Consider the following 144,179-nt stretch of genomic DNA (forward strand, 5'->3'; position numbering starts at 1 on the left):
CATATACCCATTTCTGACCCAGACTAGTTTTGTACTGGTGATGTTCTGACAGCACACGTACCTGCTGGTAATGTCTAGGGCCGGATTTCAAAGGTATCGTTTTGTACTTGCCACAGTTGTGGGCAGTTTGGGCAAACACGCAGACAATACTGCCCTGCCCCTGGGCAGGCCTACCGACACCTTTTTACTGTGCTGCTTTTTTTTCATGCCATCTTCTTGTCTGTTCTAAACATAACACATACAGTAAAGTAAGGTGGTCTTTTCGGGCTGTTTTTTTTTTTTTTTTTTTTTTACAGGTTTGTGTAGAATTATACGATTTACAGTCCTTGACTTTTAATGATTACAGAAGGGGCGAGTTTCAATGTTAGCACAGCTTCCTTTAGCTAAGTAAGAAATAGACACCTTCAAACCTTGCATCTCCACATAGAAATTTTTTTTTGAAATATCAACCCCCAAAATGAGTACTCTGCTTTTATATGCTCACGAATTAATTTCATAATGCTAATGCATAACTCATGCTCCAGGTGCAGTACAAACTGACATGAAGATGAGGCATGCAGAAGCCAGAGTGTGACTAAGGCTTGAAGTGGAATGTGTTTGATAGCTTCTATGGATTAGGCAAGGCAGAAACAGGAAAGGCTTGTGTCCAACAAAAAAGTGAAATATTTCCAACCTTCTATTATTCTATCTATCAGAAGAACCACCAATCTCCCCCGCCCCCCAATGTTTTTTTTAAGCAAAAACATATTTTGTGCAGATGTGCTCCAAATACTGATGGAGCACTCGAATACAAGGATTACAGGGGTAAATAATTGCTTTCTGAAAGCACTATTGAAAAGTTTTCTGAGCATATATAGCTTTTTTTATGACCCAAAAGATGCTCATGGTGTATTTCCTGATTTGATTCTAGCAACCTTCCCAAATGAATATTGTAAATATCATAGCAGAGTATCACCAATAATTTCCCTCAAACAAAAGGCGTGAACAAGTTCTTTTTCAAATAAAGGGACAGTCTGTCCTAACAGGAAGCAGAAGACAAAACAGCCAGAACAAAGGTATCTTGGGGATTCTGTCTTCCTCTTAACTCTTCTTAACCCACCCAAAATAACCCAGAATTAAGGCAAGAGCTACATGGTGTACAGATATACCCAAAAGACGACATTCATTCCAATATAAAATGAATAGCATTGTATTAACGTTTATTTCTAATTACAAGAAACAGAATATCAGTCCCTTATTTGTACAAAAATACCTGAAAGATTACAATTAGGTTCACAAGCCAAAAAGCTATTTACAGTATGAAGCAAAGCATATTGAATAAAGGTTTTGTCTCTTAAGTTAATACCTTTTGCATTCCCTGAAACTTTAAACTTTATTCCATTTTACAGTCACTAAATCTTGCATTGTGACAATATAATTTACGATAAGCAAGTCTTGCCACTGGAAAGGTGCATTGATTGGTCAAACTGTCAGGTATTTAGTGCAGAAAAGATAAGACAAAACATCTAAACTGAGGCACGTGTTTCTTCAAGATTAATTAACAAATAAAAAGGTTTTTGTACTTTAACACCTATCGTAACATAACTTAACTAGTAACCTCATTACCAAAATGGTTTGGCATTTTCCTTCTCAACATATTCAAGATTGCTACATGAAGTATTTATTTAGAAAATAAAATCACAGGCAAAAAGATAAAAATTCAACAGGCTCCAAAACAACCCTGAGCATCCCCTTTACATTCATGTCATTTAAATACAAAAATAAGAGTCAAATGTCCTTCAGTCCTTGGTATTCTGAGCTGGCAGCCAGCTGAATCTGTTGGAAAACTAAGGTGGTATTGACTGTTTTCCAGCAGAAAGAAGACAAAGCAGTGATCTGCTTAAGTAAGATTGTTGCCACTTTGAAGGCGGTCACTTTCTCAAAACAGCTCACTTTAGCTGGGAAAAGTACAAAATACTAAGTCAACCATCTACATACAAAAATCATGATTCATAGTCAAACTTTTATTCTCAATTTAAATAAGATGCAAGGTTTTTTTTTTTTTTATAAATATGAAACACTGCAAATACTATCCGCCTACTGGGAAAAATGCATGGTTGTCACTAAGCTATGTAAACAGAAAAACTTAAAACTACAGCATAAATGGTCTTATTAAACTGGTAATGTAGTCAATACAAGTATCTTTTTTCTCCTAATAGGGGCCAAATAGAAGCATGCAAAGTGAAGTCAGACTTAAGTTAGCTTAATTTCAAGGTTTTAAAATACATTGTCTAGAAAGCAGGAACACTCATTTCACTATGTACAATTAAAAAAAAAGGCTTCTACTAAAAACAAAATCAAGTTTCTTCATTTTTAATATCTAGACATTAAATGGAAAAAAAAAATACTAAATGTGTTCTGTAAACTAAAATACAGTGTTTCTATACCATTGACATAGTTATAAGCTGATATGGACGACTCAGGCAGGTTATGGTTTGTCTTAAGCTATTCTCAACACTACACGAAGACCTAAAGGTGTAGGATTGGTTTTCCTTCTTTACCCTTTCAGATGGCTAGGATTTCAAACCCAGTGGCAAATATTAGTAAGGATGAACTAGCCTGTGTAAATCATTTACCATCTTAAGAATGCTCCGTTCTGCACTGCGCTCTGCAAGTTCCCAGGGTGGAATACTCCCCACCGTGGCTAACTGCACCAAGTACTGGGAAGTAAATTCAGTAACAGTCCCTGCACCAGTATTTGCAACTGGAGGATTGCGGTGGGGCTTGTCTAACTTTAATGCTGATTTATCATCAGAAGGAGTTACTGTGTAAACATTAAATAATTGATTTAAACATTAACAATAAAGTCGTTCATGATGACAGATCAGCATCAGAGCAAGATACGTGCCTGTCTGCTGTAGGTACCGGCGTGCTTTAGCGTGTGTGACACAGGGATCAGCAGTTACCTCGATGGATGATATTGCCAGCAGCTAGTTCACGATATCAAATGTGTTTCCATTCCCAGTATGTTCTTTCTCACCACACAAACTTTCATGGCCCTACAGAAAGCAGAAGGGGTACAGTTCCTTTTATGCCCTGTTCCCCAGGAGAGCTTTGCGTCACCATAGCTTTACTATATGGAAAGAGCTCTTTGAAACAGTCTGAAAATTCAAGGAGCTATAAAGCTAAAAACACTGTTTTGTTGTTTTTTTTGTTTGTTTTGTTTTTGTTTTTTTTTTTTTATTTTGTCATACTAAGACTACCCGCAGAAGAATCTTCTCACAAAAACTGGTGGTTTCAAATACAAGTGTAGTCATCCAGTCCTATTCTATTTAGTAACAGTAAGTTTCCTCAGGAAAACAGTCAAAAGGCTGTAAAAAACAAACCACCACTCCAATAATAAAAATTTGTGCATAGAATCTAATACAGTCTTTGCATGACTGGATGCCACTAATATGCCATCAACATACTACAGCCATAATGCTACAAGTCAACAGTTTTAAGAGTAGGTATATGGTGGTATGTTCTTTTAGAATTGTATCCTCATTGCTTCTTCAAAGACATCTGCAGATCATCGAACCTCAGGTCTCCAGAGAAGTTTTGAGACACACGCGCGCGCGCACACACACACACTTCTTGATTTTCTTCTAGATCCTTTTAGGCTGAAGCATTCCATACATTTTAGGGTGCAGATTAATACCCAACTCCTGCATGAATTTTAAAAGCCACATCAGCTCCTAATATAGGCTGCATACAATATCCGAAACAAAGTAGGAGTGCAAAAAAAGTGATCAATACAAAAAGTAAACACACTAGTCTTAATTGTCAAGATTATTCCAGGGCAAGAGTTCTTTTCAAAGATTTCTCTTCACACTTGTTCCTGTTAAGTGGCCCAGCCAAGATAGTTTCCAGTTTTGTTTCAAATTTACTCATGGTTTTACATACCCTCCCCCCATTTTTGGGATGCTGGGACACTCAGCAGCAATCACTCTTAGGTGTTAGACAAACCAGCAATCTTGGTCTGTTGGCACCTGTCGAATCCATCCCTTTCAGAGTCCCAAGGTGCATATTATTTTTATTTATTTTTACCAACTTACAAATCTGCCAATTCCCCAGTGTCAACGTTCTCTTACAATTACTCTTCTAGCAAATCCAGTCTTCAGTGAGAGTCAGATTTGAGGTCATAAGGCCACTCGGATGCAGTGGTGTTTGAGTTTGCAGGGCAAGACTCCTTTGTTTAGTTGATAGAATTCAACAAGCTGGATTAGATCACTGAATTTGGTGTTCCCATCATCCAGGCTGAAAAATATCTGTCCATCATCTTCACACTGGGGAAACAAAACACTCTTTGTCAAGTCAGACTGCACATGAAGAGATGCGAGTGTGGCAAAACATAAGAAGAGTACAAGTGTGTGACGTGAGATAAATGGCGGGTGCCACCCAAACAACCTCATGCCCACAGATCTTCATGAAACCACATGCAACACTAGAGAGGAATGTACCTTAACCTAACTTGAAATGTTTTCTTTATGAAAGCGAAAGCTCGTGGGCAGAGTAAATGAAAGTTGTAGAGACAGCACTGGTCTTCATTACAGAAAACAAAAATACCCCCAATAAAGAGGTCTACAGGATCTTAAACTTCTGATGCTCTTTTTGATCAAGATAAAAATCAAATGGGTTCTTGGCATCTCAGCGTAACATTATTTTAAGCTCAACGTTATTGGATAACCTCCAGAATAAAACTTTTAAAAGTCTCCCTAAGTTATTCTACGATTGCCTAAGTGATAGGGAAACAACTGCCACTTTTGTTGCTGTCGGTCACAGAAAACAAGTTCTGTGCATTACTTCTATACCTAAGTGACTTACACTAGTTTTCCAGGCAATGTTAACAAGGAATTTTAATCAGACATTTGATGATTCTAAAGAATACTTGCCAATATACTTGCTAATGGAAACATCACTGTTAATTACATCAGTAATTAATAAGAGGTCTCTTCAGATATTGGCAAAGCTTTATGATTTTTTGTGATCAATATAAAAAAAAGTATCTACTTACCGGCAAAATTTGAAAATGCTTTATTTTTTGATGATGGCACAGCGTAAGTACAAATGCCTTTGGATTGCTTTGGCTGTCCCGGAGAAGAAACAGTCTAGGAGAGAACATTTTTAAGTACACATTGAATACCACAATCCATTTCTTTGTAAATAATCAGAACTAAGTAATTTTGCGCTATTGCTTAACTCTTCTTTAGTTGTATTAACAAGCGATTCCATAACTGGCAATTTGCTTTCAATTTTTATACCATAGCTATGCGACGCTAATAGATGAAGAAACAAGAAATGCAAGATACATGCCAGTAATTCTTCCCCTATGAATGCATGTATGAGGCTTTGTTTTAAGGCTCTAACTGAGCTTTCCATTACCGATATGTACTCTCATGAAGAAAGTGTTCTCTTTGAACTCCAAAGCAAAACTGGATTTCTGTAGATGGGAAAGTAAGACGTGAGAATCTGTTCCTACTCTCCAGTGTCTTGCATCAGTTTATAGAAACCCAGTGCTAGCAAAATCACGTTTAAGCTAAATGGCTGCAGTTGCACAGAAATCACTCGATACTGTCTTAAAACGACTTATCAGTGAAGTAGCATCCACGTTATCAAGATGGGGAAAACACACACTGACTTTTCCTCTAAAACAGTCACAGTATTTTTCCCTCAGCATCACTGGAAAAGGATATACTCCAGCAGTATAGCTAGCAACACTATATAACTGTCACTTTTAAGCTGACCCACAAAATTGCAGTCCTAACTCAAATGGTTAAATACATACTGAGAAGAGGAGAAAAAAAATCCAGTCAAAAAATGTTTCCTCCCCTTGACATTTATGAACTAAGGAAGGAGAACCTCTCCATGCCACAGGAAACAAGAATATACCTTTGGCAAAAGGCTCACAGCGCTAATGACCAGTGGATTTGTGAGATGGCCAAGCGCAGTACTGGGGCAGGCCTCAAGCCCTCTTAATTGCTAACCACTAAGCCAGGAACACACTTTTCCAAGGCTGAGTTGCAAGAACTGCCTGTAGTCTTATGAACCCGAAAGAACTTACTCCAGCTCCTCGGAACTGATTGAGAAATGTCAATACCACAAAAATGCACCATCATAACCAGGGGCAGTCCAATACTCAGAGACAGGCACGTCTTGCCACCACCGGAAACCACACATGCTATTTGAACATTCCTTTTTAGTCCTAGCAAGACCAGATGTGTGGAAAAAGGACCAAATACTTTACACATTCGGATCCACCTCAGGAAGGAAAATCTTACCTGCCCTGTGGCTCCTGCAGTTCATGCAGATATCTCTAAATTATCTTTCATCTAGCCATTTCAGATAACGTGTGGTATCCAAAGCTGGTGGCACAAAGCAAAGCTCAGCACAACTGATCCTGCAAGTGTTTACTCAACCTCTGGCAAGCAACAGGCTGTCCACACAAACAACGACTATCAAGATAGATGCATCCTCAACAATAGCTTCCAGAAAGAGTTAAATGATAGCAGTATCAGCTGCATACATATACATTGCTGAACATCTTACATGAGCCATCAGAAGACTTAACTTTCTACCTTCTTTTGTTCAAGAACAGAGCAGGAAAACACAGGCAAGACTCTTCTGTCCTGAAAACCATGATCCTTAGATCTCAGAGCACGTAGGTAACATGGTTCTTTTGCCACTGCTGACTGACCTCCCTCCAGCCAAACTAACCAATCTTCACCTTCCGCAGTGAGTAAGCTGGCTGGGCACAAATTCAACACCACCTCAAAGGCATTACCACATTCTTGAAAACCCCAAGAAAAATGGGCCGCTAGATTCCTAAGGCAACAAGTCAAAATGAGCCCAAGATGGTAAAGAAGATCCGCTGTGCGAGAGAACCAGAAACCCAACAAGTCAGCAGTGCTCCTTTGCTTGCTCAGCCTCTCTTCTCTCTTTGACCTGCTAAGCTAAAACCCAATAGCCTTAGCCCAGCAAAAACCCCAAAACAATAAAAAATCCCCACTGCTTAATGACTATGTACAGGGACTAGCAATTTCTATTTCTCTAATGTATTTCATTCTTCACAAAGATTAGTGATGGTCCTGAATCAGAAAATGCTGAAGAAAGGTTTGAACTTGACTGTCTCCTGAGAAGCCAACATGGAAGTTTCTACCTTAACCCAGACAGCAGTGAAATTAGTGAGCTGAAGGCATCAATGCTATTCCCATCCTACAACGAAAGAACTGCTGAATGCAGTTTAAGCAACTTCTCTTCAATAACCATAACTACATATAAATAAGGGAAACAGAGATGCTCAGAAGATAGTTAAATCTCAACTACAGGCATTTTAGAGAGCGCTGGAACAGGTACTTTCATTTCTCTGCTCTAGAACAGAAATAAATAGTGAGAAGTCATCGTTAACTGTTCTGATTCGTGTAAAAGAGCACAAATGGCTGATTATAAATTTGTGGGCAAATGGCTAGGTACAGCTTTGCCTGGAAAATACGTCCTCAGTGCAGATTACAGGAATTCATTATTTCCAAATTCTAACATTGTCTAAAACTTGATTGCCTCTGTAGGAAAAAAAAGAAAAAGGCTTAAGTATATTCTTAATATTTTATTTTTCAAATTAAGAGTTAGAACCCACTCCTACAAACACGTACTCTGACTTTTTGAAATCCGGGCAGGTTATAATGGGACTCCTCAAGAATCGGGCTACTCAGAAGTGCTCACAAACCTGCAAAGCCCTACAGCAGAAGCCGTGCTCCTATCTATAACGCTTACCATCAGATCACAAATACTAAACAACAGGAATACCTACCCATCTACAAGCCCTTGTTGCTTAATAATCCTGTGAGATTCTTCTCTAGAGATTCTGCCGTGAAACCAGTGCTGTGTCCTATGAATAACTGGAGGCGAGAGGGAAAAGAGGGGAAGAGAGGATGGTTAAAAACAGTAATGTGTGCAACAGTTTTTTCCACACACTAATTATTTAAACATTTTAAAAGTGGGTATAGTTTTGTTACAGAATACAAAATATCTTTCATCAAGCTATATAAAAAATGAATCAATATGAAAAAAAAAAAGCACCAGCTGTTGCATCTACTTCATATACCAAGTAGACAGGCATTACCTCCTTGTATTTTCTGATTTGCAGATGTACGATTAGGTTAATGAGAGAAATCTCTTATCATATTGCCTTTTCATAGCTTCTTGAAAATGCTGGGACTAAACAATTCTTAGAATAAGCTAACGAGTTAGAACCAAGTCCCTTTAACTCTCAAATAATGAAAAGCACTTTAGCTTGTGCTTTCAAGGGTGGAGTTAGCCCCAACTATTTTTATGTTCATTGTTTTATTGTTTTTCAAATGGCATTTTTGAATTCTGTTCAACAGAACAGAAACACAGAATAGAGACAGAGAATAGCTGTGTTTCCTCTAAGTAGTCCAGGATATTAATACGCAATTTCCTATTATTTTAATAAACTTACAATCTCAAAGAGATGTTCAGAATTTACATAACAGGCATCCGTATTTTACATTATTCAGTTATTATGGAATTAATGCTATTTTGAAGACTCGCATTTTTACTCTTTAAAGATTAACAGATCACTCATTGACTTTCCTTGTCTAAAACAAAGAACTGGCTTCTGGATTGTTTTAAATGGAAACATTTATGGAGTCTCTACTTTTATAAAATCTGAGTTTCAAAAGATTAACACTGAAGGAAAGCTTGAGCACGTCTTCAAAGGAAAACAAGTTCCTTCTACTGTGCCTGTATGGGTAAGCATGTTAATGACACAGAAGCTACTGATAAACATCAACATCGTATTTGACATCGAAGCATTAAAACTACATGACTGCAGTCTGTCTCTATATGAAATATAACTTTTATTTACCCACAGAGGCCTCTGATACTATGCTTACAAGCCAGCAGAATTTACCTGTACTCAGTGTGGAAGGATGGAGTGGACTTTGGCTACCCAAGATGTTCATTCTTGTGCTACGTTTCTATAGAGAAAATGAATTACCGTTAAATCCACACTAAAGCCTCAACAGAAGAGAATTAGTGCACATGCAATACAGATTTAATTTACAGGAAACTGGGGGCTGGGCAAGTTTAATGCAAGGATGAGAAAAAGAAATGCAGCTTTGAAGGGGGCTAATCTACAAGCAGCAGCTCATTTCAGTTGGCTTAAAACACAAGCCAGATGTTAATGATGAAAGCTCAGTATCTAAAAAATAAAGGAAAAAAAAAAAGAAAAATAAAAAAAAAGACAGAAAAAAGAAAAGTCTGATATGTTTCTGCTCAGGCAAAACACCAGGCACTCAGTAAATCAAGCAGTATTTCCCTCCCGTACATAAAGCACCAGCTAGTGCTTCAGTAATGACTCCTATTCCCTAAGAGACGAGCATGTGGGAAAACTTGTACTGCAGCTGTCTGTCCACAAGACACTATAAACAAGTTACATCAGTTTTCATTGCAAGAGGTCCTGCCTCTTGTATATTCTGCAATTAAACTTACTGGGAGCAAGCCATTAGTCAGAGCCCCAGCCTCTTCCATGTGGGGAAGCATTTAATTTGACATATTCCTCCTCAGAGACTGGTTTTGCAAACTGGCAGTAAAGTTCTGGTGGGTCTGCTTTCCCCCTCAACTTTCCTCTGGACACTAGGGGGACAGAGAAGCAGTGGTAGAAGGTTGTTGTGAATGTGACAGTTTTGCTAAAGATGGATATTGACTTTCAGATCTGCATGCTTGCAGTGTGATTGCTTCAGGTCGGAGCTAAGCTATACTGTGACCAGCACTGCACTAACATCATAGCACGCTCTGTGTTTTGGCTCTCAACAGACACTTACTAATTACAAAAATAGAAAAGAAGAGAAGATAGCTACCCTCCAAGCATGTCCTTCTTCCAAGGCAGCACTCTGTGCTTCAGCAGGATTTTCAATAACTCTTCCTATTTGCCCCGAAAAATCCATTGCTACTAGTGAGTTTTCAGATACACTTCTCTGAAAAGGAATTTTCACTTGTTTCAAAAAACAGGGAAAGAAAAAACCAGCTTGAGAGTTTCATTTCAAAATGTTTTGGTTTCAGAAGACCGTCCAAAGTTATCCTTCAACAGCACAGAAAATACATCTCATTTCCCACCCCCCCTTCCAAAAGATTCGCAGACGCAAAAATAAACGGCTTTTCTTTTTAGGCTGTAGGGGAGGGAGAGGATTCAAAGTCCGAGAATAAAATCTGTATTGCTCAAGTTGCCCGCTTGCCCTATTACTATACTCCAGTCATTTTCAGGGCCGCTTGGGATCCAAATATAGGCTCTTCACTTTTAGATAGCTAACAGTCAGCTCCTGGCCCAACATATTTTAGGCAATTTACGTGTTAGTTTTGCCAGACCTAAGCTGGCTTCTGCAGAGACAGCCAGATGTCTCTGTACGGTACATCTCAAAGTGCCTGACGTATCCAAGATTTTTCAATCATGTGGATCGTGTAAGCCTAAGATAACGGAGAGCCAACCACGTAAACTGTATGCATGCGAAAGGTGAGCTTTACGTTGATTTGCTACACAATGCTGAATTTGCATTTCTCAGTGTAAAATTTTCCACTTTTAAAATGCAAAAGCAAATGTATCTTCTCCGACATCATACATTAATGAGGCGAAGTTCATTACTTACTACTGGAGTGGCAAAGTGTGGAAGCATGGCTTTTCTCTGCTGGGGAATTCTGTAATTCTGATACAGTAGCATTCCATACTGCCAACAGAAACGCAAGGACATTATTATTCAAATATATACCCTAGGAAAAAAAAAACTGTAGTGATTTCATAATACCACTTACGCTGGAGCAAGGTGCCACCAGTTTATTATTTTCATGATCAGAAGCTGTCCCAAAGCAATTTTCATTGAGTAATAGTGATTGGCAGGTGGCAATCGAGCAGTAAATATGCAGGACAAGTTTTATTTAAAAGACAGCACTTTTACAAGCCTGAGTGAAATACACAGGTAATTTCTGCCACTCTCAGCTATCACCGCATTTCCCGTGTAGAATACAAGCTTACATTCGAGGTCAGAACACACATATTAACTCCCCCTCTTTTTACACTCTAGGAATGTGAAGTTAAAAAAAAAATTCTGCATAAGACATTCATACTCAGTTTTCATAATGATAAAAAATAAGAACCTTTCTAATTTACTAGCTCTTTGAATAAATTTCAGCAGGAAATAACACTTTTAGTACTTTTCTCATCCTTATAAAAATAAGGTGATCGAATTCCAGTCATGCTCCTCGTTTAACATGATAAATTTTAGCAACGCTAGTGGCCAGGATGGTAGGAAAGCACCTACTCGGTGCCTTCCCTAGAGGCACAGTGCTGAAGTATAGCAACTTTGCTTACTAAATGTTCTAATTGAAACAGTAGATATAATTTTGTAAACAGGGTAAGATATGACTACGGAAAGCTAAATCAGTACGTAAATAAAAAAGGGGGTCACGGCCACAGCCTTGGGGCACAGCCTTAATCTTCCCTCCTTTAATCACCTTTCAGTGTTCCTTAAAAACAGACCCTTTTTCCCCCCTAGTGTTAACTGCCTAAGGGTGAATGCTACATGCCAGTATACAGAAATTACTGCCACACAGTACTGCCGCTGCCACAGCTCACACTGCAAAGAAAGATTTGTCCGAACGGTCACATACTTGCTAAGAACAGCTAATTCTGTACACTGTGAAGGTTTTTCCTTGCCATTCAGGAACATTAGTGCCTTGACCAGTGCAGCTAATTTCTTCACAACAAGTGGTATCTTCAAGGCACATTTCACCACAATTACCTGGTCCTCTGTTTGAGGACTTTCCCCACAATGCAAAATTCTGTCTAAATAGGGAAAGTAAAGGACAGCTGAGAAGAAGCACTCGGAACTGCCTGGGGACTAAAACTCTTACCATAATTGTTAGTGTGTATTAAACACGAGTCAAGTCAAGTCAAGTAGCTGGAGAGCAGGTTGTGACAGCCAACAGAAGTATCAGCTCCACAGAAATCAAATATGCATCTTGTAACTGGGATTGCTTCTCACATCCTGGCCCATACTACGCCTAGTGCTCCCACTTTTGTAAAACCTTAAAATAGGGATTTCTGTACTGCAGCACAGAATCTCTTACAGTTAATGAATGAGATAATATTTGGAAAGCATTCAAAGAGATGTGCTCTGTTTTGGAAGGTCACCACTTAACGTAGATGGAGAACAGGCATTGCATGTTCATACCCGCAGGCCTACGAGTCTGGTTTGCTTTCTCTACACTTACAGGGTTTTGCATGATGGACAGTGTGCACGGGGAGAGGAACAGGTAATTGTAGCAAACATTTGTCAAGTCTTGAGGATAAACAAACGAGATAAACTTCTTTGAAAGGGAGAGGAGGAATAACAATGCTCATGCGGCAATGGGAATCTCTATGGCTTCTCCTAGTCAATGCCACACGTGGACCAGGAAGCGATAAAACCCCACGCTCTTTCTGATGCGCTCGCTCAGCTCCTTGGACACGTGCTACAGGAGTGCATCTTCTTGAGCAGGGGGATGTGAAACGCCAGTGGGGAAAAGGGCATTTTGGCAGAGAGGGGTGTGATGATGTGGGCTGCTACTTAGACAGGAACAGCCACTCTGTTCATTCAGGACAGACAGACCAAGTGCTCGCAGCGTCCTTGGGTTGCACATCCCATTTTAGGCACAGTCTGGCACATGGCAGCCACCAGCAGGACGCTGGCACGCTGACCTCAGCAGCCGGAGGGAACAGCCGTGCCCTCATCTCCAAATCTGAAATTGTCTGTTTGCTACAGAGAGCACTAAAGTCGACTGAGCTCAAGGTTCTCCATCCTATTTTGGTGGACATGTATCTAGTATCAAAGACCGCAGTACCACTTTGTGCGTGCTTCTATTTTTTATCACATTTTGTATATTACACTTTGACACACAATATTAGAAAGTAGGATAACTGTGTGGAAGAGAGGTGGGATTTTAATGGGTAACACATTATCTGTACATATTTTTTATATTTTTTTATAGAAGTGTATATTCCCTTTAATATGAGGGAGGATGTAGTAAGGTACAGAGAAGAACACAGTAGTTTTCGAGGCAGCATCTTCAGGGAAAGATTTAAAACCAAACCAAACCAACCCAAAACTTCTGCACATTTCCCTATGAAGATCAGAAAGTTCTCTGCTTCAAAGAGTGTAAAATAGTCAGCTTTCTCCTCAGTTCCTCTGTGCTGATTTTGTTTGTAAAAGCTGTGAAGCCTCCTACCATGTTATCATGAAATCTCATTGTTTGCTCTCAGATATGAATAACTTTCACCCAGAGATAGGGTTGCTTATTTTTGTTACTGTTTTTAATAGCACCTTCAGAAAACTGAAGAAAAAAAATTGCAAAGGCTTTAGATAGCACTCTGTTCTGGTTCAGATAACCACTTACCATCATCAAAACATTTTCTTTAGCTTTATGATAACTTGCAAATAGCTTGTTAAGCAGTTTTTTTTGATTCATTTACAGATCATAAATTTAGCTCCAGAACTAAAATTCTACTTCACTCATATGTTGAAGGAATTTGCTCAGTCCTGTGCTTCAAAGCTTAGGAGGGACAGGTCTGCCTGGCATTTTGCTCTTCGCTGTATTGTTTTGGAGGCAGATAACGTTTAAGAACATAAAGGTATTTTCTCACGAAAAAAATAACGAATGCAACTTAACTACGGGTGTAGCTCTATTCACATAGAAGAGATTAGGTACCTTGAGGAGTCGAAAGGCAGTCATCCAGCACGTCCTGCTTTGCTCATCTTCAGCACACAACAACCTCAGCTCCTTAGTTTCATTTCTCACTCTGTTGGGCTATAAAATATTAGAGGGAAGTCAGCTACATTCAGTAGAAAACCAACACCACTGTAAGTTTACTGCAGAGTACAGGCAGGTATAGTATTAGTCTAAGAACTGGCCAGAAAAAGCTCACACCACCCTGAACTAAAGCTCAGGAGAGGCTGAGCGTGCTTTGAAAGAAATCACTTTCTCAGCTGAGTCCAGTAAGGTAAACGTCAATGCCAGCTTTGAAATGCCCCGCTATTCCGGCAGTTTGTAGGAACAAGGTACTCAGGCCATGCTAGAACCAGAACCGAGGCGTTTGGGGTTTTTGTTTCTAAAACCGTGGGAAGTTTTATGAGCCTCCATTTCGAGACGAAGAACCAAAGTTTCCGTAACTGAAGGTTACTGGAAGTCTGCTTCCAGCAGTTCAGGATCTGTCTGCAGCTGGTCTCTGGTCTCTGAGACAAACCCATCTTGTCTAGCTCTGGCACGGCTGCTAGGAAGGAGGCTACTTCACTGCTGTCAATAAAACCAGCTCCCAGCCTTATTTTCTTCTCAGAAAATTACACGGAGCTTTGAAATACCTTCCAAACCTATCCGTCGGCACAACAGTTCTTAAAATCCTCAAGGACAACTGTTTATACTTATTTCTATTTTCCAAGAAAATCTTCTTTAAATAAATACAAACCTCTGGCCCACAATAATGGTACAACTACACCCAATGGGAGCTTGATCCTTTGTTGCTGTACAGTTCTGGTGCTTGCTGTCCAGAGAAACTTTCCTGTTCAACTAGAGTGCTTGGGAAAAAGATTTCATCTGTGAGGTGAAGCAAGGCCACCTCACAGGCACACCATGCTTCAGCACTGAGCTCATCTTGCACAGACATTTCCCAAGCCAAAGGAGCACCAGATAAAGTGTTAAAAGTGTCACATAAAGCGATGGCAAGATTCACAGGACATGCCTGCCAAATGAAAGACGTTAAAGATCAAGTCCTCATGACAGAAATGCTTGCAGAGTTTTACATACAAATCCCGTTTAGCTGGGGCTGGGGGGACTCTGAGCTACTACTATCATCACCTCGAACAGAAGAACTTAATGAGAAGAATTACCTTTATACAAAATCCATACTCCGCAGGTGCATTGTACAACTTCTTGCCTGCTATCAACGAGAAGATATTGCTGTCTTCTAGGTCAGCCAACAACTGCAAATGTCTTGGCTCCTGGGGAAATAACGAGTTTTATCATAGGTAAGCGTAAGATTTTGGAAGATCTTGCTGCAAGCTCTGCAGTCTCTCAAGACCAACCTCCAACAGAGGGCAGTGTATGAACACTGTGCTCCTCTCTCAGGCAGCCTGAAGTGGACACCCCGTGTCACCTTTTAAATAGCAGCCTACTGGCAGAAGGGGCTTTATACAAGAAGCTGACAAAATACTTATTCGAACACATCACATGAAAAATGGCACAGCCTATTACATTGCCCCTGAGAGGTCTGAAAGTTAGGTAACATAAAATATTGTTTAAGGTATCATTTAAACTAAATCCATGAACCGTGTGCTTGGAGAGCATGATTTGCAAGCCCTGTTAGCACAACTTCAGAAGCCACAATTATGTTGTCCGGCTACTTTGGTTCTATTATATAACAATGCTATATAGCTATTTTCATGCACTGAGGGACCAGGGCTCAATTGTCATTTGATCATGTCTTGCTTACCCTTTTCTACGCGATAAAAAAAGGCAACACTGTGTGCAGGTATTTAAAAAAAAACAGCAAAAAAATACCCACTGTAAAAGCAGGAAATGCTTTCACATGCTAGTACTGTGCAACTTCTTTTTTAATCTTACCTTTGAAGTTCCTTTTGTAGAACAATAAAGTCCCGATCTCCTCAAACACACATACAATTTCTTCCATGATTTCCTACCCAGCTCTTTCACATGCAAAAAACCTTGAATTTCAGGGCAGCTACTGGAGTTTAAAAAGTTCTGTTGGAGAGGAAAACGTAAATGAGGATGGCGTCCTAGGGATGGTTCGTAAAATTGTCACTGTGTTTGCAGAACAGAGAAGCAAATGGCAAATCACTTTGATGACTTGGGGCGCAGTTTCACATTATGTTTAAACTGACCTAGATGTTTAAACTGATTTATGACCAAAGTGGATATTCCTGCTCCCCTCACTACGTCTACCTAGCCAGCTCCTCCTGCCCCTGACATTTTACTGTTCTCTGTGTCAATACTTAAGTCTCCAAAAGGCTAACCATTTCCCTGTATCCCCATTCTTCTCACACTTGGACCGAAGGGACACAAGGTAAGTTTATTAACTCTTAAAATAATACCGTGTCACAACGGTAGTCTAACTTGAAAACATTAACCAAAATCTGCAACTTTATCCCAAAGTTTTAGAATGTGAACAGCCTATTTCAGGATTTCCCCACATTAAAGTCTTAATATAGGACATGCACCTGTCGCAAGACAAGAAGTATGACAGACAACAGAATATTTAACTGAAAACGAAATGCAGAGCAGTCAAGTAAGTGTCAGCAATTATACTAGACTTCAAGATCCAGAAGTACTTAAGTTCTTGACATAATCAGAGGGACCACACATGGAATCATTTGATTTGCGATACATCAAAGGAAGGAAGTATTAACTATGGTTAGCGAATTGATGGATTGCTCCCTTATTACAGTGGGCCAGATTTGTAAATGACTGACTTGCTCAGTAAGTTAAATGCCAAACTAATAAAGTCAACAGTAGGAAGAAAAATGCATAATCCTGGTTGGCCTAAATGCCTCTGCAATTCTTCAAAGTTGTGTTTTGGTGTTATTTGGCGGACTATGCCCACAGGAAACAAAACCAAAAATCTGTACCCTGTGTCAAAATTCTTAGTTGCATTAAAACCTAATTTTTTTTTTCTAGTCCTTCTCCCATCTCATCTAACAGAATGGAAAAGAACAGGCAATTTTCCTGCTATTTGTACTATGAATCTACTTCTCAATTGTGAAAAGGAAAGACCAAAAGGAGAATATATTTTCTCTGTCCAGCTAGATAAACCGAAAGTAAACTAAGATGCAAGCTTTTTTGCCTATCTGAGCCAGGATGACACTAGGGAAAACAGATCCTGCGGTTTTTAATGCTATCGTATATGATATTGTGAGATGATATTCAGTATTCTTCCCTATTTTGTGTGTAATTAAAAACAGTGCACTTGCTCAATGTTTGAGGTGGCCTCAGATGCAACATGCTTAATGACTACTAGACTGCAGGAAGTTTACCTTCAACAAATTACAACTGTCATTGAAATTACCAAAAATGGTTGTGTGTTTTTTAAAAGGAAAGGGGTATTTAATATAAATGCTTAAAGGAAGATTGTTTTTTTATGGCTAAACAGGCAACCAAAGAGAATGTACCCATCCTCTTTCCCCCACCCTCTCGCACCGCTAACCCCCGTGACTTAAACTTCTCCAGGACTGTACCTAGCTGAGCCTCCCCAGAAGCAAACTCGTGTATCTGACAAGGCTGTAAGGTTTTCCTTTCCCTGCTGCTCGAGTTACCCTAGGTTTGAAACTTTTCCATCTTAAAGAACATCTTGCTCTTTTATAGGGAGTCCCGCTGCTCGTGTTAACATGCAAACTCAATTCTCCACTTACACTGCGGGAAAAAGGGTGCAAGGTGTGAGCACCTCTGTTCCCACCAGTCTGGCAATGCCTGTTTGCACCAGTTTTGGGTCCCGATTGCAACCTCACTGCACGTGACATTCAGTTTTAATTCCAGAAATTGGATTGATTTTTGTTTGGTTTCCCAGCTGAGAGTGGATGCTAACATTTCCAATTATTCTCAGTGAACCTGCAGCCAGTATTTAATGGATTTCGAAGTGGTTATGGGACAAAATGAGTGCACTGGCTCAAAAGTCAGTGAAAACTTGTATTTAAACAGAGTCAGTGCACATTTGCAAACATGCAAAACGACAGAAATCAAGCTGAAATCAGTTATTTGTATGCATACTTTCTTCATATATTTGTGCCTACTGCTTGATAATTTGCTTGCAATTCGTGGTACTGTCTTCCAGGCATCATGGTCTTATATTCTTCATATAGTATTCTTTTAATAAACTGTGTTTCAATTTGGCCTCTTTACTTGACTGTCCCCCATTTGAGGAAACAACTAAAGTGAGAAAGATTTAGACTACAGGGTTTAGATCGGACTGCTTAAATTGAGAGGTTTAAGTGAATGAGTTACTGGTCAGAGGTAGCCCACCCTTCAGCACCATCCTTGGAGGCCAACCAAATGTGCCACCACCACAGTTCCTTCATGAGCAAGCAAGAAACTGTACAGCAACATCAAAACTTCAGTAGACACTCAGTGCACGTGCCACTGCCATGCAGGTTACACAACTCTACCAACACATATGCATAAGGTACACCCCCCTGTAATTTAACTTGGGGAGCTTTAAATGGGATTACTTTGCACATACTACATACGATTTCCTGTAGCTACTTGCATTTACTTCCTAAGGAATTATTTTTCTACCTAAACCAGCAGCTAGTTGGCTGAACCATGGGGAAGTTGGTCCTCATTGTTAATCTGCGCCAGGCACAAACACGGGACATGAAAAGCAAAAGCAAAACCTCTCACCATCTCAAGCTCATCTTCTAATGTACACATACGGTTTTACACTTCCTCCTATGCTATGATGTGGAGTATAGAAGAGGACTTCTGGTTTGCTTTTTATAAGGTGTGTTTGTTTTTCTAGAAATACATCTGCTGAGATTGCTTTAGGAACAACACTAGGTGGCCAGACCAGGTACCCAGAGAGTAAGCTGAGTATTAATGGAAAAAATATGTACGAAAATACCTATGAATACTTCGTGTTCATAACTTACATCTCAGTGCCACCCGGTATGATCTTTGTCAGATATTTTCAACATTAGTACCACGTGCTAACTCACTACACCGGTCTTTCTCTGACCAGCTTTTTCCAGACCTTTGAATTCTCCCTTCCTCCCTCTCAACCTCTCCCCGCCAGCTCAAAACTTTCTTTGTCCATAGGGATAACTTACAGTACCTGCAAAAGCTGTGACTGTGGGATACTGCCATTTGTTTGCTGGCACCAGGCAACCATTTGCTCTGGAAAGAAATTCTAGACACAAAAAGAGAAGACAATTGGAAGTCACATTATATTTGAACACTTTTACATAGAACAAGTGGAATTTTCTTCTGGTCATTAATTTTTTGAAACTATCACTCTTAAATCAATTAGGAGATCCCCTGACACAGAAAGTAATAGTAGGCCTTTCAAGCGCAGTTTTTCCCTTCCTTCTGCTCACCAAATGCCCATGGAGACAGAACATGGATTTTTAAAGTATCTGATATGCAGCATTTCATAAGTGCATTTTCCCATCGCTTGCTCTTCTACTGATGGCTTTCGGGGAGCCCTAACAGCCTCTACTTTCTCTGCTTATTGTATATTCTGCCACCAAATTTCTGTGCTTCCCTCTCCATCCAGAAACGTTGTTCAGGGAACAAACTCTCCGTAACTCCACTTGCCACGTGGAAGATGGAGAGCAGGAGGAAAAACAAGTTTTCTCTATCCTCACAGGGGTAAGCTGGATGAAAATGCATGAAAAGAAGCCTAAGGCGGGATGCTGCAGGATCTCCAGTACGTACACCTTTACCTTTGATAGCACTCTCTTTCTATCCAAAATACAGTTCTTCAGTGCTGTATCTGCTTGACCCTAAAACCTGCTCAGCCCCTCAGAAAGCTCCAAAGGAAGAGCCATTCGCAGACCTTAGTTATGAGCAAGAGCTCATGTGTGACTGTTGATGCTTTCATTTGGTTGCTCAACAGCCAGGTTACGCTCAGGGCTTGAAACCCTTCAATCTGTCAAGAGAAAAGCCCTTTTGCAAAATCCACCCCTGTATGTATGTATATATTTCAGGGTAACGTAACAGAGGCCAGTGTTTTTTCCTGTAAGGACAGGTCAGCATACATTCCATGAAATGAAATAATAAAAACGGAACGAGGACACACGTGCAACGATTCGGCTCTGTGCCGTACACCCTGCTTCACGTGCTAAACTTGAATAATCTCAAAGCAGACGTCTACCTCCTTTCCCCCACCCCGCAAACACAGAAGCGAATATCGGTTAACACACAAACGGGTGCTTCTGCAGCACTTTTTGATTTCAGGCATCCAGTACAGTATCTCATTCACACTGAATCTTTGCATGACAAAGGTCAGACAGTTTTCTGACTGCTAAATTGATGACTTGACTTCGGATTTATTCCTCCAGTTCCCCTTTTCATTTGCCATGTTTTAAAATGCCTGTATACTTCGGTACACTGAATTTACTATACACAGCAATTACATGAAGTCATTCTTGAAGTTTTTAAACATTATTTGAAGCATGAAGACGTACAGAAATGCCTGAAATAAAACAATGACTGATTATAACAAGATGAATCACAACAAAAACATTTCCAGTTTAGAACATCCGTCACTCTTCAGGCAATATAAATTCCAGTCTTTAGGGCATAAGGAGAAGGGCTGAAGAGGAATCACCCTTCTGCCAGGTAAGTTGCACAATGAATTATGAAAGCTAACATTTACCAGCCTCTCTTGAGTAGAAACAGTGCCATATGGCCACAGCTAATGCAACGGATAGGGAGCCTTCGCATTCTTACACCAAAAGAATGATTTATTCTCTGATTGCAGGAGCCTGGGACTGAATGCCAAGCGTTCCGGGTTTTACTCCCATGCTCTGTTATTAATTAAAGTATACCACATGAAACCAATGTGCTAGCTCCTATGATACCAAAATTTCTGTACAAGACTCAGATGTTCATAGGTAATCAGATGGGAAGATCAACAGAAGTGAAAAATTACAAACACTGTGCACAGAAATGTTTCACACAGCAAGTCAAGGCACAGGCTCTGAAACAAGCACCAGCAGACGACAAATGTACGTGCAAGCACACGTGCGAGGATGCAGCAACTGTGCATTAGCGTCTACGAGGAAAGGAATGAATTTATCATCTGCAGTAACTTCAGCAACGAGTTTGCATGTGACCTTTTTTCTTCAGGCACCACAAACGCCCAACTGACCCAAAATCTGTTCTCACCTAAACCACCTCTGGATTATCCTTCTTCAGCTATCTAGGTGGGTCACACCAGCTCACATCAGTTCCTGTCAACAGCCTGCTTCAACTTAATTGTTTAGATAAAATGCGAAAAATCATCCCCAAATAAGCAGTTACATTGCAAACAGCTTAAAATTACAACATTCAAAGGATCTTATGAATCCAGGAATTAGTTATGACAAGCAATACTTTGCAAGCATGGATATACGTGAGGGCATAGAGAGGGCGAGTTACAATGATCCGTAAGGAAGTCAGAGCACACTAGTAAAGCACAGCTATACGTAAGACAGTGTTCAACATACATAATGATAAACTGGAAATTCCTTGTATGTAGTAAGTGCTTTAGGGGTTACCCAGAAGTTTGGGCTTTTTTAATTATTACTGTCAGAAATAAAAAGGTTTGGATACTGCACACCATGCGATCAATTTGCTTCAAATCAAGTAACTTTGAAGATAATGAGTAAATTGCACTTCTGATTGTTTTCCTTAAACCAACCAAGATTCCCCTGTCTTGGTCACTCTCCAACATAACAATAGCCATTTTGAAACAAGTATATTTGGTAACTTGAAAACACTTGAGGTTTTTAGGCTGGGAGGAGAGTACAAGGAATTTAAACATTGGTTAAAACTTCTTTGGAAAGAATTCCATTTGTTGGTTGCTTTTTTTTTTTTTTTAATAGATGTTTAAGACATAACAGCGCCCAGCAATGTTATTGCAATCCATCCCTCTCTCTGTGGTGTAAACAACTAAGCAATGAGACTCACCATGGGATTTTTGAAAAATTCATATTTTGCGTAATTCTTCCTGAACAAAAATTTACTTTCACTTCCCATTGTGGACTCCACTTGAACTATGAGCTCATGATCTTCCAAGCACCTCTCTGTGGAAAAAGAACATGATGTTAACACACAGCCAGCCAGCAGAAGCAGTGAGACCAACTTCCAAAGAATAGGAGTAAAACAACCCCATGTAATTCCGTTACCTTTTAACAAGTTAACAAAACATACTATAGCTTTCAAACCATACTGTCGCGAGACATTTAAGTATTACAAAGTTTAATGTTACATGGCAGCGTTCTTCAAAGATTTCCTACATCGGGGCTTCACAAGCGCAGACTTTTGAGAAAGGAAAGAACGTGAGATTTTTTTTGCGTGCAGTAGCTTAAATAGTACACACAAACCTCCTCCTTTGGTGCTGGCTATATGCTGTGGCACTGGCAAAGTGGACAGATCTCAGGGGAAAAAAGTTGCAGAAAGGCCACCGTTAGGTCTTGAACTATCACAGAAATACAGCGTCCTATTTGATCGCACTCTATAAAACCAGTTCATTTCAAGGTGAACTTCAGGCCTTTATTGTAGATGCTAGACAATGGGGTTTATTATGAAAGAGGTCACAGGATCTACTTTACAGGAATACTGACAGAGACAAATGTTTTGTACACATGACAGGGCAATTTTCTGCTCTAGATTTGGTTACAAGGTAACTCCCCATAACCACCACTTCTCTGGTCAAAAGAATGGCACATCAAAGCATGAACAGATAGCTTAACAAATCCAATTCACTGAAAGCAGTAACTCGAAAGAAGGCAACTGGGCTAAGTGTGCACTACTTAATGAACTCATTATCTTGGCAAATCTTCAGAAGTTTCCGAGAAAATATTTAGGTATTTTTCAAAAATCTTAATAGTCCGTACTTTCATCCCTTATATAATAGGAAATAAAAAAATGAGGTCAAACAAAAAATAAACTTTCACAAAGCTCTATCCCTAATGCGTGTGTCTTGCTGGCCAAAGAAGTTTGGAGAGTCCCTTCCCCACTTTGTGTTCCTGCATCCTCGCATTCCCACGGTTAGAAACGCCACGCTGCCACCCGGGTTCTCTTGGGGCATTTTCAGGAGAGAAAGCAAGCGGTCATCGGTACCTCAAAAACTAGCAAGCTCTTGAATGTCACTTGAATTATTCAACTTAGCAGATTAATGTAAGTTCTTTGAAAATCTAAGCTATCTCTGAATGATCCCATTGTCTTTTTCACCTGCGTTTAAATTGTCGGTGGTCACCAGCTCACTGATGACTTCAGCATTTACCGTGCATTTGCAATGTCCAGCCTTGCTATAGATTGTCTTTCAAGGGGTTAACACTGAAGATTTTCCATACTGGGCTGCTCTCAAATAAAGAGCTGCTGCTTAGTGCATTGGCCATAATACCACTTTTAAGGGGTAGTTCTTGGACTGATGTACGTGACAATACTGCTGTTGGTAGCAGTCAATTAAGGACATTTTGCACCACCTGGGCATTCACCACCTAAACCTCCCCATTATCTAGGGGCTTCACAGGTGAAGTTTCAGGTATCGCTGCTGATCTATTGCTACTGTCACGGTTTTAGGCAACCGGTTAAGGCAAATCTCCTCCGTGCTGCGATGAAGACAGTGGGCCTATGAGGGCAGAGGCCCTTTCTGTTTTTTTTTCAGTTATGCTTCCTCCAAAACCCATTTAATTATGTTGGTATGAATCTTCATCACAGTATGAACCCTGAAAGACTGTGACCTGCTGCCGCCTGCTTCTGTCATCGAACGAAGTTGTGGTCTTTACTTTCTTAATGCACTGAAGATTGCTCGCCTAAGGACAGGGACAAACCATGTCCTGTTCATTCTGTCCTGAGGAAATGCAGTGTAGATGAATATTTGTCAATTTGTTTTGTATTTTGATCGTTAGTTTGTGTAAATATACCCAGTGACTGTTTCTTAGATGCTTTAGGCAACTGACCTAGATGTATTTCTGTACTAAATCAAGACCCTTTTGAGATTCTGTGGGGATACTCCCGCTGATTTAGTGTTTACATTTTTGTTTTGGCGGTGACAGCCGTCTTGAAGAAAAGGTGGAGCATTTCATAGCAAGCGCATGTATAAAGGAAGCTAGTCCTGGGCAGTTTGCTACTACTCCATAGAAGTTGCGCACTTGGGAAGTCCTTGGTAATTTGCACTGGGTTAGCACAAACGGGATGAACTGCCACTTGAGACACCAGCAACTCAACCTCAGCCCTGCTTTGAGCTTCCCGCTACAAAGCTAGAAGTGCAGACGTCAGTCTATTAAGTTCAATAGGTCGGTCTGTCTTCAAGTGGCATTGCTGCTGAAGTGACCAGAAATGTCTCCTTTTAGTTTATCTGATAGGCTCAACTCAGTCTCCTGTAGACACTTCCTAGAAGAACAGGACAGACTTTTTTTTTCCTTTTTTTTTTTTTTTTTCCCAAAATCGCCCTGTATTGTTATCTAAACTTCTACACAACTGTAGAAATAATACAAGTTGGGAAGAGGAAATGGATTCTGTCGTGAACAACTCACAGGCATGGACCAAAATTCCCAGTTAGAGAATCGCTACAAATTACAGGTGGATCAAAGTGTGAAATAGCCCACCCCTGTTCTTGTATTTTAGCAAGCGCTGTGTCTAACTGTTCCACTTTTAATTTGTTGAGATTAAGGCAAATAAAATTCAATGCACATGTAAACAAGAAAATCCATATACAAAACTATTCATCAATTCTTTCTCCTAACCCTACATATATTTTGGAGCCCTACTACTTTTCTCTCCTGTTTCAACTGCATTAAATGAGACATAAAGTCGATTCTGGAGCTGGAAAAATGACGTTTGTAGGTAGGGATTCTTTCACTGTCCAGCCACATACTATCATGACAGTCTGTCTTCATCATTATTATTATTTCTGTTAATGCCCAATACAGGTATCTCAGTCCCCATCCTAAATTGATGCTAATTAAGCATGGGGTAGGCACAGAGGGGGAATACTACATTTTATGAACAGGTTAGATGTATTTCTAGTTGCAAATGAAATAATGGGACCAATTCAAGTTTCATAAACTGCTTAAATCTTGACCACAAAGTGTTTTAGATACTAGTGGTACAGTGCAGCAGGAACCATTTTCCACATGTCAAATCTAAGCAAGTCTGATGGTAAATTGTCACACCACTATCTCCAGTGAGAACATAAACACTTTGTGCACTCCAGTAGCTATTTGAAGTTATTTGTAAGCACACGCATTATTTGGAATGCACTTGACTATGTGTGCAAAGTTAGCAATCAGGTGAAGGTTCCTTAAAAACTGGGACCTAGAAGAGCACCAGAATCATAAATGTGCAGCTGGCTTCAAAAATTTGCTCTTGTCCTCAGTCTGCCCAATAGTAAAAAGACGAACTGGTTCTGCAAACTGAGCTCTTTTGGAAAGTAATATTAGGCAAGACCTGGGGGGTGGAGGGGAAGGAAGATACTGAACTTAATGAAGGAACTCGCCTCTTTTGGTGGGCTTCAAGATCACCACCTACAGCATTAAGTCAGCAAGGATGTCCTGAGTAAGGAATAATGTCTTCTACAAACGCAGAATTCTCACTGCTCTTAAACCATATTTCTTTCCACACTGCTAAGTATCTATTTGCCATTGTTTCATACTTATCCTAGCAATCTTATTTCTAGAGGGAAAAATATGGCACATCAGGTACCTGATAGTAAATTCCCCTAACAGACAAATTACGATCTTGATCTATCAGTCTCTGAAACACAGGGAAGCATTAAAGCTACTGAGAAGCTAAAAATAAGCAGCCGTAGAACCAAAAATTGAAACTGCAACCAAAACTGGGTGGACGCATGAAAGCTGGTATTTAAAGTTTACTGAATATGTCACAGTGCCTACTTTGGTCCCCAAATACAAGAAACTGGATGATGTTGTTGTCTCCCGTTAAATGAACCCTTCTTTTCCCTTTTCTGTCCGTGTCCTTTCAAATATGTGAAATCTGTATCACTACCTCTTTTTGGATGCTTTAAATACTTTTTTATTTTGTCTGTTTGCTTTACACCCTCGAAGGCTGCCTTACTTTTCACACAGATCTACTGCGTGGCCTACAAGGGACAGCCCTGGAGCGGTCCCTGCGCAGCAAAGTTCGGTGGCTGCTGAAGCCCCAACCAGCACACCCCAGTTTCACTGGGACAGCCGGGGCCCCGCTTTGTGCTTCAGTGTGAAACAGAGGTCCGAGGCAGGCAGGTCCCCACGTATATAAATGCAGCCCGATAAGTATCTTGCTCTTTTCCCATCATTGTTAATTACCAAGTTATTTGTGTGTAAACAGAAGCTTTTGATTTCCTAATCAGCCTCCTGCCCGATTCATTCAGAGATGTCACACACCAGAGTTTGACAGCACAATTAGTCACCATGGAAGCTATTGTGATGTCACAAACACTGAATTGTGGCATCATTGAATGAATCTGGCAGGAGAAGGATGTTGGTTACAAAGGAGAAGGCTTCTGTTTACACAATACCTTGGTAATCAGCAATGATGGGAAAGAGAATATAGAAAAAGAGAGCCTGGTAGTTTAATGAGCATTGATAAAACTGAAAATTTGTAAAGGTTGTCAGAAGCGCGCATGTGGCATATTAAGCTACGGAGATAAAGATTCTGTAATTTATACCTTAATCCTTCACCTCGTCCTATTCCTCAGAACTGAAAGTGTATCACAGACATACACAAACGAGTGTTTCATGTTATTTTTTTTTCACGTATTTCTATATTAGGAGAGATACCCAATAAAACCATGAAATAATCAGGATATCCGATGATTTTTTTTTTTGAGTGCTCTTCAGTAGAGCAGTGAATTTATCTGCGTTGAACAGTATCGGTTTAGGGCATTACATCTCCAGCAAATTGTTTCCTTTTTTCATTAGTAAGGGTTCTGAAATACATTTTTGGACATAAAAAAATCTCTGTTGGCTACAGATAGCATTTACAATTCCAGTGCTGGTGATCGCAGCTTATGATTTGTCTTCCTCCGTTTTCTAGAAAAAATTCCCCATGAAGTATATCTACTAATACTCCAAACGCTACACTTTCTAAAGCGTTATTGTATGCTACATAGAATTATAGACAGCGTATCTGAGCGATATGCAGTTGCAAGCTGCACAGCAGAACCCTGCAACTAATCAGTGCCACAAAATAACAGGAAAAGCAAGACTGAATAACATGAGATCCTTTCAGGTACTGTAATTAAACCAATTCACGGTGTTATTTAATTCCCCATAGTTCTTCCTCTTGCTGCCTTCTTGAAACTGTAACCATGACACCTTAATTTCAATCAGGTGGAGGAGCTGCTGCCTGGAGAGCAGATGCCACCGCTGGTCCAGAAATTGCCCATGGATTTGCGGGTGGTGCCACCATTTTTTCCCTGCCTGAAGTCAAGTTTAGCCAACCCCCTCCCCCACCTCAGCATGTCTAGCTTTCATAAGCATTACTGTAGGTATGCAAAGCTGAGTCCGTTCACCCAGGTCTCCCAGCTGGTGATGAGCTGAGCTGTTTCACAGGACCGGTACTCTAAGGATCAAGCTTAATTTGCCTAAGCTGTTTATTTGCAATAGCTTCAGACACAGCAAGGTAGCAACAGAGCGCTAGCGTGAAGATTAGACAGTTCTTTTTCTTTTTTTTTTTTTTTTTGTAATAAAAACACAGAGGATGGGAAATAAGAGAAGGACTTAAAATGGCTTAAACGCTTAACACATCAAATTGCAATACACAAAAAGCACGTATGCGACTTCAGCTAATTGTACAAATAAAAGCAGTGGAAAGAAAATGTTCCGGCTGGAAGCACATTAATAGGAATTACACATATTTTATGTTCCCAGGTAACCATGCCACCCCTTTGACCGTTCCCTACCTAATCCTAGGTGAGGGTGATGCTCCACTAGAGTCCAGCTGTTATCATCCACACAATGACTTTTGTAAACGAGCAGCTGACAGAGGTCCCTGGCTGTCATGTCTGCTAGAATCTCGACCACTTTGCTTGTTCCATCTTCACTAAAGACTTTTACATCCTGCAACATAAAGGGTACACTTACAGATCAACAGCTCTGAACATAGGCAAACCACACAGCTACCGTAGAAAAGCGTCCTCTCGGCGTGACGGTTCCAAGCACCTTGGCAGCCAGGACAAATGACATGGATGATTCACTTTATAACACTCTCTCTTGATGCCCCCTTGCCCTATTTCCCCTCCCGCCTCCCCAACACCTCCCTGAACTAAACAAAGATTCAGCAGGGTTAATATGACCACATAGATAGGAAAAGTGAGAGAGCAGGTTCTGTATAAAGCTGTGTAAGGTAAGCAAACGTGAAACAGTATCAAGAGAGTACTTCGGCAACAGTGGGCAAGAGAAATCACATCCAGTCAAACACACACAATTTTCTCGGCGATCCCGTCAGAGGCCTCCGAACATTTACAGAGGAGCAGGCCCAGACCCCGAAGATGATTAAAAATGGCTCTCTTGTTCCCCCACTAACTTTTGATTGTTTCACTCGGGGATGTCCCACTTGCAGTTCGCCGGCGGATCAATTAGCTACCACAATCCACGCATTTCTCTCCCTGCCCCGACTTCTCTTTTGATCCCAGCTTGAAAGTAGTTCGAAACCAAGCGTGCATACGCTGCACATCCTAAATGTTAATGGAGATGAGAGAACAAGTCAGGAACCTTCTCCCCACCTCCTGAATTATACAGATGCTTTCCTCTTTGCATTGTTCTGCTCAAGCGAGAGACACTTGCCGCAAAATTATTTCTCCGGGCGAACGTGCAGGTCGGAGATTTAAATCGACTCCCCGTTTGAAACGCTGGGCATCCTAGCGAGAGAAGGCGAATCTAACAAAAACCTGGAGGGTAATTCGATATGGAAAATCTTACCTCAACAGCACGTAAAAGGCAGCAGTCGGAAGAACAAGATGGCATTTTAAATAGAGATTGCCTCTTGGGAGAGAGTTTGCTCTCTGCCTTCCGCCGACCCTTTTGTAGCCTGCGGCTGGGCGCCCGGGGGTGCCGGCGGCGGCGGTACCGTACCTGTCACGTAGCCCCTGCTATGGGGACTGTTTCTGGGGAGGGAAACAACTCTGCCAGAGCTCCACTCAAAGGGTTACACGCAATCTTTGCGGTAGTGAATCAAACCACACCGTGTAGACCAATCCTAGCCCTCCCTCCGACTGATGTAATCATTTCCCACACACTATCAGACTTCCAAATTATTCCCGCCCCCCCCCTCAACTCCCCCCCCACCCCCCCCCGTCAAAAAAAAAAAAAGAAAAGAAAAAATAAATTACAAAAAGAAATTTGGTTTTATGACCACCCACGGGCGTTGGAGACCTCTCCGGCAGCCCTGAAGTTCAAAGGCGGGGGGGTGGGAGTGGGAGAGAGGGGGTGGCGGGGCAGGGAAGGGGGGGGGGGGGGGGGGGGGTGTACCGCAGCCCCGGCGGCGGCAGTCGCGCTGCCCGAGCGCCGGCGCCGGTCCCGCCCGCAGCCCGGCCTGCCCGCGGCTGATGTCATCTGCCTGCAACTTAGAGCACTTGAACTTCTCCCTCCCGCCGCTCCCCGACGGCCCCTGGGATGGCGGCTCCCGCCGGGCACGGGAGGCGCTGCCGCCCCCCCCCCCCCCCCCGCTCCCCCGGGCTGGGGGCTGCGGGCCGGGGCGAGAGGCGGCGGCAGCGGCGGCAGCTCCGCACTCCCAGCGCCCGCCGGCCGCCGCCTGCCTCCCTCCATCCCTGCCTGCCTGCCTGCCTGCCTGCCTCCCCCCCCGGCTCCCTACAAACTGAAGCCCAGCGAGGGAGGAGTTAAAGCCTCACCGAGCCCAAGTGACTCAAACCCGCGCGTTCAGGAAACGGCTTCATCTGACAGCAGGGATGAGGCAGCTCTTTCAGAAGTAGGATCCGGAGGGGAGGGGAGGGGAAGGGGAAGGGAGGAGGGGACGAGGAGAGGAGGAGAGAGGAGAGGAGAGGAGGGGAGGGGAAGGGAAGGAGGGGGGAATCCCGGTTGCTGTCGCCGCGGGGAAGGCATGCACGCTGCACAATGTTACCGCCGCGCTCCCGCCCCTCCGGCCAACGCGCAGCCCAGTCCGGGGCATCCTCGCACACACACACACACACACACACACGGAAATTTTGGTGTTGGGGGTGTCTGCCTCCGGTTTTCCTCCGGCGGGCAAGTGTGTTTGCTGTAATTAGCACCCATTTTACAGCGAAGCAACGCGTTGTGTCGGCGCAGGGAGCGAGGCCGGCACCGGCACCGGCAGCATCCCGCCCTGCCGCGGCGTGCAGCCGGGGGACAGGAGGGACCGGGGGTGCCCGAGGTGCCCGTGGGGCAGGGGGACAGGAGGGACCGGGGATGCCCGAGGACCCCGCGGATCCGGGGGACAGGAGGGACCGGGGATGCCCGACAGAAATCCCACCGGTTTGCAACGGGGGAACGCGGGTCTCGCCTCCCCTCTCTGGATGCGCAGGCACAGCGAAAAGCCACTATTTAACAAGACAGAAAGTTGCTATCTTGTTTCGGTTTCAGTGGGGACTGGGGAGGGACCGATACCCCTTGAACTCCCCCCCCCTCCCCCCCATCGATTGGAAAGGAGTGACACAACCGAAACGGCGGTGCTGAAAGAATTCCTTTCTACTTTCGGCTTCCTCTGTGCACATGACTCCACTTTCTGCACTGAAAGTAAACTGTTTGGGATGGATTTCCTGCCTGAGGAACCAACCTGGTGACATCACTCATTCATTCATTAGTCACCGAGAGGCACAGCCCCGCGCTTGCCGCCTCAGCCCTCGCAGCAGAGCCCGCACCAAGCACACGCCAGGGGCATCGCCACTTTGGCAACGCCTGAAGCACAAAAATAACCCCCCCAAACCCTCTTTTCCTTCCCCGCTGAGAAGGAGGCAGCCTAACAGGACAGGCTGCACCTGATCCTTGTCCCATCCGCGCCCCAGAAGAGAGGACAACTGTTCCACGGAGGGTGCCTCGCAAGTCCTTGCAGGTGGGAAAGTGAGAGCGCTGCAAGACGACCACCACGCTTCTCCCGGCTCCCAGGCACGGGAAGACTTAACGGAGGCATGGCCGCTGCAAGAACGCCACAGATGTCTTTTACGCTCATTCCTGCCATGCTCCCTTGCCATGAAGGGGTCACGGGTAGGTGTCCCACCACCCCCTGCTCCTCACCCAGAGCCTGAGCCGCTGCCAGCCGTCCTGCCATGCCAACAGCATCTCAAAGCCGGTATGGGGTCCACAACGTTGGGCCATTCTTTGGCATACGACTCCGCTGCAGGGCCGTGTTCCCCCCTCCTGCAAGCGGAGCCCTGCCAGCAGCGCCCCGCGATTCCCACGCCACTGCCACTATCGCAGGGATGTTAAACATGGGGGTACATTCATTCACAGGGCCGGTCAGTGGTGGGGGAGGTTTAGCGATGCCGTTAAAGCTCAGGGACGGGAGTGCGGTGGGTGGACGGGTGTGAACGCAGAAATGAGCAAGTTAACTTCACTGACTATTAATAGTGCTGTGTTGGCTATGAAGGACGGCGCAAGGCCGTGTATCACCGCTGACATCACGGCTATAAAAGACTGCATCAGGAGGGGATGTAACGGCCTGAGCTGAACCCTGCCCTGGAGGACGGGAGAGAGGCAGAAGTGAGATGAAACCCTGTGCCTCTGCGGGGGCAAGGCTGCGACGGTCCCTAAGAGGCTTACGCGAAAGGCAAAGGGATTTTATGCCCCCCCACAACGCATGACGTATAACCACAAATACGAAACCAGCTTGACGACAAAGCTTCAGGTCAAACTTTCTGATGGTTCTCGTGACAAAAGAGGCAGATAACAATATTCCTGTATCACAGAGGGGACTTAATTTAAAGCTGGTTGGTCAACCCCCCCCCCCCCATTTCCTACCTTTTTTTATTATTATTTTTATTTTTTCAAGGAAGAATCTCCTACTTTAAGATGTTAAGGGCTCCCTAGTCAAACTTCTTCCACCAGGAACAGTTTCACTTGCAAAATCGATTTGGGGCTTATTATCTACAAGGGAAAATGAAGCAGAATTCCATCTGAATAAAATACTCCAATAATGAAAGCGCTCAGCCTGAAGAGGGGTTCAGAAAGTTAGTCTGACACTTTTGCCCTGCATCCCTCCCAGAAATGCAGTGAAATGCAACAGCAGACTGCCTGCAACAGTGATTTACAAAAGGCCCTAATTACGTCAGCAGCACAAGGCACCTTCTATTCAAAATTAAGGTTAAGAATGCTAAGCCAACCAGAGCACTATATTGGCTGAACATTCAGTGCTTTACAGCGCAAAGGAGCAGATAACAGACTGCACCATTGTTCTGGGAAGAATTCTTCCTCCAAGCTTTTTTTTTTTTCTTACTTGAAAGACAGAAAGACTTAAAAATTAAAAATTTAAAAGAACATTAATATTCATCACTTCAGTGGCTTCATATAATGGGTCGCGTATCTTGAGTACCCTCATGGCTGTTTCATCTTCCAGCCTCAGTTCCTCAAGCTCACTGCAGTCTGTTGTGTGCATCAAGTAACGCAATCATTATTAGGAATGAGGACAAAAAAAACCCCCAGTCATGTCATGGTCACATTACTACTTCTCCACTTTTTTATTTGTGCTATTTTTTTTCCTTTTTCTGCAAAAGAAAACCTGTGACTATATAAAATGATCATAAAACTCACGCTTTTAAATGCCATTATGCTGAAAATCTTCAGCATCAAACGGATCCAAATTTGCATTCTACAATTTGAAATTAATCATGGTGTAATTTATATCAGGGCAAACCAACCGTTGTTATCTTGAATTATGACTCCAAACCAAGTATAAGGAGAGCGTACCAGTTAACAGAAGGCCCCTTGACTGAAATCTAATAGATAAAAAGGTTTCAGTACACTAGTTCTTCAAGAGTTTTCCTTTGTAAGAGATGAAGATCAGAGACATCACAGAAAGCCATTAAATACACTGAAGAGTCATTACTAAGACTGCACAAAGTGAAAATCAGTCCAACAAGTTTTGACTTTCATGCCCGGATTTCACTTATCAAGATTGTTCAGACATGAGAACTGTACCATCAGTGAGGTACATAGACAGGGAATTGAACTGAAGTGCATGTACCTTGTGCAAGCAGAAGGAGCGATTTATTGCAGAAGGCACCCACGTACCAGGCAGGTACTTGCTGTTTTCACTAGAACCCTGTTTTAATGAGATCATTTTCCTGAAAGCTTTCTATACTCAAAGCTCACGGGCTCACGAGAGCAGAGTCAGAGTCACTGGAGGGATGGGGAAGCTTTCAATTAGGATCAGTCAACTCAAAGCTGCTGAAGACTCAAGCTCTGCATGGAGGTTACCCTTGAACTCCTATTTGCCGAGTTGTGGAGGCAATAAAAAAGGAAGGTTTTGCTTCCTATAGTTGCAAACCTTTGATAAAGAAACGCCTCTAAGCATGCTCTGTGCACACCTGACAGGCAAGCAACTCTGGCAACCACATCTACCCACTGGAACACCAACCAGTCCCCTCTTACTTGCCCAGCAGCACTAAGGCAGCTTTGTAAAACATGGGAATTTCAAGTGCTGCAATGAAATAAATATATAGGTCAACCCTATGGCTCTTTTTGCCTCCTGTGTTGCACAGCACATGCAGGAAAAAAGCCCTTCAGACAAACGGCAGCAGTAACAGCACTACAGTGCAGATAGGATCACTTACACACAAGGCATCAGAGAGTACTTCCTTATAAAAGAAAAACAACTGTGAGTTATTTGATCATTGCTTTTTTTTTTTTTTCCCTTCATATAAACATAAAACCCTAGGAAATGCTGAGGTTAAGGTTCTCTCCTCTTAACTCTCTCCTCTGGCATATACTGTATTTAGGTACGTGTTTAAAAGCCTATGAACAACAAAGAAGAACAATTGTTGTAAGATCAAGATCTCAGTCTTTTACTTTCATATTCAGAACAGCAATAAAAAAAAAAAAAAGGACTTAAGTTGGCCATGTGCAAAACCCTGATTCTGTCCCTCTTTGCTGGGCTATCGAATTTTAAACCCATTTCCCAGAGTCAGAGGAATAACTTGACTTGAAGGGGGAATCACAGTATAATCAAGTGTTCAGCGGTCATCAAAGACCAATACTAAAGTAAAATAATCTGTGAGGATCGTACCAGCGCGAGAGGTTTTGGGAATCAGAGCAGTGTGGGCAGAGAGGGGCAGGGCAGGATTAGTGCCGCGTTCAAGTCAGCATCTATATTTGGAGGGTTAGCGTTTCCGAACCGGTCATGTACGAACGCCCAGGGCCACGTTCACGCCAGGTAATTTTAGAGAGTTAAATTCCGTCTGAAGCTAAGGGAGGGAGATGAGGTAACTTAAGATCTAAAGCACATGACAAAGGCATTTGTGTCTCTCTGCTAGCTGCAGAGGGAATCTAGGCTCCTGACTCCGGACTTCAGCTGGATGCCGTAAGCTATATTGGCTGAATTCAGGCCGCGGTGACTAATCAAGCAAACATGTCTCTCTGCACTATTGGCATAATTACACACTGCAATTGTTGACATTTGAGCTTAAAAAAATAAGCAAAGTGTGTGATGTCGCATATACACAAAGCACATTTAAAGGAACAAATACAAGGAGCACATTTGGGGTACTTTTAAATTTTAAAACACAAATGTAAAAACAAGCCCACGCTTTTCCTCCGCTCATTCAAAATTACGTGTGAAAATGGCTGTTTGTTACAGAGACACCGGATGAAATCTATACTCATTATCTGTTTCTCTCTTCTCAAAACTTAAAGTACTAATGCCCTCAGTATAGGCTTAGGCTTGTACAGCAACTGCATCAAAGCTTCTTCAAAAATCTCAGCTGTTTACGTACAAAGGTGTGAACTGTGCAATGTACTTTTCAGAAGAGACCGTACAGAGCGTGTTTTCAAGACACGACTACTGCCTGCATGAACAAAAGATTTATTCCAACATGTGCTCACATACTTAGAGGCTGAAGGTTTGGGAACTGTAAGTTGCTACCCTATAATTTCCGTATTTTACAAATAAATAGCAGAATACAGTTTTAAGTGATACATGCCTACATACAGACAACACACTGATTTTGTGATAGTATCCCCAAAAGCTGTTTCACTCTTTCCCACTTTGGTTTAATGCTCAGATAAATCATTTGACCAGTTTGACATTTTCACGTCTTCCCACTCGATTCCTCGTTTGCCTCTCATTTTTAGGTAAAAGAAAGGAGAAAGACTAATTTTCAATCCTTTTAAAAGTAACAATAGGCCTTTATGAATTGTGCTGAAGCTTCTGGGTATTTGCAGGATGCTGGAAGAGAGAAAGCTTGGGAAGCAGTTTAGACAGGCTTTAACACGGTACCAGTCCACACCAGTGGGAAGGCAGTCCAGCAAAAGCCATCGCACCTGGTCCCGAGTCTGGGAGTCCAGGCTCTTCCTGTGGTCACAGCACTGCCAGCTTACATGTTCTTCTGTGCCTGTGTCCTCCCCCACCCAGCAGTTCCCATTAGTTTTTGATTATAAGTCTGTAAATGAGCTCCCTTCTCTCCACACAGCTCCTCCCAACAGCAATTGCTTTTCATGCAAAAATCCTTTCTAGTTTCGAGATCCTTTACGTACGGAAAAAAAAGATAGTTACAGGCACGGTTAGACTCCTTTGATTATGTAATGAAAGACATTAAGTGATGTTGCTGGCATTAACCTTTATCTTTCATATATTTTATTGTGCAATTTATCCCTAGATAGTTTGCAATCTTCCTCAGCTGTGCTTACAGAACGCGTTATTTATTGTCTGAATTTGCTCCAAGAGAAACGTTTAGCAGAAAAGTTCTTGCAAACACAATTTAAGTCCCTAACAACCCTAGAAAGGGTAATACAAAGAAAAACCATAATAATTTCTTGATTAAACTTCTTAAGTAACCACGCTAGTTACTGAGTATTTTAAATTGTTTTGCCATTATAAATTACTCTGTAGAAAAGGAATTATTACCACATCTTCCTTGCCGCACAGGCTTTCAACCACAAGAACCACATTAATTTGAAACTTGGCAGACAGCGCAGCAAGGCTCCAGGGAGCAACTTCCCATAGGATTTAGAAAAATGGTGCAGGTCCCGAAGACTTGGATGGCTCCTCCCTTCCCAGTAGGACGCTGTGACAACTGCAGCTGAGGCACTTGCCACTGAGCGTCCAGGCCACCCTATGAGCCAGAAAGACGTTTCAGCATAGAGTCCGGCAACGTAAAATTGGCTTCTCGCTCAGATTTACTATTGTCCAAGTACAACTTCTACATGGGTAGTCCACAAAATTCCCCTTCCCGTGCAAGCCTTTCTAGGGGGAAAGGAGCAGAGAGGTTGCAGAGCTGAAAACAGAAACACCTATACACAAAGGGTTGTGTATATAGGTAAACTCGGCTCCAGCCCTCCATTTGCATGCACTGGTCCAGCCACGTATTCCTAGGAAAGGGATCAGAGACCACTTTTGAAGATGTCTTGGGAAATTGAGGATTACTATTTGAAAATTTGTGTGTTTTTAATGCCTGGGAAAACCTTTGGGACAGTGCCCGTCTCTTAGCTGATACAATGGAACCTTGGGATTTTGACTGCGGTTGACATAATAACAGAAATAAAATAAAACAACAACAGCTCCACAATCAGGGATGATGCCAAATAAGCTATATTTGGAACGTCCAGACATGACAAACCAAACACATTATTTTAAGAACCAGTAGTTATGAAATTTGTCTTGAACAACTGCAATCCAATTTACCTAGTCTGGTAGCAAAGGAATCTAAGCAAGCGTAAGATGCAGAGCTGGAGAGAAATTACAAACTTAAGAGTGCAATACAGAGGAAGAAAAAGATAGACCCTCTTCCCACACCTGTTTCTTCCTCCTTCGCCCCCCTCCTCCCCCCTAAAAAAAAAAGCAATCACAAAGAGAAAAAAAGCCAAAGATTTAAGGGCTTCTAAGCTAGTTCCCTGGTGCTTGCAAGTGCAGAGCTCCTAAAGTTTTCTCTGCGGCCCTGAAGGCTAAAATAAATTAAAAAAATTAATGAAAGCAAGGTCTCAGCTGAAGGCCCAGCTCCTAGATCTGACAAGTCTTGCCAGAATTGACAACTGCAGGATAAAAAGAGCTTTCATGACGCATACAGAGGTGCACTAGATTTAAAAAAAAAAAAAAAAAAAATCAATTATCTGCCTCGACAAGAGTCCCTTTATTCCACTCCACATCCCAGTGAACCAACGCTGACATCCCAGAGCAGGCAGTTACACCAAAGCTGCCGGGAGAGAGGGGGAAGCTGGAAACCAAAACAAAAAATGAAACTTTTTTTTTAAGAAAAACTCTATGAACTTAGTATGTGTAGCTTGATCAGAGAAGAATCAAGTATGGTATAATCACATGGAGACACAATACAGGCCACAACCAACCAAAGTGTGAAAATATGAAGACGAGAGGAATTTAGGGCAGTCAGAAAGGTAATTGGAAGCTGATGGAAAAAAAGATAAAACACGGAGAAAGAATCCTAATGAAGACTGGCTATAACCTCCAGGTACTCAAGGACTGACGAACACTTAATGATGGGAATCTGAAGTATAAATACACTATGCAACTCGCAGCCTAACGGCCTCCGTGTGCTGAAAATCCCAAAAGCTCAAGCACACCTTGGAAATATAAATTTCCTGGGCTCCGATAGCATCAGTCGCAACCTACAATAGGTTTTGCCCAATAGGGCTGAGTTCATCCTGCTCTGCTAATAAAAGAGGGGTGCTTTATAACGAGTGGGTGACAGGCTTAACTACAGCAGCATGGCAAAGCATCCCTAATACCCGGCCGCCAGCTGCCTCCTCGCTGTACAGTATTCAGCAATATTGCTTAACTTCCCATCTCCCAAGCTACGGGCTCTGGAAGCCGGCGATTTCCAGCAGCAAGTATCGGCTAATTGTTGCTGCCTGCAAAGTTCGGGATGTTTTATGGGTCAGTTTGTCACACGCACACAATAAATGCTTTTAACAGAGCTGCTCGCATTGGGAGAGTATTTCTGCGCAACTGTGTAAGCATTGATTGTGCCGCCGGAATTAACCCCCTGCAGATCTTAGCCCAGGCAAAGTTACGTCAGTGGGAAAAGAGGGCTCACGGTATCCTCTCCTCAATGCGCCTATAATTCTCATTTTCAGCAATTGCTTTAATGGGAAACTACTCCATAAAACTGCTCCGCTGTTTAATTTTTAGTAAATTTAGACATCAGAGCAAAACAATGATTTTCCCCCAACCCAAGATTGATAGATCAAAAGTTTTTGTGACTGATGCAAAATCTGAGGTTATGTCATCACGATTAAGCTACATATTCTCTCCTGAATGCAGCTAACCCCATGCAAATCTCACTTCAAACCTGCTAAGAATTACTCATTTTCAGTGGGAAAAAAGTGAGAAAAATATTGGAGAAAACCCAAACACAGCCACACAAGACATTTATTAGCATACAGCATCTAACCGCCCTGCCCCAAAACACCTAGCGCAGAGATGCAAGTTACTAAGAAATTTTTTGCATCTCTCGCTGCTCTGCTTCATTGCTGCACCCGTCCATCCGTGCATGCTATGGCAGGACCAACACACGAGTTTTAACTCCACAGCAAGCGCGACTGATTTATCTGCTCCGAGTTCCATTCTGCATACCCCTTCCTCCTCGTAGGGGCACCACAAATAAAAAAACAAACACAAAAAAAACCCACACAACCCAACCCTTTGCTTAGCTTACAGGGACAAATTCCCTGCTGCCATGGTTACCACTCCAACTTCTCTTGTGGAACTAGAATTAAAAAAAAAAAACCACACAAAAAAAACCAACTTCCCTGAGAACAGACGGCTATATAACGTCAGCTCTGCCTCCCCTCACTCATCATTGTTAGCCACTAAATCAGCTACATCTGGCATATTTAATTTGGACTAAATAAAATGTCACTAATTAAAAAGATGCCGAACAAGCAATACATGACATTATAGAAACAGAGAGCTTAGTATCTGAACACAGCCTATTAGGAACTGAAAGGATCCAACCAGTTTTTACCAAGAGCTGAGAAAAAAGGGCTACTAAGTGGTCCTCTATACAATCTTACTCACAACGATGTCCTCTAGAAGCTCTCCCCTATCATCTAGGTGTACTGAGGTTTCCAAGCACTAATTCCCGGAGCAGCAGTGGCTCAAATGGGAAGTAGTTAGCTCATTATAGATGGTATTATTCAGCTGGAAGTCTTCATTCCAACTTTTAAAAAGAAGGTTACTTTGCTAAAGCTACAATGAGTAAGACGTTCAGCAGACATGCACACAAGTTGCTTTGAAGGACCTGTGGCCATGTCGCTGCCTCTGAACAGTAACAGCCTCTCCTCTCTCATGTTCTCCACACTGTTTGCAGCAGCCTAGTTTGAAGTACCACACACTGCTCCATCCTTCCTCTCTTGCAACTCCTCTCCTCAGTGACAGCAACCTGTTCAAAAGCAGTTCCTCTTACCTTGACATCAATACACCACCCCCCCATCGATTCACATCATACCTAGACCAGGCTTTTACCCCTATGGGTACATCACTATCAGTATTCCACTGACACTTATCAAGCAGATTTCAGTGCAAAGCCTCACTGAATCATATAAACCTCCTTTCACAGCCCTTAAGTGTTTTCCATCATCTTTTCTGCCAACTGGTAATCTTTTATTCTAAAGCTGTACTATCCCTTATGATGAGTTGAATAAGCATTCGAGTGATCTCATTTTTAGTGCCTCCAAGGCTGAGGATTTCCCATGAGAACAGATCATCTTCTAAGTGCTTTGGTCCAGGTTCTCAGCATTTATAAATCAGACGACTGGCTCCTCTCTATTTTTGCTGATGTATTAAGTAGAAGTGATATTTAGGTATACTTTGATTGCCATTGCCTAATTTCAGTACTATAGCACGGTCAAGTAAGATTTAAACATTCAACATAAAAATCCCCCCCTAAAGTAAATTTTAACAGAATTCTTACAAGGTGTTCAAGTGAATTAATTTGATAACACTGGCACACACTAGAACTCTTCTTAGAAACTCAGTAGTTATAAATGAATTAACAGTGAGCTTTACCCTCATAACTCCAAAATTAATATTAAAGATGTAACACAGAAATTATATATATCAAAATCATCTTGCCTTTAACCTTTTTTTTTCCATTATAAAAGTTTGAGAACAAGGATCACAGAAGGGTTGAGGTTGGAAGGGACCTCTAGAGGTCATCTGGTCTACCCCCCTTGCTTGAGGAAGGCCACCAAGAGCCCATTGCCTGGGACAACACTCAGACGCCTTTGGAGTATCTCCAAGCATGGAAGTTTCACAACCTCTCTGGGCAACCTCTGCTGGTGCTCAGCCGCCCTCACAGTTAAAAGAGTGTTGCCTGATATTTGGAGGGAATCTCCTGTTTCAGTTTGTGCCTGTTGCCTCACTGGGCATCACTGAAAAGAGCCTGGCTCCATCCTCTTTCCACCCTCCTTTCAGGTATTTGTATACACTTGTAAGATGCTCTCAAGCCTTCTCTTCTCCAGGCTGAATGGTCCCAGCTCTCTCAGCCTTTCCTCACAGGAGAAAAGCTCCAGCCCTTTAATCATCCCTGTGGCCCTTTTTTGGATGCTGTCCAGTATGTGAATGTCTCTCTTGTACCAGGGAGAACAGAACCGGACGCAGTACTCCAGGCACGGCCTCACCAGTGCTGAATAAAGTGGAAGGATCACCTCCCTCAACCTGCTGCCAATGCTTTGCCTACGGCAGTCCAGGATATCATCGGCCTTCTTTGTGGCAAGGGAATATTGCTGGTTTGTGCTCAATTTGGTGTCCACCAGGACCCGCAGGTCTTGTTCTGCCGAGCTGCTTTCCAGCTGGCTGGCCCCCAGCCTGTACTGGTGCCAGGGGTTGCTCCTCCCCAGGTGAAAGACTTTGCACTTGCCCTTGTTGAACTTCATGAGGCTTCTGGCAGCCTGTTTCTCTAGCTTGTGAGCTCGTACACAAATAGTGCAGAGTTACATAAATACCACGATATTAACTAAAACTAAAAAAAACAACAACAGTGAACTTTGGTCATTTAGGAACCCTAAATGGGTCTTTTCCTAGCATCTTTCATCAGTATTTTCCCAAGCCATGCCACAGTGGTTCAAAGTTCCCTTTAGGTTAAGTGTTTCAGAAACAGTTAACGTCCATTTGTCAAAGGCTGATGAACTTAACTGTGTAAGTCTAAATATGAGGTACTGTGCTGAAACCAATGTCACAAGAAAAAAATGCTTCCTGATATAGAACTAGATAACATAATGCTAGAGGTTTGATGCCAAAGCTTGCATGAAAGAAAATGCTACTTCTTCATTCAGCATCTGCTTCAGATTATTTTACATGGAAGTCACTGCTGCTCTGAAGCTGTCAAGGCACAGTCAGCTTCCAATTAAGCTATCTTATCTTTGAAGTTGATTGGAAGCAAAGCTTTCTCCTCCCTATAGGCAGCCCCCTAAAAGTAGGCAATCTGAGATAATTTCCAAATATATTTATTCTGTGGTGTCCACCCAATTAAACATCTTGCGCGAATGCAATCAACGAGCCTTCTCTCTAATTGAAAAGTTTATGCAACAATTTTCATGAAGCTCCCATTAAACATTTAAAATAATTAGCTGCATTAGAACAACATTTATATTCAAATAGCTCACATGCCTAGTTTCTTTGTTTAGCATAGGCAAATGAGTATGAAAAAGATCCCTAGAGGAAAAGACCAAATATTAGGCAAATCTTTTCTTTAAGACAAGAGACACTCCCTAGAAACCAATTCTGCACAGTATTAAATGGAAAATCTTTCAACAGTGGCCTTACTACTGTAGCTGATCATGGAGAAATCAAGCATTTCCAGGACTCAGAAAGGCAATGACAAGGGAGTTGACTCTGTATTTTTATGTATTACAGATAACACGTAACAGCCATTACCTTCAATTGCGCTCCCTTCTTCCCCTTCCCCCTCTCCCTAAATTATTGGCAGTAAGTTAAAGAAATCCACCATGCAAAGATACCAGTAACTTTATTTCCAACCTGGCACGAATGACATTTTTTTTAAAAGGGTTTTGATGGCTCTGTATTTACATCATGGATCTTCTTTAAGAATTACGCTGAGAAAAATATAGGTCATTGAAACCTTCTTGAACTGAACCACAGAGAAACTGAAAGAAAACGTAAGGGCACTGATGTCGGGTTCATCTTGACTTTTCACAAGCTCAATTTTTTTCCAGATTGACTGGCAGAAGGTAGATCAACCTTTGGACATCTTTCTTATTCTGAAGTTCGTATGTCCATGAGTAAGTTAATTCCATTCCCATCCAAAACAAAACATTACAAAAAATGTTGTGCACTTGGCAAACAGACTCAGCTATATAAGAGCAACTTTAAGAAGGTTAGGCTTGAAGGGCAAAAGTACAACTTAGATCAACATATAACAGAAGATATGTAAACATCTCCGTTTAGGATCCTGGGCAACATAATAACTTAATAGTCCCTTCTAGACAAAACTTTACTCTATAAATAAATATATATGAATGTAAACAGTGTTTTTCCCCGCCCCCAAACACTAGCTTGGTTTTGGTATGAATCTGCATCCTAAGATATGCTTCCTTTAGACTATATGCTTATTTCAGTCTTGCGTTTATGAAAACTAGTAACATACATTCAAATTTCATTCTATAGATTTCAAATTACAACACCTACTTCTTCCGTTCAATCACCATGCAGAATTTCTTAGGTTAAATACATAGGTGCATACGTCAAAACTAATCTATTCTGAAGTGAAAAGTGTCCATTAAAAACATATTACGTTATTAATAATAATATGTAATTGTTATTAATAATTATTACTGCACTTCTATCTACGGCCAACACAAATCTTCTGACTTCAGCAAATGTCACTCTTTATCACTTTTTATTCACACATGTAGAGGCAATTTTACACATGGGAAAAACTTTATTGCCTTTTCCAGCTTCAGAAGGTTGTGTCTTCGGATGGTGGTTCAGCATAACCACCATAAGGTTTCTTATTGGAGAAAAATCTATCTTGCCTTTTGTACAATGTCGAAAAGTGTCACAACATTTGCTTCTTCCACAACTCCCCCATCTTGTTGCACAAGATTACACATGGCAAAAGTAAAAATTTTTGGCTAGCTGCAGGGTATTAACTAAAAAATACTCAGTACTGAAACTATTTTCAGTTCAACTGTTGCTCATACACCCTTCAACATAACAGACACTGATCAGAACCAAAGTGTAACTTGTAAGAAAGAAGTGGTTTTGTGGATTTGTTGCCAGAGATCTGCAGGTTCTTCTTTCAGTGCGCCCAGCTGTACAGAAAACAACCCAAGTTTGCTTGGCTCACATCAACTGTGGTTTTGCCAACCTATACACTCCATGAATTTCACTTTTTAAAGCATAACAAAATAGCTAGTGCATGAACTTACTCAAGCTACCCCATGAAAACTGTGTTTAAAGAAGCGAAAAGGTGCATCCTGTTCTAGGTGTCACACAACACATTTCCCTTCCATGGACTGTGCCACGTTAGGCCTAATGTCTTAACCTTCTCTGTAGAGACCATTATTTTCCATGCATACAGACTGGGTTAGATAAATTACTCGGTAGCTTCATTCTGGGGTTCAACGTGGAAACCACCTTGAGATGACAAATTCAGCTTTTTTAACTAAAACATCAGAGAGACATCGTAATGGCTTTGATTGTCCGTTGCAAAGATAATTAATTTGGGGAAATTGACCCTCCCTCCTTCTACACAAACCAACTTATGTTTGTTGCGTTTGGTTTTTCTACTCAAGACAAGTGCTGAGGATAGTTTTCGTAGTACAAAAATCAGCAGGCAAATCGGAGGTCGTTTACTTTGTGAAATGGTGGTCCAATTCCACAACCCTCTCCTTAGAAACTCCTGCTATTACTCTCCCCGATGGGCTTACTAGCTCTTGAAGAAGTGATATGTCCCCTCCCCCTTCTCACAGATTCCCATTTGTTCCTCCAAAAAAATTTTTTTTCCCTCACAAGAATTGGCATCGCTATTGTGTATCAAGTACCAATGGCTAAAAGTATCTGTCCATGAAAGTCTGTGTTCCCTCCCCAAATCTTATATATGTTCATCTATTGAAAATGGCTACCTCAGACGCTTGGTGAAGTTAAACCCTTGAGGAGACATGTGGAAGAGCCCTGACTTTAATTTGCACAAGAAGAATGTGGTTAGAAACTGATCATTTTTCACAGGCCCTTAACAGATGGAAAAAACGCAGCCCTGCAGCTGCCAGCATCTCTCCAGATAAACAAACTCTGCTCTTTCTGCCAGGGGGAGCAACTGATGAGGCGGCTGGCCATTCAGGCGAATGGTCAACAAAAATCTCCCCCTTAGAAACGAGGCCAGATTTGGTCCTAATAAAACAGTTCGCTGACTTAGGGGAAGGAAAGGATATTCTCCATCCCGCACCACTGCCTAGTTTAAGTTTTTTTGCATTCCACCCAAACTACACAGAGCGGGTAGTCGTTTCAGCTGTTACTAGCCCCCTCAATCTAAGCACATCTAGTCATCTAGATGATGATTCAGGGTCCCACTGCACCTAATTGTAAAGAGAAAGAGGCACTTCAGTGAAATTTATCATCTTCTATAGTTTTGCTACCCTAATGAGGCAAGAATGTACCCAAAAGGTACTCTAACTCACCGCTAACTGGAGATACCCAGATAAGCAACCCAAATGAGAGATTTAATTTTTATACAACCACAGTTCACAGAAATAATTCCCACCAAAAAGGTGTTTAAAGGTGATCCCGTTTCTTGACCTCTGAAAAACTATCATATGTGGTTGCCTAACATTACATTCCCCGGTCTCTTTATCATTATATGAGTAAAAAAAAAAGAAGTATTAAAAGTATTACCCAAGTTTTGCTCAGTAGTAGCATTTGTTTGAAAGTTTTGTTTCAGTTTTACTATGGAAAAAATTTAAAGGCAAACAGATAAAATTCTGTAAAGATACTGTTGTCCCTGTGTGGGACAACGTAACTTTAGGTGGGGAGAAGTGGAGCACACGCAAAGGTCCCTTGGTCAGACAGGACACCAATCAAGCAAAATGTGGAACGCGGCACCTTCCCAAAATAGCACTTGCTGTTATTAAGTTGTTTTTAACATGAAGCAAGCAGCTATCTGAAGAGGTCTTTGAGCAGAAGGACAGTAAAACATTGGGACTGTCATATCTACCTCAAATGAATCTGACAGCAGGGGTCTGATAACCTAAGGCTGATTAAACCCCACTCCGCGTCAGAGTTTATGTGCAACTTGTACGTTGAGCTTGAGCTAACCACTGATACAAACATTCATGATACCAAGTCAGACACAAAAAGGTGAAGATTGTCTTCAGCAAGAAATCCAAGCATCCTCCTCTGAAATTATTCAACGCCACTTCTTCCAAGTTGAGATTTGAGAAAGGGCTGCGTGTAGCTGGGAGAAACAACTGTGCGAGGTATGTTCATTAGTCTACAGGCCGCTTTCCAGCAGCAAGAAAAAACGCCACTGCATAGCAAATAATACGAAAAGCATGGACATTCCTACTGCTTGTCTGTTGTAGGTAAAGAGCTCCAAGTTTGTCTTGCATTAACGCACACATTTCATAGTTCAATGTGCAATCAATCTAGGTACTTAATTCCACATAGTGGTAGTTCAGCTGCAGCATACAAACCTAACTTGCAACCATGTTATGCAAAGTCAAACATGTCTTTCCTGAAGTACTTTACTATGGTCATACTGAAAAAGAAGAATCACTCGACATGAAAAAGAAAGACTCTTCAACAATCTTTCAAAAGGTCTGTTAAGTTACTGCAGCAAAACTGGCCTTGGGAAAGTAGTTTTGCACCGACAGAAGTGGTTTTGTACACAAATAATGGAAGAAGTCTTTTTATATCAAGGTCAGAGTTCTGCATTGACACGCAAGTCTAAGCCAAGCAACCTGAGCTACCACCAACTCAGACTTTAAAAATTTTCTCTTCAAATATTTCTAATGTATTTCTTTAACTCAGTGAGCCCCTACTGGTTTGAAATTCCATTTAAACATTGTCACACAATTTAAGAGAAAAATATGTAGTTTCTACTTCCCTACATTTACAGGTTTTAAAAGAGAGTAATGAAGCACTCCAAAAAAGTCAACTAATTCCTCTACTCTCCATCAGTGCTCATACTCAGATACTGCCTTTAAGTTGCATCTCCAGATCCTTTGCAGATGTACGTTCGGAAAAGACATAATTGTAGTAGAGATGAAATCAATTATGTAGGAAGCAGAGGTTGCTGCAAACTCATAAACGAATGCAGTCACTGTGAATACATCTGGCACTTTCAACATTTTATTACATTATTTTTGCTGGAATTTTACTAGGGTCTCCCCTTCCTTAATAGCTGCTATTTGAATGTCGGGCGATTAGCACCTGTAAGGCTCCGGCTTAGGTGAAAAACAAGCTGTTTGCACACACATAATCCTCAACCATTTTACTAGACAAGAATCAGTTAACCACCACAATTTTTATAGCTGCATGTTAAGAGAAGGCTTTAGAAAGAGGCGAAATTGATGCGAGCATGTTTACAGTGCTGTAAAATTTATTTCATCTTCAGAGTTACTAGATTATTTATTTATTTAAGGGATAAAAGTAACATATAGAGAGCTTTCTATAAAGTTCATTCAGCTCTTTCATTTTAATGGTTACACGTCAACATAGCAGAGTCTTTCAACTTAGACCCGTTTGGACATCTGTTCGATGGATGAACTGCTAGAGACACTCAAAGCCAGCATCTGCCGCACAAGCAATTTCCCTGCCCACTAAAAGACTCCCTCGTGCCCTCACCCTGCCTCACTTCTTGCAGTTTCCTGCTGTAGTTTCAATCCTAAAGGTTTCTCCCAGACAAAAAAGTGACTCCTGGAGATTGCCCAAGTGCTATTCCATGCACAGGAGAGAGGGCGAGAGGTAATGAAACCTTATAGATGCAGCAGCTAGCGCAACCTTGGGCAGAGTACTAAGTTAATTTCTCGTTAACCAGATTGGCTTCAAGTTCCTCTGTATTGCTTGAAGTGTTGCAATTAAGTACTGCTCTAAGCTATGCTTAATTAGCCCGTAAGCAAATGCTCATTTGTAACTCGCATGTAGTGTAACGCAGAACTAAATGTTCACTGAGAGCAAAAGGAAATTACACCGAAGGTACATTTGCACAAATATAGCTGGCTGCCTCCTGATTTTCCCTTCTTATTAATATCCTAGAAAATATTAAGAAATGTGTCACACTGTGCAAATGGTTAGAAAGATACATTCTCTAGCTCTGGAGCTGAATTGGTGCTCTCCTCTCCCCCCAGCCAATGAGCACTCCACTCCCCTTGGAATGACAGCGTCTCTCTGCAGCCGATGAAAGATTTGGGATTTGGATTACCTTTTTCATCTGTGCAGTCAAAAAAAAAACCCCACCCCAAAAAACCCAAGCAAAATACTCCAGCAGAACAGGGTGCAAATCATGCTGGTAAGTATGCTCAAAGATAAGCAACAAGCATAAACAAAACTTTCACCAAATAGCATTTAAAAAATTGACTGGATCCACATTCAGCAGTAAACCTCAGCCTTGGTGCCTCTTGCAAAGAAGACAAAAGAGGAAATTAATAGTCAGTTCTCAAATATATTTAGGACCTTTTAAATGCTACAAGTGGAATGACATTAGCTTCAAGCATAGCAAGGACATTTTTCTGCTGGACAGTACTTGTGTCTGCCTTTCAGAGGACGCTCATTCGACAAGGCTGTAACACAAGACGCAAGGCTCAGCCTCGCTTGGACCAGCTTTACATAGCATTGCCAAGCTAGATAGTTTGTTAAAAAAAAAAAGTTCAAAGGTTAGCAGTGAAAAAAATCCATAGAACAAAGCAGCACATAACACAGAAAAGTACTTCGAGAATATAAAATACAAGGTTTTATTTGTATGATTACATGTTGCTATTCCTGTAACATTAGCTTTCAATTCTTTGCCTGATGAAGAGGATGATCTGAATATATTTAATGTCTACTTCTTTTCAATCTGTTCCATATCGTTACAAGGTGTGTGAAAGTATTGCAGGCAATCTTTTCACATTCTCATATATATATACACACACACTCTTAAAACACTTAAAAACAACACTATTCTGGAATTTGAGACAACTCAGCAAAGAATATTCTTAACCTGAGGCACGGCAGGTATTTTTCAATGCTAAAACCACGTACCTGATACCCATTGTTTAGCACAGACTCAGTCTTATAGTTTGTTCTACATCACTGAGTACTTGGGGAATGGGAATTGCTGCAAACATCTGGAAAGCTATTTATAAGGTCTGGAAATAATCCGCTTGGCTCGCTTTCAGTGGATTTTAGTAAGCAATAGGGAAAATAAGTGTGACCAGCAACAATATGACAAGCAAGTTGCTTCAGAGTAATTAGCTGCTTTTAACAGTTTGCAGGCAAGAACAAGCTCAAAAATGACTCGCAGAAGCCCGAGGGCAAATTGTCTGTAAAGTTAAATCCTGGTGGTTTACTATCGGCACGCTGTTATTTAACTTAGAATATTCTTTTCTGCAATGTTTTGCACCTCAATTGTTGACTTTTTTTTTTTTTAGCAATATTTTTTCCTTAGGGATAGCTTGTTCCTACTCTCATTACCTATTCTGGCAAGGATAGTGGGGAAATGTGATTTTTTTTTTTTTAAAGGTGAACCTAGAAGGCGAGAGGAAGAACATGTTAAAGGTCATCCCTACAGTGAGACGGCCAACCTTCCCCCATGGCTGCAGGGCACAGACACTACTCCCAGCACTCGGGCCCTCTGCAGCTGCTGAGTGTGCTTCAGCAAGTCTGATGCCTCCTGCAATGGCGGGGGCCATTCAGCAAGTGGGAGGCAAGGTGTGGGTGGGGATGATGTTCCTAGATGTCTGGATGGGCGGTGCACATGATTGACTCTAGGGCCATCCAGGGTAAAGTTGTCTCCATTGAGAATGGGTATAGCCCATATCTAAATATCCCCCAAAAGCAGAGCAGTTCCTCACTCTGGTCAGACAAGAGATCTGGGCAGATAGAAGGGGCGACTGGGAAGATCCGGGTGCGTTAAGGTGGCAACTGTTTGGTGAGAAACAAAAGCAGCTTTGAAAGCCATCTCCCACTTTCACCCCTTGTCCCATAAAAACCTGCAGAACAGTTTTTGCTTTGCTGTTGATGAAATTCCACTGGCAATAAGTCTGCTGAGACAAAGTTGCTTTATCCGTATTCCCCAAAAACATCCCATGCTGAACATAGGATCTCACATCCAAACTCCTAGCTGACAGTCAATCTATTTTGGTTCTGAGTGCTATTCATTATCCCCTTAGCAGCAGGAGAAAAACCAAATCTTTATGCTTCCTGCCATAGTGAAGGTATTTCCAACTCCGTTGCTTCCTGAAATCATAGAATGGTTTGGGTTGGAAAGGAACTTAAATATCATCCAGTTCCAACCCCCCTGCCATGGGCAGGGACACCTCCCACTACACCAGGTTGCTCAAAGCCCCATCCAGCCTGGCCTTGAACACCTCCAGGGATGGGGCCTCCACAACTTCTCTGAGCAACCTGTTTCAGTGTCTCATCACCCTCACAGTAAAGAATTTCTTCCTAATATTCAATCTAAATCTACTCTCTTCCAGTTCAAAACCGTTACCCCTCATCCTACCACTACATTCCCTGATAAAGAGTACCTCCCCACCTTTCCTGTAGGCCCCTTTTAGGTACTGGAAATGCAGCAGGAGGAACCAGCTCCACTAAGCCTGACATGACAGCAGCAGGGTCTACCACTGGAGAGAACAAGCAATCCTAATGCCAATGGAGGAACATGACATGTAGCTTTTATGAATCAGTGATGGGTTACCTTTTAACAAGTCCAGATTAAATTCGTTTTTATGTAAGTTTTGAAAATGATGTTCAGATTACAGCCAGGCTGAAGCAAAAGATTGAAGGTACTTGCATTAATTAAACAAAATCACTTTTTAGTACAGTAATTCTGCACTCCTGTTAGAAAAAAGAATAATACAATAAGAATTTGATAGCAATAAGGAGACTATAAATCAAGAGAACAGAGAATTGAAATTCATCCCACAATGATTTAATTAACTCAGCAGTATTCTTCTAATGCAAAAATGTTATTAAATTCCAACTAACATCCCCTCTGTTTAGGAAATGGAACAAAACCGTATCCGCAAGCTCTGGAGCAATGCATAAACAACCCATTACCACGCTGACGAACTTGCAAGTTCATTCTTCCCCTGTGTGTCCACACACAAACACTGCCTAAGTGAAGACAGACATTTCAAACAGATTTCCACTTTAACGTGGTCACAGTTCACTGTCCAGGTAACTACAGCAAGCCCAAAGTAGCCTTTTTCCTGCTGGGAATGAACAGCATTACTCCTGATACTTAACCAGCCACTCCGCTGATGGTTTGGAAACGAACAAACCAAACACTGGGCTTTGCCTTCCGTTCCCTAGAAGCAGATGCCAGCAAGCAAGCAAAAAGTTGGGCCTCTTCCCAGTCCTGCACTACGTTAGTCCACAGCATCTACTGAGGGATCACCTGCAGCTCAGCCGTGGGTGCCAGTGCAGCTCTGTAAGGGCTGCCTCAGCTCGTCTCAGAAGGGACCTTGTGGTCATCTCACCTACCCTTTGCTGGCAATGATGTGGTGCCGCAAGGTCATGCAGGATACATGGCAGAAGCTTTAACCTATGAGTTGGTGCTTTCTTGCATCTGTCCTACGGGGCAGCTGGGGTCCAAAAAGGTCTCTATCCAAAATCATAGAATGGTTTAGGTTGGAAGGCACCTTGAAGACCACCGAGTTCCAACCCCCCTGCCAGAGGCAGGGACACCTCCCACTACACCAGGTTGCTCAAAGCCCCATCCAACCTCGCCTTGAACACCTCCAGGGATGGGGCCTCAACAACTACTCTGGGCAACCTGTTCCAGTGCCTTACCACCCTCAAAAGTGAAAAATTTCTTCCTAATGTTTAATCTGAACCTGCCCTCTTCCAGTTTAAAGCCATCCCCCCTCATCCTATCCCTACATGCCCTAGAAAAAGTCCTTCCCCAGCTCTCTTGTAGGCCCCCTTTAGGTACTGGAAGGCCACAATAAGGTTTTCCAGGCTGAACAACCCCAACTCTCAGCCTTTCCTAATAGGAGAGGTGCTCCAGCCCTCTGATCATCTTCATGGCCCTCCTCTGGACTTGCTCCCACAGGTCCATGTCCTTCTTATGTTGGGGACTCCAGAGCTGGACGCAGTACTCCAGGTGTGGTCTCACAAGAGTGGAGTAGAGGGGCAGAATCACCTCCCAAAATGTCTAAAGCTGACCTGAACTCACACCTCGAGTCCAAACGGTGCAGATGGCAAGGAGAGCTGAGACTCAGCGTAGCTATTCCCACTATGTTAAGCAATTCCTTAAAGGCTATCAGCATAAAGTTATGACATCTCTGATTTATCTCAAGCATTCACTTACGGTATAATTGCAATCACTCAATATAGTTATGTTTTTTTTTTTTTTTCCCCAATTCCCTACTGCACTGATGTTTACACCCAAACCCACTCCCACCTGCCTCACTAGGCATCAGAGAATTACAATTTCTCTCATGTTACGCTTTCCCATTTTTCCCCATACTCTCAGCCTGATAAGGCTTCTCAATTCTGTCAATTCCTGATCAAAGCACAAAACAGCTAAGGTATATTCTCACTGTGCCATTAATAAAATATAACACTAGTAATGTCACGCAAGAAAAATGTGCAAGGGCACACCTAATTAAGATGTACACATAAAAATCCAGTGCGAATACGCTAATGCACAGCTACTGCGGCATATACTACAGACCACTCAGTATTTACACAAGGCAGTCCTAAAGGTCAATTGCAATGGCACTATTACTGTTAAACAACTTTTTAAAACAACTGCAAGCGTTACTGTGTGGCTGAACACCTGGTGGGGCCACCAGCACACGTGCAGCAGGGCAGGTTCAGGTCGGGTCAGGCCGGTCCCGTCCCACCGAGTGTGCCAGACCACCCTCGGCCGGGCAACACGTCCCCTGGCGTGCTGCCGCTGGTCCCCACCGCGCAGCCCTCCTCCCAGCACACTCCCACTGCTGGAGCATCGCTCACAGGTAGGGAGCCAAAACGCTCCTGGGAGTGGAGCCAGGTTTGTGTCATTAAAGCAAAAAAAAAAAAAAAAAAAAAAAAAAATCCCAACAAACAGCATAATTTTGAGTTTGAGCGCAAGATGCCCTTAACTCCAGTAATTCACGTTCGGACTCTAAATACTATTCTGGCACTTTCCAAAATGCAAGAACGAAGAGACTAATTTCTTTCTACTACCACCACCGCTTGCTGTAACAGGCGTGAGGAAGGAGGAATGGCAGCATTGACTCCGTGCTGATCCCGGTCCCCGGCACACCGCGCGCCAGGCTTCAGCTGAAAAGACTGCAGAACCCCCCCTGACCACCCAGCACCAACAGCGCTGAGCACTGCCCATCTTTAGCTCAGTCCAGCAGACTCGTTAGTCTTCAGTTATTTGTTACTCTCTTCTTCAGTAATGAGCAAATGAGACTTTCAAAGCCATGTGAGCTCACCCCCCCCCCCCCCATTTCTTCAGGGGTAACGGGACAACAAGTTCGCGTGACACAGGGGACAAGACGACAAGTAATGCAACATCTTTCCTAAGCTGTCCATCAAATTTAGCTCATTTAGTTTGGAAAAGCGTTATTTCTCCAAACGAGAGAGACGCACCCAGGGAAGTGCAAGGCCTGTTTTCATACTGTTAGACCACAGCCCCGCAGAGGAAGCCTGATCCTTCCCAATTTTTCCCAAATGCAATCACAACTTTCTTAAGAAAAAAAAAAGACATCCAAGTTAAACACGCCACAGAGCAATCCATGTATGATTTATTTATTTAGCTTAAGAGCACTGCTTCAAAGAAAGATTTGAGAGAAACAACATGATATACCATGGCAGATACCCATGAAACCCCATATTTTAAAGTTGGGCCAAAGGGAGTGCCTGGACCTGGACCCAAAGAATTGTGCAGATTAATCCAGCTACAGGATTTGGCCTGTTTAGATAAAGTCCTGTTGACTCAACCTGATGTCAGTATTTACTTTCAAAATGTCTTGTTGCTACAAGTTACTCAACTGCAGGATTAAGTACAAAATTTGCTTGTCACAGATGCAAAATCTAACTTCGCACATAAAGTTTTCATTATACAAAAGTGCGTATTTTTGTACAGTTTCTCTTTTGGAAATCAATGTCCTTGTCTCCAAAAGAGCAAATATAAAAGTTTTACAGGAAGAAAAATAAAAGAAAAAATGCATCATAACATGTAATTTAAACAATTAAAACCTAAGAAGTCTGTTTACAGGAGTTCCCTTGAAGGGTAACTAAATCTGGAAAAAAGAATGGCATTAATTCACACCCATTTGTGAATTTAATTTGCTAGAAAGGAGTAAATAATTCTGGTACATCAAACTGCTATTTGGAAGTTTGCCTGGGCTGTATAGAGGGGGGATGTGAGAAATTTGCCCTATTTTTACAGTTGAAAGCTTCATTGACTCACACAAGATACTTTAGCCTAATATCCTGTGGCATTGCAGTGACCTACATGTAATTATTGCACGCTTTTTCCAAAATATTTGTACACAACCAGAAATTATAACCTAAGTTACCAACCAGTTCTTAGTTTATACCAGCAACACAAAGATGGACTTCAATTAGTGGTAACCTAGCTGTCTGATGTTTTTAGCAATCTTTTGGACAAATGTTTAGTCTTGGTTTGGTGTAATTTTCTGGTTTCCATTTTTCTTAGACAAACATATTTATCCTGTTAAGTAAATGATGTTTTAAAAACTTTCAGCTGTCCCTTCTCCCAGCCCACAATCACTGTCCCCCTCAGACGTGGGGTGATCTCATGTTTGTAGGTGTGCATGTGTTTTACGAACAAAGATGTGGGGAAAAGGGAGAGGGGAAAAAAAAAACAAAACAAAAACCAAACCACAAATGGTCTTGGCAACGCCCCATGGTATCACACTGAAAATGTCCTTCCTGCTCCCACCTTTATCCGTCCTTCCCAGCAGGGAAAGTTGGAGCGCTTACGATGCTGACAGAGGTCTGATGAAGTTTCTCCCAGCTCATGGTCAGAGGCAGATGGGTGGCACTTAGAAGACAGAATGGCACACGATGAAGAAGGAAACTCATGGGCCTGCACTGATCAGGTAGCTCCTCTCCTGTCAGCCTCCTCCTCCTCAAGTTCATGGACAACGCTGCTCTCAATTCAAGAACTTAAGAGCTTTCTGACAGCTTAAAGGGTTATACTTTCTCCACACACAAGACATTTGTGGTGTCTCGTTCACCACACCAGTAGCTGAAGTAGCTACTGACCCAATAGCACAGCGAGGTGGTACTTTTTGCTCAGCCACTCACCAGCTGGTCGACAATGTTACTAAAACTTCAGTGGTGCCAATTTTTACAGAACCACGTGCCATTCACTATCAACAGGTCGACATCTAACATTTCTCACCATAAAACCTAGCTCAAAGTGGGCTGTTTCCACCTGCAGAACTGTAATAAAGGATCAGAGCACCGACCAAGGAGCACGCATCTTTTAATTACAAGTCATTTCTTAACCTCTACCGCCAGATGCGTTTGGTCACACAACTGTATTAGCCCAGACCCTGCCACTGCGGAGGTGGCTCAGTGCAGGATCACCTTTGAAATGCAACCTAAACTTCACGCTATTTCTCTTCTAAGTCTTTTACTACTAAACTATGTGTCAGTTACTCAACGTGCCTCTGTGCTTGAAAAAAAAGAGTACCTACAAAATTTTTTAATTTAGGATTTTTTTTTCTAAACCAGAGAAGATTATCCAGAGTCAAATCTGCAATGGTTTCAATGAGCCTAATGTTCCAGTGTTACCTCCCAGATTGTTATATTGATCCTCCAGTTAAATGACTATCCCATTTGCCTACATGTGTTTTTAGTTTTGTGCTCGTACAGAAGACCCGTTACTTCTCACTGTTCTCTGTCTTCTGGGGAGCAGCTGCGGTACGCCATCAGCTTGAAAAGCAGTATTCAGTGCCTGATTGGCAGCAGAGCTAGAGATGGCATACTGCTTCCTGCTGTGGTGAAATCTGTACCATCCCTGAACAGATCTTAGAAAATATATTAAAGAAAAAAAAGAAATAATTCCTGATACGTGCACTTTTTTGAGCAAGATAAAGAAAATCCTTCATCATCATGAGAAAGCAAAAATAAAAATCTACTGCAAAAAAAGAAGTGTTTATTACAGCTATTTTTTGTTGCTTTACTGCTTTCACCTTTCTTTGCTGAGCCAAGAAAGAGCATGAAACAAATGCAGAGCAGTGCATAAGCAATGTTGTGAACCACTTGTTAAAAAAAGCGGTGGCAACTGCATAAAAAATAAGAAAAAAAGGATCAGAAGCAGCTTAATAAGAAACCTTTGTCTCAAGCTCCAGTTACGTGAATAAAATTTTGCATATGAGAACAGCTGCAAATATAATTCAAGCTTTATGACCTGAAAGCTCCTTTACTCACTCTTTCACCCGCACATGCATCCTCTTCCTACAGAGAACAATATACCGGGAAAAAGTTTTAATTTAGTAAACAGAGCTGGCATTTCTTTATGCCCCAGGCTTGGCAGTATGACAAAACAGTCTTCTGTGTTTAACACAACTGGATCTTTAAATTCCTCCTCCGTAGCCACTACTAGGTTTTATCATCGCAGAGTTGTATGTTAAAATTACTCAAAAATAAGACTGAGTTGGTTCCATGAGGAGCAATACTAACGACACTTTGTTTCTTATGAAGTCATATCAGACATCTCAGCTTCCCAGTGACCCCCCACTGTTTCACATGGTCAGCAAACAAAATATCCCCTCCATTCTGAAATCCCCTAAGACTACATTAACCTGGGTCCCTCTCAAGTCCCCAAGATAGGAGCTGACCAAAGGCAACGATTCCTCCACACCATGCACGTGCCGTGACACCCCGTGTGATCAGAGCTGCAGCACTGCCGGCTGGAACTGCTATTTACCCACAAATGCTCGAGAGGCACGAAGGGAATTGCTTTTCACTAACACCTCATATATCCCATGTAATCAGAATGGCTTATTCCAATCTCCAGTTTTAATCCTTGTTTATAATCTGCAAGCAGAGAACCTGAAATTAAGCATCATTGTCTTTAACCTTGGTTTGCATTTAAACTTGTATTTTTCTTAAAACACAGCTCATTTCACTAACTGCCAGCCATTAAAACATGCTTTTGCAGTCCTTTAACTAAGCCCATCACTTATTTTGTTAACCAGTAGTTTATATTATATCTATGGACATTTATCTGAGCAAGAGCATGTCCTAAAAAAATTTACTCACGTTCCCAAACTTTGCAATATTTTTAATGGGATGAAGTTGGAAAGATGTATAACATTTCTTAAGTTACTCATTTTTTACTCTGATGTTTAGTAGACTCCATTGAAGGGAACTAGAACTGGATTAAACACAACTAACATCCTATGAGGTGGCTGAACAGACAGATTATTTTGTTATCTAACAACATTCCATATTTAAAATTGAGGTATTAAAAATAAAGTTTTCTTCCTTCTTGAAGAAACTGAACCTCCTCTCTTTTTTCTTACTTTTGTCCATCAATACTTTAAAAATAGAGATTTTTTCCCCAGTTCTGTTCCTCTATTCCTTCATTAAAGAGGAAGATAATTCATTAGAGAGGAAAAGAACACTTTCCTATTCTTCCCTCACCCTGAGCCAGTGTTTCTCATTTGCTTCCCATCAGTCAATAAACTGAACTGTGTATCTGCACCTACAGAACAAGTGACTATTGTCCAACATGCTTTACCTCCTCATCTCATACCCTAAAAGGTTTTACCACTATAATGGATTGTCTTTGATTAAGAACTTCAGCAGCAAGCATATCTATGCGATATAAATACACTTATTTCATTTCAGGCTTTCAAAAAGCTTGTCAAAATTTTCCATTTTAAAATTAGGTAGGTTCATTTTTTTTTAAATTACAAAGTAAAATTTAGGAAAAAAAATTACTTTTATTCTGTCTTTATAGTCCTTTTCTTAGGTACACTAAAAGATGGTTTACTTTTATATTTATGTGCTGTTAAACCACTCGCTTCTACATTCCATCAAAAACTGATGCACAGATCATTTAGGGTTCTTTAGGCTTTACAGAGCGACCTTTAGGGTGGCTTGGTTAATTTTATTAAAACATAAAGCTGAAAGGCAAAGAATCCCTGAAACTGGGAAATATTTGGAAAGGTTCATCTCAGAAGGGTGGCCATGCTGCTCTCCTGTTGGCAAGTGCCAGAACTGCCCCTCGTTTTTTGGCAAAACAGCCTCTCCGCTTCACCGGTACCCAGGCCTCTGATGAGGTCCTGCTAAATTTCTAATGGGATGACCCCATTTTTAACCGGGGCATTATTTGGTTATCTGTCTGTCTTGTACATATAAGAAATACAGTAAAACCAATGGAAATGCACTGTGTCTTTCAAGAAAGCAAAGAACTGTTTATGGCGATGTAAAGCAATACAGAAGATGCGAGGGCATGCATTAGGGTCTAATGCTTGTAGCTGAAGTGTCCACCCAAACTCTTTTATAAGTCATAGCAAACATAGGAGCTACTCACAAACTAATTGAGCAGTGATACAGAATACGAGCATATTTTTGGGTACTCAAGCCAACAGTCAGTAAGAGCAACCCATCTTTTCATCCCCATGCAAGTCAGCACAGTTTACAAAACAAAGGTTTTTGAGCCCAGCTTTAGTCTTTAAACATGCTCAAGGCCATACAAAACAAGTCGGTTGTTTGAGTCTCAAAGAGTGGAGTAGGACTGAGAAGAAAAACTGCAGTGTCACTGAGGTTATTGCTCTGGACCACGTGAGAGCTCGGTCTGTGCTATCTTCACTGCCAAGAACCCAGAGAGTCGCTCAACCAGCTTTCCGTGGGACAATGCTCCTCTTAAGTCCCATTACAAGAAGCCGGACCTAGTTACATGCTCTAAGAACATTATTTTGCTTTTTAATCAGCTTCACAAAAGACAGCAAAATCAAGCAGCACCGTGTCCTTAAAGAAAACAGCTGTTCACTGGCTTTGTGGCATCTAGAACATGCAGTATAGCATGCACAGACCTTCCTCCAACCTTAAAGCTAATTGACTTCTGAATTAGTAAATCATTAGCCTGGATAACAAAATCCCAAAGATACTAGGCATTACTGCTTCACTCACAACATGCACGTGTCTGAAAGAGACTTTCTTCATTCTTACAAACCTTTTAAAAAAAGTCTGAAGCCTGTTCGAAGACACTGTCTCGGCCAGTGCTGCCCTACTCACAAAGCCTACACGTGTTTCTGCTTATCTTGAAACTTTCTTTCTGCCTTCAAAATGAAACAGCACACTGCTGGTTTGAACACGAATGGATGACCCAAAGCTTCGTCCCATACTCACATGCTTACTAGCAGGTTGACTCTGAGGTAAAGATCCAGGGGCTAGCACTGGAGAGCTCGCGGGACTACAAAGTTCTGGGAAGGGATTGGGGATGGCCGGCAAAGACGATGTTCTGAATTGCTGTTCTTCTTCTTGAAGACGCCTATAAACACAAAAGCACTAAGCATTAAGAGGAGCAAACTGGCATCACTAGACCTGGATCTCCTGCCCCACCATTTACAATAATGATACTAAAGAAACGGAATCAAACCCACTCTTTTTCTAAGCAGCCACTATACAGTTACAGCAACTGCAAGCACAAAGTAGGTAAGTGCGTGTGAAAAATGACCAGTCAGGCATCCATGCTTGTTTTGTTGCTTACAACTTGACTACTTGGGTGAGTAACTGAGGTAACTGTGCACATAAAATAAACAGAAATATCCATCTGTACTCGCTATTGTAAGCACTAGCTTACAAGCTTACGCTCTGTGTGCCAGAAAGTCAGTTAAGCTCTTCCAAACCAACGTGAAAGAGGAGAACACAATGGCAGTCACTTGGAGTCAAATTCCGCGTGGATCTGCAAATGAAGGTGTACCCCTGTAAAGTCTCTAAGCTGAGACTGAAACCAATACTGTCACCTCATTACAGTACCAGATTCCAGAAACGCAAAGACTCAGCTTGAGCAATGAACTGCAATTACACCCTCCCACCTTAGGCCAGTTGTACGTACGGTTACTGTTCAGACAAGTTTGCATCTCCTAACATACGCCTCACGAGTCTACGTAGGACTAGCAGAGATGCAACTTCCAGTTTATAATACACCTGTACTGCCCACATCAACAAAAGGAAAACTGAAGCCTACCAGTTGCCACAGAAAACCTTGAAAAGATGTAAGGCCCAGTCATGACCACACAGATTGCTTTAGGGCTCCCTACTGCTGGGGCATCACCATTGAAGGTGTACATCAACGCCTGTGCAGAAGGCACCATCTAGCGGCAATCCCGGAAGTTTCCCGAGACAATCGACTAACTCCCAGATTTGAAATGCAAATCCTTAAAAACGTCCGTTTGCTCTCCTTTTCCCCCTGCCTTCAACAAGCAGAGCCTTCGTAACAGAGCTGCCGGGGAGACAATTGCTGGCTTTGCCTCTGGCAGCGTCCCCCGCCCTGGGCACGCTCCCTGCCTCTGCCCCTACCAGAACCCGGGGGCCGATAAAATAACTACTGGGAAATCTGCTCCGCAGGTAACTCTATCCTGCAATTTAGTTGCCTTGGTGTTCCACGAATGAGCCGTACGGATTTGGGGTTTTGCTATAAATAGCGGCTCCCAACCATAACTATGAGCCATGCAAACAACTACTTGACCTGCTCCATTTTTTTTTTGCTGCGCTCCCCGTGTGTGCGCTTCCCCACAGCACAGGGTAAAGGACGGTGTAAGATTTCTGCAGCCCTGTAGACTCGTCGTATCAGCAGCTGTGTAATAGTGCTCTATATTGCAAGTTTTTGACGGACCTCCGTTATAAGAAGTGGAACTCCAGACTCGACACAATTAGAAAGGTGTGGTTTTCTTAAAATGAGAATTCAATACACCACCTTCTGCTCTGCCTATACTGCTGCACTGCACCATTTACTTCGTGACTGATGCACACAGAAAACTGTGCTCTTAAGAGAATTACCACAGTCAGCCCTTCTGCCCTTCTGTTCTAGCTGCAAGAAAGACGCAGCCGTCCCCTTCTATGGGAAAAGGGTCTAGATAACCCTGAATAAAAGTTTCACCATTATTTTCTTTAATGATAAACACACGATGTTCTTGTGCGTATGGAAGTACAGAGTTCAGAAAGGCAGAGTGTTCTCAAAAAAGAGTTGCTAAGTTTTGAAATGCCAAAAATGGTTTAAATGAAGTGTTTTGATTGAGATATTTACAAAACATTGACAGTTATAGTACTCTAGAGAGTGTAATTCTAGTACAGCCCAATTTGAGGTTAAATATGAAATACTTGTAAAAATGATTGCATCATTAGCTGACTTGGTTCTATCACAGTTACTGCATACTACCCATTCATATAGAAAAGCTGCCTGTCTAAAGAATACCATTTCTATAGGAAATACATCAGCATAAGGAATTAGTAGCAACCCTTTCCACATCTGGGATTTTTCTTTTATTATTATTACTTCTCACTTCCTTTGAAGACACCGTTAACTATAAGGAAAGGAAAACTCCAAATCTCTCTGATTCAGGCAATTTACCCACTCATGCTGACAGGAGCTCCTTTCCTCCTGCTTCCTAAAAATAAGGTTTTAAGAACCTCAGCATCTCCTACAGGCTCTCCCGCCACCACCAAGAGTATTCCACTTGAAGCTTGAATTCAAGTCCCCCATCCTGACAACAGGGAGACAACTTAAAACACTTTTTTGTTTTGTAATGACCCATACAATGCACTCAATGAAAGAGCTGGAAGTGCTCTAGGAAGAACAGAAAAGTAACTATGACATGTTCCTTTTTGGTTTGTTTGCCTTGCACCATTCAGGAAACCTCCACAAAAAGAGGTATTTTTTGTACATCAAAACTAGCTGAATGTACCTTCATCTATCTACATCTCTCTTATGTTTTATAAAACCAAGAAGCTGTCAGTAGGCACCATACCTGAGAGAATGGTTTTTAACAGTGTGAAAATGAATCCATATATGGACATCATTTCTGCAAATTGGTACCAATGATACGCTTCTACACATCTGCTACTACAGGCACGTGAAATATTGATTAAAAAAAGGGGTGAAAATGCAACATTTTTGCATTTTATGAAATACATGGAAAGTATATGTCCTTCACCCACCTGGTACATCTTTCTTCCTATGCAAAAGTTCAGTCTAACACTACTAGGCTCCTACCGAAATCTATCTCCAATTTGAAAATGTAGTTCTTTTGAAGCTAATGCAAGACAACTTTAACAAAAAGGAGGCATGTCCCTTGTTCCTACCTGACTGCCATAATGCGCACTGGCTGAGACCGCTGCACCTTCTGCCTTGGAGACATGGGCTGCAGAGCACTGGATCCCGAGGACGGCAACTGACTGCGGTTGAGCTGACCGTTTTGAAGGAGCGGAGTGGTTTCCGACTGCATGCTGCACGTAGAGTACAAACTTTCAAATGAGGAATTCATGTCGTTTACCAAAGCTTCTAGGTCCACATCGTCATCTGAAAGGCAAAATAAAGGCAGCGTAACACATCTGGAAGTCCCAGATAAATAGAAGTCTGGAAAGATTAAAGACTGAGCTTCTGTAAAGTTATCACATAATTTTATAGTTATATTTTTACAATGCAAAAGTTTACTGCAGAAAACATTTATTTATTTTAGAGCAGAAAAATGCAGCTAATAACAGCCAGCAACGGACACTGATTTTGTCTCCCTTAGTGAAAAGCTGCTGACACAGAATGCAATGTTTCTACTACAGTATATATAACAAAAATTTGGTGAGATTTTTAATAACGCCAATGCTAATGTGAAGCACCACTTCACTTACCAATAAACTGACATACATTTCAAAAGTATATCGCTTACAAATACCTCAGTTCAGCTTGTCAATGTATCAAGCTCAGATCGTCAAACACTGTAATAAACGCTTTGCAAGACCAAATAATTCAGAAAAAAAAAAAAAAAAAAAAAGACTGTTGCAGAAGTCAATAGGTGGAAGACACACTCCTCTGCTGTACATGTCAGAAAGCGATCATTACAGTTTGTTAAAAATCCCATCTGTGTTTCTGCATATTTTTGTGATACGGTATTTTGAAGGGCAATGCAAGCTTTTAAGAGTCAGTCCAAGGACTTTATAAAAAGATCTTTATCCTTGCCCTTGCAATGTGATAGAGAGACGCCTGCCTTAAAGAGCTCAAAGTAAATCAACCGGGGCTGTGGCATGGGTGGTTGGAGGAACATCAGCCCCTAAAAAGTGCACCAACCTTTCCATATACACCACCTTACCTCACAGTAAATAAGTAACTTCTGCTCATTCGTTGCTCCTTAATGATCATAATTACTCTGCAAGACAACAAAACTCTGCGAGCCCTTTGCGCTAACCACTCTCTGAACTCGTATTGCAGAGTGCTGTAATTACTCCCTCGCCACAAGTTACGTCACTCCCTATCAGGAGTTCGGCAGGCTGACGAACACACACATCGATATCTGCTTCTGGTTACCGCACAGCCACTGCCTGAACAGCTACTTCGGACCAAAAACAACTGTGTGCATCCAAAAATGTGCCCTTATTTTCCAGCTGTATCAATTGGCCTGGTAAGATATACCATTGCTGCCCACAAACCTTGTATCTCACTAAACTCTTCATGACAGCTGAAAAGTAGAGCTGAGCAACGGAGCTAGCAAACATTTACACAGCGCTATGCAGCTAAAATATGCTTTTCACTCCAAATATTTTATGATATCTATTCTTTTGTCATGTTTTCTGTGTAATTGAACCACCAGGAGCAGCTATTCAGCTTGTGACCAGTTACAGTACTTTCTTTGAGATACCATAAACGTTTTTTGTACCAATAGCACTGTTCTTGAGGATATAATCCTAAATAGCATCACTCAATTTCTGTCCACCTACAACATGCCTCAATAACCATAACAGGATCTAAACACAGCATTTACCCAATTGTTTTGGATGCTGATGACCCCACTTCTCAGTGTTGGATGAGCCAAAAATCTGCTCAGAATTAAACAGAATCATAGAATCATTTAGGTTGGAAGGGACCTTTAAGATCATCAAGTCCAACTAACACTGCCAAAACGACCACCAATCCATGTCCGTAAGCACCACACCTACCCGTCTTTTAAATACCTCCAGGGATGGTGGCTCAACCACTTCCCTGTGCAGCCTGGTCCAATGCTTGATAACCCCTTCCCTGAAGAAATTTTTCCTAATATCCATCCTAACCCTCCCCTGGCACAACTTAAGGTCATTTCCTCTTGTCCTATCAGTTGTTACTTGGCAGAAGAGACCGACCCCCACCTCTCTACAACCTCCTTTCAGGTAGTTGTAGAGCACTCTATTTAATGACTTGAAATACTATGTTCCTCACTGAAAGTCAGTTGGCCCTCTACTGAAGTAAAAGCCACTTAGCTTTCACGGAAAACGTACTCACAGGATTTCTAGGTTTGAACACATGTTAAAAAAAATCAAAAAAAAAACCATCAATCCAACAACAGGTTTCTTCCTTTGATTTCTTTATGGTTATTTCCCTCAGTCTCTGTACTTAACAGCTACTACCCTACTACTAAGAGTCACCTTCACTAGGCTACACCATCTTCTCTGTCTGTCAGCTAGTTCATGCATTTTCAATAATCTAGACTTTGCTTTGCTTGGACAAAGTCTACAATAATTTTCCTGCTATTTTTAGGGATCTCAAGACAGAGTTGCAATTTAAATTTCATTCCATCCTCCAGATTCTTATCCTATTTGGAGAGGACAGATCGAAAACACTTCTTGAGCAATCACAAGGGAACCACAGGAGTAGGAGTATAAAGAGGGAGAGGCTGAATTACATGGCTTTTGAATTTTATCATTCATCTAAAGTACCAGAAGACCGAGCTGTAGGGTGTCAGATGGCTGTCAAGTAAAAGCTTCGGGGTTGGATGAAGGAGACATAAAAGACAGACCCTGGCCACAGAGTCAGGGAGTAAATTACAGCAACTAACAGCAATTGTTTAGCAGGGTGAAAAGCAGAAAGGGAAGAAAGTCAAGGCATACATGCTGTGGAAGTCTGCATGGCTTGGTCCCCGAGGGTGCTAATTTATTAACAACTTAGACAAAGCTATTAGCGTGCAAGATCATTAAGTTTTCAGATGATTGTAATACGGGAGGAGTGATTAAAAGTCAGCTCAAGCTATCCCTGAATAATCAAATAGGCACAAAGGTGTAATATGAAGTCTAGTATGCATAAAATGAGGCACTTGATGCAAAATACTAAGCAAACTAAGTACATAGTTTAAAGCATTGAATTACCATTAGCAGGCTTTTAAGCATATCAATTACACTCCTAAATTCAATTTCCAACAGGACAGGCACTAACAAGGTGCATATAGAGTTTTCCTAATAATATGTTGCACTGAAGTCCAGAATCCGGTTTCACTCCTCTGTCAGCTCCTTTTCTCCGCGGGTGCAGCACTGCTAATAATGGCCCTCAGTCTCGCTATAAGACTTTTGCAGGAGTGCAGATCCTTAAGCTTTTTGAAGACAAAGCCTGCAATCTTGAATTTCATACAGTTTCATCTCTATACAATAGCATTTACCTCTAAATACCATTCTGTTGTTGAGACATTTCAGCATGCTGCAATAGGAAACCTCACTGTTGTAGCCTACCTCGGAAGTGCCAGCAGATGTCTCAGCCTTCCAAGCAATCCAGTATGTTACTCGTGATGGCTCTCTACAGACCTTAACTAAATAGAAATCATATAAGCTATCCACGGTATTTCTAAGCCACTTGAATCATCTGCAGGTAGACTATTCAGAAGGACATTTCATATACAGTGCAATCCTTCAAAGTATCTTTCTCTACCAATCAGCGAGATCCAGCCTCTGTCAAGACCACAGAATCATAGAATGGTTTGGGTTGGAAGGGACCCTAAAGATCATCTAGTTCCCACCCCTGTGCCACGGGCAGGGACACCTCTCACTAGACCAGGTCGCTCAAAGCCCCAACCAGCCTGGCCTTGAACGCCTCCAGGGATGGGGCCTCCACAACTTCTCTGGGCAACCTGTTCCAGTGACTCACCACCCTCAGAGTGAAAAATTGCTTCCTAATATCTAATCTAAATCTCCCCTCTTCCAGTTTGAAACCATTACCCTCATCCCATCACTACACACCCTTGTAAGAAGTCCCTCTCCAGCTTTTTTGTCATCCTACATGGGCAAAAAAAACCCAACCACAAACCCTCTCTCAATTGAACAGCATAGACGGTAGCTTATCACATCCATGCACAAACGTGCAAGCAGCCTTCTGCTTTTTAACGTCATTTTTAGAGGAAAACACTGGCAAAACCTAGCTCTGACATAGTTCTGGTGGTGGATAGGGTACTGGCAGTTTTGTAGACTTGTTATACCACCAGAAAATACTTGGTAGGCCTGTGAGCAACTTTCTTTCCCAAACTAGAACCAAAGTGCACACACTAGCAGCTGTCTGAAGTTCGTTTCGCTTCTTTGCCCACAACTTGTTAAACTTTGGCTTTGTTCACAAACCAGCCCCACTGGATGTTGCAAGTAACATTTTTGCTAAAGTAAATCATGACTTCAGTTAGAAGAAAAAATTTACAAGTTCAACTCAAGGAAAGAAGAAAACTTTGTTATAAAACCTCTACTGAGCTAGTGAGCTAAGCTACCGCTCCACAAAAACTAAAGCACTTTGAATACCATTTGAATGTTTTTGAGCATACCATAGGAAGGATGATAACTCCTAAATTAGGTCTGAGCAAATTTTAATCTGTGCTTAACCATATCCCACTTGTCTTTCTGCTTTTAACCCTTCTCTGTCCCCCAGATCCTAATGTATTTACTTATTTTGGTGGTTGTTGGCCTTGACACGTCAAGCTCCACCAACAGGACTAAGCAGGGTCCCGCTTATTCTGAAGCGATGTAAAGCTGAAATGAGCCCTGCTCAGCTTCATCCATACCAGCCTCCCGAAGAAAGCAGGTATTTCTACGGCTTTTAAGGGGCTCATTGCATTGCAGAAATTCTGTTTACTGAAAAAAAGCTGAACATGGAAAGAATCCCGGCTTTGGACTACAGACCAGGATGCGTTTCATGTCTCTAAATGGCAGCCCAGCCAACACCCTTCCCTTTTACATAGGGTTTGCAGTTCATAAGGAATACTATGAAAAACGTCACAGGACTTAGCGAGCTGTGATTTAAGATGATTTTTAAAACTGTATACATACATAATTTTCAACTTGCTTGCTCATTTCAGAATTTAATTATCCAGCATTATCCCTCATATCAGTTCACAGAGAAGACTGATGCAAGTGCTACCAGGAATTCAGCAGAAGGTTTATAAGAAGGCTATATCACTTTTCTGTCGCCATGGAAGTAAGTCTGATACTGTATGAAGCCTAACAGCAGGAATATAAACAAGTGTTTGACATTACAGTAAGGCAGCTGTTGATCGATCACCTATTCCTATTTGACAGCCTAACTGTGGCAATTGGTTCCCCCAAATGAGTTTCAGTGCAGCACGTTCGAGATCCAGCTTTGCAAAGCAAAGAAGCTAAGATATAACTAATGTAAGGTTTCACTCAAGTTTAGCTCAGAAGATATTGAAGATATCGAAGCAGTTAGCAGGCCTTCCTGCACACATTAACCAACCCTCAAGGAGACAGATGGAAACAGTGAACGAAAAAGAACGTACAGTTGCATATAGCCTAGTATCCTGCATTGATACATTATGTACATTATAGGTAATACAGAGAAAATACATTTACATTAAAGTGATGAGAAGTACTTAACCAGAATTTAAAAGGGAAAAAAAGACACCTAAAATACTTGTGGTATCCACCTTGACATCCTGTTTCAAATCTCCTAAGAACACATATAAGTCACTCTGATTCATATTGGTGATGCAAGTATGTTTTGCAAGGTTTTTGGTATTGTGGAAATCTCATGTTTTATGATCAAAAATGCAGGTAAGAATTACCACAGTGCTACGTGCATACAAACTCCTTTTATAAGATAACCCCTTACTAAGGGATTCCCTTGCACAAGAGCACTGCAGCATGTCCCTCCTGCACCGTTTTGATAGGATTTTTCGGAAATTCCAACCACTAAAGCTTTTTGAAAAATACACCGTTGCTGACAATACACAGTTGCAATGATGCACAAATCAGTCCACTCCAGGTAATACCCATACTCCTCTTTTACTTTCTCCCTCTGAGCTGGTGACTACATTTGTTATGTTTACACAAATGTCTCGCCTCCCTCGATAGCCCACTTCAGCCTCCGCTAACGCCACGGCCACCAGTTGCCTGTTTGGACTTGCAATTCTTATACACTGAAACGGTTACCTACAGCCCCACTAAGGCTGCATGCATTTAGCACTTGGCAGCTTCTACACCTCTGAGAGACACACGCAACAGAAGGTGGATGATAATAAGCAGATTGCTTACAATTTTTTTTTAACCCCCCCTCCAGTGACCTCTACAGCCATGCTGCAGCTGAATGACACCCTCCAGTTCCCAATACCAGCTCCAATTCTATGCATTCTCTCCCCTCCTACTTTATTAAAAACTACATACAGACCGTAGTTTTGCACAAGAAACAAAAGGACAATATAAAAAACATTTGCAAACCACATGCTTTCACACTGTTGTCCAGGTGTGCTGCTGGGCCCAATTATAAAAATAATCAAGATTGCCTTGGTTGAACATTAGAAGCCTAGAGGTTTTCTCGATTGTTTCAAGTGACGGCAGAAGACACAAACCCAACTTTGTGTCCTAGAGACATCACCAGCTCCAGAGTCTGAATTCATAGTCTGAATTAAAAATGACAAGCCTGAACCCCAAAACTCCAGAATTTTATGTACCCTGGAAGTCCCCCTTAAGGGACTCTGCACTGAAGAGTCCTTTCCTCTATGACTTTCAAACGTTCACCAGCTTAAGTGAAATCCTTTACTTTGTACTGTAACTACGGTTGCTGGCCTACAAAATGTCACATCAGTGCATGTGCAGCTTCCAAAATGTTAAATGGACCATGCTGTGGAAAGAAGGGCAAGAAGCAGAGATGGCCGGTCGGTAAAAGAGCGTGAAATTGAGATAGGCACCTACGCTCTTTGAGCGCACTGAAATGCCACACAAAGAAGTCAACAGCGAACTCTTAACTGCTCCAGTATTCTCCGGGTAATTTTTAAATCCCACACACATCTACTCTCATATCTGACAGTAAGGCTGGGACGTCTAACGACAAATGTACATACATTAATTACAGGTGCTGGAGAGAATAAACACGTCTTTACTAAAGGTTCATGGTTGGACTCCAGAAACATTCTTAAAATGCACCTGATAGGTTTCTTGAAATAGAAGACAAACTAAATTGAACAAAATTAACGTTGCTAGGTAACAAATATAGCAGTAAGCTACATATGAAAGGTGTTAGTCAAAAAATCAAAGCATTAACTGTCCATAGGTGCCCTACAGCAGGAAGGAATGAAGTTGTACCCTCGAACTAGTCCTTGCTACATAAAACAAGTTTCAGGAGTTCTGATGGAAAAAAAATGGAGGGTTAAAAAAAGGAAAAGTCAGTTCTTGTCCAGTTCACACAGCTAACACTTGACATCATAGAGACCAAAGATGATGAAAGTTATGCATTTGGAGAGAGGGGGGTGGATAAGAAAGCTCTGTTTACTTAATTCCAGAGACAAACTGAGGTAAAGCAGATGATTTTCATTGTTTTGCCCTTTGATAAGGCTGCAATTATTCACAGAAAACATTAAGAAGCAGCTCCCAGGGTGCATATTCCCATTTCTAACCCAAAAACTGTAGAGTCACGTTGGGCCTTTCGTGGAGCAGATGGACGTCGGTCACCTCAACAGACAATTGCTGTAGGTGGGTATCACCACGACCACCGGGCCCTCACTTGACTAAGGCACACACAGGTGTTGAAGCACTCATGGCATCTCTATGACAGAGGGGTTTGAAACCAAAGGAAAACGTCTAAACATCTAGAATGCTGATTATGCATATACATACCAGCTTTATTATAAGTATAATAAGATAAGTAATCAGATAAGACAAGTAAGATCAAATATGTAAGTTACGGCCAGTCTCCTTTCCAGACCCCCACATCTCATTTAGAGAACACAGTGTTGGGATTCAATCTTCCCAATACCCATTTTCTAGCAGGAAATTTGCAGATTAAAAAAAAAAAAAAAAAAAAAAAAGTAGAAAAAAAGCCCACAGATTTCTCAAAGAAGCATCAGGACAAAGTTTGAACCCAAAGTCAAATAGGACACCATCTGATGCTGTACGACTGTATAGACAGAGGGACCGACCGGCTCCTGTTGGGTAAGCACACCACACGCCCTTGTCTGGCCATGGCTGATGGATGAGCTCCTGATAACAGCAATTACCAGCAACTGCCAGCCTTTCAAATCCCTCTTTGCAGGCCAATGCTTGCAGAACCACTGCTGTATAGTAAATACTGAGTACACAGATCACTTAAAGCAGAATCCGAGGTTAAGTAGACCTCTGGGAAATTGTCATTCCTGAGTTGATTACAAAATCCAGTCAGAAGATTCATTTTCAAGAAATTGGTAACATCTGCAGCTTTCTTCTATGAATATTAGGTTCAGTGTTTCCCCGTACCAATTTCTCATGTCACCTACTTTTAGTTCATTAGTTCAGGAAAAGGACTGAGAAAGACGTTAAAAGGAAAGCATTTCTTTGGTTGGGTTTACCAAGACAGAAGAAAACCCAGAACAGCCTCAGCTACCCAGAGGACAGAAAATAACATTAATTGAGGAGAGCAGCAGCACCACAGAAGGCACAATGGGGTATTCTTTCCAAGGCCAAACCTGGGGTCGGAGTAGACTAACCCTCAAAAAACCCTCGAGAAGGATGGAGGGGTTGCAGTGGTGAAGGACACGATAGCCACAGGGTGAGCAGGCCAGACCGATTTTCCTGACCCAAAGGAGATACGAACAGAGGGAAACCTAAAGCTTAAGACATAATTGCGCGAGGAATAGTCATGCACCTATAGCCTTATTGTGGTGCTTTCTTTACTCAGGAGAAAAAAAGAAAAGAAAAAGAGAGCGAGCATGAGCAAATGCATGAGACGCACACAGACCGACCAACCCAGGGATTCTCTATTCAAGTTTTATCTTCCTGGTAAAGTTAATTGGATGCCTCAATCTTGGTGTATCACCTCTATAGCAAAACCAGGAAGGAAAGCTCTGGCAATACCTCCTAGAATGATGATTACAGAAAGACCGTCACTTGTTCAAGTCGGGGTAACAAACAGGCAGAACAGATCCTAGCCTGTGCAGCCCACACAAAACCAAAGAAAATCCACTTAAGCTTTCCAGATAATGGGGAAAACTGTGTTAGCCCACTGAGGCAGTTAAGGTACATCCATGTCAGAACTCACAAAGCACAATGTAAATGCTTGGCAGACTGCATCTTAATATTAGACAGTCATATTTACGGGTGAACGGCTTTAAAAGGATACCCTGTATCGGTGAGAGCTGCAATTTGACATAGCAAAGGTCAGGTGTAGTTGCATATTTTTTGAGATTACAAACTTTAACATTAAGGAAATGGAATAAAAAGCTTTAAAATACTGCGTGTTTGCCTTATGCTTACATGAATGAAAATTATTAAAATTATTCTTCAAAATTTATTCTACCATTTCCTGTACACATATTTCTCCTCATAATGCTTTTCTAAGTTTTACTCAGATAAGTTTTCCTTATTGTCCGTGCCACAGGAAAAAAAAATGAGAGTGCAAATCAAATATACACAAATAAACAACACTAATAGACAAGTGACAGTTCAAAAAGGAGTTAAAAATTCAGACACACGAGAAGAGCTACCACGTGTCTTACAATCTAAAGCTATTAAAGGCAAAGTTTAAAAACACAGTGAAAGTATCTATTGCTTTCCTTTAGGGAACCTGTGTTCTGCCTCCATAATGATTAAACACCGTAATACCCAGCCGAATAATCCCAGCTGAAAAAGAAACAACTTACAAATCGATATAAGTACCACCGCACGGATTAGTCCCTCCCGTCCTGCCAAGAAAGCCCATGCTTTATCCCCACTCCGGGAAACTTTGTGCGTAACCTCCCAATGTGCTGCCGCGTTGCTCCAGCCAAAGCCCGTGACGCCGTCCTGCCTGCCGCGGCACCGCTGCCGGCAGCTGCTTGGCCGGAGCATCGCCCGCCTGCTCGGGGAAAGTCCCGTCGTGTGTCCGTGTCCCCCCCCCCCCCAGCCCGGCAGCCAGCAAACCCCAGACTTCTTGCACGTGCGGGGGCGAGGGGGTTTCATTTCAAAGCCACTCCGCGGCAACTTAAAGCAAGCTTTTGAGTGAAAAGTGGTTGGATTAACCCCAAAAGTCTGCTAGCGTTTCTCTTCAGCAAGCGATGGGTCCGCAGAGCTGATGCTGAAGCACTATTATTATTAAATTCGGCGTGTACCTCACCACTTGATACCCCGGCTAACCTTTAATCCTACTAACTTTAAATCATGAGCTTTAAAATTTGCTTTGAACAGGTTTATTGCTGGCTTAGAAAGCATGCTTAAGAGGATGTAATACAAGTTCCAAAAGTTGCACACGGCAATTAATGAATCAGCTATTCCTCTGAGTTAATTAAAGATTGCGCTTTCAGCACATAATAGTTACCTAGCTGTGACCCATGTACTTACAAAGCCGACAACAGGAATATTGCATATTTAAGGTACTTCTAGTCAGAGTTTAGTTAACAGAACCGAAGTCATATGAAAAAGTAAAATGCTTTAACAGTAGGGTAATTTGGGCTTCTTTTACCATTTGCTTAGTATTAACTCCAATCGTTATCCTGGTAAATTATCTACAAGAGACTAAACTGGGGGAGAGTTGTTTGGAATTGCAACGTTGCATCAAAAAAGCCCCTTAGGAGCCCCCGACACGGGACTTTCAAACCCGGCACCTCTACAAATAAGAGCGAGCACGCTTGCCTACCTTAGCCTGGCTCCATAGACGAAGGCGGCTGCCATCAGATGTCCTCCACCCGCCTTGGCAGCACCTCGATATAACCTTTCCTACATTTCTTTGCCTTACTAAGGGAACAACATTTTGGGGCATGCATTTAATTTCCTCCGCACACAGATACTTTGTCCTTGAGTCGGCTGTCTATTTTGGGCTCTCCTTTTCAAGCAAGCCTAGCTCTTGTGTCAGAAAATCACGTAGTCCTTTTTGGTGAGGAACAAGGAGATCTCCCCCAGCCCTGCCAGCAAAGGGCGGATAATTTGTGAGGAATTACTGCCATAACGAAGCACGAACCTCCGCTGTGCGAAAAGGGAAAGCCACAGCCCTGCCACACGGATCCCCAGATGGCAGAGCATATTGCTGCAGTCGCATCCCAAATGGCGGTGTGGAGCCACTGCTGAAGGCGTCCGTACCCCACACCACCCATGTGGAAAGCAGGCATTTATAAAAGCACCGCGTCGCTTCCCTCTGCTGGGACTACGCTGACCCCCAAGAGCTCCTGATAGCCAACCTTTTTTAAAAAACAAAACAAAACAAAAACACAAAAAAAAACCACAGACCCAAACAAAATTAAAAAAAAACAAAACAAATCAACAACCAAACAAGAACAAAAACCAAAAAAGAAAGCCTGAAAAAAAGAAAAAAAATAAATCACCAAACCCTTGGGAAAAAAACAAAATAACAAACCCAAACCATTGCAGTCAATCATCCAAGACCAGCAGCAATACAAAAGAAAAAGTAATCTGAATTTACCATTCAGATCTTCGGCGAAGAGCGATCAGTCTAAGTTTATCTAGGCCTAAGAAAAACAGAAATTTACCTATGTTTCTTCTAGACTCAACCAAATCAAGTTTCCTTTTTTAAATCAGCTACTCGAAGCATGTTCCTTCACAATTTAGCATCCCACAGGTGAGCCGCACCAGTTAAAACAAGTCAGGACCAGGCTCCCCCAAAAGCCCACGGCACAGGTGGGCTATGCAGAAGATTCATCAAAGCTTGACACGTATCAAACCCACCTTGCCCATTATGCCCATTCTCCACACGAGACCCACACACCTGATTCTACAAGGTGCATGCATTCCCGGTTCGGGTACATGGGGTACCCCGTGATTTTGGGAAGCCAGCCTGCTGCTCTTCTCCACCTGGTCGGTTTTCACCAGACAATGGGTAGGTACCCCAAGCCCCCACCTGGACTCGCCTCCCCGCACACCCAACAAAAGAGCACTGGGAGCAGGATACAAGACATTGTCCCCAAAGATACCCTGTCAACAGACCCTCGCTTCTTAGGAGGTAGTGTCCATGTCCGTCACCCCATGTGACAAGGATGTCCTCGGTAGGCTCAAACGAGCATGCAGGGCCCCGACGTCCTGCTCTGCACCTCCCAAAATCAGCCGCACCGCTCCTCTTAGGAAAGACGCCCCACCAACCTGTGGGCGCAGGCTCAGCGTTTGTAAGAGGTTAAACGACCTGCTCACCTCGCTCCGTTTCACATCTGAAATACAGCCCAGAAAAGCAGAGAAGACTGGTTCCTGCGCCAAAAGCACGCCCACGTATTTATAGACCTAGAAAGCCTGAGACCTAGAAAAAGGCAATGCATGAACAGGAGAGAGCTTAAGGCAGGCCAAAAGTGTCGTTGTAAAGCCTTCACACTCTGAAGGACTTCTCTCGATGGTTTTTTAACATTGTCAGCAACTGCAGGTTAGCCGCTGTGGTAGCAGTACCCACTGGTGTCCCAGCAGCAAACCTTCACTGCTTTGGTTACCTGACTGAATCATTCTTCAGCAATGCCACCCTAGCCTTGGAGGCGACCTGTATTCAGACTTCAGTATATTCCAGATTCACTCGCCGACGCGTATTTTTTCTACCTGGTCTCCAAAACTTGCTGTCATCTTCTGAAGAATATTTACGATTGTTCTTGAGGACAGAAGCTACCTAACTGTGGTCGCTGGGCATACCATCCAGTTGCCTTTGAGTTGCAGAACTTGCAGTTTAGAAACCCGTCATCTGCAGCACTGTAGATTTCAGAGGGACTTGAAATATTTTACTATGCCTGAGCTCTCCAGGATTTTTCAACCACTTAAGGACAAACCACAAAAACATACACAAAAAGAGTAATAATTCTCATTTGCTGTTGAACAGCAGCAAGCTCATAACTGAATTGCAAAGATAAACAAAAAATTAGCAGCCTCATGAAGCTTTTTTTTTTATATATATAAACTTACAAACATACAAGCTTATAAAAATTCACAAGTGCATGCATACGTAAGCTTGCAAGCAATGTATACCAATTAGGAGCATTGGACATAACAAGATAGAGAGCCAGTTTAAGACACGTTCTCGCGCAGTTACAAATTCACTCAGACAGTGGTGCTGTAACACACCGTAACATTGCACTGCTTCTAACCTCATGTTGTACATGTCACAAATCGCCCGCAATCTTGATTTGGACAGAAAGACTTAAATATTGTTACTGCAATCCTAATACCATTAATAAAATTACATACTAATTGCTTTGGTCAGTAGCACCTTATATACTTTAATTACTTAAGCAGCTGCTTGCTGTTAAGAACTCCAAATTTAGCTACATCTCTGCTATATTTTGATTTTTCTTGTTTAGATCGTTTGCCCCATTTAAGTCCTGCTTTTTTAGCTGAAAATACAACTAGCTTGACAGAATCTTGTCCTTTTTAATAGGCACAAAGAGATTTAAATAAATTAACAAATTCAGATTGATCTTCCCCTTGAAGCTTCTTGGCTTTAAGAAAAGTGCCACAACCTTCTTCATCCTCAATGCAAGAATGTCAGCTGCTTTGAACTTACGCATTTCTAAAGTATCCTCACATGACACAGCTTGCCATGCTGAAGTGCTGTCATGAACCACTTGCAACACAGTGTTTACATAAAGGCAGAAATAAATACTGTACTGCTTATCACAGTCAGATAAGTTCAAAGACAGTGATGACTGAGGTTTATTGTTACAATGCTGCACTGTGGTGAAAAATTTTAGTGCAGAACTGACATCAAATTACAACAGAGTTGCTTTTCTACAGATTTTGCTTATTTTATTAACCTCTGAAAACTGATTTTTCTTTTCTCTCCCCTCTCTTATTATGTGAGCTTAATACACACCCCAAGCTTAGTGTATCTGCTTCATAGACAATATAAGAAATCAGAGTTAGAAGTGTACTGTTCCAGTTCATTTTGGGGAGCCAAGATTTTTTCAAAGCTACAGACACCATAAATAATGCAACGATACAATATTATCTTTTGCTGTTTTACTCCTCTTTAAAAAATTCAAAAGAATTTTCTTTTGGAATGACAACATGCCATTCATGTTCCTCAATCTTTTCTTAGATGAACCTGAGGACCACCTCGCTAGAAAAAGAAACAAACAAACATGGACTTTGTTTCCTTATTTGACAAATAGACAACTTAAAGCACAAGCCACAGCAGCTGCAGCATAAGATCAGAATGTACAGTTACCTGAAAATATTTACAGTTTTGGTAGGAAAAAATAAACGAAGGTTCTTTCTGTTTTCTGATGCATTTATGCACCTATACATTCTTAACTCTAAACATAAAAATGGATAAAACCCCAATATATGGTTTGAGAACAGAAAAGACCTGCACTAAGAGATTCTGCACTAGAACCTGCTTCAAAGTTTTCTCCATCTCCAACAGTCCTCCAGAGTGGACATCCCACATGGGCTTCCTTTCAACCTCCAGTGAACTAATTTTGAGTTATCTTGCATCAGCTGTAGAGCAACACTTTCTTTTGTACTTGATTCAAATAAATTTCAGAGTCTTACTGTTTTCCTCTTTCACCACAGTGGGTACCATTTCATTAAGAGCCACTTACGCTCTTTTCTACCATATCAACCTCTATAGTGTCCACTTTGTCAACACCACCCCTCAATTCTGCCCTCATTAGCTAGTCTGTCTGTTAGCCCCTCCAAAACTGAGGTTGCACTAGAAGACTCTCTCTTCCCACATGCTCTCAATAAAACGCATCTTGAAGTAATCTAGATGCCTGCATGAGACACATCAAGTATTTTGACCAACGTTTTCAGGCAGGCATTCATTAACGTGTGAAAAGCACTCGTGCTGCTTATATCAGGTCAGTGAATAAAGTGAGGTATGCTAATCGGCAGCACTTTTCCAGGACAACTGAATCTATATACAAGGAGCTGTTACAAGTATAAAACACTGTAAATGGATCACAAACCTATACTGGTAATACTATATCCATAAAAGTTCTGGGGATAGATTAACCCTTGAGTTGCTTCCAAGTCTATTTAAAAGCTATTTTAACCCACGGCACTAAACATCTCTCTTCCACCTCACAGATTTGAAACCACCAACTTAATGGTTAAAATGCGTTTCTCCTCTATCCCTTCTGTGTCAGATTTGTTGGCGGGGGGCTGAGCGTTCCTCTGTGTTTGTATGGCACAAATATCAAGAGGACTAGTTCCAGGCTGGAGCGGAGACACACGCAACATTCAACGTTAACCTCTTGAATTCACTGCCCTCACTCTGTACAGCGCTGCGTGTTTGCCTGAAATACACGGAAAGGTTGCTCGCAACCAGTTCAGTAGAAATGACTCTGCACTTCAACTGTTTTTCTTGTTAAAATAGCTGTATTTCTAGCTCAGTATAAGTGTCTAAGAATGCTTTTACTGCTGCATTTCATTTCACTTGTCAAACCAGAATAAACTTCCTTCAGACAAAGTGTTTTTTTGCTATTACAAGTACATTAGGAAGTGTGCCAGCACAGCTGTACCACCAAACCCCTGGGAGACACCAGGCCCTGGGGAATGTAAATGGTCTGAGAACAGCCTACTTGAAAGGACATCTTTTTTCAGGACAAAGTCATCAGCACCGCCATCACCAAGTCCTCTTGCTCAAACACCCTGGCTGCGAGAAAGGAGGCATTCACCCGAGCCATGCCTTCAACAAATTTCTCCCAGATAGTCTCCATTTGCCTTGGAGCCAACAATCTGCCAGATTTCATCTCTAAACTTGCTCTTCAGAAAGAGATCTCTCTGTTTTGTATTTCAGCAGCCTCACACAGCAGGAGACATGTATCCTGGCCCAAACAGCTCGGCACTATGGCCATACAGAGGAAGGGCTGAGAGGTTTTTTTGTTTTGCTTTGCTTGGTTGGTTTTTTAAACAGAAGGTTTATAGAGATACACAATGGTGGAAAGATATTACCACAAACATAAATACTGTATTAGTAGACATCTTGGCTCCTACAGTAATGAAAATGAATTACATCTCTTTCAGTACTTTCGCTTCAGCTACATACTAAAACCATCTTACAAGAAACTCCATGGCTTTTACCATGCTTTATGCCTCAAGTGGTTTTCCCTTATCTCGTTATCCCACATTTAATGCCAAGTTTTTTTTTTTTCCTTTTTAGTAAATGTTCCAAGGTCAACTTGCAAGGCTGGTCACTGTTCCCAACTTTGATTTCAACCCCCACACGCACAAAGAAAAAGCTTCAACTACCCTTCAGCTTAATTCACTGACCCCCTCCCTACTGCGAGTCAAGAATTATGCACCTTCAATCAAAGCACATTTATAGTACTTAGAAGCTGCATTATCTTTCACCGATTCCATGTCACACACTGCATACAAACAAGTCAATCTACAGAAAGGCTGTCTATCCACCATGTCAAAGTAAGAGTCTATGGTTTACCCTGTATATTAGGATACAACCTCACGTGTGTTCACATTTCAGTCTTGATTTCATCTCTTCAGAACTGGCTGTCAACTTAATACCATGAACAAAGCGGGACTTCATCTTCAAAAATAGCGTGCACACTATGAAGCAGATCTCAACCACCTACTTGACAGAAGTTTTGCAATAGCAGTATCCTCATTTTGCTGATGGGGAAAACGTAGGTAGACATCTACAGTGATTTCTTTCATCTCGTATAACAGCTAATTTGTTGAACGACTGCTTCCAACTCTTTGCCCCGCTCCACGTGGGCACAGTGCCCAACCCCAGCAAGTTGCTTCCCAATTCCTGCGGGTGGGGGGGGTGGTCGTGGAGTGAGGAGCCTGTCGCCACTCCTGCACGCTCGTGTGAAGAAATGTCCGCTTAGCGGCGTCCTCCAACTATTTCTGCTGTCCAGTTTCATGAAAACCTCAGGTGAGTCCAATTATTCTGAGCAGCTTATAGCTGCCTGAGGTACAGATGGCCAACTAACACACGGGAGTCAGGTCTGCTGCTGCCATCATTAACTGATATAGTTTGCAATCGCTCGCTCGCATGTAAGGGTCTGTGCAACCCTGCAGTGCTGGCTGTGGAGGTTTGTAACTCCACGCATCTTCCAAAGTGACTGGAAAAGGACCCGTCCCCCAGCAAAGACCCTGCTGTCAAGACAGTCAATACAGGCTCGTTGCCTCCAAATGGCCTTCTTTCAGCGAGGACCAGCTGGCTGTGGGTGCAGAGACGCGGGGCTTACAGAAAGAACCAGCTTCTCGCTGCAATCAAACCCCGTCCAGCTTGACACTGCTCTTGCTACCTTACGTCTGACTTCAGTCATGAACCTTTAATCGTTTTTTAAACATAGAAAATCATGTTGATACTTAAATAAACACAGCTTTGCCACTAAGAAAGCCTACTTTCACGTTGGCCCAACACCACAGAAATTTATTAGCCAGGTATTTTTAGCGACATTCATTTTTTCAGATATACCACAGTATACATGCTTCTTGACATAGCTGAGTTAAGCTATACTTGCTGATACAGACCATGAGCACATTCCAGTGCAACTTGTTTGTCTCAACTAAAGGAAATACATTCCCATGCTGGAAAAACCTTAAAATCCACAGTCCTCAGCTTCCCAGTAATCTGGCAGAACCAATCTCTTTTATAAACAGATTAGAAAAGACTTTTCTAAGAATGATGTTGTTTAAGCTGTAACTTGAATTGGTCATTTTCCTCTCAGCTGTAATACGTGTTACATCTTTATGTAACAATCCTTGTTTTCTAGCATGTAAGCTCCCAAAAATTGTTGTAATATGTAGAAAGAGATACTAAAAGCTTAAACTAAACCTATACTTGTCCAGACTGCTTAACCTAAATTTGCCTTAATAGTGTCAGCCAACTTTTAAAATCCATTCAATTCTTAAGCACAAAGCCAACTTTTGTTTAGCATTTTTAATTCTTCCTCCAATTAAGACCAGCTAACAACTGAAAATGGAGGGCACCAAGTTGTTGAATGGCAAGGAATCCTAAAGCAACGGGAGCCTTTGGCGGGAGAACTGCTGTATCGCAAATATGCCCCATTTCACTCTTGCGAACGAGTCTTACCTCACCCTCGTTCTGTTTCTTACCCCTGGAAACGTTACAGATTTAGACATTACTTGTTTTGGTTTATTTAATTATTTTTATTTTTTAAGAGAGGCAAAGTGAATTTCTGTATTCATTCCTAAGATGATAAAAGCTCTGCTTAGAGGACGGAGCTCATAAAAAGGTAAATTAACTTATATTTTGCTCCACCTGAGGCACTGGAAAGAAGAGACAGAAACCAAAGGTTAGGACATTTTTATCGTTAGGACAAACAATGGAAGGAAACCAAGAACTGTACTGCCTGTTCTCCACCCTCTCACTACTTTGATAGAGACCAAAAATATAACCCTGAAGGTCAGGGGGAAACAAAAACCTGAAAATTGAATACAACTCTCTCAGAATTGTTTGTAGACAAGAGGGCTGCATCGTGTCAGCTATTAGAAATTATCTGCCATCACAAGAGAGATCAAAGGTGCATGGCTGATCAGAGGCAGGGACACAAATCAGTTCAATGTGCTTTAAATGAGGGTGAGAGTAACTCGGGGCTTTATCTGAAGGAGTTAAATGGATTTCACTGGGAGGGAGAGCGGGGGATAAACATACATACATACATATATTCCAAAAATTGCTAAATATACTGGTGAACTAAGGCTGTTAAAAGGCTTCTTAAGAAGCTCAAGTCCAGCCAATCTCAAGAATTCAGGGAGTAGTTTCTGGCTTTACAACTGCCTCCACTTTGCCACACCACTGCTACCACACTCTTGGAAATAAATTTCATAGGAAAGGGGGTCTGTTTTCCCCCCGTTGCCTCCAGAAAGCACAGAGACATACAGTAACACTGCGCTCTTCATATAAATTTTACTAAAAGAGACAGATTTAAAAAAGAAAATAGCCCCCCCATCAGTCACAGTAATTTCAAACATTACATGCGTTGCAGATAAATGGCAATAAATTTCCAATCTATTTATAGGTGACAGTCTTAAATGTCCAAATAAGCAGAGTAACTTTATTTCAGACTTGAACACAACAGTCATGAAACCAGATTAGCGCCGTAGAGCTTTCCATGTAATCAGATACCGAAAGGCAGTTCTCTCTCCATTAAAGCTGACCTTGCATACTGACATTGTACTTTTATCTCAAAAACTGGAGATACTTACGCTTTTGAAAATGTTCTTTTAAGCAGTATTTCATAACAGGCAGTATAGATGCAGTGAATATGGATTGTTTCTCTAAATATACCCTTCCTCTTTACATGTCAAACTGCCTTTGAAATTTAGGATTTGATTTTGGTTAAGGTGTCAGAATTTGAAGTTCATATTCTGATGCTGGACAGACACTGTATTTACTGAACAACTGCCATTGTTACAGCATGATTAAAAACTAGGCTACATAATAAATCAACTTTCCTAGCTGGAAAGCTCATTAGTATTTAGACTATTTAAGTGCCCCCAGCCATGTTTTGACATCTGGCTATAACACCTTCACTGAAACGTTCAAAAGCTGCTTATATAAAGCCAAATACACTTAAAACATGCCCCCTTGACAGGGAAGAATATGCAGAATTCAAGGACGTGCAGGAAGATGGTGGAGCGGCACAGGCAAGACTTCAACTTGGTCACATTAAAAATGTCACCCAGAAGCTATCAAAAGAGCCTTTGCTGATAGTATTAATTTCCATCATTTCACACTCCTAACATCTTGACAGTACAAATTTAGTCAGATTACAAAACAAAATGGCAATAAAGTTATTCCAGAAGACATATGAGCTCATCCCAAGAATTTACAGTTAACTTGTATTGATTAAATTAGAAGAGGGCACTTCAGATCACTAAGCTCAATTATGAACCATTAACTCAAATGGAAGAAATAAGCCACCTGGGAGGCAAAGAACATCCTGAGACCACAAGTGTCCCCATACCTGTTGGACAGTAAATAAGTATACAAAACAATTAAAAAATAGCGAAATCTATCGCGTTTGGCTGCTTTAGTGATCTGCTTATAGAAAGTATGGGGATGATACAGGTTGCTAAGTAAATACATTTACAGAGCAGCGCACTACCTGTAGGATTTCGGACTTTTTTGCTTACAAAAGACATGAGATAAGTGCCCAAGAGATGAGCTCAGCACCCCATCACAAATAGATACTGAGACGCTAGTTTCCTTCTGGTATCTGAAGTTCCCCAAGCACACCATTTCCAACAGCAGCATTGGAACTCAGGAGCTCGAGCCCCGGCAACGAAAAGCCCCAGACAACGTCATCTCCACCAAGGGCTTGAAGGTTACTTTCCTGGGGGAGACCTCCCGAGGTGCTGCTCCTCCCCAGCAGTCACCGGCCAGGCTGTTGCATCAGGCGGCCGGCAGCCCCGACACAACTGGAGCAGCCGCACCAGCGCAGGAACTATTTGTGCCGCCGATGACATCACCCCACCGAGCTGATACACCTCTGGGGAAGCGTGCCAGCAGCAAACAAATACACAATGTGAAGCGTTTGCCTCCTGCTAAGGGAGCAGACGCTTGTAACGGGGTGATACGTTCTTGGGCGATAGCTGCAGCACAGAGTCTTCCGCAAGATGCCCAAGAGCGCACACCCCCAGACAAGAAGAGAAGACATCCCCACCCTGCCCCTTGCATTACCTAGCCGAAGGATGCAAAATGAAATTACGACTGCTCCAACAATTAGTCTTAGCTCTGCTTCAATGCTAGCAGGAAATACACATCCCTTAATATTAAGGACAAAAGTGAATTCAAAAGGACATTTTATTTTACAATTTATTTCACAGTCTCCATATTTGATTTGTGGTGAGTTTCTTAAACAGTCATCAATTTAGGCTTATACTAGTACTAAGGCAACTGGTTCCCAATAGGTAACACATAAGGGGTTATCAAGCATTGGAACAGGCTGCCCAGGGAAGTGGTGGAGTCACCATGCCTGCAGGTATTCAAAAGACCAGTCGATGTAGTGCCAAGGGACATGGTTTAGTGGTAACTTGGCAGTGTGAGGTTATCCATCGGACTTGATGATCTTAAAGGTCTCTTCCAACCAAAATGATTCTGTGATTCTATAAGGAGGGAGGGAGGTAAATGCTCTCCTGCACTGGGAAAGATCTGGAAAGAAGCAATAGCATCACCCCACCCAGGTGCCCAATTTACACCTTCCCCTCCCAAAGCCTTAGATAAGAATTTAACGGTAACAACAAGAAACGAACTTCTAACCACCTTGAATTCACACCTTGTAAATTTACTCCCCCCTGCCCCTGTAATAACTGAAGATACAAATCTTGAAAGAGAAGGTGGAGGAACACCATCCCTCTATCTTCAGTATGAAAAAAATACCCACCACTTTCTCAGCCGTCACACCCCTACACAGCTGCAGTCCCTGAGGGATGGGTATGGACTATCTCAAGCAAGGAACCCAACTCCCCAGCCCAGCTCCATCTGCTCTCCCCATGCAATAGCTCTGCCCCGGCAACCTTCTCCCCTCCAATATGGCAAGAAGTTCATTACAAACCTGGTAATAACTTTACCATTTTCCCATTGGCCACAGAAAAAGATAGGCTTAAAATTTACTTTGACAGTCACATAAATAGGGAAGTTTTAAATTTGTAATACTTCCTGCTTTAGGCTTGCTTTGAAATTCTCAATTTTTTCTACATCTCCACTTGAAAAACTTCCAATGAATAAACGCCTCAAGGCAAACGACGGTCCACCCTATACAACCAAAGCAGAGGGCTCCTTCCCTGCACTGAATCCTATCTCGTCAGAGAAATTTACCTGAAGGACGCACTCAATTCTGAGAGATTATAAACTTAAAATCCCATGCTTGTCAACTATGAGATATTTGAGCTTTTTTTATTCATGTCAGCTGGCTTCAGAGGAACACATTTAATTTTAAAGACGTCCAAAATTGAAGATCTGCGAAGCCGATACTAAAAAGTTGATATATGAAAAAGAAAATTAAAAATAAAATTCAAAAATAAAAGAAAATCCATCAGTCACCTGCAAATACGTTTCTCTAAACATGCAACATTTTAAACCATCTTTGGTCAGTTTCTTCTCATTTCACTATTTTCGGTCAATCTTCATTAGCAGCCTTTTTATATACAGTCTTCTTGCTAAACTCAATCAGTTGGTCTATTTTGGCTTCCTGTAGCTTGCTGCAAATCTCCGAAATTATCTGTACTAAACACCACCCTACTTTGTCTTATCTTTTCATCTTTCTTTTATTTTTTTTTTTTTCTTCAGAATTCTGTCAGCCCAAGGGTTTGGGAACTAATATAATGAGGGAAGTTAAACTTCTATACAGCTATTATGGATGCCTTCCTAGTAACTGTGCTAACAAGATCCATCACCAAGTACAATGGAAGCCTTCTCCAAAACAAGACAAAGGTACTGTAATGAGCTAGGCAGGAAGCGGGGGGTCAGCCCTCTGCGTAGGGGTAGTCAGTGTAAATCTTTTTGGCACTAATGGCGGGGTTTTTTTTTCTAAGGCTGGACAATGACAACAACATTTATACAAAGCATGAGAATTCATGAATGTCTGGCAGCTTTCGGTGTTGTCTCTGCAATACAAACAAGACTATCTGTTTTTCACTCTACATTTTCAATTCAGTACCAGCTGGATTCTACAAAAACATGGGTTAGTTCTGATACACCAAATAACTGACTCATCCCAGTGGGATCCCACAACTGAAGCACATCAGAAGCAGCACCGGCTGTTACTAAACGTGCTCCTCCTCAGCTACAGCACGAATAACAAAATTGCCTCAACCTCACGTGCCTATCCTGAGGTAGATACAAGAAGAGATATTAAAAGCAAATAGTAATAGCAAAGGTAGAGAAAGAGACCTGCAGAAGATTATTTCTCCAGTTAAATCCTTAAGCATCATAATACATAATACAATCAAAGCCCATACATATTTACATGGACTTGTATTTTTTGGACCCAGGCAGCATGTTAGAATGGTAGTTTCCACCATCGCTGACTTTTATCATCTCTATAAAAGTTAATGTATCAGTTACTAGCCAATGAGGTACAGGAGAGCATCTACCTCAAGAGTAGGCTGCAGTTGGCAGCCACTCTGTATCCCTACAGGTTTGGCGGGAACAAGTCATCTGTACGCATGGGCAGGAACGCCTCAGAAACCTAATGCCAACTGGTCTGTAACCACGGCATCTTCATCATCTCACTATGCAGGCAAGATTTCCTACCATGACCAACTAAGAAAGACCAAAGGACGAGCTGGCTGTGGGCAAAGGACAGCTGTGGGCTAAAACAACTCTAGCTGTGGGCTAAAATAACTCTTACCACCTTTTTCTTTCTGCTGCTGGAGCCATCCGGCTATGGAGTCAGAGGTACCACAATACTCAGCTCAGCTCTGTCTGCAAACTGCTGTGACAAAAAGCACCAAGTCCAGCGAGAGCCGAGAGTGCCTCAAGAGAGGAAGGCTGCATGCGAATGCATTCATAAAAGGAAGATAAATCTTTCATCACAGACCCATGGCAAAACACATTTGTACAGACACCGACAATCATCCCACAAGTAGACACATACAGAAAGTGCCAGAACTGCATGTCTAATACTTCCACGGAATGCATCTTATTTATTCCTGGCTTCAAAATCCTGAATAAGAAGCAGCTACACAACCTCGAAAAGTACACGTCAAGTACCAATGAAAGGTACTGCCCATAAACTTCACGGCCGGGACTGGAGTTGGCACTACTTGCTGCTTGCTAGAAAAACAAACAGAAAAATGAGCTCTGAAATACGCCTCCGCAAAGAAGAACCCAGAAGTACAGAGCAAGACGAGGAACAGCGGTGGCATGAATGGCAGGTCAAACCCTCCTGGAGTCCAGGAGTAAACAAATTCAGTTGGGCTTACGGTTTTCTGTAGCATCCTATATTTTGCTATCATACTTCATATGGCAAAGCCGCTCCTAGGCAGCGCAGGGAAATCCGTAGGATAGCCTTGCCTTGCTAGTGAGATGCATTCAAGGCTCTCTTTGGTGGCACCACACAGTGGTGTGCTCAACCAAGAGGAACGGAGGCCGCACTGCCAAGGTGCTTGGGGAGGGAGGAGAACCAGCAGCATCCTTTAGGATGGGGCAGGGAGAACAAGTGCTGGGGCCCACCACCCTTACGAAAAGGCCTAAAAACAGTATCTGTGTATGAATGCAAGTGTTTTGACTAAAATCACCACTATGGTCCCCAACTCTGCCTCTCGCTACTGGACAGGGTACAAACGCTGTAGGCTACACACTGATGAGAACCAGTCATTGCAAAACATTAAACATTTGTGTGTGCTAAACGTTTTGCAAAGTAAGAGGTGGCTGAGGAGGCTACAGTTTCCTTTCCTTCATTTCCACATTCCACTCCTGAAGGGGAAAAAAGTTAGAAAAATAACAATACCTGTCCCATCAGCATGCTCTCACTTCCTCTTTCTCTTGGTGTTTTTAAAGATGGTAAATAATTGTTTTGATTGTTTCTTAACCTCCTTCCTTAACTCTTCAGGGAATGCCACATAGTTTAGACATTTTTCTTCTCCAAGCCTAGAGGCTTTACTACAGCTTCTGGAAGAACTGCTTGAGACATACTTGACTTGCTGTTTATTAAATGACACATCCTGGCTGACTGTTGCTAACTTTCTATAACTTCCAACAGGTAGCTGAGGTGTATCTGTTCCTTCACATCAGCGGATATTACTATTGCTCAGCTGGAAGGAGCTCACTCTTTCCTACTGCACTGAATTTATGAAGTAGCTTTCGGGGAACAGAGGTAAGAAATCCTAGTTCCTGCTCTCTGCATTTAGTACCTTTATGAAATTTGCCCAACTCACAGAATCATTGAGAAGTGAATACTAATTAATGGTTTCTATATAAAAGTACTTATTGTTAAAGTAAGCGAGTTTATCAGCATACCGGCACATAAGCAGTTACTGAACTACTTCTAGGAAACAATACTATTCCATCTGCACGCAACTTTTTACATCCTTTTCGTATGAAACTTGCCAATTTTAAAGACCCCTCACTATACAAAAAGTATCCTCTGCTCCCTAATCTTTACAAGATATTCTTTTAAAATAAAAAGCTCAACAGTTATAAGGCATCCGCTTGTGTAAAAAGAGTGATTCAGCAGGAAACATGTACTTGAAATACCCTTCACAAGAAAGAGCTTATTCACGCGGGGACAGTTGGCAGGGAGATCTCAGTCTCCACTTGAATGCTCTTTTTCCAGCTTGTGTTGAAGGGATTCAGATGCCTAGGAGGAAGCTAATCACCATTTTTATAGGCTGTGGAAAGCAGGGTCTGGTTCAGAATTGCAAGTGCTTGTACCAAAGCTCTCCCAGTGAAAAGCAAAGGGCTATAAGTTAATGTTCAACAGAAACTGGCAAATCTGCTGCGCTCACTGAGCAATGTGGTCAGGTAGGAATTGGAAGTGTATACATAAAATAACATGTTAGTACGGTTGCCCAGAGTTCAGCTGTGGCATTTAAGGCACAGCACACTAAAGGTAAAAATGCAGGGAGCATCTAACATATGAAATATTTCAGCCAATTGCAATCCTTGTACAATTTCTGCTCATATTAAGTATACATTAAACCAGTTTTGTTGCAAGACTATCAGCTTTCCTTAAAAGTCTTGTGAAACATGAATAAAAGCTTTAGATCTGCTAGTCTGTGTAAGCTGAAGTCAGCAAGTAATGTTGGATATAACTCGAAGCAAAATTTGCCATCATCTGTTGCAAATATCTTTGTCATCAGCACAATCGAGACATGCCAAACAGATTAATTTATTAAATTAAAAATTAAATTATTATTTATTATTTAGTATTTATTAAGAATTAATTTATTAAATGCAAGCAGTGGTCCCGCAAGTTACTTCTGGATACAGGTTTATTCTTAAGTTTTTCACTGAAGTCAATTCTAGCCAAGTTTTAACGGACAATGGGTAACACAGTTTAGCATAAGGATAACACACCAAAGCAAACAGCTGCCACAGAACTTAAAAACCCACTTTATGTTAATAATCTAGTCTTCCTATGTATTGTGTGACTAATGACTGCATCAGAGCTAGTTCAGACCATGTCACAACTCCTTCTGAAGCTCTTCATGTTTTATTTTCCTATGTACTATTCATTAATCAGTTACCGGCATATGTGGCAGCTCTTAAAATACTCATACTTTCAAGTTATTGGACAAGAATGTCTATTTCATATGCTATGAAAGAGCGTGGACAGAACAAACACACAAGACATGACATGACATCACGCTTAGAGCCGCTTCCGCTTCCAGAAAAAGACTGACGCAGCAGGTATGCCTGCAAGGCACTCTGCTTCCCCCTGACACCGCAAAAAGACACAAGTGCCACAGCCCAGCGCTGCATCAGAGGCCACCACTGGGCACTCAGGTTTCACTTCTTAATTCACGCCGTTTGTGTAACAGCATTTCATGGTCACGGGGGGAGGCAAGGTTAATAAGTGTGCCAAATACCTACTTCAGCACAAAATCAGGAGGATTTTAGAAATAATGGATTTGATTGCTGTCAGTCAGCTGTCACAGACAAAAAAAGTCTCAAACAATTTGTGGGTGCAAAAGTGATCTTTACTTCAGAAAGTATTGGGAAAACCGTTAACTGGGTCTTGCTTTATAAACAGATAATATAATAATATTTATAACATAATTTGGACCAGTTCCTTTACAGACATTTGTCTCAAATTGGCTGAGGCAGAGCCACACATCAGGTGATGCTGTATGGACCCTTCTGCAGTACTACAATATTGACAGAGGAAAAGAAGGATCTGTAAAAGGGAGTAGGAGAATGTCAGGCTGCAAAGCTGGCATTTTGCCATCAAAACGCAGTATTACCCATCTCTTCAATACACGTTCAGACTTCATTAGCAGCAACCACACACTTCAACACATGAGCTTAGTCCACACAGGATGTATTTCCCCAAAAAATCCCTTGAATGAAGGGGGATATTTACAAATAGCTTCAGAAGAAGTCACCTATATAGATCTGCTCCAGGATTTGTGCATCCCAAGATAGGTGAAATTAAAGTAACAGTACCATTCTAATACAAAGGAAAAATAGAATTTATAAACTCTGTGCTGTATGCCTGCAAGCATGCCACAACACTGCCTGTGCTACTAGAAGTTTTAGATTGGATAAGATGGCAACCCGCTATCTTCTATTTTCAATTGAAAGCAAAGCTTTAAAAAACTGGAAGACTTGGGGTGAAGACAGGGGAGTACATTAAAATACAATCCTCGTTACATTCTGGGACTTGTTTGTAAAACTTAAATAGCCTTGAGGATCTACAAGTCATGAAATTCCAGTCTTGCTGCCCTTGGCAAACAAAAGAAGCCAGATTTTTAAAGGAAAAGTTAAGCATGTCATATTTGGCAAATGCTTTAAGTAATATGTTCATGATCTTTTTTGTTTCAATAGCTTTGTGCTGACTGCAACACTATTAGTTGTTGCACTGAAGAAACAACATTTGAAGATGACCTTCAAGGACTTGGTTCCAAATTAAGCCATCAGGAACCCAGAGGGTAAGGGGGGTCATTGGTTAAGACAGCACTTTCTATTATTAATTATTTCAAAACCAAAAAAATAAAGCTGAGCTAAAAAGTCCCTGCTATAACAGTAACTGTCTTTTTTTTAGGTATCTGAACAGACAGAAACTGGCAAAGAAAGACTTTTAAGATTTATTTTAACTTTTTATGTATGGTGCTGTTGAACTACAGAAGCTAAACTATTGCACCAGCGTTACAACATCTAGTTTGGGACTTATTTTCCCCAAATGAGCTGACTTCTGTCATCCAAAGCAAGTAAACATACTTTTCTTTTCTCCTACTGCAAAAGTTGAGCCAGAGCCCTGAACCCTACTTATGGCAGTCAAAGATTAGGTTTTTTTAATGCAATTTAACATTACAAATGCAGAATTCGATTGCAGTACTTCCCTCTCCCCCCTCCTAAAACCAGGAGAATATGCCTGCCACCCCCAAGCTAGCAACCCCAGTTTGGTTTACAAGGCTTGAGATGCACCACATATCCTTAGTCATCTTCATCCGTAGCTCAAAGGACAGTTGTGACCACAAACTATTTTTTCAGCTCTCCTCCAACCACCCAGAATTCTTTTTTTTTTTTTTTTTTTAAATGAGGAGGTGAAATGGCAAATCATGGAGGCAAAACCATCTTTACATCCTCCCAAGGAATCTGGATTTCCACCCACTCTTCCTTACCTTGGTGATTCAGGGAGATGCGGTTAGATGGTTCTTGGAAACCCGGTTCCACCAGGTCCCGCCGACCATGAGCTGAGGTCTGATCTACATTGTCCTAAAAACAGAAGAGCAGAAAATCTTATCAAATACAGGCATTCTGTACGCACTGTAAGCTATATTACATACAGCCAAACCGCCAATACAAAAAACAATCCCTGCCATATCTCTGGAAAGGAGAAGCCAATGTCAGAGAAGGGGGGGGGGGGATTATAGGGGGACACTAGACTGTCACATTAATACATACGGAATGAATCCAGAATCAATGACTATGCTGTTGGCTCATCTGTACACCAGTTTGCATTTCAAACTGGGAAATCATGATGTAAACGTACTTCCTACTTTAACAAAAGTTGCATCAAATTACATGGAGGATCAGGGCTTTGTTTTCTTTAATTCCAAGTCTGTGGCTTAGGGGTTTGTAACTAATTAACTGGACTGAAACAGATTCAGTAGTGAACTACTAAACCTCAAGAGGAATCAGTTGTTCAGTTTAGATAAACATCCATGGCCCTAGATGCCAACCTGGTTTTTGTTGGGTTGTTTTTGGGTTTTTTTTGTTTGTTTGTTTTTTTTTTGTTAGGTGGTTGTTTTTTTTTTTCCATACAGGAACTCTCACAAGATCGGGTTTCAAGAAGTTTTAACATAGACTGAATTTGGCTAAGCCTAAAATATCACAGTTTCTCACAGATCTTGCCAAAGATGACTACTAGGAGAAAGCAGAAAAACTGAATTATAAATAAAAAATAAGAAAAGCAAGATAAGTCGTATTGCATTTTAGAAGTGTCAGAAGGAAATTTAGAGCAGGTGCATGGTTTTACAAAGCTGGCATACCTTTGCATATGCCAGTTAAGGGTGGGTTTGGAAAAACAGAAGCAAGCGCATAAAGTTGACTGCATTGATATATCACCGACCATAAACTGCTGCAGTGATATACGTGACTGTATACATGTTCCTGCTGTGCCCAAAGTGTGGGATAAATACACAACGGCATTACCCACATTTATGTCAAAACATAGGAACCACCTTCACAGCAAATGACGTTGTAATTACAGCAGAGCAATAACATGCACACAGTGAGCGGCAATTCAACTGTGTGCAACCGTGAGTGCTCAGCCCAACATTTCAGAATATAAGCTAATGCTCAAAAGCATAATGGATGTACTGTTTGGGGACAAGGACTGTATATAGTTAGACAGGATATGAAATAAATTATATTTTCTCTTTTTTGGAGAGACTGTCTCAAACAGCAGAAACTTGAGCTTTAGATTCAAGTTGAGTGCACTCTTGAGTGCCTTCACCATCAGGGATCAACTCGGGGCCCACAGACGTTTCTAAGACAAGAACTGCCAACAGTGGTCTAAGAGAGGTTTTTACAAGTAACCAATATATGGTAAGATACATACGGTATCCGTCTGTCTATGCCAGATACAACTGGGACCACTCAGACTTCTGCCTCTCTATTTGCTACTTCCCCTTATAGCTCTTCACATCCTTGCCATTGATTTTCACGACAATGACTGTTGTTTCATGAACCACATCTAACTAATCTCACAAATTTTTGTAGTCGCTTGTTAGGAATTTAAAAAAAAAAAATTAAAAAAAAAAATATAATCAGACCTCCTGTCGGTATGACTGTGTTTGTTCTCACTTTCTTGAAGCACAACAGTATTTGTTCGCTCTTTCACCGGAACTAACAGAACACGTATTGGGAACAAGCAACTCACGAGCTCCTGTCTCTGTCAAATCCCTTGCAACCGCAAGGTATCACATCCTAACATTATTACTGCTTTTGGAGTGCTAGTCATTTTCACTGGATGCATCTAATTTTCTCTGGGATACCACACAGCCAGCACTGACCTGGCCCACGTCATCTCAATTTTTAAAATTCAAGCAGGAAATTTGGGACTTGCGGCATGAGAAGGCAACTGTAGAAAGCAGATACAAAATTAAGAATCTGTTCCCCAGAAAGTTCAGCTTTATTCTTTCAAAGGCTCCAAGGGCAACAGTGGGGAGGAGATACTTATCTAGGAAGTTTCAGGCAAAACAAAGCTGAAGCTGATTGCTCGCAGTACAAAGGCTGAGAGGTGAGCATCACAGGCAGGGAGAACACAGCAGAGCATCTTTCCTCCTAGCACAGAGCTATTCTTTGCACATTTCCCTCCAAGGAATTCAACATTATGTTGGGTAGTTTTTATTGGGTAGCTAAAACCCCACAGATACAGTTTAGCAGCATTAGTTCCGCTTCCTGGGAACAAGTCCGGATGTCCAATGCATGGATGCAGTTGCATATTGCCTCTTGGCTGGGAAGAGCAACAGGGCATCCCAACAGAAATGGAAGGAGGAACAAGAAAACCAGTTATAGGGTCTTTATTGTACCCCTAACTGTGTTTTCAGTTGTCCCAACACACAGCAATCCCTACTGGAAGGCAAGACGCATGCAACGCTACGTAGCAACAGAAGTGAGATGGGGCTGAGATGCATCTTTTTACCTTTAAGTCTCCCAGAGCAGTAACACACAAACACTTAACTGAGAAGACCTTATTTCAGGCTTACAGCTGGCTGCAAGTCCATAACTGTTCGCTTAAACCAGATTTTTTTTTTTTAAACTAGCAGTTACCAATAATTTACAGGAATAGGATGCGCCCTCTCTGGAATCACCTTACAGCTGTACCAGAAGATGCCGAAAACCACAGGCCTCATTCACAAAGCTTAAGCCAAAGTCATGGTAAGATACATCAAAGTTTTCAGAAGCGGAAGTTTTGATGCCTGAACGACTGCCGGCGCTGCCCTTACAAAGCTGGAGCCCCTGCCCATTTTGTTCGGTGCAAACCCCTGCCCAGAAGGTCCGCAGACTTCTCCTGCAGCTCCAGCAAAGCGTGGAACCAAAGGTTTCCTCCGGGCACGGAGGGCCAGCACAACCCAGGTGCGAAAATAAAGCGGCAGACGTGCATAAACAAAACCACACCTGTTAAAGCAATGCTGGCAGCGGAGGAGAAAAGGTAAGGGCGGTGCGATTTAAAGAGCTCAGGGTAGTTTCACATGACCCACCAAGAAGCTGTTTGCGTCCGTTGTGCACAGACAAACAGTGGCACTTGGCCAGCTGCAGAGATCAGACAGACACTGGAACAAGGTTAAAAGAAGAGAGGGGGAGGGAAAAAGATAAAAAAAAAAAAAAAAAAAGTTATTTAATTGCTCCATGCCAGCAGCCTCGCTGTTGGGCTCCTGCTCGGGGCCATGGTCCTCAGCAAGATGGACACTTGCTTTGGTCCATCAGCATCCCCCCCACCGCTGCTGAAACCGGGCTCCCGGTAAGTCATGCGTTTGCTCCATGTTTTAATCCCCAGCTCGCTCTCCTCTTCCAATAAATGCTCTCAGTATGAAATTAAAGCACGTTACTTAACTTACTGTACCATCCAGCTATTGTAGTATTTTTAGAAGCTAGCTGAGCATTAGCCCTCGCTGACTTGTTTGCACGTACTATTTTCTCTGTCAGTCAGCATCTGCGACCAAGGATGATTTAACTGAGTGACTAGCCAGACTGCTAGAAGGATCTGAAGCAGGATTTAGTTTTTATAGAGTCCTTTAAGGCACTAGCATTTCATATAGCCAAACACACCGTCATTACAGGTTAGATTTCAGTGTCCTTTTGCAAACCTACATTGCACGACACACAATGCAATATGCCCGCACCGCATCAAGAGCCAAAGTCCACTCATAGGCAGTGTTATCTCTACGTATCAGTAACCAGGACAATCTGGATTTATTTTTTCAATCTATAACCAGGCCTTTCAAGTTGTACTCCCTCCACTATGACATACAATGTTTGCCGCTGCTTGTGCGAGCATGATAAGCATTTCAGTTATCAAAGAAAACATTAAATCTGGTGTTTCAATCAGAGAATCAGACAGCCATATACTATAGCGGCTCTGCTGTCTGCACACGTGGTCTTTAATCACTTCTTCGGCTCCAAGTGCTACTGTTCCCACCTGCAGTTTAGCTCAGAAGAGTATTTATCAGTACAAGACAGCATTATTAGGCTGACTAGCGCGTTGCTAGTCGTCTGTTGCTGCTTCTCTCATCCTGGTTCCTCCGGCAAAGGTTATCCACTCAGCCATTTAGGATAATCTTACAAGTAAATAGGGCTTAGAAAAGGGAGGAAGCAGATCCGCAAGTACAAATAATAAAGTATCATCTGTACTTCCCTTCTTCTTTCTCTGCAAAGAAAGGGACCTGACACTAGCAGAGACAGGGTAGCTTTCTCTAGAGGTCTGGAAATCCCCTTTTACTGAAGGCTTCGACTTTTTCTAACTTCAGCAGTCACCGGACGGTTATGAGATGAAGGAAGGCTACAAGTGGCAGCACAGCTTCTCGGAAGCTCCTGGGAGCATGGCCAGACCGAGGATGTCCAGACCACCAAGACGACGGTCCCTGGTTTTGGATTTACTGTAGCTGTCTGCAAACCCACACAGCCATGCCCCTGAACAAAAGGTTCAATTGAGCAAGAGTCACGCGTACTCATGCCAGCAGTCCCACAGCGACAAATTAAGATCATGACATACTTCTGATGTTTGTGCACCGTCCAGCACAACAGAACGTCAAGTCAGACGTGCTGACGGGTGCCGCTGCAGATACGGCTCGTTTTGTACAGAGGTGCTCCTGCCGCACCAGGAGCTCGCTGCCTACCTGGCGGTGCTACTTTATCATGCGGAGGTAGATGTCTTGAAACTAGTCAAGCGTAAAGACAAAATTAGCCAGGTCGTTACTTGAGCCACCTTAGCTTTACTCTGTTGCAGCAACTGGGTAAAGCAAAATATAGTACCTTTCTCTAGCACAGACTGAGGGAACTACTGCAAAGTGTTCACTTGTAAGAGGTTTGCAAAAAAAAAAAAAAACCAACTGTTAAAATTCACTGAAGATGGGGAGAGATGAACATGAAGAAACAGGAAGGGGATACTTTGAGAAATTACACTCTCTATTTGTACCTGCAACTTGTTATTCTCAGACAAAGCATATAGAGGTGGATGAGCATTTCCTTATCTGACCCAATACTGCCATTTTTAACGTTCTTCTAGAGTTTCCTTAAGCAATAAATAGATTTGGCAGCATATTTCTTCTGAGGCCCACTTCGTATGATTCTTCACTTCCCAAACAAAAGACTATTTGCATGTATGTAAAGTAGCTTTCTGCATTGTTTTCTAAGCTATGCTGCTTCTTTATGCCATGGTTTTGCAGCTTTGGTTTACCTAAAGCATCAAATGTACAAGGAGGAGAATAGACTCAATTATGATAAGTGCCGAGTAGCCAGCTATTCACCTAAGCGAACTTTCCTACACCTCACTGGTACCTGCAGCCATCCACAGATTTCCTGCTCTGTCACTCAATTTTACCCTTAGCCCCGTGAAGCCAAACACGTACGCTCTTACAGGAAGAAATCCACCTGACAGATCCAGACCAATCTTCAAGCTCTAATCCAAATGCCACAGTCTGGATCAATTAGTAATGCATATGATGCTCCTTTCTTAAAAGATTTAAGTCACTGGGCTTCTTAGTGGCTAAATACAGCAGCACAGTCCCCTATCAGATAGCAGTTTGGTACAACATGTTTTCAGCCTGCTGACACCCCAGAGCTTGAGGAAATTTGTCCCAAGTACAGTTGTGAGGTTTTTGGGTTTGTCCAAAGTCACTGCTTTGAAAACAATTTCAAATTTACTCAAACACAGTTCATATTTTTTACTGTCTTCTCCCACAGCTCCTGGCCCAGTGTTTAACATGTCATAGAAATAAAGAAGAAACAGGCTTTGCACACCAGGCAAAAAAAAAAAACAAAAAAACGACTTTAAAAGCGCATTCTCAGACAACCCACATATTACATAATTAAAGACCTGTAGCTAGGTTTCCTGCCTCTTAACTATAGTCGTTGGACTAGGTAAGAGCCAAGTGAAAGGCTCAGTAAGTCAACAGAGTAACCGTGAACCTAGAATTTTAGCATTCCCATTGCTAAGAGAGCTCGTACAAACAAGGGCTTAAAATAAAGCCACTTAGCTTTGTCAAAATTCAGGCTCTCTCTCCTGAAGTAGCAAAGCCACTAATGGGAGGATTCCTTCTGATTTTACAGGACTGGCAGTCAAAACTGAGCTGGAAGACCAGGAACGAACCTTGGAGACCAGGAAGGAACAAGCCCATCTCGGGATTACAGGAGTAGCAAAGTCAGCGGCACGTTCCTCCCGACACACTGCAGCTCCTCCAATCCTTGGTGCTGCAAATCACCGAAAACATGCGATAACCTGGCAGGGCGCACAGACCTACTGCTACCCACACATTCATACAACCCTCAGAGGACTTACCAGCCCGCCATGCAACATGTACAATAGCTACGAGAGACAAGACGTACCAGGAATTAGCAAAGAAAGAAGGAAAATGAGAGAGACAGAGACAAGACAGACCTGCGTCCGTGGTCTGTGTCTCTGCAGCAGCAGGGAATTTGTTAAATGAATCACAGGAATTATATTACATCCCATGATACAGGGGAAGGCTGAAAGGCTTGCCAGTCTGACCTTGGAGGAACTTCCCTCCCGACCCCCCGTCTGGGTGTCAATAACCCACTGACCAGGAAGTCTTTCAATTCAACTAAAAACTGGGGGTTTGAACCCTGTTGTCAACACTGAAACCCCGTGGCGTGCCTGCCCCAAATCAGTGAAGTGTTTCTTCTCCTACACCAAGAAAAGCAAAAAGCTTTCTTAAATACAGGGACTGATATAGTTGTACAATATACTGCTATTGCTGAGCCAGAAAGTTATTTGTCTGAAGGTGTTTCAGATTTATTTTAAGGAGTATTACCCGTTACGTGACTTGCCATTACCTGCATTGCAACTGTTATTAGGGCAGTATTGTTTCATACCAAAAACTATGGTTACCTACTAGCCAGTTTCTTCCTTTTTTCTGGAGGGGAAAAAAAAAAAAAAAAAAGTGCTCCCCTCCCCCCCCCCCCCCCAAAAAAAATAAACAAACAAATAAATCTGATCTGGCAAGAGCTGGACCATGATTAGCAACCTCCAACAGTATCTGGTAGCAGTATCTGTTCTTGAAAGGCTTTTCTCCAGGAAGGCAGAGGTGAGCTTCAGCAATGCACTCCTACAGCACGCATACACGCTGGCATCACAGATTCGGCTTCTCTAGGCTGGCCTTTGCAAAACTGGCGTTAGCAGGGTTTTCAACACTAGCGCACCCAGAATTTGGCAAAAACCACGTCAAAGTAAATTTCTCTCATGAGATGAAGTCCTCTCTTAGTATAAACTAACCGCTTCTGCAGGAATTTAGCTGTCTCCCAGTACTCTGCACAGAGAAAATGGATAGTATATTCCCCAGTGTGCACTTTTTGGACCAGACTGCCATTTATTATGGTGGAAGAAAATTCAATGCATCATGGTTGCTGTCTTTTAATCAGCTAGCAAGGAGGGAATCCAACTGACAGGCTCAGAAATGCTAAAAGCTTTGTTCTATTTTTAATGAGACTAAAACCACCGTGGCTGTTAGAGACAGTTTACATAGTTTACAGCTAAAATAAAGTCTTGAAATACAGAAAAGAAACAAGTGCACAAGGTTCTCGGTGAAAGCAATCACTTCTCAGAGCTGTCTTCAGCTAGAAGGCACTTACAAAAATGAAGAAGTTACTTCATAAAATGTCTTTCTGCTTCTTTTTTTAAAACATAAACTAAGTTCCTTTTCATTTTTAACAAAACACCACTGAATAAATGAAGTTTATATTAGGAAATTCTTTGGAGTAGAAAATTACATGCTCATATGGAAATTCTGTTTCTTCTGCTGGTGCCCATAGATCCCGATAACATACCTTTAGCTCGTACTTAATTTAAGCTAGCCTTACCTCCAAAGCAAGTCACTCTCACTGGCAAGGGACTGCCACTGACAAAGCTACCAAAGCCCTAACTTACTGCATGTTCCAGGCTCTTTGGCTTTGGTCAATACTGACTCCACCAAAAAGTCCCTGAAAAAACCTGTTTTCTGTGAGAGAGAACTGTAGGAATGAAACAGAAAAATTGAGTTTTGTTACTCTGAGAAAGTATAAAGTAAGCTAAAGTAATATGTCATATTCCTCCTCTTTTTAAACAGTGAGATTTTGCATCATTCTCTTATCAAAGAGCTGTTACCTGATAGACTACCCCATTTAAAAGCACAGCAGGCCTTTAACGAACTTAGCAATCCGTATGTTAACTACTACGTCAGATGGTGCTCACGCAATCTAAGGGAGTAATGCAACCAATATTGATGTGTTGTTGCTGGAAAAACCTTTAGCCTACTCAAGAATCCTTACCAGGGTCACTTTCTATGTTTTGTCCAAGTTTCTGAAGTGCGTGGTCAGACTATATTCCTTCCTCATCAAAAAGATGAAAAGAAACACCACAGGAATATTTGTACCCAGGTACTACGGAAAAATTCAGCGTGTCATGCACCTGCTAACACACCTGTCCATTCTGAGAAAATGCCTTCAAAATTTTTTTCTTTCAGCTTGCATTTAAAAAAATAAAAATAAAAAAATCTTCACATGTTCTTTCGGGGGAAGCTGCACAGGCAGAAAGACGGCACAGGATATTTGATCCTTTCCAACCCGCTGCCCTCCCCATGCTCATCAGACTTGTGAAATACCAGGTAGCTCGTCTGTTCTACTTGGCATCAAATCTACTAGAGCTCCAGTTATAGCCGCACTGCTGGCCAGCTGCTTCCAAGAACACTGGCTTTGGGGGTCAGGTTTTGACAGCACCCTTGCACCAAGTAGACGGGAGACGTTCTGTGAACTGCCTTGGACAGTCTGTCCCAGCGCAGGCTAACGATGCCCTGCATTAACCTTGGAAGGCTCAATGCTTGAAAGGATGACCTGGTGGTCTCCGGGATCTGGCACTGAAGCAACGCGTTCATGTGCCTCAGGCCGGGGGAGAGAGCAGAGAAGGAAGATGCTACCTAGGTTGCAGGAACCACTATATCCATATAAATGCATTCTATTTACGAAGAGATATTCAAATCTTTATGCTTTGGGAAGCAGCAACCCCAGCCAGATGACCTGAATTACGTTTAAGTGCATGTACCCTGATAGCTAGGCATCCCTGAAAACTCAAGACTGATGAAACTCTAACAAAGGAATGAAAGTAGCACGAAACACAGAGCAAAGAAACTTATCCCATCTGAACACACCTGCTTTCTTAAAGGCAAGAGTGCTATCCCCTTTTTTGTCTTCTTGATGGTTCAGGTTGAAACTAAGGGTCTGAGCGGGTCAATAGGTGAACGTGATTCTTCACAGCCCTCAACAAAGCTAATAAAATGATAAACCCCCTCTGGGACAAGAGGCGCTGTGCTCACACAAACCATTAAAATTCACTGGATGTCAGTGAGCAAAGTAACTCTCAGATTGCTAATGAAATTGTTCTTCAGGTCTTCAAACTGAAAACCTGATGAAATTTCAAGTGAACAACTTTGTGTACAAAGACTACTTTGCTATCCTTACCTGCTTCAACTGTCAGCAATAGGGACCTTATCTCTCTACTTCCTATCCAACTTGCTCAATTGCTGCAATTTAGGGTGTGCTTGATACCCCTCCCCTGAAGAGTGATCCTTGGCACTAGATAAGTAATTAACTAGGTCTAGAAATGGCTGCCTCATCTGATCAAACTTATGATCCTGATTATATAGACCCCACACCTTTCTGCTCAGATAAAGAACCATTTACCTGTTACATGGTGCAATCTGCCCCAGAATTAATTGCCCACCTCAGACAAGGATGTTTACAGCTCAGGTCAGTTGCTGTCAGTTAGATACAAAACTAACTCTTTACGCATCTCCAGAACAGCAACCCTTACCAAAAAGAAGATACTTAAGAATCTTAGATATGGGGTAAAGATTTACACATCTCAGTTGACAGCTCCATAACCTATTAAAAAAACCAAACCCAAACAAATACAGAAATCAGACACATATCTAAAGCACAACAATCGTGCCTTCTCATGATTAACAACCCAGCATCAGATCTTGTATTGGAACAGAGCATTGTGCTCTCCCCTAACCAAATGGCAGGGTTCCACTCTCTCAGAGCAGATCAGTAATGCAATTTAGGCAAAGAAAATGATGGAGTGTAAGAAAAAAATAGTTCTTTTGTACTGCTTGCATTGCAGCAGTAGGTTACTTTGCAAGCCCTCAGAAAAAAAAAAAAAACAAAAACCAACCACAAACCATTACCAATAAAACAAGATGGCTGTATTTCTGCATTTCTTTCTTTGAGCATGTTTGAAGCTCATTTGACCGTCACCGTTTTAAGAGAATCCTCAACAGTGATCCTCAAAAAAAAAAAAAAAATCCTCAACAGTGATGCTCTATTAGACTTCATAAAGTCACTGCCCCCAAGCGTTAGCAACAGTTGGACAATATTTCCAATACGAACTATGGTGCAGTGCTGCCTACCTACAAATTGTCAATTCACAGCAGTTGGAAAAGAAAACAAAACAAAATTCAAGATAAGACTAAGAACAGGGAATCATCCTGGACATTTTGGTGTGCTAGTGTCGTACCTCCATTTCTCAAAATGAAAGAAACTTGAGTACTTTCTACATCTTCAGAGTCCTTATCAGATTATGAAAAAGTAGTAACTAGTTTGACTATAGTAAAATCTAAGCAGCTCGAAGGCACTTTTTGCCTGAGAACTTCTCTCAGTGCTCTGGATACTTTACCTATCTCTGTCTGATTTTCAGAAAATCTAGGTACAATATGAAATGTGCTTAATTGCTACATTTGTTCCAGTGTTAATAAATATAGATGTTTATATATATCTATCTTAATGTAGTGGCTGCCATGTTTTCTCCTCCTTGCAGAAAGTGAGCTATTTTTGCTGGTAGCTCTACCAGTTATCATGCATTAAGAAGATGGCTTTATCAGAAATTCTTTATTGACTTAATGTACTCTAAAGGAAGAAAGTCCACAAAAGCTCAGCAATTTGCATTTAAAAAAGTAAGAGATTACATGTAAAGTTGCAAGCTGTCCTAGGAAACCCCAATACAAAGTGTAAATCTGTAGTTTTTGCAGAAACTGGCACTCCAGGAAAGAAACCAGCTTGCTAAAAGCAAGTATGTCAATCACCTCTTCATGCCTGGAAAGTTTTGGTTTTGTTTTGTTTTACAACTAGTTGTTCATAGCGTAAGTGTGTCAAGTGACCGCTTATTTTGTACAGCTTCTCCCCACTTCTTGCTAATGCCTATGGGACACCTCCGCCAAAGTTACCCACAGCACATCAGAACATACACAGCAATGTTTCAACGTGGTTAGCAGCAGCAGCTGCTTTAATTCAGCACAAACCCTCTGAATACTGGGCTATTTTAAGGCTTCAGCAGATCAAAGAGTTTTCATAACTACCAGTATGCTACTGGAGGAAGGTCTGGTGTGCCAAAAATTACCAAGGTAGCACATGAAACAAAACAAGCAAACCACCCCAAACAAGACCTGTCCAGCTACGGGGTCTCCAAACGGGGAGAGATTTCACAGAGATCGCAAAGCTGGTCAGCCAGAAGAGAAGTTAAAGAAATCCCACACTTATAATACTGCCGTGTGCGCAACATTTGATTGCGTTGGCTTTAGCAATGCTGAAATGCTACAGCTACTAACCATGAGAACATTTCTGCAAACGGGTTTCTACGGTTCATTCCGAGGAAGACAGGATGCAATGCAATCAGATGCGCTGCTGTTCAATTAGTATTCAAGTGGCTCTAAAACACCTTTCTTTCTCTCTTTCTCTTCTTTTCTGTTCCCTGAAACCACTGCTGAAGATGTGGCGAAGGTTAAAGAGTGCCTTGTTTACTTTGCAGTTCAAGGTGCTAGGAGCTTGCACACCAGCAGCTACTGTGCTTCAACAGAGATGGTTATTAACTCCAGGGTCTAAGGTGGTAACTTTTACAGTACAATCAGTATTTATTATACTGTTTCCTCTACTTTTGACCTATTCTTTCTAACCCAAAAATGCAGATCTATGGAATAAAGGTAATGGAAAAGATTCCTGCTGAGATTAAAGTCCAACCAGAGATCAAAACAAAGGAATCGTAGGATGAGGAAGAAACACGAAAAACTTTGAACTAGGCTTCAGAAGGAAGCTGTGGGTGAGAGGAACAAGGCACCTTCTGGATACAGTTGAACTGAAGACCACTACATCTAACTAAAACAAGATAATTAACTGTGGCAAATTACCTGGGAATTCATCAGCGCACGCCACAATACTGACAACACACATGTCATCTTGCATCCTAACAACGCATGTTGTGTCAATATCCCTGTTCCAGAAGATGTTAGTGAGACAGTCAGTGAGAAGTGTCTGGTCTTGCGGGCTTGTGTTTATTCTAATCTACAGGGCAAGTCATGCTTTAAAAGATACACTGTCAGAAAACTATTTTTCCAACCTGCTCTCAATCTGGCATAGCAGTTATGGTTTGCGACTGAACCATCCAGCCAATTCATGTTCAAGAGCCAGCAGTTTGTCATAATTTTGAGGGCATAAAGGACTCCAGGGAAAAAAAAAAAAAAAAAAAAAAAAAAAATCACAAGAGATGCCTTTTTCAGAACATCTTTAGCACATTTGATTAACCATTTGCTCATGACAGAAGAAAAAAATAATCTATTTAATGCAGAAAATTTATCAGCATGCATGTAGGAAGGCATTCTTCCCATCAACGTTACAACACACTGCCCTGTGCTTCTGTATGGTCAGAAGTAGAGAAATGGGCACTCTGAAGTCTTAAGTTGCGTTCACCTTAGAGAACAGGCTCTACAAGTGCCTCCAGCTACAAAAGGCTTAAGGTGACTACCTCGAGTGTTGATGTTAATATTTGGTGTGAAATATTCCGAGTCTGTCACTCATTTAAAAAGGAAAAAAAAGAATTACAGAAATTGAGTGTGCATGTGTGGGCAGGTAAACATGCTGTAAGTTACTTTAATAAATGGGTATCTGCTACATTCAAGGGATCTAACACATGAGTAACTGAACTGATCTAACAAGTACAAATAACACATGAAACACTAAAGAACGGGTATGTAACATATGATGCGAGGGTTACCTTCTGCAGAAATCTTTTCAACAGCTCATGAAAAGTGGTCATGGTGGTGTGGCCATGGCAACCACTCCTGGCTTGCCAAGGGGTTCCTGCTTCCCTGCTAGTCAAGGAAGGATAAGCCCAAGAGAGAGGTTCTGGAAGAAGGATATGCAGAGGGAAAACAGGACAAGAGCACGCAAAAGGACAGTGGGAAAAGAGCCCATGGAGGTAGACCAACCACAGGTACAGTTGCTGCCTCCTGACATCACCATTGCCAAGATGTCCTCCAGAAAGAGGCAGTGGTCTCCTTCCAGGAGGGCCAAGATGTCTTCTCCCAAGTTGCCCCAGGCACTGCTCTCCATCAGACTGCACACAACCACTCAAGGAAATCCTGGGCAGTTCAGGTCCCTGCCAGAGGGGTGGAAGAGAAAAAAACCCACAGGCAGGAAAGGGAGATGTTAGCTTTGCCAGGCTAGGCACAGTCTCTTTGCAACCAGTAAAACAGCTCATGCATTTCAAGGCTTGTGTCAGCCCTTACTTCCTGCCCTGCACTGCCTCTTCACACTCCAGGCCTGGGGGACAGCATGTCTTCTGTGATGGGCCCCCAAATGGAGAGGAAAGACAAACATCTGGTCAGGACTTCTAGAACCTCATGCCTATCCCCACCAAACGACTTGAAGCCAGGAGCACACGTGACCAAAGGATGGCAGCACCAGTTACACCCGATGGCGTAAGCTCACAAGCACTTAGCGAGAGGGAACTTCCCCACTCTGCCATGAGGATGGTTTTGGGGAGCTATAACTGGCAGTAGGTCCTCAGAGAAGGCAGCATGGGAGACAGCCTGCTTAGGTCTAAACCTTGGGAGAAAAGAGTTAACACCAGAGAAGGCAGGAGGGTGCCATGACAGGAGACTGCATACCAATATCTTGGCTGGGAAGCCACAAAGGACAGAGGTGGGCCAAGAAATACCTGGGCCATTGGCTAGCAATCCTAGGTTCTCTTTTGCTTCTGTCAGACTGGCAAGCTCCTCGTTTTCCACCTCAATGCTTATTTCCAAAAGGGGCACCCATCATCTTGGAGAAGATGAAAGCTCAGAGTACCTGTCTTGCCTAGGTCAAACATGTCCATCTTTGCAGCAAGGTGCATGCGATGGGAGAAACTGGAAACAAATCAGCTAAAGTACATTTGTGACCCGCTCACAAGCAAACAGCGTGGTTCCACCTGCAGCCAGCACTGGACGCTACAGTTTTCTGGAGTCAGTTGAAGATAACTTCACATCATCAGTGATCAGTGAGCCAACCAGGGAAGCACTCTGATTGACCGACAAGCTAGCAAAGCCAACTCATGGAAAAGAAGAACCAGTTGGAGAGGTAAAGGCTGATGCAGCCTGATGCCCTGCTGAGATGAAAGGAACAAGAGTAAGCAAAGGGAGCAAGACCACTAGCTGAGTTACAGTCCTGGACTGCAGGAAAGCAGATTTTTGGCTTGCTCAAGGATCTGCTTGCCAGGTTCCCATGGAAGACTGCTTTGAAGGACCAAGGGGCCCAGGACAACAAGCTGATCTCCCAGGACAGCCTCCTCAGAGCTCAAGAATGGTCCATTGTGGCATGTGGAAAGTCACGGGGGAATGGCAGAAAGCCATGGTGAATGGACAGGCAACTCTTGCCTCAGCTCAAATGCTGAAATGCAAAGAAGGTTGAAGCAGGAAAAGGTTACACAGAAAGAATACGGAGATACTGCCCGAGCAGGTGAGCTGGAGCAAACAAAGGATTCCAAGAACAACAAGGAATGCTTCTCTAGGTAAGCAAGGGCAAAAGGATGGCTAATATTAGTCTAGTTAGTGCTCAGTCGTGCATGGGACCCAGCAACTAAGGACTTGTACAAAAGATCAAGGATTTATTTGCCTCAGTTCTTCCTAGTAAAGTTCATCCTCACATCTCACAGTTCTTTGACCACAGTATCAACATCTGGGGGACTGAACCATTACTCACAGGAAAGGAAGGTTATGGATCACACAAGCTAACTGGACCAAGTGCCTGAGACCAGACGGGATGCATTAGAAGGTACTAGGGAAGCTGGCCAATACCACTGCGAGGATGCTCCGCCTGATCTTCAAAAAAATAAGTCACTGATCAGAGGAGGATCCTGATGACTGCAGAGGCAAAAATCACATTCACGTTCAAAATGATCAAGGATGAGGATATGAGGAACCAGAAGCTGGTCAGCCTTGCCCAATTTCTGGCAATACTATGGAGCAAGTCCTCCTGGAAGTCGTTGCCAGGCACATGAAGGACAAAAAAGCAATTGGTAAATCTGTGCTGGCTGTTCCAAAGAACAAGTCATACCTGACATTTCAGCTCACAATTTCATACCGTTTATATTAAGGGTCTTACCTCTCAAGAAACAAAAACACTTACATGGATAATGGACCATTATGCTGCCTTTTGATTTCTTCATACTGTTGCACATGCTAGGTTCTTCAATTATACAGTTAAATTTTTACAGTATTGGACAATCTTATGGGATTTTAGAATATCTAATTATTTTCATTACAAAAGTAGGTACCTAATTTGTACTCCCCACAGCCCAAAGCAATCTGCCTCAGAGATAGCCGAAGACTGCAGAAAAGTTAACTGCAAACTCTAGAAGGACCTACTGCAACAGCATAAAGTTCATAAAAAAAAAATACTTCTTTGCCTCCACTGAAGTATCAGTTTTACAAAAACCCACGTGAGCTGAAATAATGGTCTGTCACTCTCCTACACTAATAGCTTCAAGAACTTCTTCAAGAAAGGTGCCAACACCACTTTGTCAGAAACCCCCTCCTGAACTGTGCAGAAGTATTCAGTATTCTGGGGAACTTGCCAGCATGACAGTATTTACTGTATGACTAATATGCATTAATGAAGCACAAATGGACAACTATTTACTTGTGCTAATAACTAAAGCGCTTTATTAGAGCTAAGGCCTCTAGCATGAAGGACTGCCAGGTTCCCCCACTTGCCAAAATTATGTCAAAAAATGGAGCCAGTGTGTAAGACATCAAGAGCTACAGCCAGTGTGCAGTAGTCTCAAGTCATTGTTTAACATTGAACTTGCAAAGGACAAGCATGCTCCAAAACCATTGGCTGTTTCCGAGGGCTTGTCTTTTCATTGTAGAGGCTAGAATTTCAAATATGCACACTGGTCTTACCAGTATGCAAGCCAAAGCTATCTTAAAATAGCAGTAAAGCCCGAGAGCTTTGCTGGGCATTTGTGTTCCACCTTTGATTGCTCGTTGTTCTTTCAAAACCAGAAAGAAAAACACTGTATCTTAATGCCTCAGATTAAAATATCAATACTATGTGGCATAAAAGGCCATTAATACCAATAATCTGGCCCTTTCTACATGAAGGATTCTTGAAAGCTGATCAATTCGGTAAAATTCCTTCTTGAAAAAGCAAAGCCAATTCATCAAGAACAAAGCCCTCGTTCTATTCTGTGCTCTCCATACTGCAACTCCGAGAAGGGAACGTACCTACCACACTAGAAATACACCTGAAAAAAAGACAGCTTTTTGTGGGAATCTAGGGAGAACTTTTGAAAAAGTTTTTCAGACTGCATTATATTAGAAACGGAAAGAAAAATTCTTCGAGGATGCAAAAGAAGCAGGTGAAGATCCTTTTCAGTCATAGCAAGTTCTAGGTAGACTTCATGCATTCATCCCTAGCTTTGCAAAGGAAGGGAGCGGCCCATCCACCACCAAAGCCGTGGTGAGTTCAGGCTATCTGTTCTTGTTAGAATCAGCAGCTTCAGTTGAGGAATGAGCTGCAGCGTTACAACTAGATAGTCTGCAAGTGTAGAAGCAAAATGATCCCTGCCATGAGACATCACATTAACAATAATGTTTGGAAACACAGTTGCTTTTTTAGAAACAGAAAAATTCTCCTCTCAGAGTTATCATATTTAAACAACTTCATGCAGAATTATTGGGTTTTGGTTGTGGGGTTGTCTTTTGGGTTGTGGCGTGTCCCCTCCCTTTTTAACAAAAAAAAGAAGAAACCATATTTGCATCAGAATTACTGTCCTTCCTTTGATCAGTCTCCCCTTTAGACTGTGTAAGGCAAGAAAAACTACTGGACACACCTTTTAGCAAGGTCTGTATCTAGATATATTTCTTGGAAATACTTAACTATAAGACAACATTATATCTCCAGTCTTTTCCAAGGATAGAAAAAGCCTGTCTGAGCCAACTGGCATGGACAGCAACACTAAGAATTATCCGAGCCACAGCACTTTCTTGAAAAGTGACAGCTCCAAATGCACAGCAATCTTATCTTCCTCTTAAAAAAATAATCTTCTCCAGTGGTTACTTACTCATATGTAGAGCACAGAACATCTGTAGGAGGAAGATTCATTAAAACACACCCTCCCCAAACTAACATAACCCCACTTGATTATAACAAAGCCAATTAAAAACCAAAATTTCCATTCTCTTATAGTTCATGTTTCTGTTCTCTTATATTTACACAGACGTTTGAAGTATGAAGCTGTCTTAGCACTGGTACATCAACTCCTCTCTTCCGTTAAGCAAGAGCTGTTACTAACATGAAAACACTCATACTGGTAGTTCTCCAAAATAACCAGTTGGTAAACAGCTTGTTAAATATTTACTCATTTGGAAAAGATCCCATTCATAAGAAAAAAAAAAATATACAGGATTTAGTTTGGTGCTATAGTCTGCTAAACTGATTGTTACCATTACTTCAGAATGGTCTCATGAAGTTTTGTGAGAAAACACCAGAAACTGGCCTGATTTTATCAACGTGGGTGTTTTTACAATCTGGAAGCAGCATCTCAAAAGCTGCACACAAGTCAGAATCTAAAGAGATCCATTGCTAGGGATTGGAAGGGACCTCAAAAGATCATCATTGCTTTTGATTTTCACAGGATCAATGAATAATTGAGGTTGGAAGGGACCTCTGGAGTCATCTGGTCCACCCCGCTGGTCAAGCAGTGCCGCTTACAGCCTGTTGCCTGTGACCAGCTTTGGAGTATCTCCAAGGATGGAGATTCCACCACCTCTCTGGGCAACCTGTGCCAGCGCTTGGTTACCCTCACGGTGAAAGTGTGTTGCCTGATGTTCAGAGAGAATATCCCATGTTTCAGTTTGTACCCACTGCCTTTTGTCCTGTCACTGGGCACCAGTGAAAAGAGCCTGGCTCTATCCTCTTTGCATCCTCTTTTCAGGTATTTATGTAGATTCGTAAGAAACCCCCTCAGCCTTCTCATAAGTAAAAAAGTAGTAAACTGTAGATTCAAACATGTATGAAAACTAGAGCTAAAATTAAGGGACAAATTTAAGAGACTGCTTGTATATGATGACCCAACAAGATTAAAAGGTAGGTTCAGTCTACTGTTCAAGCATGAACAAACCATTAACAAGAAGATGCAAAATTAAGCTTCTTGTAATTTCCTCACTTGATTTGCAATACCTACATTGTTTCCTCACAACTGTTAGTAGTAATGCAAGTAGTAAATGGTATGATTGACCATTAGAGTGCTTCGAGTCTTTTTTCTTTTGGTGGGTTGAAAAATCTCATACAATTGAAAAATGTGGACCTAATCAATTGTAATTTCTTGCTCACATTCACCTTCAAAAAAGACTTCATGTTTCGTCAACCAACTTCTATGTAAATTAGAATATAAACACAGAAGTGCAAACAGTTAAGTACAGACTTTCAATTGGAATTGTAGAAAGGCAAACTGGTACATCAAAAAAAGTAATTAATGGGTATTTCTTGTCAAAAGGGAAACTGTAATCAGTTGTATAAATGCTTAGTGTGAGATACAAATTTCCTTGACATTAGTTTGCTTCACATACAATATTCTGATGACACGCAATAGCGGAGGCAAGTGCACTTCCAATGGCCTCTCCAAGGGATAAGCACCACACTTTTATTTCACTGACATTGAAATAAAACTGCTTTTGGGACAGTTTTTTTATAAACAGATTTCCTTCCAAGAAAAATAGACAGAATCTAGAAATCCAGCTCCAGTTGCTCTTCAGCAAAAACTACCAAGCAGCATCAACTCTATCTGTAAAAAGTATTTGCAGCCTGCATTCAGGGAGACAGATTTCATAACTTCATATTGGAGACAACATGTCTTGTAAAAACATTCACTACTGTTCTCACTGCTATGTACTTTATGTCTGCTGCAGTCCGTCAACCCTCTACACCACATACATGTAAACTGTTAAAACAAGAGCGTCGTCAACAAAATATCTGTTGACTGACACCATATTTCACAAATCTGATGACTTTCTGCATTGGCAGTAGCAACATTTCAGCTTCATTTCTTCACATAATATGTAGAAGAATGACGCAATGCAATAATGCCTCAGCTATACCCAAGGACTTTGAAAGCCTGCTTGTGCACTCTGGTCCTTCAATACTGCCCCATTAGCATGAAAACCCGAACTCCAGGCCAAATTCTATACAAGGACCATCCTTGTATGTTTAAGCCTAATGAGAGTAAATTAAGCTGCCATTTATTTTTAATCTTAAAAATCATGTATTGGGTTTGTGTGGCAAGGTTTTGGTAGCAGTGGGGGTACAAGGGTGGCTTCTGTGAGAAGCTGCTAGAAGCTTCCTCCATGTCCGACAGAGCCAATGCCAGCTGTCTCCAAGACAAACCTACCACTTGCCAAGACGAAGCCCATCAGCAACGGTGGTGGCACCTCTGTGGCAACACATTTAAGAAGGGAGGGGGCAGGGGGGGAAAATCCTGCACAACTGCAGCAGAAGAGAGGAGTAAGAATATGTGAACGCAACAACTCTGCAGACACCAGGATCAGTGGAGGGGGAGAAGGTGCCCCAGGTGCCTGAGCAGAGATTCCCCTGCAGCCTGTGGTGAAGACCACGGTGAGGCAGGCTGTCCCCCTGCAGCCCATGGACGGCCCTACATTGGAGCAGGTGGATGCCCAAAGGAGGATGTGACTCTGGTAAACCCACGCTGAAGCAGGCTCTTGGTAGGACCTGTGGACACATGGAGAGAGAAGCTCACGTTGGAGCAGGTTTGCTGGCAGGACTTGTGATCCTGTGGGGGACCCATGCTGGAGCAGTCTGTTCCTGAAGGACTGAACTCTGCAGAAAGGGCAACACTGGAGCAGTTCATGAAGAACTGTAACCCATGGGAAGGGCTCACGTTTGAGAAGTTTGTGGAAGACTGTCTCCTGTGGGAGGGACCCCATACTAGAGCAGGGGAAGGGTGTGAGGAGTCCTCCCCCTGAGGAAAAGGGAACAGCAGAGACAACATGGGATGAACTGACCACAACCCCTATTCCCCATCCCCCTGCACTGCTTGGGGGGAGGAGGTGGAGAATTCGGGAATGAACTTAGAATCAAAGAATAGTTTGAGTTGGAAGGGACTTTTAAAGGTCATCTAGTCCAACCTCCCCTGCAATGAGCAGGGACATCTTCCACTAGATCAAGGTACTCAAGAGCCCCATCCAACCTGACCTTGAATGTTTCTGTTGATGGCGTATCTACCACCTCTCTGAGAAACCTCTTCCAGTGTTTCACCACTCTCATTGTAAAAAATTTCTTCCTTATATCTAGTCTAAATCTACCCTATTTTAGTTTAAAACCATTACCCCTTTTTCCTATTGCAAAAGGCCCTGCTAAGAACTGAGCCTGGGAAGAAGGGGTTTTAAGATTTAGTTTTATTTCTCATTACCCTATTAGTCTGATTTTAATTGGCAATAAATTAAATTACTTTCCCCAGGTCAAGTCTGTTCTGCCCTTCACAGTAATTGCTGAGTGATCTCCCTGTCCTTATCTCAACCCACGAGCCTTTTGTTATATTTTCTCTCTCCTGTCCAGCTGAGGAGGGCAGTGACAGAGAGGCTTTGGTGGGCACTTGGCATCCAGGCAGGGTGAACCCACCACAAATCATAAGAAAGATCTCCACAGTCTCAATAAACAACTGTCAATAGCTAAGAGAATGAAGATTTTCAAACAGTGTCAGGCAGGCAGACAACAAGGGACAAAACATAGGCCTTAACAGCCCTTCCCACATAGGTTTTCAGTCTACTTGGACACAGATTCTGCAACTGATTTTTTTTTCGTGCTGTGTTTTTTTAGCACAAAAGACATTTTATTCAGGCAAACACAGACAGCAGCATGTATACCTATGTCAGATTGTTCAATCCCAAAGTGGCAGAGATAAGACTAAATCAAATAGAAGGCATCTGGATTTCACAGGGATGAAGATTATGGCATCCACCAAGGTAACCCTGAATTCGAGATACAGCATCTTTTTTTTTCCCTGCTAAAACAGAAACCCTCTCTAACCACACAATCAAAGCAAAGAACCCTTGAAAACGCAAGTCTCCCAAAACCCCACTCTCACCAAGACGAAACACCCTAAAAAACCAAGTATAACCTCAATACGTCATGGAATTGGATCAGATGACCTCCAAAGGTGTCTTCTAACTTATTGTATCATTTTATGGAAAACAAGGATCAAATCAAAGCTGCCACACCAAAATTTGGAGAACCTGTGCCTAGCTGTTCCTCCAGCTGAAGGTAAAGAAATGCAACTGTTGTAGTAACAGCAGTACATCATCTTCACATCCACAAATCTGCTATCATTAAAGGAGGTTTTATTACAGCAGATAGCCTCTAACTGATTAATTCTCTTAGGTATTCACTTCCCTACTCTTGAAGTGCACAAAGCTTCTCAAGTATGATGTGAAAAATTCTGCTCCTCTTATCTGGTCAAAAGGACTATTAGCAACCCTGAAGTCCACAGCTCTGTACCCTATTTTGTGACCAAGTGCTTGTAGTGCATTTTATGCCAAGTTAGACATGAGTGTGATGTGAACAAGTCTTTCTCTAATAAGAATGCAGCTCTCTGAAAACAAACTATTAATTATTAATAAAGTCATGCCTGCATCTTGGTTATGAGAAAATAAACGGAAGGCAGAAAATAGAAGACTGACAGAACATTCCCGCATGCCCAGAATTTTATCTTCAGAAACTGAGGAAAAAGAAACCCTATCCTTTTGTTATTTATGTCACCGAGACTTGTACAATTCATGTATCAAAGGGTTAAAGAACTAAATCTTCCCTAAGAGTTCAAGTCACCGCGCATAAATACTGTTGTGACTACGGATTGCAAAAGAACGGAAACACAGTAAATCATCCCATTTTTTCTGAGAAATTCTGGGACTATGTTCTGAATTTCCAGGAACAGAAGACAAACACTGCCAATTCTCACTGCTGGATTTTTATTGAAGAGTTTGAGAATTTGGAAAGGGCTCCTGAAAGCCACTAAAAGGTAGTATTGATTTTTTTCCACAAAGCTAGAGATTGTTTCTAGGAGAATGCACTCAGTGTGACTGGTTTATGTGCTAACTCCTGAGAAAGTTTAAAAAAAAAAAAAAAAAAAAAGAGCTCTTAAACAAGACCCAAAAGCTTGTCAAAGCAGCAAACATTGCAAACAAAGAACTCAGTAAAAAAGTCGAAGATCTACACCTTGCCCGTCTCCCCCAAAACAGAAAAAGGAAGGGTAGAGGAGAGTTAGCAACAAGGCATCCTAAAGCATATTCTGTAGTGTGCATTCACTTATCCAGGTTTTCATTTCTCTTGCTGTCTGCTTTGAACATAGTCCCAAACTCTAACGCGACAATTTATTCTGAACACTGAAGTTACAGCATTAAGGTCCCAACCTTGGGGAACTCTGAAGGAACGTTCTCTATAGCCTTCCATTCATATTAAGTCAGAAAATGTACCGAAAAAAATAGAATACTTCTTCACACTCTAATCTAGAGCATATTTAGTTTAACCTTCTTTTAGCCCTTTACCAACACAATGCTGGCACTGTAGCCAAATTTGAAAGACAAGGTGATGAAAGCTTCTAAGTCAGATTTAGTAGGGGTGGAAAAACAGATGTTCAGGGCTTTTTAATGCAAACTTCACTTCTGACAGAAGGCACAGTAGTTGTGAATGGGCTTCCAAAGTTAGTCCTTAAACTGGTTACAAGTACTTAGGATAGTTAAACACAGTGAGCTATGACCAAAAATAATTAATAAACAGGGAGTCACTTTCCCACTGTCTTAAGTCACCCATGTTGCTTTGACACTTCTAGTCTGTTGACTGCCCCAGACAAAAGCAGATTATCGACACGGTTTGTAAGAGCAAGGGGAAGTACCAAGGCAAATTCACATTCTTACTGCTTATGAACCACTAAAGACGCTATTTTCATGATAAGTTTGACATTCAGTAAAGAATTTGCAGCTCAAAAACGACTGCCTACAATGTCAAGTTTCTCTTACATAGCTCTCCTTTCCCTCAGCTTCCCACCATGACTCAGATGATGCTCTAAATGAATTCGAAGCGTAATTTCACAGTGCATCAAAATTATGAAGTCCAGGCACATCTATTCACATATTCTTTTAAAATCATAGATCCAAGTACAGCAACAGATTTTCAGGACACACGATTTCTCAAAGTGCATTCTATTTTTATAGCTGCAAAAGCAGTTATAAAGAAACTGTTATGTTTTTCTTGTTATCAGGAAAAGCATTCAGGTACATTCAACTGACAACTCAGCATATACTAACATTAGTCTTTTAATTAATTTGAAGTTTCCTGTTGGGAAAAAAAGTATAAGTTGACATATTACAAAACAGACATATAAATCCTATAGAGACTTGTTGGGGATTTTTGCTGGTGGTGGTTTTGTTTGGTTTGTTGTGTTTTGGGTTTTTTTTTTTTTGTTTTCTCTTTTCTTTCAAATGAGTAGCCTGGCTGTAGTAATCACTACTAGTAATGTTTCTCTTGGGAGAAACAGAAAAAGGTTGCAATGTCATATGATACTCCATTTAATCATTTGCCTGTCTGCAGGGCCCAAAATCATAACTGAATCCTTAGGGTGGTAAGCACACTATGAAAACAAAGAGAAAAAAGGGCAAAAAACAGGTCACGCCCAAAATAACTAATTTGCAGTTCCATAAAAAATACAAAGCATGCATTATGCCAACCACAACTGCCTGGAAAAAAAAAAAAAAAAAAAAGAGAGAAAGAGAACTTCTACATTCATTTTTGCCTAGCACCTTTGAATTGAGCTGAGGTGGTTTGTTGTTTTTTGGTTTGTTTGGGTTTTTTTTAATATATTCTTTGTAATATGCCATATTGGCTGCTTAGATACAGCACAATGACTCGACAAACATAGGATCTAATACAGTGTAAAAATCTCTGCCCTTGCTCCTACAAATACAGCATTTAAACATTGATACTTTTTGGTGCAAGGCATTTCACTGGTATTGTTTCCCAAATAAATGGCAAGCTACAAGTGCCTTCTCCCAAATATGATCTGGCTATTTTGAGGACAGGGATCAAATCTTAGTACATATTAACGACCCAATTTTTTCAGCAGCCGGTCTTGAATACAGGATGGTAACAGAGACTGTTCCCAAACATTAGCAAAACCCAGAGAATTGCCAGACAGCTATTAGCAGTTTGATGAAAAGTTTGAATGCACAATCAATCACTGGCACACAGCAATATGAGGCTACAAACTGACAGGAACATGCAGTTTCATAACTTACTATCCGATAAGGAAGATGTAAAAAGGAGTCTGGGCAGCCAGCTAAAGCCATTTGTTCCTTCAAATTTTCTTCAAATTACATCTACTGCTTCACAGGACCTGCAGAGTACAAACAAACTGTCAGAAACCATACTGAAGACATTTCATCAACTTATTATTGAAAACAGTTGGAGGGGGAAGACCGAGAAGAGCGAGATGAGGTGACAAGGATTTGCATCAACTTGGAGTAGCAAATCTGCACATTTGCTGTCTGTAGCTTAGAAAACACATTCAACCTGATATTTCATTCAAAAGCCCAACATAACTATTCTCAGGCTGGATGGCTCCTCCTTTATTTCCCCAGTCCAGGCAAAAGAGCAAGCCCCTCTTCACACCCAGACCCTGACCATCTGAAGACTGGCTCTCACCAACTGAGGCTTGTATCAGAAATAGTGTGGCCAGCAGGCCTACAGAAGTGATTGTCCCCGTGTACTCAGTGCTGGTGAGGCCCCACCTTGAATACCGTGTTCAGTTTTGTGCCCCTCACTACAAGACAGACATTGAGATTCTGGAGCATGTCCAGAGAAGGGCAGCAAAGCTGGTGAAGGGTCTGGAGAACAAGTCTTATGAAGAACAGCTGAGGGAACTGGGGTTGTTTGGTCTGGAGAAAAGGAGGCTGAGGGGAGGCCTTATCACTCTCTACAGCTACCTGAAAGGAGGTTGTAGCCAGGCGGGGATCGGTCTCTTCGCACAAGTAACAAGCGATAACATGAGGAAATGGCCTCAAGTTGGGCCAGGGGAGGTTTAGGATGGATATTAGGAAAAGTTTTTTCAGCAAAAGGGTTATCAAGCATTGGAACAGGCTGCCCAGGGAACTGGGCGAGTCACCATGGTGCTTAGGGACATGGCTGGCAGTGCCAGGTTAATGGTTGTGCTTGATGATCTTAAAGGTCTTTTTCAACCGAAACAATTCTACGATTCTAAGAAAACACTGAAATCTGAGAGTTAATTCATATGACAGCCACTTACCATAGAATCATTTAGGTTGGAAGAGATGGGTAAGATCATCGAGATCATTATGCAGCATTAGCCTTCAACACCTAATTACACAACTCCTCCTTCCCTTTTCCCTTTCCCATCTGCCTTTTCTCTCATGGCTTTATTCTCATGCAATATATCAAATAGGGTGCCCCATGCAAATCCACATTCATGTGGTGCATTTCCTCTTGTGAGTGATTATGAGCAGCAACTTTGCAAGGCGAGCAGAGTTTAAGCATCACTTCCATGATTAGATCGAGCTTGAAAAGAAATCCACTGCAAACACATTTAGAGGCACATATAGCTAAAGAACTAAAAATGCAAAAGAGAAAGCAGTATTAAGCCAGTGTCGAGAGAGTGACTTTAAACTGCTGCTTCATAACAAAGGAAACAAAACTGAACAAAATCATATAAGTACATAAAGCACTATTTGCTGGCCCCAGCATTTCTCCCAACCAGTGGCATTCATTTGGAAACACCCCTGCAGTAGAAGACAAGCGATGTCACCTCTGAGCAGATGAAAACAGGGTGAGTGGGGGAGAGAGCAGACTGCAAAGAAGAGCCAGAACTTTTACTCCTACTACAAGCAAGCTCCTGTCTTGTTCACCATTAATTATCAATTATGTATTCAAAACAAAAGTCTGAGTTTTAAACAGGCTACCCACTGCTCTCTAGTAGACATGAGCTGTCACCAAGCCAAGGCTCCCAGCAAGATTTATGGAACAGGTAAGTCATGGACAAGGGTAAAAGACATCTTGGGAAAACTGCTCCTGGAGGAGTGGCAGCCCGTGGTCCATGTAAACCATGCACTCACCAAGGAAGCTTTATTTTATCTAGTTCCAGGATCAGTTCGGTTGATATGATGCCTCCTCCTCTATCAGAAAGGCAGGCAAACTCCTGGGAGCTTCTTTCCGGAAAGGAGTTACTGGGCTTCTGCAGTTTTCCTCAGGTAGTAACTTTCTGGGGTTGATTCATATAGCCAATTACCTTGGGAGCAAACTGGTTTTGGCAACAGCAAGTTGGAGAATCTATTTAACCCAATATGCATAAGTCAAGTTGTTTATTCTAGATACTTTTTTCCATAGAATTTACTTAAGTTTAAAACCAAAATCTCATGGCGGGGAATGACAGGGGAAAAAAGACCACCTCAAACATCTAACTCTGCAGGCATCATATTCTGTGGTATTGAACTTGTGCTGTTGCTAGTCTTTAAACATATAAGCAGTGGCCTACAGCCATCTAACTCCTAACTCCACACCCAAAAGTTTGCAGCCAGTTATTAAGAAGGATCTGAAGATTTAATTTTCAGGGCAAGATTTGCCTCAGTCACCCAGTTTGTTCTGGGAGATTTATGGAAATCCCTTTTATCTTGGCTGATGTATGAAAAAAAAAAAAAAAAAAAAAAAAGGCAGCTTTTCACTTTGGGGAGTACAGTTTTCTGTGAGTACATCTAAAGTGAAATTAGGCAGGCCACTGGAATAGATGTTCTGAAGTTGGTACAATGCATCAAGAACAAGGAGAACCTTATTATTAGCCTGTAAACCTACAAATTAATTTAGGTAAAGGGATATGGGAAAAGAAATCTACCTTGCATTGCAACAGTTCTATGTTTATTATTCCTTAAGTATTTAGAGAACAGGACAAGGCATGACTGCTGTAAATTCAACTGTACGTTATTTAGGACTGAATATCGAAATACTGGTCTTTCTCTGTTTCAGCAAAAGGCACTGATTCACTTATAGCAAGATAGATTAAATATGTTCCTAAACAATACCAGACCAATTTGTCTACTGTAGGGTGTGCTGCAGTTTATGCCACAGCCCCATTACACCAATGGAAGATCATCAATTACCTCAAACAATAGCTGGAGTCAAGACTGCATAATTTATCAAGAGCCATTTGCTTCACTGCTACATTCTTGAGTATTCATTTGTTAACACCGCAGAAACAGAGGAAAGCAATAATCTCTAGATGATATCATTCCTAGTCAGTCATACATTAACACTGATTTAAGATCGCATCTCTTTTGTCTGTCTAAAAGCAGTTTATCAAAGCAGTCCTACCCTAGGAATACAAAAAGCCTTTGCTCACCTTTAAGGTCCAAGGCCCCTGTTGTATCACATCAAGTCATAAATTTTATAGGGACAGAACTCTATACCAATTCATGTGTTCAGCAGATAAAAATGAGGATTTAAAAAGAATAAATCAACTTTGCTTTTGTTTCTAAACATGTTTTTTAGCATGTCAGTTCTCTTCAGAGACCTTAACTGCATACAGACTTACATGTTCTTTCCACGCAAGTTAAACAGCACAAATCACAAAGAGATATTTAAGTGCCAAGTTACTGCCCTTTTCCTAAAACACTCCAAAGGACTGTAAATAGAAAACAAGCTATGTAGTCAACCACCATTACAAAACTCAGAACATACAGTGGCGAGAACAACTGTTGTGCAGCATCAAGCCATCCTGCCTGTGCACATTCATAACCAAGCGACTTCACGTGCTTCCACTGGCTTAAGAGGTCTTCCTTGGACAGAATCCCTGAAAGGAGGACAGTCACAATAAACCAAGTTTCAAAGGTCATAAGATTCACGTTTGGTATGATATTCTCCAGCCCAAAGAATAGTCTATTGTGAGGCACAGCTTTTGACATCTCAGCTTCTCAATATTCTTAAACCAACTCACATCATCTAAACAAAGATTGATATTCATCCCGCATGGAAAACACTGCGGGTACGCATCTTGGAGATTACTGCTGCTCTGAATGAGTTGTTTCTAGTCACGATCAAATTACCCACCTAACCAGTAGGTTAAGTTATCTATTAACGGCAAATTAAGCCTGTCACCAGGTAGGCTTTTGATTTATCACTTGCTCTCTGCACATTCCCAGCAGAGGAAACAGTATCTCACCCAGCACTCTGGAAGCACAGACAGCCTACGCACCTACAGATACTGCGGTAGGAAGATGGCAGGGGTATGGTCACTCTGCCAATTCAGGAAGTTTTCCAGGTTCTACATGTGCCATCTGTCAAAGTCTTAAAATTCAAGAGAAAAATAATTTTTAAAACGCAATCACTTGCAGATTAGTTAGGAACAGGAGGAGGGAGGGGGGAAAAAAAGAAAGTATTTTAACCTGGCAGAGTTGCAAGACGAGCTCCAGAGCTCGTGAAAACAGGAGTTATGCTCTTTCACAAAAGGTAACAAATTTGTTGAATACTATTATTCCCTTTCAGGTCCTGGGTATTTCATTATTTTTCTTCTGTAACGTTCAGTTTTCTCTAACTGAATTACTACGGAAGAAGGAAGGGGAAAAAAGCTTCAATATAACCTTAAATTTTGACCTACCTTAAGATCTCTCTCCAAGACCTCAGGTTTAACACACAGATTGAAAATTTTCCCCTCTCTGTTACTCTCTCAGACATTCACTGTCACCAGTTCATTTCTCCCCACACTATGGCATAAAGCTTAGCAGACCAAACCTGGATTTTTATAAGAAATTAGAATAAAGTCTTAAAACCACTGAGTTCATATCATGTTCTCCCCTAAGTCAACTTCAGGGCTTTCTGGATCAACTCTACTGGACTTATAATTTAACATCATGAAGAGCAAGGGAAAAGAGATCTTGTCTTCTTGGCCCACACAAGGCGCAAATCTGCAAGATCTCTTCAGACAGATTCAACATAAGGTAGTTAAATGGATGCATCTAGCAATCCTCTACACCAACACAGGGCATGAGGACACATACATTTATACTTTCTTACTAGTCTACTCCTATTGCCATAGTTACAATGGAAATAAGATTTGGATATGAGCAGCAGTGAGGCATGCCAGTGAATTTTTTGTATTTGAAAGACCTGACAGCTAACAGTGTCCCCAGCTGCATTTAAAACGTGGGACCCAGATGTGCTTTTCCAGGCAAGGGCAAGATCCACACAACTTCTCACAAGAAGGAAGCCTGACCATGTGGGCTGGAAAGAAGTGCTGCCAGATCCCATGGCTGGCCGGACCAAGGAGACTAGATCCTAAGGCACTCTTGGCAGCACATGCATTTGCCAGCAGATTCGATCACAGCTTTAGCAATCAGTACGTATAAGGATTTCTAAAGCAATTCGCCCTCTTTTGATGGTGCTTTCAGGTAGAGACAATGTTGGCTTACAAGACTGAGGATGCCCTCTATCCCCAAGGTGATCATTCGGTCAGCAGGACTCAAGAGTTCACTAGTGCAGGCTGGCCAACAAATACAACCAAAAGACTAACTTCAAACTACTACTGGCAGCTTCCTGGGCAAGGCATAATACAGAGGACTGGATTCATCCTTTTATTTTTCCCTTCTCCATTTTGCTCGCTCCAAACACGTGCTTGCTTCTCTTCCCAGCTCTGAACATCCTGCCCCACACCCAAAGTCTCCAGGTTTCTCACACTGCAAACCAATACCTGGGCAACTCCCTTTCAAACAAGTTATTTTGCCTGATGCTCCAAAACACCTCCCCAAACACTCGAACTGCAAAGGATTCAATGACATTATGGCTAACATCCTGATGGCCTACCGAGATTAACGTCAGATAATATTGAAGAATACTTGCAGATTTCCCAATTTCTTTCCACTGCCCTTGCACAAGTTGGCACGCACACATTTTGTTACACATAATACTCCAGAGGCATTTGAAAGTCTACGATACAGAGCAACTGCCGAACTAGAGTAGTACTTTGAACGTACCTTTGAAAACAAAGCATTGTTCTAGTTAAAATTTCAAGCGAGTGTTGCACACTAAAATGAAAAGCACTGTTCAAAATATAAATCATCAATCAAAAGCACTTCAGTTACGTCCAAACACTCCCACGATTCCATACTAAAAAATCTGGTCTTATAAAAAAAGGGAATATAATTCTCTTTGCCATTCTTAATTGCAAAGCTGTTAGTCTAAATATTACACCTTGTAAAGGAAGCCATTTGCCATTGTAATTTTGCCAGAAAGTGAAAAATCTTGGCAACAGCAATTCAGGCTTTTGAAAGCCAAAACAGATACATACTTCAGAAGCAGCACAGAAGAGCTGATGCCATCCCACTTTAAGTCTTGCCAAATAAAATTAAATAAAAATATATGCAGTTCAGCATTTTTTGGTTTCCTGCAGCTGCCTCAAATTCTGAAAAGGCTCCTCAAGACTCATAGCCTGTGAATTCATGTTCACCTCCTGACAGGGCAGCTTCACTGACAGCAAGGATAAAAAGCTCTTGGAAAAAACACAGTTACTTTGCACCTTGCCCATTTAAGAAAGGATTTTTCCCCTTGTCCCTGAAGGAAGTATTCCAGTTTAAAAAACAAACCTATAATGAAGTTTGGAAATATTTATGAAATTCTGCAGTTCCACTACCTCCCTTGATCACTCCAAATCCTCTTTGGCCTCTTCATAGCTAGATCTATAGCTTTGAAGCAGGAACTTTGACAACTAAACAGACTGTACCCAAGTCTAAACGAAATGTTAATTAGACAGAAACTGAAATAAAGAACTATGTAGCATACAGTACACGATCCCATCAGCAAGCCATATGCAGAAGTAGGGCAGGTCCATAGATGCATGACTGGGACAAGAGGTGCAGAGAGAGGCAGCCCAAGGACAACTTCAGCTGAAAATGCCATGACTAATGGTCTCTAATTTTGTCTATACGCTTCCTCACCACATTCTTCACTTCCAGAGAACCAAAAAAAATACTGCCTCAATCCTCTGTGTTGTCATTTTCTTTCCTCCTCTTCCCCTCACCCCCTCAATATAGTCACATTTCTCATAACACAGAATCCCAAATTCTGCAATTTTGGGAAGCAGTCTAAATAATTATTTCCTTCTGTTATTTTAGGCTTTTACTATCCAACCTGAAGACTTCAAATGAAGTTATACAACAGTTAAGATGATTTAATAGCTTGTTACTGCCAAGAACAGGACAGACATCCCACTCTCTTCATCAGCCCTTGCTCTGCTTTCTTCCTCCACTTCCTCCCAGCAACTTCATGGCACTCCCTCCTCCTCCTCCTTTTGTGCCATGTATGGTCCTTAATGAGTTCAGCTTGGAAAGAAAAAAAAAAAAAAAAAGTAATTTTCTGTTGTGTTAATTAACTCATTTGTTTTGTTGGGTGAGTTTCCGGCTAAGGAAGCAAGCGCAATGAACTTAGATCTGACAAGCAGCTCAGCTGGCGCAATGTGAATGGGCAGGAGAGCATGAGCAAGACCGGAAGGCAACAGGATCACCCCTTTCCAGTGTCAGCAAACTATTACATTGGCCTAGGCAACCTGTGAACTTTCATTTTCTTTGTTTACTGCCATTAGGAGCTGGCAAACCTTACCTACTGCATGTCCATGAGAATTACTGCTTTCCAAGCATCTCACAGAAGATAAACATTTGGGTAAGTCTCCAAACAAAATATAAAGTTGCATTTTCTAGAAGGCATTTACTTTCCCCTTGTGGTACCAATGCAAACAAAGTCTGCTTTTTACATCCAGTAAGCCTCTGTGCTTTCAACCCGCCACTGGTGTGAATTTCCCCCCGCACAGGGAAGGGATTTGAAAGCCAGTGGCTCTAGACCCCCAACCCAGAGACTAAGCTACACACAATACATTTTTATACCTAATTCCTATACAGATAGAGCAAGTCCATCAGCCTCTGTACAATGCGTTTTTGTTGGAGAAAGTCAGGTCGTTACAGGTTCTGGCTGAAAGCACAGCTCAATGTACACACCTCCCCCTAAGCGTTACACTGGAAAGATTTACCCCACTCGCTCAACTTCCTTTCACCCAGGTGAGAAGATGATAGGATGCTCCTCTCAGCTGTAACTTTTACAGCCTCAAAACAAAAACAAACAACAAAAGTTTGGAAAACAAATAGTTGAAACACATCTAGGCAGGTGCGACAGAGGGTGTCTCAAATCACAGAGTAGCAACCTACAGAACCTATACTCTGTTCCCAGCTTCTGTTCCCTCATTTCTCTGCAATACTCCTTCATTTAAGAGGAGAATCTTCCAGAACATGCAGAAGCCTCTCCTCCCCTTCTGACTGGTGCAAAAGACAAAGATATATAAAAAGAAAGAAACAAAGAACAAAAGGCAGTCTTTTATCACGACTCCACCGATCAGTTTTTCAAGCATTTTAAGTCTGTTTCATCCAAATGATCCATTCATCAATCTTTACGGTTATTCACAGCCTTTTTTTTTTTTTTTGCTTGGATGCTTTTTACAAGGAAGTTTCCTTCTCGGTAAGATTTATGCGGGGGGCTCAGTAAAGCTTCTCACCAAATCTACTAGGTTTTTTTGTAACACATAAGACTGACCTCAAAACCAAAACACGCGCTCATGCACAGAAAGCTATAAGCAGATATCTATCAATACCATCCACATTCCTCCCTAGGTCTCTCCTGACCTCCAAAGTTTTCAGGTAGGTGAAAATACTTTTCCCAGATTTAAAAAAAAAAACAAACAAACCAACACTTTGTTGTGGAGCAAGGACATTAGACAGATTTTTCATTTTGATGATTTACAGGGCTTACTACTGATAGTTAACACAGTAAGTGTACATGTGTCACTTGCTGCTCTCTTAGTACATTTTTTTTTTTTTAAGAGTTATTAACTAGGATTATCAAAAGCTTTTATTTAGACAGCAAGGTTCATGTTTTTAAAGCAAATCAATTGACAGAGACTTTTACAGTTATCTATAATTTATGTCAGTGAATAAGCACTAGTTTGTTTACATTGTCTAATACCATATAAACGGTTGAAGCTGGAGGGCAAGTTAAGACATTTCAATTCAAATAACATGCTACTCACTAAGATGAGATACCATAAGAGGTACACTTAAGTGCACAGGTTATTCTCAATATACCTCTTGTTCACGCAGTTGGAACACTCAAAAGAAAGCCTTTCTCCTTAGCCTCTGAAAAAATTACATGCTGTGAGCAGAGATGCACTCCCCAATATCAACAGTACATTAATTTACCCTCCAAAGAATTTTGCAGTGACATATTCCCAAATACAGTTTATTCTAAAGAATTCAACTGTTCAAACATTTAAGGTAAAAAAACACCACAAATAAGCTGAAATGCAGCAAAGGAGTAAGTAAGAAATAGTAGTAAAAATAAACAAGCAAACCCGTTTTACCTGTCATGCACAGCAGGGTAGGAGTCACCCAGTGTAGCTGGTAAGTGATAACTCATTAAAGCCATGAGTAACCCCAACCATGCAAGTGAGCTCCGGACTTCATCAACCCCAAGCAAGCAGATGACAGCCAACTGTGCTTCTAGTTGCACAGAACGCAAGGGGGCAATTCCAGCAAACACTGTGCTACTCTTGAGACAAACAGAAAATCTCATCTTTTTCAAGAGGGATATAGTAAAGAAGCGCAAGAAGCGCAAAGGATAACCCAGAGACAACTAAAACGATACACACACCCTTGATAGACTGGAACATAAAAATTGCGCCAATCCAGCTTGGAGAACGCAATTTGGAGACTGCACTCATTCACTCCTATGCAATGAAGCACCAGTAGTGCCAGAGTATACTCAATTGCAAAAAAAAAAAAAAAAAAAAAAAAAAAACAAACAAACACATACCACAATCAACCAACAAAACTACTTGCAGTTTTAAGATACTGATGTCATAGATACCTCACGTGCATTTTAACACTGCCTTACCAACAAATCACAACAATCTCTTCTTAGACCAAAGAGACCATTTTGTAATCTCAGATGTATTTGCTGGTATTATGCAACACGCAAGCTCCAAATCCACGGGTGGCTTACAGCTAGCAGCAGGCAGGCAGTGCTGCAGCAGTGCCTAACTGACTTTCAGGACGCAACTAAAATGTCACTGGTGCTCTATTCTTGAATATAGGCTGGGAATTTCTTATAAAAAATAAAAAAAAATACAAGCTAGGAAATGCAAAAAAGTCTTTCTTACCCCTTTATGCTTTCCAGCCCTTGAAAAACAGCTTCAAAGTGACATCTCAAAAGCAAGTATGCTGACCTACTTGCAAATATACCACCCTGGGACAAACAGGGCATAGCTTTTCCAACTACGTGTCAACAAAACAGAAAATAAACTTACAGAACAGGTTAATATTTTGTAGAAGAGTTAATGTGTTAATGTTCAACAGAAAACTGAAGTCTGGCCAACTGATCACATGTTCCATGTGCATCAGTGTACGTTTATTTATTGCTATTAACTTGCACCTGCAGAGAGAGGAAGAAAGAGAATATTCCTTCCTTTGATCCCGAAGGTCACAAGGTGACCAAAATCCCAGCTTAATGAAGACTCTGGTGAGGTTGCAAGTGTCACAGCCTCCATCAACCCTTTCAAAACGCAGTGTTGGAAAGCACAGGAAAGAAAACTGAAGTAATACCACCCAGGCTTCATAGACTATGTCAGCTTAATTAGAACGGTATTTTGGCAGCACCCGAAGATTACATATCGAAGGCTGGGTAGCAGGCCAAATACTTGACTTGACTAGAATATTTTGCCAAGCCACCTACATTAAAGATCTACTTCCCTGTTCTTTCAGGGTGCCATAAAGGAAATCTGTTGTTTCGGGCCTTATAAGACTATTTAACAGAGGCATGAAACAGTGAACGTCACCAGCACTGAAGGTTAACCAGATACGCGTTAAATGAGAAAAATCCCTAGTTAACCTTCAGACTACAGAGCCGTTGAAGGGAAACATTTGTTCTCAAAGGGTGCAGGCTCCAGATGTAGCCAAAAGTGCCTTCCATAATTTCTCAGCCTACGTACCCAACGTATTTTAACCCCCAAAACACCTGTACTCCAAGCCTGGAACCCACATACAGGTTCCCATCTGCATTCTCCCACCCCCAAGGTTGTCCAACTGGTACTGGCAGCAGCAGAAAGGAGGGAGAAGACAGCACGTAAGTGTCCCCATAGAGTCATAGAGTGGTTTAGGTTGGAAGGGACCTTGAAGATCAAGTTCCAACCCCGCTGCCATTTCCCACAGAAACAAATCAACATCCCAGCTACATCCAGAGCCGACCACAATTCTAATACAAGATATTAAGAAAAAGTCACATACCCTGTGCGGTACGTGTACAGGGCACAGGGGAAATGTACACCCCTGCACCATCACATCAGTCAGGGAAGAGAACCAGGCACTCCTTACATGCAGTTCATCTCATTCCAAGGCAGCTATCTAGAAGAGGTCAGAGGAAGCTGGGATCGGACTAGATGATCTCAAGAAGCCCCTTCCAACACACACAATTCAGTGAAGCACACCAATGAAGCGCCTGGTTGTCCCCATTGACTACAAAAACAATTTAGAAGACTAGACGCTCAAAACCAGCCAGAGGAATTCCTCCCCAGTGTCCAGCACTGTAACTTCAAAATCTCAGCATCCCTGAACAAGACTGACAGTCGTGCCAGACCAGTTCCACAACACCCTGACTCTTAGGCTCTGTATGCAGAAGTCAATCCTGACAAAGCTTCAGCTTCTGCCAGCAACTTTTAGGGTTTAATTTCACTCTGTGCGTATGTACACGCATATTACACACATTCACTTATGTCTATGTGAACTCAGAAAGCCGATTGAGAGCTTCTTTAGAAGCAGTACAGAATGCAAAAGCTAATTCCTTCAGACGCCATGGCAGAATTCAGTGTTGTGAATGCTCCACCTCACAAAAAGTAAAAAATGAAAATTGAGAAAAAAAAAAAAAACAAACAAAACCCCACAACCTAGCTCAGTCCTCTTTCCTGAGTTTCTTTTGCTGTTTAAGGCAGAGATTCTGTTCGTGCTTTGCTCTTTAAAATTCTCCTCCCTCTCAAGAGACACTGCAGTGTAATAAAACAAAAGATTTATCAAAAAAAGTAGCAGATAGGCTCTCTTGCAAAAGTCTCTCTGAATACTAGAAATTTGAAACTTCCAAGTGCTACTCTTAATTGATGAAATAATTCAAGAGTTTCTTTTTTGTTCTTTTGTATTTTGAGCTATAAAAGCATTCACTCATTATTAATACAATCAATTTGACAGATGCATCAGAAAAGCCTCGATTTTCATTTCAGCCTCACTAATTAGCAGTACTACTTTACTAAAACCCAGTTCTGCATGAAGACATGACTTCATGCAATTGGCTGCTTTAGACAAATACTTACCACAGGCTTTCATGCTACTTTGTCATTGGAAGAGGGAGAATATTTCCTCCACCTAAGGCTCTGAAGCTTACAGATCTCAGAGACATCCTTAGCTTGTAATATACGCACATGCACACACACACTTCAAACATACAGCAGTATCACAGAACTTGTAACCAATGTCTGACACTCTCTCCTCTTTATGGCATTGCTGGTCTTAACATAAATTATACTATGGCTTGGAAGCCATCACATGTTTGTTTTCTGCAACATCTTTGCCTACGCGTCTTTTCTAGTCCAGTAACTCATACAAGTCGATAGCCTAAAATAAGCAGAATTTTCACTCGAACTCCCTCATTTAACTAAATGAGAACCTCCTCACTATAGAAGCCAAAATAGCTTCCCTCCAGAACACAAGACAGAAGCAGAAGTTCATTGAAGCTGGACGCGTCTCAAGAACCACGTTTGAGAAGGCTACTTCACAGGGAATAAGTATGCTTCTCCATGGCGGGGCAAGATAGCCGTGGTTCCCAGGGATGCTCCCAGCTGTAAACCTTCCCAGTGTTGCCTCCTAAACTGCATATGGCAGTATGAGGCATACCCTCATACTCTGCTCCTGCTGAAGTGCAACAGCATGTTGCCCGACACAGCACTCCGGTCAGCCTTAGTGGGACTACTCAGAACAGTGAAGCAAGAATAACGTGGATATATTTTTTCCCATGACTGCAAGTAGTAGCACTGGCCAGAAAAGATCTTGCAGCTAAAGAAATGCAGGGTAGTAGAAAACCACTTCTCAGGAAGGAGAAATATTGAGCAAACTAAGGAACACAGCTGAATTTCTCCCATGGTCTGAGGGATAGAAACACACGGCTGTTTCCTACAAGACTTTGATGATAGATCCCCAACAGTCTTTTGATACAGTTCCCTGTCTAGAAGGTTAAGCCTTTCAAGGTTTAATGCCTCATGCGATATGTTTGTTTTTTTTTTAAAAAAAAAAAAAAAAAAGGCCTGGAAAGAGCAGAATCTCTCCACTTTTGCATCATGTCAGAACACAAACCATTCCCTTTGTAGAGACCAATAAGGACTAGGCTTCCGCTCCCAGCAGTTAAGTTTTCATTTTCTGGAAGGAAGGCACACCACCTGCACAGCAAATGATCGGCAAAGTTAAGAAATTGCCCTGTATGGTCAGACAAAATGAAATAAGTATGAGATTACTCCTTACTGGAAACCTTCTCCCTGGTACCTGGTGACAGGATGTGTGGGAACAGTTCAAAGCTGCCCCAGGGAAGGTTCAGACTAGATATTAGGAAACATTTATTTACCGAGAGGTGATCAAATGCTGGAACAGGCTTCCTAGAGACGTGGTCGATGCCCCAAGCCTGTTAGTGTTTAAGAGGCATTTGGACAGTGCCCTTAGAAATATGCTTTAACCTTTGGTCAACCCCGAAGGGGTCAGGCAGTTCAACAAGATGATCATTGTAGGTCCCTTCCAACTGAAATAGTTATTCATAGGAGGATATTCCTGTATACGAAAATAGCTGCATCTGAATGAATGCTCCTAAAGCAAAGTTCAGGATGTTCTCTTTAATTTGTAAATTTTTCCTGATATATTAGCAAAAGGTCCACATGCATAGTAAGTCCATTGTTTCCAGTGCTGCCTCAATGCCTACTTCTAATAATGCCCATCTCAGAACACAGTCAGGTGCTCTCTTGCCAGCAAATTTAAGGAGCTTACAGAAAAAAGAAGTCAGCTGAGTCACAGTAAATTATTCCTCAGCAACCCTACTCTGTCTCAAAGCAAGAGTAAAATTAGTTAGAGTCAATGGCACTTTAGGAAAACTGGTTTTATTGGACATTGAAATGGACTGGGAAGTCCAGGGGGTCAAGTGCCATGCCCGAGCTGAAAGGGCTGACTACATCCCATGGCTGCCTCAGGAGCCACCTGTCCACCACTGCCATAGCAAGATTTCTTGGCGCCCCAAATTTTATACAGGACTCCTACTTATCCTGCAACCTCAGTTTCAGCATGTAGCTCTTGACCAAACCACTTCTTGCACCAACTGTGGGTCATTCGTATTGTTTGGCGAGGGACTGGTTAACGGTATGAATTTCACAAGCCCACAATTACAAAACAGTTACGAGCAAGTGCTCTGTTGGCAATTAGGGCTCCAGCATTATTTTATTTATTCTAGTATAAGAGCAGATGTTGCAGTTATTCGAAGGTTTTCACAACCTTAATTGTTGACCTTAATTGTTGTTAATCTTTCCCATGAAGTGGAGACAGACAGACGCCACCCGTATTTTGTGAAGAAGATAGTGTCCTGCAGGGTATGAGTAATAAAAGACAGTATTGTCTGCCTTCTCCCTCCTGTGTGAAATACAAGGGTATTGGGATTGGCTGACAGCACGGAAGAAAAAGAACGAATGAATGACTCAGCTGTTTTATTTATTTTTTTGGAGGATACATCTGCTACAGGATTGCGCCCTGACACCAAGATTTCTTTCCCCTCCTCAGGAACGGGTGACGCTTTCAAGTGCCAGCTAAGGAAGCACTGTATTTAGACTTCACGACGCCTGAAACAGCTGATACACAAAGCACCCTGTCCACCTCATTGAGCATCACTCAAGCTGTAGTATTAAGAAGCCAAGTGTTGAGTTTCACAGGGCAATATTAGGTTTCATAAACAAGTTCTCAGACTGGACAAGAAAGCAGCATTTCATGATGTGCTAGGAACATTGCAAAAGATACAAGAGAGCTTCCCAGGTCTTTTCCTTTGCTAGTGGGAGGCTTGCCTGAGACTTCTTGCTCAGGCATGGAAATTTTGTATTCATCTTTTGCTGCAGAACTTGTGAGTTTTCTAACCAAGAATTACATTCCTCTGACTTTGTTCTGCCAAGTGTACTGGAAGATGTTAACTTGGTGTCCCAGTAACTTGAGAACAGGCAACGCAGAGAAGGGACACAAGTTCAGAAATGAAACACGGGATGTACTGATGCTGCCACAGGCACTCCCTATAACCTAAAGCAAAAGCCCCAGAAGTCAGGATAGCGAAGATCAGTTTCATGTTTACAGTAACCATCAAACAAATGCCCGGAGTGAACTTGGACATAAGGCTGAACCCAAAGACCAGACTGGAATGGCATTTGCTATCAGTTCTAATGCAAAACACAGTAAATCAAGTCTTTTCTCCCTCTTACCCCAAAACTCAACTTAGCTGCAAACACCTTCAAGGTTTCTTGACAGAAGGAAAACGTAAGGACCATTTTTGTTTTAGTTCCTGAAGAGATGTTATGTTTGTTCATAAAAAAAGAAAAAAAGTCAATGTCAGCCTCCAAAAGTTCACTAGGCACCATATTTTATATATACACACACACACACACACACACAGAGAACAACTGCTGACAGACAACATTTTAAGAGCAGCATAAAAAGACTGTAATAAGTTGCTACAATGGAAGGAATTCAGCCAAGATTTCTGAAGGAAAACATCAAACTGCCAAACTGTTAATTGTCATATATACCCCGTCACACCTAAATTGATTTGGACAAAGCATGAAAGATGGTAAGTCAGAGCAGTTTTCAGAAGCACGAGCAAGGTAAATTCAGGGAACTGAAAAAAATCAGGAAGTGACTTCTTTACTGGAAGAACTAGTTAAAACATAGACATGGATAATGAGTAAGATGGCATGAGGAAGAGCCAGTACAGCTTTTGCAGAAGTTATGACTCAAACCTGCCCAAGGTTTATGATACTGTATGGACAAATACGTATTTGGACATTATCCCTAACTAGGGACTCTTAAAAGGACCTGAGCTACTTTAGTTTGCAGGAGTGGTTCCCCCCTTAACACCCAGTTGAAGGACAAGAATTTAAGGTAGGAAAATAGAGGGTTTTTTTCCATACAAGGAGTCTCAAGAATGATTGCAGTGGTCATTCTTTTCAATACATCCATAAGCTCTCTGAAACATGACAAACAGTAAGGTGACACAAAGTTTGTCGGCAGTATGATGTGTTCAGTCAGTCAGTCATCGGAGCTGGAACTTTATGCAAGGCACAATGGAACGATCTCATGATCGTGAGCAAATGGGCAACCAGAAGGGCAACACTGATTTAATTTCCACAAACTTAAACCAACATACAAAAAGAAAAATAACCCTGCCTGTGTGTACTGCCGAAATAAGTGTCAGGAGTCTGAAGTCTTTCAAGAAAGTATCATCTTAGGGGGAAGGAAAAAAAAAAAAGGCAGACAATACTGTATTTCCTTGTGAGGTATCAAGAATTAAAGAACTGCCGCAAGCAAAGCAAAATCATGACAAGTCATTAAACCCAGGGCACACCCACTTCTTAAAAACTGTGGGCTGTTATGACACTAAAAGGGTAAAATAGAATTAGAAAGAGTACAGAGGAGTTCCTGAAGCAGAAACTAGCAGATCTGGATCTTTCAGCATGGAGAAGAGGAGAAATAGCCGAGGGAGAAGAGGATGGGCATCTAGTCAGTTATGGAGGACATGCACAAAGCACCCAGAGAACTAGTAGGCCCTCTCAAAAGAAAGGGGTAGGCAAGGGATCTGAAGTGGACAGGAAACATGAAAGTCATTTCCATGGGGCGACTGGACCTATCAATGTGTTAAAATAATAATTTAGCCTAAGCACCAGAGAAAGCTCGTCAAGGGATAGCAGCTACAGCAATGGAGACGCACACCACAGAGCGCTGCAGCACAGCTCGCAATGAAGCCGGTGGGCCTGAAAGCGGAGGGAAACTCTTTGCAGACCTTCTACCTCAGCAACTGCAACCGACGTCTCAGAGACACACAAAATGGTTCTTGATTAACCCACAGTCTGATCCACTACAGCTACTACACTCATCGAGAGGAACAGCCAGAACTATGCTCACTCTTAAGCAGATTTTTTTGCCCCCCTCCCCAAAGGAGCCCCGTACCAACTCAATTTTCAAACAGAGAAACTGAAATAGTCAGAAGGGATTTTGGGGTCACCCAGACGACCCCAGGCACAGGTACTGGCAGAGAAGGCAGGTTTCTCAGTCACGAGTTCAAGACATGGCTATTACCTGCTGCCAGCCCCAGGTCCCTCAGCTCCAGGTCACGTCCCCCACCAGAGACAGCAGGACAGAGGGCTACTTGCCCCTCAGCTAGGCTCACTAACGTAGCTCTTTCCCATTAATTAAGTTCGCAAATCAAATTAACACCGTCAGCTACTTAAAAAAAAAAAAAAAAATTAACATTCCTGGCTGTGAATTGTGGGTGCTAAGACATCGACCTAAGGTGGGGGAGTGAAGGAGAGCTGGAGGGACAGCCGCATCGCAAAGGCCTAGAAGCCCAACCTCAGCACCACCATGCTGCATCCTCCAAGAAAACACTGCATGCATTTAACAGATTTGCACCTTTAACAATTTGGCACAGACCTAAAAACTACAGTTGCTAGGCATCCTCCATGTAACATTTACTTTTAACAGCAAGTGCCACAGGCTGCTGCAGTACGCAGAAGGTAGAATACATGTAGCTTGTGAGTTGACAAGCACATGCCTAAATGCTGGGTCTCTGCAACACAAAACATGAAACCACTTTGCCAGGGTGCCTCTCCCACTATTTCCATGGGAATTTACTATATCCAGGATACAATACATTTCGCCACTGAATACAAAAGGTGCCGTTTTTGTAACGGGCATCTAGGAATTCTCTTCCTTTTGCCTTTCAGGCCAGGACATGAGCAAATCAAAACCCAAGATGTTAAAGAACGTGAAGTTTCCTGCACAAATCTGATTAAGTCCTCCCAAAAATCACAACGCAAGCCCGACATCATACTGGAAAGCTGTTAAGAGATGATAGCTGAGCAAGACCTTGAACGCCTCTTATCAGCTTCATATTTTGAATAAAATGAAAAGCTACTTTCAAAATAGCATGAGAGTCACAACACCAGAGAGATTCTGGCTTTTTCATGTTCTCAAAATAGCATGCTGAAAAGAAGTCTACAAAAATAGAAGTTTTAGGTGCATTTAGCTTTCATCTCAAGCATCAGCACAAGCTATCCAATGCAGCATTTGCATAAGGCTCCATAAAGCATTCCCTCATCCACAACACCATCCCGATAAGCAGCAGAGAATTGGGAAAACGCAGCCGATCACTTGAATGCTCTCCAAGACCAGAGGATTCAGACACTGGAGCACACTTCTTCCTTCCCCACTGCCCCACACATAGAGAAATTCAGATTCCTCCAAATCGTTTCGCTGAAACCCAGGCAAATCTAATAGAAGGTGGCAGCAAGCAGCATCACCAAAAATAAAACCATCAGAGAGAAACTACTGAAGCATCAAGTAATGCTTTGTTTCAGATGCTCAAACATCAAGTTATTTTCACTGTACTTCTTGACACAGGAAAGCAAGCAGCAGCACATCTCAGGAGAAGTACTCCTTTCTCCTCTGCCCCCAGCAACCAAGCCAGGGGAAAAGTGACCACCTCTAACCCAAGCTCGGTTGTCCAGATTCACCCTCACTGCCCTTCCACAGGGCTGGGTGAAGTTTGCTCACCGGGACGGGGAGGGCACCCTGCGGCAGCTCTTGCCTCCCGCTCCCCGCCTTCTAGGAATTTCCCAAGCCACCACTGGAGGATTAGAAGTTGTAAGGCTATTAAACACTGCAATATCAACATCTGAACTAAGGCACACAAAGTCTGCCTTAAGAGGAGGACCTTTTTTTTTTTTGTTGTTGTTAGCGTCTTTTTAACCTCTGGAAAAGCGTCTAAGGAACACAGCAAGGAAGCAGCGTCAAAACTGGCAACTCTGCAAGCAAAACAGCCGAGTTTACGTGCACACTGCAGCCTGCCTGCTACTTCACATTACTGATTGCAGAGCAAGAAGTTATTCTCTCCCTAATTGGGTCCCAGTCTAAAATAGTCTCGTTATTTTTAGTATAGTACTTAAGTATCTGAACTGTGCCCCGTACTGCCAAAGCTGGCATGTGTCCCTGGCCATACCAGGAATTCCGATATTAAACAAGAACACACACGCCACATATCCAGGCCGACTTTTGTTCTTCTGCATTGTCTTTAGTGGGTGAATTTAAAGTCTTTAAACGCTAACAGCTGGCCAAAAGCGGCACAGGCTTATACACTAATTCTGCATTTAAAGCCTCCCCACCAGCTACTGTGTGACAGGAGAATCAAGTCAGCAAGGAAACAGCAGAAAGCTGTGATGCCACTGATTAAAGAAAGAGACCCTGCTAAGAGCAAACTGGCTGTAAGGTACAGATAGAGAATGAGAATGGGATTATTTCACCTCTGTTTTGCTTGTCATGAGTCTGTACAAGTTCTGGGGCACCGGAAGAGAGGAGAAATCCAAAATGCACCCCATAACTTATCCCTCTTCCATCCCCTTCCACGCTGCACATACACTATGGATAAATTTAAACAAAAGGCCTGTATTAAATATGTTTACACACACACAGAAGGAGGATTATGTAAGATCTGTCTAACAAACAATATGCTGCTTCTGCAGAAGAAATGAGCGATGATCAAAGCAAGACTTGTGCGTGTTTCCAACTCAGTCTTCCCACCTTCCATCAAAGGGTGACAACTGTCCTGCAGCGTGCTAATTATGGAGCACAGAGAGCAAAACAAAATCTGAAATAGCCACAGGCAACAAAGGCTACCTGCCTCCGTCAGCTTACTGCTGCTTACCTTGCGCTGCCATCGTAAGCTCGTTTTTGTTAGACCAGGAAGAAAAAGTTCCCGTGAGGAAGTTACTCTGCCCTTTTATCAAGTACTTTGCAGAGAGGAAGGCAATTCTATGAAAGAGCTTTCAAGACAAGATCCTAACCTGGCAACTGCAAGCCAACAAAAATTTGTTAGTCTCTATTACCACTAGACCATCTGTTCTTGAAACTGTATGTTCCTTTTCAGAAGGATTCTTATTTTGCGAACAGCATTAGCATTGTTCGCTGTCTCCGCTCTGTAAACATCCCCTTACCCAACGTGCTTCTAGATCTGGTGGTGACACAGGATCAAGGCTCTAGTTTATCATACGATTATCTAGCCATTTTGGGTTCATCAGTATATTTCAGTACTTTCTATTTTAAACTACTCTAGTCTCAGAGAGCAGCAGCAGCACCATATATAAAACCTTACATGGATTCCAAATTATGGCTGAGCTGACCAGGGGCACCAACTAAATGATGTTCTGAAACCCGAATCTGACGAAACCAGCTGAGGTAAAGATTCAACCTTTTGGCATTTGCCCATTAACTGTTTCAATGGGTTGATTCCAGATGAAAGAACTTGCCTTTGATTTGAACAGAGCTTTCTGCCACTGACTGTTTGTTCTCTCTCATCTCCAGTTTTTAATTGGCTTCCAGTTAATCCTCAGACCCAAGATGTTTAAGTTTTGCTGTTGCCCATACATGACCAAAAGCAAGCAACAGTTAGTTCTTCTCCCTCGCTAGCTAAAGAGGTCAAGCAAAGTCCATTCATCTGCACTTCACTAAAAGAGCAATAGCCTGAAGACAATTATTGCAATACCAAAATAAGTGAAGGTGAAGCAAGAGACATCAAAAGTATCAAATACTCATTCTATAATTCCACAGTGATAAAATAATGATCAAGGGAAAGGTCAGACCACTCATCACTTTCTCCAGAAAGCTACAGGTAACAAGGCCAAAACCAAAAAAACTTTAACACTAGAGATTATAGAATGGGAGGGAGGGGAAGAAAAGCACAGATCAGACACTACTTAGATGAATCAACTTTCTCTCAAATTAGCTGGTTTTCATGAAGTTCAATCATGAACACGTTGAACAGTTTGGGTTCTTCTTAAAGCTTCAAACTCTTCGCAGTTATTTTTGAGACTTTATAGAGGATTGACACAGTCAGAGTCTGGAGAATGGCAAACACTGATATCCCAAAGAAATGGGAGGGAAAAGGAGTAGAAAGAAGAATGATAGTAGTTGGAGAAAATAAGAGCTCAAACTCAACAAAAGCCATTTGTTCGTGGATAAGCCAGGTCAAACCAACTCAACCTCCTGCTATGGCAGAATAACATATTTCAGGAACACAGAAGCAGCAGACACTGAATCTTGACATTAGCAAAACCATGTCAAAAGATTCAAATGGCATTCTTAGGAAAAGTTAAGAAAACTTTTTCATACAGTTATCAATGCAAACAGTCATCTTATGGCAGATTTGAAAGTGACTGGATAACCGCATAGACTTGCTCAGAGTTGAAAAAACTGAAAGACAAGAAATAGCCTGACATACTGAATAACCTCTGCAGAGCACTGCCCTGGTCCCACACAATTCTAATACTAACGATCTAGATAATGAAGGAGAAAGTGACACTTGTTAAACTTGGGGAAGCTGCTAACTTTTAAAGCTGCCAACTTGCTAAAAGACTGAATTCAAAGCAAGTTTTAGAAACTGGAAAATTCTTTGTCGAGAAAGAGGTAAATACCATATAGGAATGTATAGAGGAATATATGTGAGAATCGTGAAGCAACAGTTCTGTTCTAATCATGGCTGATAAAGCTTCCAGCACAACCCTGTATCCAGTCTTCAGCAAATTTCAGAAAAGATCAACTGGAAAGTATCCAAGCAAAAGCAATAGGAACATCACAGAATTAGAAAAACATGACATCTGGGAAGAAAAAAGAAAAAACAGAATGAACTGGAGCTCAGCCAAAAAAAGAGAAAGTAAGGGTCATAATGATGTCTTTCAAATATATGAAAGCCTGCTGCAAAGAAAGACGGAAGAGTCTGTTCTCCGTGCCTACAACTCAGAAGAAGAAACGGAAAGGTTTAAAAAGCAACAAAGATGATTTAGGAAAACATTACTGGGTGGAGTGGCAGGGAGGGTGTGGTGTGAGGGCACTGGGGAAAGAGGAGAGAAAAACACCAAGTCAAAATTGCTAAAAGGAAAAAAGCAATGAGTCAACAGACAGACTGTCTGGGGAGTACGCGGAGTTTCCCCATCACTGTCACCAAACCGCTGTCAAAAAGCACAACTGTAGTCCAGCTTTTCATTGACTAGTTGACCTCTCCAAGGTCTCCTCTCCAGATCTAGGACTGTGCTTAAAGAAAAATAAGCTTCACATAGATGCGTTGTCTCTTCTCTTTCTTATAAGTGCATTACCCATAATGAGAATACCAATGAGCTGCACGCCAAATTTAACCTTCAGAGCCATTACATCTTAAAAGAACAAAAAACCAAAACAAAACCCCCAAACCAACCCACTGTAAACCTTACATGTTAAAATATCTTTTTTTAAAGTCTAACCCACGCACTCACCTCTTTTGGTACAAGGATCCAACTATGTCCTAACACTACAAACAAACCAGAACCTGACAACAGAGGCACGTAGCCAACATCACACTGACAGCAGCGCTGGGAATTTTGCTCTCAAGTCTCACTCTGGAGGGCAAACAGCAGAAACACCACTTTGACTCTAATGTCTTGAATATTCTTATATGCTTAGCCACAATCTATGAGCTGCAGATCAGAATCTTAAGGTTTCACTGGCTGTCAGGTTTCTGAAGGGTACCAGGAGTGGAGAAATTTCTTCTTCCAGAAAAGTGTGGAAGAGAATCGTCTACACTTGGCTACCACAGCACAATTAACTGAAGTTAGTACTGTAAGGTGCAACTCTATCCTTCCGCAGCTTGGCATTAACACTTACTCAGTAGCAAGCGTCTCTGGAGGTTTGGGGAGAAAAACCCAAAACCTCAATCCCTTCAAAGTTTTTTTTTTTTTTTAGCTCATGAATTGTAAGCATTGAGCTGTACCCACCAGCATATTCCAAACTGCGCCTGCATTTGTTCTCACTATGCAAAGCCTCTGGGAGTATTTACAGGAAACGAACTCTGATTAGAAATAACTGCAAGCATTTTCATCTTAGTCAGCCAATTTTTTCTCTCCGGTTCCCCTCCCCACACACCAGTTTGGCCTTCACCATTGGCGTCAATGGAAGTAGCTGGGGATGTGCACCTCACAAATCTCCCATACCCACTACTCCTGGATACAAGACTTATTTAAGCCTTTAACCATGCAACTGGGAGATATTTAAGCATGCTACAAAGGCTTAAGGATGGCTTTGGAATTGCATTTGCTTTATACCATACAGTGTCAAAAAGACAGTCATTTGCCTTTTTTTTTTTAGTATCCCAGGGTAAGATGCTGACGGGGGAAAAATATTTTAAGGCTAGTTTGTGCCATTTTCCTTAAATCTAATCTCTTCTTGTTTTAAGAAACAGGCATTATATGTAAATATCACAGCAACGGTAATGACTCTCTCGGAGAGAGTTAAGATTAGGTTCCTAGGCAGGGGAGGGGCCCGCTGTGGATTTACAGGATTAGCACCAGTGCCCTTCCCTCACTATCGGAGTGACTGTCCGCTCCCTGATTTGCATCTTTACAACCAGAGATACTGGGATCTCGGAGTATGAGGCTGACAGGCCACAAAGGCAAAGCAATAGTCACTCCTGACGAACGACAGAACTGCGGCAGGGGGGAAGAGAAGGGAAAACAAACAAACAAAAGGAAAAAAACCACCCCAATAGGTGTAGACATTTTAATTCAAAATACTTGAGCAGGCATTGCCATTTCATGGAGTTCAGACGTGCCACAGTTTGCATTCAGAGCAGAAGCATTTTTGCTCAGGCGCCTCACCGTGTGGTAAACCCTGGAATCCCCGGCTGCCTGAACGGCCACCAGACCACAGGACATGGCAAATAAACATCTACTCAAAAGTGACACTTGTGGTTTAGACCAGGACTGAAGTCAGTCCAAGTGTTAGATGTGAATTAGCTACCTGTATCACAAGCAGGATATTTACCACGCATTGTGGTGTAAATACTCAGTCCTCTCCAATTTTTTTCTTCTTCCTAACACTTCCTCCACATTTGAAGAGGCAATCATTATCTTGGAGAATTTAATTTCCACGAGCTGGGACATGGAAGTGAATGCAGAGCAATACAGCCATGACACAGGCAAAACACAGCCCCCAGAAACTGCAGGCTTTTCCCATACAGACGCCCGACAGCAGCTCCAAGAAAGTGTTAGCATTACTCCAAAAAGATAATCATATCAGTAATCATTTTCAGAGCCATGATCTAACCATGGTGTGATCTCAGACTCCCTTCCACCCATCACATCATCTTCACCTGGGGGGGAGGGGGAGGGGGAGAAGCCTGCTTTGCCTTCTCTCTCCATCACACTAGAAATACCTACATGACTATGGAAATCAATTTGACTCCTTCTCCCCTCACATTGCTGAGAAGTGGGTGCATCGGGGGAAACTAAGTCAATGAAAAAGTTGAGAGTTGTGTCAATATTGCCCTTCTTTGGGCCTTCTCTTCTAGTCTCTCACCATGTCTCCCAAACTCTCCCCTTTAAATTATCTTTCCCTCTCCCCTCCCCTTCCACCACTGCGAAACACACACACGAGGAGAGAGGTCACTTAGAAAAAACGTCAATCAAATCCTCAAAAGCAGACTGGAATGTTTTCTAATCTTTGTTTTACATCAAGCATCACAACAAAAAGCCAAAACACATTTTTAGTTTATGTTCATTTACATCCAAAATCCAGGGTAAATTTACATTCTTAATTACATTTTAGGTCTTTAGTCTGTATTCACTTTTTCTGTATTCAGCTTTTCCTCCCCAAGAATGAGATGGCTCAATCCTTTCTTACAGGATGCAAAAGGGCAAGGAGACTTTGCAGTGCTCCCTGGTGGAAGACTACATTGCAATTCAAAGCTTTATAGGTTAGGTCGGTTTTAGGATATGGCTACTCCGGGCTGCTTTGCTTTGGTTTATACAAATCCTGTTATTTCTCTTTATTGACCAGACAGATCTTTAGAGAGATTACAGCCATGCTGCAAAATCATCTTCACTGATAAAAAAAAAAAATTTGCAATCCAGACTGCATTAAGGCAACAAGGTTGTAAACAGACTCTTCTAATAAAAGTGGCAGAAAGTCATTAAGATTCATTTGAGCTAGCTAGAGTACTTAGTTAATTTTAAACTGCTAATGGATTTCAGAGGCAGCATATCGGGTGAAAGTCACTCCTGATACAATCCTTTCAGTCCACTGCTTTTCTAGGGACCTCATTCAGCACAGCTACGCTGTCGGGTAGTGTGAGTTACAGCAGCACTTTTAAAAGGATCCCAGAAGACTGCAGGAAGACATTACCTGAAGCTCTTTCCTCCATCCCTCAGCTCCACACACCGCCACAGCACAGCACAGCTTCCACCCTACCACGGAGCCCAACAGCGCCCCGGACCAGCCAGAAACGATGGCTCCCATTGCCCACTCCAACACAAACCAGCCCTGCGCACATCACGTTGCTGAAAGGCTTTGTCATAAGGTCCCAGGGGCAACAGTGAAGTGTTCATCACCTGCAGGATGCGGAATGGAAACCCCGGGTGTTTTTAAGGAACTGCAGAGGAGATATGTCCCACTCAGGTGCCATAAAGGAACTGTATAATACAGTAAGTATATTCAGAGTACATACTCCACTGACTAAACCGGTAACTTTCAGTTGGAACTATGCTGACGATGTCCTAATCCTGACCTGCAGAAGGATGTCTGTCACCCTGACCATGAGAAGCAATACGTTCTTCCTTTCACCTTTTCCCTCATCTTCCCCCGCCACGTAGTCAGTTTTGTCTATAGATCAATAATCACACCTATACCAAACTCAAGCATACCAATGAACTACATCAATGCTCATCAAAGATCCTTCATGAATCTTCAATATCCGTAAGATACTCCAGAAACTCTGTATTGTAGACAGTCTCTACCATGACAACCTGCTTTAATTCACAATGTCAGTGCAACACATCAACACAGTGCAAAGCACAAGCAGCAAACTGGTCTCACTACGGTATCATCTCTCTTGGCACACACCTATTCTAGATGCTCCCCTCTTCTACTTTACAATGCTGGTGCTCACCACCAACTCCAGCTCCCTGTATTTAGTCACTGCTGGGGACTTCTGGCAGTTGTCACAACCCTGAGATGCATACACCCCACTCAAACCCAAGAGAGAAATGGGGTATTTTGGTAGCTGGGAGGGGAGACAGCATGGCCACAGGACTGCTGGAAGCAGAAGATGATATTGTTGAAGAAGGAGCTGCACAGAGGCAGCCCAGGCCTCAGGACAAGAGAGGGAGCAGAGAAAGCCACTTTGGGAACCTCTGTTCATTCTGCATAGCCAGACAGGATTTAGAAGACTTCACAAGCTCCGCACACAAAGCACACGCTTCCTTGCTCAGCTTCACAGAGTTACGATTGCAGAATTAGAGGATACTGGCAGGAAGAGGCAAACGAAGAACAGCTACTGGATGAAAGCATTGTTGCCCACACAGTGCAACGATGTATGGCTCAACCACAGGTTTAAGCAAAAATTCACTCTGACCACACAGCTCGAACATAGATCCGTACTCAAAACATTGACTTTAGACAAGCCTCAGTTGCGCGCAGGAAGAAAGTTTCAGTCCCCACACACTTTAAATAAAATACATAAACAAATTTGTAAAAAAAAAAAAAGTATATATAAAAAAAAAAATAAGGAAGTTGTCCCATGGATGCTTCTCTGGCTGGATGAGGCTTCTCTGAATCACTGCCAAAAATCAGTACAGATATGACATGGCCGAAATCAAGCATACAAATTGGCCAGATATCCTGAGAAGAGGAAGAAATTTGGCGTTTGTATGCAACCATGTTAGCATGCCCGTAAAATTACTTCTCATTCATTACTTCCTTCATCTCCATAGCCCCCAAAACCTAATACAGCTATCCAAAGCGATTGAAGCATTACAAGTAGCATTTGTTATAAAACCTGAACTTCGTTCAGCAGCATATAGAATGCTCGAAGGAAAACAGAGGGGATGGGGAGAACATTTAATACATGCTTTGCCACTCTCCAAATTATTTTGCAAAAGACAGAAACCATTTTCAGACGGAGTCAGACCCCTGTAATGAAGGCTCAGAAAAGATCTCTTCCTCAGTCCATCCAAGGGTTCACAGACAGCCAGAAAGACTGAGCTAGTCAATTAGCTCAAACTTTTTTGTGTTAAAATTATGGAAAAACCCAACCAGAAATGTTTCTGCAGAGAAACGCCAGTAACTGCTGTGCAATCCAGAACCCAAAAACCCAAACTCCAGGTCTTCCCAAGCTCTGTTTGATAAAACGAAGGAAAGCCGTGACATGTCACCTTGCCCTCAAAATGATTCCACATTTACCACAGGAAAGAATAATAACCAAAATTACTAAAGAACTTATTTTGATTTTCAGTTTGCAGGGTGGTTGGTTTGGAGGTTTTTTTTTTTTTCAGGCTAAAGCATACTAGCTTTAGCAAGGCTGAGAAATTCACAGCTCTACCCAAGGCAGCCCCTCAAGAGTCACAGGAGTTTATGGGCGAGATCTGCCCAACAGCCACCAAGACCTTTCCCCAGCAGACACAAGAGCAGCCACCTCTAGTGCCTTTATTTGACTTTGGCTACAGAAACCCCTCTTGGTCACAGCGGAGTGGCTGAACCAGCTCGCAGGCAGCTCTGGGACCGTGAGACTGGGAACAGCTGAGACATTCCAGGAAAAAAACATTTCAGCCAGTAAGTGGCCTGAAACAAGTATGTTTTACCACAACATTTCAGGGCAAGTCAACCAAATCTCCAGTGTTCCTCACAGCACTGTCTTAAGTATGAACAACTATTATGCTCGACATTTCTCATAATATGAATAACAACGGATTTATTACCAGTTACTTCCTCAGTTGCTCTGGTTTATGACGATCGTATAATAAAATACAGCTTCACATACCTTACATAATCTTCTGAAACTGTGGAGAAGCTATTTTTATCTTCTTTAAATGTACAAGAGCAATAGTAACATTTTTGTTACGGCTGAGTTGCTCAGTAAAAAACCCCACCTAGCACTGACATTTCATATTCATTTTAAGAAAACAACCCAACAACACATGTCTGTTTCCTTAAAAAAAAAAAAAAAAGAAAAATTTAAAAAAATGACATGAATAAAGACACCATCACTCAGATTCACACTTCAGGGCAGCATACAGATCAGACACAAGGTTAACACCAGTTCTTTTCCCTAAACCCCCACACACATTGTAGAAGACTCCCTTCAACAGGTAAACCTTGCAAACGCAGCCAGGTTCTAGAGATGCTCTGCAAAGCCAGGTCTAGTCTTTAGCTTGTTTGCTTGTGTAGCTCCATAATGTTTGTTGGAATTCACAGAGAATTTCTGTGAATTTTCTGAAGGTCCTACATTGGGCCTTCAGAAAAATCAGTAGGCTTCCCTGGCCAAGCTGACCCAGCAGTCTGCTGCCACCCAAAGGAAAGGGGTGCCATTCTTCTCTTTCGCTTCTTTTACCTGGAAGGGCACTTCACCTCAGCCGCCCCACCACATGCTTTAAAGAGTTGATCCCATCCTCTAATTCAGAAGAAAACCAATCCCAGAAAACACAAGTATGCAGGACACCTTTCTACCCAGTTAGAGTCAGCCATGAACATGTGCAGTGAATCACCAAGTAAGAGACCCAAATGCTCTGACAAATACAGCAGCATCTTTTGGTAGTAATGAGCTTAGCATGGCCCACATCTTTTGAGAAATTAAGACCTGCCTCTCTACCAGGGGAAAAGCTTCTTCACCTATTCACACTGCAGATTTTTCACAACAGAAATCTGTATTTCAGCACACTAAGAAAGAAGTGACTTGTATCACTGATGGCTGCACACTAGCTGTCTCCCTGAAACTCTACCAAGAGCTGCCAAATTGACCCACATCGCCTACAGAAATGTCACCTTAGCTCACGTGAATTTCGAATGAGACAGACCTGGGGAACAAACTTTATAAAGAAGAGTTGGACTGTTGAGCACGAAGGGCCCTGGAAGTTCTCAGAGACAAATACAAAAAACCCCTAAAAGTCAGGCTGTTACAGCACAGGACTCCTTCATTCACTCTGCTTTTCAAAATCACCTGTTTTCCAAACACCCATGAGAACTTCTCCCACTGCTGGGAAGAGGAGTAAAACAAGTAAACCAGGAAAAATTATGCATTTACCCAGATTAGCTAAGGCTAACACTAGCAAAGCATCTTGCAATGCCATTCTCCTACCAAAGACTGTATCAGCAGTACTATTTTCCAAAGGACACTGGGGGAAAGTAGGGAAGCTCTTGGACCACAACTCAACCAAGTGTTGCAAGCATCATCGCACACCTGAACTCATCCTGTCAAGCACAGCATCAGCTACAACATTCTTTGCAATGCTCCTCTGACTTTCCATGTGTTAGCAATGTATTCCACTTTTGCTGGCAAGGAACTCCACAGAGATTTTTTCTGACCTTTTTAGCACCAGCTCTAGAAAAAAAAAAAAAAAGTGTGCTGAATGCAAAACAAGCTTGAGCACACATCAGAGATGCCAGCAACCCAAATAGCATTTGTTCGGCACTCCTACGGCTCATGTCATAGCCCCCTTGCTCAAGTTTCCTGAAGGCTTTTAGAAAAAAAAACAATGCTTCTTCTGAAACCTTTCCAATGTTAAATGTCATGACTATGTGTAATGTTATAATAGCCTACCGGGAAAGAATACCAAAGTTATCAGTTCTTGAAAATCATGCATAATCTGTGACATTCTACTTCAATCATTTCTAGAGCA

The 144,179-nt window shown here is 41.9% G+C and overlaps 1 protein-coding gene across 1 annotated transcript; it reads right to left on the reverse strand.

The window, feature by feature from the left end:
* Positions 1 to 1,182: 1,182 nt before the first annotated feature.
* GRB10 (growth factor receptor bound protein 10) lies at positions 1,183 to 114,440 on the reverse strand. Its single transcript, XM_082480001.1, has 16 exons — positions 114,370 to 114,440; positions 89,662 to 89,755; positions 61,372 to 61,588; positions 58,417 to 58,558; positions 27,680 to 27,836; positions 21,739 to 21,854; positions 18,899 to 18,973; positions 15,682 to 15,819; positions 14,949 to 15,059; positions 13,774 to 13,872; positions 10,680 to 10,757; positions 9,897 to 10,013; positions 8,948 to 9,014; positions 7,826 to 7,913; positions 5,036 to 5,129; positions 1,183 to 4,307 (listed from the first exon to the last, which is right to left on the reverse strand). Exons 1-16 carry the CDS (start codon positions 114,418 to 114,420, stop codon positions 4,161 to 4,163), a joined length of 1,791 nt encoding a protein of 596 aa, XP_082336127.1. The 5' UTR covers positions 114,421 to 114,440; the 3' UTR covers positions 1,183 to 4,160.
* Positions 114,441 to 144,179: the final 29,739 nt, after the last annotated feature.

Source organism: Vanellus vanellus (genome assembly GCF_965231255.1).
Source record: "Vanellus vanellus genome assembly, chromosome: 2".
Lineage (NCBI taxonomy): Eukaryota > Metazoa > Chordata > Aves > Charadriiformes > Charadriidae > Vanellus > Vanellus vanellus.

What these genes read in the sequence shown, in the direction of transcription:
- GRB10 (XM_082480001.1), bottom strand. Translation starts at nt 114,420, where the DNA reads ATGGCTTTAGCTGGCTGCCCAGACTCCTTTTTACATCTTCCTTATCGG. An exon ending in TCACCCTCACCTAGGATTAG is followed by an intron (nt 21,855 to 27,679) that starts GTAGGGAACGGT and finishes CTTTTTCCACAG; the next exon opens with AGAGGTGCTTGGAAGATCAT. An exon ending in CTACAAAAGGAACTTCAAAG is followed by an intron (nt 15,060 to 15,681) that starts GTAAGATTAAAA and finishes TTATTTCCCCAG; the next exon opens with GAGCCAAGACATTTGCAGTT.